This window comes from Aquarana catesbeiana, linkage group LG03, assembly GCF_042186555.1.
Source record: "Aquarana catesbeiana isolate 2022-GZ linkage group LG03, ASM4218655v1, whole genome shotgun sequence".
Classification (NCBI taxonomy): domain Eukaryota; kingdom Metazoa; phylum Chordata; class Amphibia; order Anura; family Ranidae; genus Aquarana; species Aquarana catesbeiana.
Window position 1 is genome coordinate 494,183,428 of NC_133326.1, and position 144,179 is coordinate 494,327,606.

Genomic DNA, 144,179 nt, shown 5'->3' on the forward strand with positions numbered 1-144,179 from the left:
GACTTCACCAGAGTGAATACAGAAGGTTCACTACAAGATGTAAATCACAGGTGAGCCTCAAAAACAGGACAACCAGATTAGAGTTTGCCAAACAACATCTAAAAAAGCCTTCACGGTTCTGGAACAACATCCTATGGACAGATGAGACCAAGATCAACTTGTACCAGAGTGATGGGAAAAGAAGAGTATGGAGAAGGAAAGGAACTGCTCATGATCCAAAGCATACCCCCTCATCAGTGAAGCATGGTGGTGGTAGTGTCATGGAATGGGCATGTATGGCTGCCAATGGAACTGGTTCTCTTGTATTTATTGATGATGTGACTGCTGACAAAAGCAGCAGCAGGAATTCTGAAGTATTTTGGGCAATATTATCTGCTCATATTCAGCAAAATGCTTCATAACTCATTGGACGGCGCTTCACAGTGCAGATGGAAAATGATCTGAAGCATAGTGCGAAAGCAACCAAAGACTTTTTTAAGGGAAAGAAGTGGAATGTTATGCAATGGCCAAGTCAATCACCTGAGCTGAATCCGATTGAGCATGCATTTGACTTGCTGAAGACAAAACTGAAGGGAAAATGCCCCAAGAACAAGCAGGAACTGAAGACAGTTGTAGTAGAGGCCTAGCAGAGCATCACCAGGGATGAAACCCAGCATCTGGTGATGTCTATGCGTTCCAGACTTCAGGCTGTAATTGACTGCAAAGGATTTGTAACCAAGTATTAAAAAGTGAAAGTTTGATGGATGATTGTTGATCTGTCCCATTATTTTTGGTCCCTTAAAAAGTTGGAGGTACATATACAAACTGTTGTAATTCCTACACCGTTCACTTGATTTGGATGTAAATACCCTCAAATTAAAGCTGAAAGTCTGCAGTTAAAGCACATCTTGTTCGTTTCATTTCAAATCCATTGTGGTGGTGTATAGAGCCAAAAAGATTAGAAGTGTGACGATGTCCCAATATTCATGGACCTGACTGTATATCAGATAATGTTGTCCCATTGTTGACAAGGTTTTAAATTCAAAGTAATGTCTGGTGTAAGCTCCCCCTTTTGGTAATAGGTCGCATTAATTTAACAAAAATTATATGGATGCTTTTATATCTCTTACATAATTCCCAAGTCTGGATTCCCCTGAAGAATTGTGTTAAGGTTAATGGTATATTTAGAAATGTAATTTGGCAGAACAAGATTCCCAGTATTAAACTGGAAATATTACAATATCCAAAAGAGGCTTGGGGATTAGCGGCTCCTAATCCGTTGATCTGTTTTTTTGCAGTCCAGTTGCAGCATTTGGTGCGGTGGGACTCTGAGACTCCAATCAGCGTCTCGTACCGTTTAATTTCTTGCTTGTTTCAGGGATGCTCACCTCTGCATACCCTGGAGGGGTTATTGGGGGCTCTGTTCTTACAAACATGCCCAACTGGGGGTTACTGCTCAAGGTTAGGGTCGCTGTTAAGAAACTTTTGGGGGTTGCTTTCCTCACTAAATATACCCTTATATGGGCCAATGACAGTTTTCCTGAGTTATCCACCTTGCAGGGCTTCCAGGGGTGGAAGCGGGCAGGAGTCCATATGCTTGCATAAATATGGCCTACTTAAATCATTTGAGCAGCTGACAAGGGAATTTTCTTTGAACCCTAGGTGGTTTCACCAATATTTAGCGATGTCACACTCTACATGCTTAGTTTTCTTCTTCCCCAGTTTTTGTTTTCCTCTGTGCCAGTATGCCACCAAAAGCCTTATCTCAGCTACCTACTCAGCCCTCAGAGAACTCCTCTCATAAATTCCCTTTCCCTCCCAGGCAAAGTAGGAACACAATATTGGGCCTGTTCCGAATAAGGTTTGGGTAGAGATTCTTCTGGCTCTCCCCCTTGTTTCAGTCTCCCCTCAGCTAAGCCAGATATTTATCTTACACGGGGTCTGCGCTATAAGCTTAAGAGCTTACTCGACCTGTCCCAGTTGTGGTAATTCAGGGTCCCTGATCTATTTACTATGGCGCTGCCTATACTCCAGAGGTATTGGGCGGAGGTTGTGGGCACATTTAATGGGCTTTAAATTTAAACCTTTCAGTGGATCCACTTACATGCTTATTGTGCTATGTGGACTTCTCCAAGTGGAACTCCACTTTTGTTGAGAAAGAAACATTCCCCTCTGGGTGATCTATGTACATTTTGCAAGGATTATAACAACATTTGTAGTCAGAGTCTTCCAGTGAGAAAGTGATACTCCTAAGCACCAAGGCCTGAGGTGTGCCTTGGCCTGACTGGTCAGTATGCCTGAAAAGAGGGCATACCCTGCATGTAAGAAAAAGTAATATGAGTATGTATGAAGATTGGGGGAAACGGGTGGGTGGGAACCCAGAAACACAGACGAGCCCTGGCCTGACAGAGGAGGAGGCTTAAATAACCCTCTCAGACTCCTCCCACAAATACAGGCTAGCCTCCGGCTAGCCTTTACACTTGTAGTCAGAGTCTTCGAGTGAGAAAGTGATACTCCTAAGCACCAAGGCCTGAGGTGTCCCTTGGCCTGACTGGTCAGTATGCCTGAAAAGAGGGCAAAAAGACACAAATTTAGGTGAAGAAGGGAAGGTAACAATCCTCAAGTGGAGTCACGTGCGCCCGGATGGCAACAGTATATATATATATCCGAAAAGTGTCCGCTATGACCGGAGAACCCCCGACTCCTGACTTGGTGATGAGACAGAACCCCCTACAGAACCTGCAAAGCTACCCAGAACCCAACTAAACGTCCCGTGAATGATTGGACAGAGCATGAAGCCCGAGACGACCCAGAAATGAGAATGAACTGCTTGTGAATGAGGATGCGTGGGGGAAGGGGAGCAATGGCTGTCCCGAGGAGCCCCTGCAAAATGAATAGCCGAGAAGATCGAAACTTCAAACGGACACCAGTGAAGTGCTCAGTGAAACCCCTCCTAAGCCCTGGCCTAGCCATACTGGTATGGGGAAGTGCAAGGGTGAGTGCCAAAGGACAACTGGTAGGAGTTCAAAATGCTAAATACCTGAAGGATGTGATGGAGTAGGTGGATGAGGCCCATGCACTATGGCAATAAGCATTAACAACATGGAGAAACCATGCCAGACACAGAATACTGGTCCCACCTGATACGATCGTGTCGTGCTTCAGCCTGCCTGTGACCTGGCAACCGAGTCTGAATCCTGAACCGAGGAAGGAGGGCCAGACTCCACCCCGGGGAAATAAGTCCCATGGCATGAAACAGTCATACCCAAAGTGACTGAAACCCCCCCCCTACCTGGAACCGGTTGGGGAACGGAAAAGATGACTGGACTGATGTCCCTGAGCAGTCTTCCAGGCCACATCCTAGACAAGAGATCAGAGCCGAGAGTGCAATCCAGAATCATGACGACGTTTGCCCAAACCTACCACTTAAGGACCAAGAAGGGGATGATGAATGCCAATACAGCCCAACCTGAGAACATCCACAAGAGAAATAACAGACAACAAGACATGAGAACAACAATGCCCCTCTGTGCCTACCTAAGTATGAGAACATGAGCAGAAATGTCAAGACCACTGCACATGAATGAACCTGATGACGAACCCCCCCCTCGTGTGAGTAGTGAGTGAGCCTGAGTAACCTGCCGCGCAGAGACAGGTAATTAACTGAAAACTCAGGGCTGGTGTGCCCACAGACCGTGGTGGGTAATCGTACAGGTGTGGTGAATGAATGTGCATCGTATGACGTATGTTATACGGGCGAGAAGATTGTGGTCAACAATAATTAACAAACGAAACCTCAGCCCGTGTGGATCTGTAGATGTGACATGTGAGCCCTAGCTACCTGACGCAGGTACAAACATGAACAAAAAACGATGAGACATGACAAATAACGAAGATGAAACAGCTACCGGAGTATATGCCGTGACTGAACAACAATGCCCCTCTGCAAAATGCTGAGGATGAACACTGAGGCAGAAACATTATGACAGAAATCTTGGGGCAGAAACACAAGGACAGCAACGCTATGACAGAAAATGCTATGACAGAAATGCTGAACCAAATGCTGAGACAGAAACGTGATGACAGAAAAACCTGGGGCAGAAATGCAATGACAGAAACCCTGGGGCAGAAATGCCATGACAGAAAATGCTGGGGTAGAAAACGCTCTGACAGAACGCTGAGGCAGAAATGCGATGACAGAAATCCTGGGGCAGAAATGCTGAGGCAGAAATGCCATGACCGAAACGCAATGACAGAAACGCTGAGACTGAATTACTGATGGCAGAAATGCAAAGGCATAATCCTGGGGCAGAAACGCTATGACGGAAATGCCGAGACAGAAAAAATTGAGACTGAACGCTGAGCCAGAAATGCTGGGGCAGAACACTATGACAGAAAACGCCATGACCGAATAAAGAAAAACGCCATGACAGAAATCCTGAGGCAGATATGCCATGGCAGAAATCCTGGGCCAGAAACGCTATGACAGAAATCCTGGGGAAGAACGCTATGACCGAACCCTGGGGCAGAACCCATATGACAGAAATGCCGAGACTGTACGCCGAGACAGAAATGCCGGGGCAGAAGGCTATGACAGAAATGCCGGGGCAGAAGGCTATGACAGAAATGCCGGGGCAGAACGCTATGACAGAAACGCCGGGGCAGAACGCTATGACAGAAATGCCAGGGCAGAACACTGAGACGGAAATGCTAGGGCAGAACGCTGAGACAGAAATGCTGAACGCTATGACAAAAAAGCTGAACGCTATAACAGAAATGCTGAACGCTATGACAGAAATGCTGAACGCTATGACAGAAATGCTGAACGCTATGAGAGAATCCTGAATGCTATGACAGAAATGCTGGGCAGAACACTATCACAGAAATGCAGAATGCTGACAGCAATGCTGGGCAGACCGCTACGACAGAAATGCTAAACGCTATGACAGAAATGCTGGGCAGAATGCTATGACAGAAATGCTGAATGCTATGACAGAAATACTGAGCAGAACGTTTAAGACAGAGATGCTGAACGCTACGACAGAAATGCTGAACGCCACGACAGAAATGCTGAACGCTACGACAGAACTGCTGGGGCAGAAACACCATGACAGAAATAATAGGGCCGAACGCCATGACAGAAATGCTGGGGCAAAACGCAACAACAGAAATGCTGAGGCAGGAAACACTATGACAGAAAAACGCTATGACAGAAAAAACACCATGACAGAAAAACAAGCGCTGAGACTAAACGCCTATGACAGAAAACCTGTGCCGAAACGCTATAACAGAAATGTGGGCCGAAATGCCACGATATGAACACTTGTGACTGAAGTGGTGGATGCCCGGGAGGCGTGTGGGGATCCCCCCACATGATGCCCCACGTGAATACCGGGAGGTGAGCGGTAGAGTGAGCGCCCCCCCATGAGAACTGGGAGACGTGCGGGCGTCCCCTCCACGATGCACGGCGTGGTACCAGGGAGGTGAACTGGCGGGCGAGTGGCAAGTGGGTGGGTGGAGGATGGATGTATGGACGGACGCCCCCCCCTCCCCAGCACCCCGGACAGTGGTTTTGAGCATCTCAATAGAAGCCAGCCGACATTCGGCCTGTGTGTGCGGCAGCTGGTCCAACAGAAGCTGGCCATTCATTCAGCTTCTGTCAAAGAGGCATGACCAAAAAAGGCCGGCTGATCGGATTGTTAGTACAGTATCTCCTCCTGAGCTCTTCAGTTTTTTTTCGTTCAGCCCGCTGGGTTGACTGAAAAAAAAACCTGATAGTGTGTACCAGGCTTTAGGCTCTTGTCGGTTTAGCTGTATGGTTTATCATATTAAAAGCGTAGCCCATATGCAAAGTTGGCTAGTATTATTATGCTATTTATTCATCTATTGTTATGATGGCTTTTAGGTATTCTTTATTTGTTTGTAGGTTTTTTTTTTTTTTTTTTTGGGGGGGGGTGGTGTATTTTGTTTAATTTATTTATTTGTCTATGTCTTTAAAACTTTTTCAAATAAAAGTGAAAAAAAAAAGTTGTGTATAAACGGGCAGAAGTCTCACTTAGAAGAGCAGAAAGGAAGATCAAGTTGTTCTGAAGCCACCTGCTGCTCTGCTGGGAATTTGTATGTGACACAGATGACGGGTGTTAGCAGAGTATACATGGAGACACTTTGCCTCCCTATTCTTTGATTACACCGACACAAAAGGTTTCTATCATGTCAGAAAACATCTCTGTGTACTAACAAATACATATAACATTCAAACATCTTCCTTATTGAATATTCCACGGCTCTATTATAGATGGGTAGTTATAGATTATAGTGCCTCAGATTGTTAAATATATAAGGTGGTTTTAGGTTTGTGGATTAAATTATATAGGTAAATTAACAAATAGTTTATAATGTTTACATTCTAGGTTGTAATATAAGATTAGGGCATTAGCTAGGGTGTGAATTATTTAATAGCATGGTTGATCTGCTAATGTATTTAATCAATTCATGTTAAGTTAATATCCCTTTATTATTTAGTCCTGTCATTTTTTTACAATTGTAGTACAATAAAATTCAGAAAAAACGAGCACTTCCCTGACTTCAGGACAGTCTCCTCTGTTCCCCATTCTAGGAAACCCGGCATTTACACCGGGATTAGACCACTCAAAGTATGAAATGAGATTGCACTCTACATTATGTAGACGGAGAACACTGGACATCGATTCAATCACTAACAAATTATGGTGGAGGGTTTCAGTTTATCATTCTGGAAAGCGATCCGTTTGCACCATTTCCTTCATTCACTACCAAACCTTACACACTTTAAACGTGACCTGACAACCTTAGAAGACTATTGTAGGACTGACGGTATGTTAACCCAGATACTTTCTAAAACATATTCTCTACTTAACACACCAACGGAACAACCAGATCTGCTGTTTTTGCAGAAATGGGAAAATGATCTAAAATGTACTTTCACAGATACACAAAAACAAAACATACTTCAATTCTCCTTGAAATCATCCATCTGCACAAAAATTCAGGAGACAAATTATAAGGATTTTAACTAGGTGGTATTATACACCCCAATTACTGCATACATTTTCCCCTAACACATCTGACAGGTGCTGGAGGTGCCATACAGACAAAGGAACGCTTTTACATATCTTTTGGACCTGCCCACTACTACAAATTTTTTGGACGACAATTGAGAGAATCATTCAGAAATTCTCAAATCACATAACTCAGAAAGATCCTGCGATTTTTTTGCTTCACGCCACCACAATTCCAGCGCGATCGTACAAGAAATCGATGGTTAGACATGTACACAATGCAGCAAAATCCTGTATTCCAGCCATGTAGAAGCAAAACGTACCCCCCTCAGTTGGGATGTGGCTACGCAGAGTAGAGGACATTAAAAAACTGGAAGATTTAGTACTCACTGCCCAACACAAACAAGATAAACACTCAAAATCTTGGTTATCTTGGAATATGTTCATTTTGTCTGACGAAGGACAAACCTGACTGAACTCTTAAGAATCCCACTGACGTGAATCAATTGCGGGATGAAGTCCCTACCTTGCCCATCACGCTCGTGTTAAATAACTACCCCCCCTCCCCCTTTCTCTCTATTCTTTCTATCCATTTCATTTCTCCTTTTCTTCAATTAATAGTTTAGTCTTCAGTTAATATGACGCCGTCTATCTTCTTCAGATATATTAGGGTTATGGAGTAGTGGATAACCTGATTGGGTACATCAATCAATGACGGTAGCAAGAATACGTAAATCAATATAGGTAACTAGGACTGGTTTACGGGCCAAATGGTATGATTTGATGTGTTATGTTACCTTTCATGAAGACAGAATCCGAGTTTCTTATTGAAGTTTATATATTTGTTATAGCTGTCAGAATGCTGAATTTGACCACTGTTGTAATATACCTTCAAGGTATTCTTTTTCTTTAAAACCTTCAATAAATTGTATATTTGAAAAAAAAAAAAAAAATTCAGAAAAAACATAAAAAGACAGTATTACAATAACAACCCCCTATCAACATGTGTGGGGCAGCGGCAGTAAAAACTCAGAGTCTAGTTGCAGTAACAGAACTGTATTAAAGTTAAATTTCAGTTAGGCACAACTACAGCATCTGTCTCAAGGGGTGGAATGCGGCCTGGCCAGTTTGAACCCAAACAGGGAGGCTTCCGGTAAGGATGGGGTGTCCCTGCTCTTCCCCTACTGTTTTGGAACTTCTCCCTGCTGCTAATTACTGTCCCTGACAGACAGGTGAGCTGTCCCTACATTACCACATGCGAAATGCACACCTAGCCTTGGAGCCAGGGTCTTAAATACACTCTGCCCAACCCAAGATGGATGCCAGAGTCACATGGGGCGCCAGTATCCAATCGGATATCTCCCCCAATGACCCAGGATCAGAACCATAAAGGAACCATGTTCCCTTTTGACTTCCCCTCCATCTTCAATTCCACTGAGGCTGAGCACCACCTGCAGTGAACAAAGAAGACTGCACCCGCATATAAACATCCAGGGGAATTATCTCAGCAGTGTCTGTTTTTGGGTTTATTTGCAGTGCAGTTGCAGTGTTTTCTGCTTGGCATCCCTGGGCCAATGAAAACAAGCAATGGAGGGTTGACACAAAGACAGTAGAGGTACTTACCTTGGAGACTGGGATTGGGGGGTGTTACCTTTACTTACTGCTGTAGCCATCAGTTTGACAGCCCGCTGTCTGTTTCTGCTGGCTCCCTGATGACTTGTCGCTGTGTGATAATTACCAGCACATGCACAGTATGGTCTTTATTATGTTAACCCTCCTGGGATGCATTGATGTGCGTATCACAGCAACCTGCAGGCAGCTACATTATTCTCACAATAGTTAAAAGGGTAGAAGCTCCAGCGTTTTTGAAAAAGGGGAAGGAGCAACATTACATAAAGCAGTAAAGAAGAGTGAAGGTCTCCTTTATTGTTTATTTATTGTTAAGCAATCTTTAATGCAAATACTCTAAAACCGCAAGTTAAAACCTGTACATGTATGTATACTAGCAAATCTGTTTTAGCTTTTACATTATCCATATTTCACATTATCTACATGCCATCTTGCCTAGTTTGTTCATCAGCATTAGAGGGAGGTGATGAAGGCAGTGCTACCATGCGAGGGAAGTGATGTAATCATCCCTTCACAGGAAGTCCACACAGGAAGCAAATATTGGAGAATAATGGCATACTAATAGAGGATGTGGAAAGCTTATGGTCCTTTGTGCTGTTTGGCCAGTTTAGATGAAACCAAGTGGTCATAAATGATTGTACAAATTATATATTTTAACATCAATAAAAGCTTATTGTTTAAAAAAAAAAAAAATAATCCCTGGCCCTGCATTGGAAAAGATACGAGACCTATAGCGATTGATTTATTAAAACTGGAGAGTGAAAAATCTGATCCAGCTGTGCAAGGCAGCCAATCAGCTTCTAACTTCAGCTTGTTCAATTAAGCTTTGACAAAAATCCTGGTAGTTGATTGGTCTCTATGCAGAGCTGCACCAGATTTTGCTCTCTCCAGTTTTATTAAATCAACCTCATAGTTTTGCAAGTATGCATGCATGTAATACTTTTAAATTGCAATTTCAGAGTGTTTCATAAAAATTAGTTTTGCGTTATTAATTTATGTATTATTGCTCACTTGCGGCACCAACTTGGAGGCAGCCCTTACTAATCAGCTCTCTAAAACCACTCTCAGGGACACACCAGAGTCTATACAGTGCCTATGACTTGCATGGCATGCACATAAAGTATGTACATGGGATACTCAACTTTCATCAGCTTTGTGTTCCAAATATGTGTGTATTTTATCATTTAAACAATGGTTTCCCATTAAAAATAATTAAAGAGTAGAGAAGAGTGTCACTGTCCAAGAGACTGTCATCTCCAGTATATTAATACTTCTTTACTTGCTCTAGGTGGACAAAGATGATGTCATCACCAAGGATGAACAGATTTTCTTGCTGTCCCAAGCAATGCGCCACTGCCAGACACAGGTGTTGGCTCACAATTCCCAATGGAAACAGAACTCTTCAAATGGTTAATATTGTCTTACCAAGAAAGCAAATTCAAAGAGAAAAAATGAAGTTGCCATTGCCAACCTATCTAAACAATAGTGCTCCTTCACAACTTAACCATTAGCATAACATACTGTGAAGTTATTTGTGAACTACTATGTGCTGCACTATTATTTTGTTTGTTCAATTTTGTGTTTAGGGGGTGTTAGCAGCTCTGTATAAATTGGTTTGTTGGTTTGGGGATGTAGTAGTATGGGGATAATTATTCTTTATATATTTTGTTTTTTTATTTGTACCTATGCTTCTAAACATGCTACTTGTTTGGCTGTCATGAAGACTCATCTGCTTTAATACTTTTGGTCAATGGTGAATTGAATTGAACATCCCCTGACCTGGGACAGCTACACAGATAAGGACCTCTTTTTTCCTGATTTGAATTCTTATTTTGGATTGGATTAGTGACACACACACAGGAGGACACACAGGATGCATTACGGTCATAGGGTCACAGTAACAGCAAATCAATAAGCATTTTCAGAAGGAGGTCAACAATGGCAGCCGCCATATTTTCTTGTGGTTTGGCTGTCATCAAGACTCATTTGCTTTAACACTTTTGGTCAATGCTGAACTGAATTGAACATCCCCTAACCTGCGACAGCTACACAGATAAGGACCTCTTTTTTCCTGATCTGCATTCTTGTTTCGGATTGGATTAGTGACACACACACAGGAGGACACACAGGATGTATCACAGTCATAGGGTCATGGTAACAGCAAATCAATGAGCATTTTCAGAAGAAGGTCAACAATGGCAGTCTCCATATTTTCTTGTGGTTTACTTTAAAGAATGGCGATTGAAATATATATGCCTTTGTGTACTCATATCATTATTTAGTCAGAAGTGGAATCACCCCTATACATATGTAAAATATTTCTCAAGGAATGGCACCAACACTCAGACGCAGAACTTCAGTGTTTAGGCTTGATAATAGGTAATGCTTTGACTAGACATGGGCATTGAAGAACAGGCCTTTGTTGGCTGGGCACAAGGCTTAAAGCTGCCCCATTTAAAGGTGGTAATTGATTGGGAGTGAGCAGACATGTGGCTAGTGTTTAAAGTGGTTAGCGTGGAAATAAAATTGACAGTAAAAGTTAAAGGGTAACTGTAGCTTTAATATAGTTACCCATTAAATGACCCCCTCACCTGTCTTCACTCCATGCAAATTTTCACTGTCCAGCCAACTGGACCTCACTATAGCAATGAATGTTGCTTTTTCTGCACATGTACGGTAGAAAAAAGTCCTGCCGAGAGACCTCTGCAGCAACAGTAAGGACAGGTAACTATAAGACTTGCAGGGGTTGCTGAGGAGTCATTTAAAGGATACTTGCACTAACAGTACAGTTATCCACTAAAGAATAGGTGAAACATATGCTAACCTTATCAAGTTCTATAAAGACAGGGACTTGGTAACCAAAATTAGAACTTGGGCCAGGATGTAACTGAATTTTTACCTATACTCAATATGCATATCTTATTATTTAAGGGTGTCCTCCACAATGGGATGGAATAACCTGCTGGCCACAAGGATCTCCCAACCAGCTCGTTTCAGTTCCCTGTCCAGAACACATCTATGACTTCAACCACCAAGGTGACTATTTCATAAATAGTTGGGAGCAAAGACATGGCAACCTCAACAATATCAGGCTTTTCACACATCCAAATTTCTTGTTCTGAAATCTCTTTTTTTGGCAATGGTTTCAGGATTTGCCCATAGAAAATGTGGCTCTTCTGGTATGTGGTTTCAGGCACCGGGAGTTAATAGGACCTGGGCCAACTACAGTGATTGCCTCACATTGGTCAGTCCAGGGAGAAGGACCCAAGAGAAGGTATGAAGCAACTGTTAAAAACTGGCAAAATAATAAATAAAAGCCAATTAGAAGCTAGATGTACTTTTAAAATTTAGCTTACAAAATTGACACTGACCAAGACATGCATGGGTGAGTCAGAAGACATTATAAGTAAATTGCATCTTTCTACAGGAAGTGTTTGAACGTCTTTGGCTAATATACACTATTGGATATTCAGTCTCTCTGGCTACGCTTCTGATTGCCCTCTGTATACTCTGCTACTTCAAGTAAGACCTTAGCTTATAAAACCATTAGTCTTTCTTGTAGCCATGTATATATCTCATTAAAAAATAACTTTTTGTGTTATAGCCATCTTTCATTAACATCTGTTTGTGAATTGTTTGTATTGTACTTATTTCTAATTGTCTGTAGGCGCTTGCATTGTACTCGGAATTACATCCACATCCACCTCTTCACTTCATTCATCTGCCGGGCAGGGAGCATATTCCTAAAAGACGCAGTGCTCTATTCCAGGGAGAATGAGGGGGTAATAGACGATGAAATGGGAGAGATTGCACTGGCTAAGGCATCAGAGCTGCAGTGGGTAAGTCAGCATGCTAAGTGGTTGTTGTAAGTACCGAAAAGAAAATCTGTCTATGATCAGGTCCACCAACATGACCTAGTATACAGGGTACAGAATACTTGACTCCTAAACCTTTCTATACCGTTCTAATTTAAATCACCTGACACTCTTTTTCAAGAGCTCCTTAAAGCAGGACTAAACCCTCCTATCCTTTACAGCCAAGGAAGCTGCCATCTTAGCTCTCTTTTATCTACAGTCGCCATGGTGCTGCACACTTGATCAGTTATGACATCAGCCATTTGATGGTTTGACTTCTTGTTACCACAGTGCATAGGTGTGAAGCCAGCCTTTAACCTTTTGCTGTAAGGCTTAAGTTGGCAGCAGTGGGGTATTTACTTTTATACTTGCGAGTTAACTGTTGGCTTTCAGGTGAAAGTGATTTAAACACTGATCAGCTTTATTCAGATCCATATAGTAGGTAACAATAAAGTTAAGTAAAAAAAGAAAATGTTTAAAAAAATGTAAGTGACAAAAATAAGAATTGAAATAAAAACTTTGCGCTCAGTGTAAATTATGCACGGGAAATCACTACATGAAATCTGTGCAAATAATCATAAAGCATGTGTACAATAAAGTGTAAAAATAATTGTAAAAATTACAAATGTAAAGTATAATAAAATATTCATTAGAGTGTTGCACTTCAATCAAATCACAAGTACAAATTGCAAAACAAGTCCATCAAAGTACTGTACACCAATGAATTCCAAAGCAATTCCAGGATGGCAGCGATTTATCCCCCACAGTGCCCACACCACCAGGTACACACACTCCTTTCTTTTTAAACTTTAAGCTTTTATTGATTTTGGTATTGATAAATTCCTACAGTTATAGCATATGATATTTCCATATCACATTTTATTAATGTCTGGTATGGTATTAAACATACAATAAGGAACAAGGAACAAGAAAGGAAAAGAAATACATACAAGGTAGTTTCTAAATTCTTGTTAGTTAATTTCCGCCCACCCCTAATGGGACCTGACTGTAGGCAGAGATTAACCCCCAAGATCTTATATTCTATTGGGAGGAAGGAAGAAGAAAATTAATTTAGGTTGTGCTTGCAGCATAATAACAAAATACTGTCGTTACCATCCGGTTTCATATTTATATTTCACAGTTTTTTAAATATTTAGAGGCTCTTGGATTATTCAGCCATTCTTGCTGGATTATTTAGCCATTCTTGCCACACACACTCCTTTCTGAAGCAATTAACTTCTAAATCATAGATATTAATAGCCCTTTGGATGCTAAAAATCCAGGGTGCTTCAGCTTGCCAAGTCAGTGTCACTCATGGGACCCACAGAAAGCAGAGGAAATCACAAAAGGGGCCACACAGTGCAGTAATCAAACCGATATATTTATTAGTTTAAAATTATACTCACAAAGAAAGAAATATAAGAAACAGCATGTAACGGTAAGTAAAAAATGCCACCCAATGCATTTTGTCGCAACCAATTTTGTCAGGGGACTGGGAATCAGCCAGTGGCATCCACATGTACACAACCTAAAGGATATGGCCAGATTGAATGTAAAGCGGCTCTCCTCCCTCATTCTTCAACAATTATATAAAAAATATTTTATTGTTGTTGGGATGGGCAAAAAAAGCAAATACTCTAAAAACAATCTCATGACCAAAAATATACTTTTTAAAAAATACTTTAAAACAAAAATAGTCAGCTACCACCACCAGCTCCATCTAGTGGTCATAAACCTAACTACAATAAAATGCCCGTATCCCAGCACAATAACGAATACTCAAAAAATAAATCAATAAAAAGTAAAAAATTATATATTTAAATTAAAAATATATAATTATCAGGAGGAGTCCCCTGTAAATCTCTCTGATACAGACAATAATTAAAGCAAATATTTTATAAAATTATATAAAAATTATTAATTAACTATTATTTACAGTATAAAACATTTAACATCCCACTCTACATTTAATCTGAATGGGGTAAATACATTCATGTCATATATTCAAGGAAGAAGGGTCTTTCCCATGGTGGGAAACAAAATATCTTGAAAGCCTATGCCCTTTAAAGGATAAGTTCACCTTTTTAAAAAGGTAAAAAAATGTGCATTTATTATTTTTTTATTTGGGAGCCTGGAAAGCATTGCACCCATGATCAGCAGATTGTCGGTGCTATGCAGGGCACTTGCAGGCTCTGTGTGTAAGCTGTTTTACCGTACATCCTATGGCCAAGCAGTTACACATTAACAGGAAGCATCAATGAACTATCACAGTGCTCTACAGCACCAAGGTAGTTCATTGAGAACTACAAGCCAAAAGCTGTAAAGGCTGCCGAATCTTGTAATTTTCAATTCACAGTACACTGTGAATGAGTGACATATTCTGACAGAGAGCGGGAGGAGAAGATCTCCCCACCGCCCGTGACATCAGGGAGCCGGGGGGGGGGGGGGGGGGGGGGTGCGGGGGCTGGATTTTGTAGCATGTTACATGTTACACCCTGAGAATGAGTATAACATGTCACATGTTACAAAAGGTGAAATTATACTTTAAAACCTTTCTTAATGTTGGTGATGTATTCACCAATCCTTACCTTGAGGGCCAGTGTGGTCCTACCATTATATTGTAGGCCACAAAAATAAAAACCCATATTTTTTTTAAAGCCCCCGGCACACACATACATGCATAAATGCAAGCACTGGATGCAGTTATAAACAAAAACAACAGTTCTGCTACATGTGTTACATATTGCTGTGCATGCCAGAGTGAGAGCAATAATTCTAGGGCCATCACTCATGGTTAACTCTAAACTGATGGAATAGGAAGATCTATTGATGTATTGGTCTAATATTATGATACACAGATCTGCAAGGAAAGCTAAAAATTTCCTTAAAGAGGAGGGCCAGTAAAAAAAAAAAAAAAATAATTAAAAGTCAGCAGCTACAAATACTGCAGCTGCTGACTTTTAATTGGACACTTACCTGTCCCAGGGTCCAGTGATGCGGGGGATCGAAGCCCCGCTCGTCTCCCCCTCCGTTCAGCGGCGCCGGCATTGCAACTGTGGGCGCCGGGCTGTGGCTTCACAGCCTGGCACCCACTGCGCATGCGCGAGCGGCGCCGCGCGCCGTGATTGGCCGCTCAGTCACCTGGGACCTGTAATGGGTCCCAGATGATTGACAGGAGGGAGGGAGCAGAGCTGAGCTCTTCCTGTGCCGAGACAGAAGTGATGTCACCAGCCCAGGCACTGAAAGAGGCAGACTACGAGGGACCCCCTAGCAACAGGCATTTAGAGGTGAGTAAAAAAAAAATATCCAAATTTTTTTTGTATTTTTTTTTAGGATTTTTCATGAAGTTTTTTTTTTTGGGTGGAACCCCACTTTAAGGCTGGGTTCACACTGTCTTCAGATGTGGCTCACAACAGGGGTCCGGGTGCATCCCTGTTCTCTGTTTCAGGCCGAAATTTTTGCCTAAATTCGGACCTGAAACTGAGCCAAAGACACAAAGGACCTCTGTGCAATCCACTCCGTGGCCACCACGGAGCTGTGTGAACCGGCTCCATTGAGAGCCAGTCACAGTCTCCTGTCATGTGAATTGTATGCGGACAACCACATGCAATTTGCATCCGTGTGAACCCAGCCTTAAAAAAAACCTGTCATGGGACATGGAATCTGTTGTTGCTGACATCTTCTTCTGAAAACACTAAATGCCAGACTACTATTCTGATCCATTGGCTTTAATACTTTGAGTCCCTGACTTAGGACAAGTATGCAGATAAGGGCTTTGTTTATTTGGACTTTGCCTATGTAAATACTTGCTCCAGGTTAGTGATTCCAAAAGTACTCAACCCTAATCTAAGAGAAGGTCAGCAATGGCATCCCTAGTGTTCCTTTTATGACAGGTATACTTCAATTAAAAGAAAATAAATGATTGGTAATAATCTTTGAGGTTACTTGGCACCCAGGAAAGTAAGAAATTGACATGAGGTGCAGGTGGGGTAGTATGGATTGGTATGAAGGCAGGGGCTTAGATGTTTTTTTGAGAAAAATGTATACCATGATACTGAGCTATAACATGTGAAGGAAAGGAACTTTTGGGATGCTTGTAGCAAGCATTCAAGTGTTGTTATTTCTTTTGAGTTAACAACAGAAAAAAAAGGTTGTTGAATCCATACACATTTTCTTTTCTCATGTTGGAAGAAATTAGCCTGTTTGTCTTCTGTCATAGGCTGGCTGCAAGGTGACGGTCACCCTCTTCCTCTATTTCTTGGCCACTAACCACTATTGGATCCTAGTGGAAGGTCTCTATCTGCACAGCCTCATCTTCATGGCATACCTGTCCGACCGCAGCTACTTCTGGGCGCTCACCATCATTGGCTGGGGTGAGATCAGGGGTAAAGTTTCAAGGGAATATACCATATAAGAGAGCAATGTGTCTGGTAATTTTTAATGTGGTAGATATTTTTAAAGAGTGACATTTTTAACTTTTTTCTGCATGTTTGTGATACCACAGAGGCCACATGAGAAACTGGGACATTTTATTCTGCATGTTTGTGATGCCACAGTGGCCACATGAGAAACTGGGTCTATTGTTGAGAGCCAAACCAAAGTTTAGTAAATAGTAACAAATGTTTTTTTATAAAACAAGCAGCCTTAAGTGAACAACACTGGACTTGGAACGTCCATAAATAGGTAAACATAAAAAAAAAAAAGAAAAAACAAACAAAAGGAAAAAAAAGGGGAAATGACGAAGAAACAAAAGGAGGAGAAAAAAAAGAACGAAAAAGGCAAAGAAAAAAAGAAAAGGAAAGGAAAAAGATAATAAAGCACAAAAGGCAAAAACAGGCAAAAAAAAATATATTGGGGAAAAAAAGGGGGGGAGGGGAGATAATAATAATAAGAGAAAAAAATAATAAGAGAGAAGTAAAAATAAAAGACGGTGGAGACAAAAGAAAAGGGAGAAAAAGGGGGAAAGAAAGAAAAAGGGGGAATGAAAAGAAAAAGAAAAGAAAGAGGAAAAAATAAAAAATAAAAAAATTTAAAAAAATGAAACAAAAGGAGTTGGAAATAAAATAAAAAATACAAATAAATACAAATAATAATAAAAATAATAATAACAATCGTAAAGATGAAAATGAAAAAAATAATTAAATAAATATAAAAATAAAAATACATATAAAAAAATAAATAAATAAATAAAAACAGGAACACAAGTAGCAGATACAAAAAATAAATAAAAACAGATATGAGGACAAAAGAGGAGAAACCTAATGCACTCTATGCTCATAACAATGGGGTAGGCTTGAAGGTTGTAAAAAATACCAAAATAGTTTCATGTGCGAGCCATTGATAAACACATTGTCAAATTAAGTCCTTAAAATCTATTGGAGAAACCAAGGTAATCTTAACCTATCGGCTAGTTTAAGCGAATATCTCAGGTGAGCATAGGGTGTGAAACAGAAAGGAAAAGAGTACGAGCAAGAAGAGAATAAGAGATATGTTACATGGTATGTGTTATACCCGATCGAGCACTGCCCAGACTAGGGGCAATATGAATTGTACAGGTGTCACATCATTGTTTTTATCTCAGGGACAAATATGCCAAAGAAGAAAAATTGATAAAATGAAGAAGAGATTATTATCTGTCATCAATGAATGTGAGAGATAGACTGGTGTTGAGACCACCAGGCTGTATTGTGCCTAGTGTATGTATCCAATATGCCTCTCGACGGAGGAGTAATTGGTCACGATCACCTCCCTTATTGGGTTGTTTGACGTGTTCAATCACCATCCCACGTCAACGTCCCACGATTGAACATGTCAAACAACCCAATAGGGGAGGTGATCGTGACCGATTACTCCTCCGCAGTAATGGTAATCACTGCAGCACCCACCATTCTAAGAGCCATTTGCAGCAACGTGTGTGATAGGAATATTGACATGATCATTCGGGCAGTCGTGCACTGCCTGAGGGCCCAGGGCCTATAGGGGCCTGGTCATGGAAAGTCCAGGTTTGGTGGAGGCAGGTGAGGGGAGTGGGGCAGCGAAGGTCTTGAATTCACGCGGGTGTGTAGCCTCATGGATGGAACCACGGGGAAGGTGAGCAGCATGGGCGGCTCAGAGGATAGGCTAAACGAGGGCCCAGAAGACAAGGAAGTGCGGGAGGTGCAGGTAGCCAGGGACTACTATTCGGGACAGTTTGGCTATCACACCAAATGGATCCACTGGAAGGAGCACAGCACCCCCATCGTCACCAGAATGAGAACAGGCCCTGTCTGCTGGTGGCTAGGCTATCCTGAATGTCCTACTGCTGCCATGGAAGTTACCAGGCATCACACGCACCTACCCGCAGACAGGAACTGGGACGGGGCACAGGAGGGACAGCAGGTAGGGACAGGGCTCTCCCTTCTCTCTCACCCCCCATTCTTTCCCCCCCTCTTTCTCTCACCCCTGTCTCTCTCACCTCCTCTCCCACCCCCCTCTCCCTCAACCCTCTCTCTCTCACCCCCTCTCTCTTTCTCGCCCCCTCTAATCACCTCTCTCTCCCCTCTTTCTCCCACCCACCCCCCTCTCCCTCACTTACCCCCTCTCTATTTCTCGGCCCCTCTAACCCCCACTTCCTCTTACTCATCCACCCCTCTCACCCCTTCTCTCTCCCCCTCTTTCTCCACCCCTCCCTCTCTCTCCCCCTATCTTTCTCACCCCTCTCGTTCACCCCCCTCTCTCTCTCACCCCCTCTTTCTATCAGCCCTCTCTCACCCCCTCCCACTCCCCTCTTTTACTCTCATCTCCTCTCTCTCATCCCACTCATTCACCCCCTTTCTCTCTATCTCACCACCCATCTCTCTCACCTCTTCTCCCATCCCCTTTCTCTCTGTAACCCCCCCTCATCCCCCTCTCCCTCACCCCTCCCACTCACCCCTCTCTTTCTACCCCCCTCTCTCCTCTCTCTTTCACCCCCTATATCTCACCCCCTCTTACCCTCTCTCTCACCCCCTCTCTCTCCTCCCTTTCTCTCACCCACCCCTCTCTCTTTCACCCACCTTTCTCTCTTTCATCCACCCCTCTCTCACCCCCTCACCCCCTCTCTAATCTCACCCCCTCTCACTCACACCCTCCTTCTTTCTCCTCTCTCCCCCCTCTCTCCCCCTCTCTCACCCCCTCTCCCCCCCTCTTTAACCCCCCCTCACCCCCCCTCACCCCCTCTCTCATCCCCTCTCACCCTTTCTCTCCCTCCCATCTCTCTCTCTCAACCCCTCTCTTTCTCTCACTCCCTCTCTCTTTTTCTAACCCCCTGTCTCTCTCTCACTCCCCCTCTTACCCCCGTCTCACCCTCTCTCTCTCACCCTCTCTCTCCCTCACCTCCTCTTTCTCACACCCCCTCCCCTCCCTCTCTTTCACCCCCTCTCTCTCCCCTCCTCTCTCTTACCCCTCTCTTTCTCACACTCACCCCCTCTCTCGCTATCTACCCCCTCTCTCATCCCCCTTCCTCCTTCTCTCTCTCTCACCCCTTCTCTCTATCACCCCCTCTCTCTCTATCACCCCCTCTCTCTCTCTCACCTCCTCTCCCAACCCCTCCCTCACCTCCCTTCTGTCATGGACGCACTGCGCATAGCTCTGCAATAGGTCACAGGCGCACAGGTTCACAGAGACGAAATCCGGCTAACAGGCGTCGAGCGGTGAACAGACGTGTGCATGCGTGTGCGCAGATCGCAGAGATCGTGCACACGCACACAGTGATGCTGCCCCTTTAAAAGGCCAGTGGCCTTTTAAAGGGGCTCCTCTTGCATTGATCCTTTGCTGTTTGATCTGCAGCTTACCCTGTGACCTGATCCTGAAACCCGCATCTGATCTAGAACTTACCCGGCTTCCTGACCTCGCTGCTGTCTCCAGTCCTTACCTTTTGCTTTCCTTGACCCTGCTTTGTTTACCTGTCTGCCTGATTTTCTGTTACCAACCCTGCCTGAAATTTGACCATTCGCTGCCTGTCGCTTCTGCCTGATTGATCCGCTGTGTATTACCTGGCTAATCTGACCTTGCTCCTGCCTGTTGGCTTGCATCCGTGTGCATCTGCTGCCCCTCTGCGCACCTGCATCCGCTTACCTGCATCCGCAGCACTCAAGTCTGTTCCTATCTCTGTCAGCTGACATCATCTCCAGCCAATTGAACCCTGCAGGCACTCATACCTCACTGTGCTCCGACGGTCACTGTCCCAACTTCAGTGATCCTGGAACCAGGGCTGTACGAGAGGTCTCCTTCTGCACGTCAGGCTCACCTCCAAGGTACGTGTCACCCTTCTCTCTCACCCCCCTCTCTAGCTCACCCCCTCTCTCTCTCACCCCCACCTCCCTCTCTCTCACCCTCTCTCTCTCTCACTCCCCCCTCTCTTTCCCCCCATCTCAAATTCTAAAAAGCTTTATTGGCTGGACCAAATCCATTTTAGCATTGCCAAAGCAGTTATGTTTGTATGGGAAGTGGGGTTGGTAATGGGTAATATAAAGGGGAAGGGGGGTGAGTCCATAAAAAGGATTTTTAAGTCCACAGTTTCTCATGTCCCTCTCAGTCTGTGACACGCTGTCACACATTGTGCAGCTAATTTCACTATTAGCTCCTCTTCTCCCAGCAGAATATGAAGTTTTCCCTTCTCTTCTTTAGAACTGAAGTCCGGGATGAGAGCCCAGAGTCTCTGGAAGTGAGTGTCCCACACTGATGAGTACTTAGGGCACTGTACCAGGAAGTGGTCCTCAACCTCCAGGACTCCCTGGTCACATTGCTGGCACAGTCTACTCTCCCTGGGCATGTAGGTCTGTCTGTGCCATCCTAATTCAATTTCCAGGCTGTGGGCACTCTGTCTGTACAGGCTCAGTGTCTGTCTGTCTTTGGAGTATTGTAGCACCTTCAGATACAGGGCCAGGTTGTAGTCTCTCTGCAGTAACAGTTAAACAGTTAGTGTGTTATTTAATTTCTCCATTCTCCAACATATTTTTCTTTGGAATCATTTATTATGTTTTTTATTTGAGATTTTGTCAGGTTGGGAGTGACAAGGTGCTGATGAGTTGTTGTAGGCAGCACAGCTTGGGCTGGTCCTTATTGGTCAATAGGGCTTTATGGTGGTATGAGTTGGGACTGCTGTTTTGTACGTGGTCCCAGTATGACAGCGCCCTCTTCTGTACTGCAAGAAGTAAGGGAAATCTGCCCAGCTCAGACCAGAAAGCACTGTTGGAGGAGGTGCTTGCAGAATTCCACATGGAATATTTCTGTCAGGCTGGAGTCCCATTTGGATTGGTCTGGGAAGGTGACAGGACCCCAAACTTCACTGCCATAAGGAAGGATTGGGGTGGTGACGCTATCAAATATTCTAAGCCAGATTGTCACTGGTAGTTTTAGGTGGTACAGTTATCTCCTAATGGCATAGAAGGTTCTGCATGCCTTGAAACTTCCTGATTGGTTCATTTCTAGGGCGAACCCTAGAAATGTTAGTTTCTTCAGGAGTGCAGTTGTTTAAAGCAGAACTCTGGCCAAAATTTTTTTTCCATGTCCTTGTTGCTGATCTCCTACCTTCACCAAATTTGCCATCCATGTTCTTCTGAGCTCTGTAGTTCCTCTGTAATAGGCTGCTGAACTTGCTAAAAAGCCGTTATTGCCTGCTGACTTCCTGTTTGTAAGATTGCTGGCTTCTATCCCTCTCCTCAGCTCAGCCAGCGGTCTGACACGCCCAGTTGTAGTCCTGGGCGTGTCACAGGGTGAGAGAAAGAGAGGGTGAGAGAAAAGGGGGGGTGGAAATACGAGGAAGCCACTCCCTGATCTCCTGCCCCCCGCCGTTATTGGCACAGTGCGCTGTCAATCATAATAATGGCAGGGGGCGGGAGATCAGCGAGCGGCGTTCTTGTATACTATACCTGACACCGCGGGAGATCCCCGCTGTGTATATACAAGTAATTACTGATGATAACCCCGCTCTGCATTGGTGGTCCCTGACATGGAGGTGACATGGTGGTCCCTGACATGGAGGTGACATGGTGGTCCCTGACATAGAGGTGACATGGTGGTCCCTGACATGGAGGTGACATGGTGGTCCCTGACAAGCGACACTGGTGGTCTCTGGCATGGTGGTCCCTGACAAGCGGCACTGGTGGTCCCTGACATGGTGGTCCCTGACATTCGCCACTGGTGGTCCCTGACATGGTGGTCCCTGACATATGGCACTGGTGGTCCCTGACATGGTGGTCCCTGACATTCGTCACTGGTTGTCCCTGACATTCGGCACTGATGGTCCCTGACATGGTGGTCCCTGACATGCTGCACTGGTGGTCCCTGACAAGCGGCACTGGTGGTCCCTGACATGGTGGTCCCTGACATTCGCCACTGGTGGTCCCTGACATGGTGGTCCCTGACATATGGCACTGGTGGTCCCTGACATGGTGGTCCCTGACATTCGTCACTGGTTGTCCCTGACATTCGGCACTGATGGTCCCTGACATGGTGGTCCCTGACATGCTGCACTGGTGGTCCCGGACATGCGGCACAGGTGGTCCCTGACATTTGGCACTGGTGGTCCCTGACAAGCGGCACTGGTAGTCCCTGACATGGTGGTCCCTGACATTCGGCACTGGTGGTCCCTGACATGGTGGTCCTTGACAAGCGGCACTGATGGTACCTGATATGGTGGTCCCTGACATGTTGGTCCCTGACAAGCGGCACTGGTGGTCCCTGATAATAGGCACTGGTTGTCCTTGACATGGTGGTCTCCGACAAGTGGCACTGGTGGTCCCTGACATTTGGCACTGGTGGTCCCTGACATGGTGGTCCCTGACAAGCAGCACTGGTGGTCTCTGACATTCAACACTGGTGGTCCCTGAGATGGTGGTCCCTGACAATAGGCACTGGTGGTCCCTGACAAGCGGTACTGGTGGTCCCTGACATAGTGGTCCCTGACAAGTGGCACTGGTGGTCCCTGACAAGGTGGTCCCTGACATTCGGCACTGGTGGTCCCTGACATGGTGGTCCCTGACAAGCAGCACTGCTGGTTCCTGACATGGTGGTCCCTGACAAGCGGCACTAGTGGTCCCTGACATGGTGGTCCCTGACAATAGGCACTGGTGGTCCCTGACATGGTGGTCCCTGACAAGCGGCACTGGTGGTCCTTGATATGGTGGTCCCTGACAAGCAGCACTGGTGGTCCCTGACATGGTGGTCCCTGACAAGCGGCACTGGTGGTCCTTGACATGGTGGTCCCTGACAAGCGGCACTGGTGGTCCCTGACATGGTGGTTCCTGACATTCGGCACTGGTGGTCCCTGACATTTGGCACTGGTGGACACTGATAAGCTGCACTGGTTTGCATTCATATTAAATGCATTCAATGTATTAATTAAATTTTTTAAATAAACGCATTAAATTAAAATTATATTAATATGCATTTATATTAAAATGCTTTGCATTTATAAGGCTGTAACCTATCATAGCGTGTGTTATGTATGGCTTGCTGACTGCAGAATGAGGGATGTGATTTATGTTGAAGTGGGTGAGTTCACATTTACATCTACAAGCCTAGTGTATCTCTCACATTCACTCCAATCCCAAGGATTCATGGGAAATGTAGTCTGATTACAGTTAGAGAGGGAGAAGAGGATATGATGCAATCACTCTTCTAAGAGATCCTCCCTGCCAGAAAAGATGATGCATTTTTTAAATCAGAAAACTGACTTCCTGAAAATTCAATCAGTCATATCTCTTAAACGGTAAGAAATTTCACAAATGTGATAACTGTTTAATGCTGTGTGTGTGTGTGTGTGTGTGTGTACTAATGTTTTTTTTTTTAATCTCAGAGTTCTGCTTTATTGTAAAGGAAGGGCTCTTTGTTTGTATTGTATTTTTCCCTCGGAAGACAATGATTTGTATTTTGCTTGAGTTGATACGTAGTGCGCATGTGGCACTGTATTTCTCCAGTACTTCCAGGCTGTCTTGTAGGCCTTTTTCTGTTGGTGACAGAAGTAGGAGGTCATCCGCATACAGCAGGCACTTCACCTCGGTGTCATGTAGAGTCAGTCCAGGTGCTGGGGAGGATTCTAGAGCTGCAGCCAGTTCATTGATGTAGATGTTGAGGAGGGTTGGACTTAGGCTGCAGCCCTGTCTAACTACACAAGCCCGTTGAAAGTGTTTTGTTCTTTTCCCATTCACCTTTACGCTGCAGCTGTTCTCTGTATATGAGCTCTTGATGACATCATATGATTTCCCTCCCATGGGATATCAGTCAGCAGAATTTGAACACAATAAAAACACACCAATACCTTTGATTGGAAAAATATTTGGCCGCGGCCTTTATTATTGGCTTTAATAAATAAATATTAAGAGTTAAACTTTAGAACACGTAAAACAGCTCAGCCATTATGGCTCAAGCTGTATAATCAAATAAAGGGTAATCTCCCCACTTTTAACATATAACTTTAACACCTTTAAATCACTTGTTTAACTTTGTCTAACATAAACTGTCCCCCTTGAAAGGTGACACTAGCCACATAATAAAGTTAAATGCCGCAACTTAGGGAGGGTGGGAGGGAACACTACAGCTACCACCTGTCACACACCCCATAACCGCAGCCTTTTCGTTGCATGTGCTGAGACCAGCATTGAGAATGTCCAAACATAAATCCATCAAATGGACTCCATCCCTTCTTTACAAAAGTGGAATCCCACCCTCTAATTCTGTGTGCCTATAAAAAAAATCCCCCAAGAGAACTTAAAAACATCTGTTTACCCTTTTTCTCACTTTCTATAAGGGGCATAAGAATTCAGAATTTAACCACTTCAACCTAGGGATCATTTCTGAAAAGATCACAATTGTCCCTGGGGATGAAAAATGGAACCTTAACAAATCGTCCCTGATTGTGAAAATTAGATCAAGGGTTTTAACCTTCCCCAAATCGTTACCTGCTAAATGCAAGATTAAAATATCAGGTGCTGGCCACTTTAAATATAAAATACCTAACTCACTAAATAACTCTGACCAAACCATTCCGCGCTTCCCATGCCACATCACTTTGAAATCTGTTCGGTCTAAACCCAAGTTCTTAGAATATACTCTCTCGTCCGCTCTCTTGCTGGCCTAATGCACAAATGAATGTCCCATAATCCAGACTATTTTCTGGGGGCCTGAAATTATTCAAATGAAAGAGTTAGGACGAACATATAATATGAAACTTTCCTGGTGCCTCCATGGCAGCATACCAATGGTTGGTTGCTCCGCCCCCTACTAACCCACAGGACCACTTTAACTCTATAAATAGAGTTGCTCCACTCAGTCAGTATTCATTTCTCTGTCCTCATCCCAGCAGGATCATTATCAGCCTTACCTCACCACTTTATGGTGTGACCGTTGCAGGTTCATGCTCTCCTGCAGTATGGAGTCCCATTGCTTGGGCTGCTAAATGCGCCAGATAAGTATGGGAGGCCGTTTTTTTCTGTGGATCTTTTTTTGAGCCCATATTGGAAGATTAACAGGAGCCTATCCCTCTCCTCTATGCTCTTCCCTGATGGCATGCCTCATATCTTTGTGTGAGCAGGCTGTTACCTGACTTTCAGTGTTCCTCCATGGATAATGTTCCCCCCTCCTCCTGTAGCAGTGTGCGGCGCTTCGTGCGTGCCAATCTGCCCTGTTTTACCTGGCAGGGGGCGGAGTCACGGCGTGATGTCATGTGACGATACGGCGCATGCGCAGTAACGGACTGAAGCCGTCGGCGGCCATCTTGGTACTCCCAAAGCGCTCTCAGCATAAGTGGAGAGCCTTGGATCATTACATAGCCAGCTATCAAGGAGAAGACATCTCCCTAAGTGTCTTCCCTATTGTGCTAAGACAATGGAGCCTGGCCAAGGTATTTAGGGGCATTACTGGCTTGAATATGTGTACATGTGTTTGTTTGCATGTATATGTGTATATGTATGTGTGTGTATATATATATATATATATATATATATATATATATATATATATATAGTTATATAGTTATATAGTTGAAAAAAAAAAATCTATCCTTTTTCTCCAGATAGGAGATCAAAGGGTCATAGGAGCTCAGGGCACTCTCGTTCATCCTCAGCTCATGCCTCCCGCAGTGGCCAGAGGTCACCCCGACATACCCCTAGCAGACACGAATCCCACAGACCGGTGTATCCAAGAGAGAAGACCTGTTGGGTATGTGGAACACAAGCGCTGCCGGAAAAATTGGTATGCGAGAAGTGTCTACTAGAGGCTACAAGGGACAAGGAGAAAGACAAGCAGCAGTCTCTGGAATCAATTAAGAGCCTGATCAAGGATTCAATCAGAGAGTTGGCCCTCTCCCAAGACCAAGTTAACCCATCCTCGGCCGAAGCAGCAATAAATGCGCCCACTCCTCATTCGGACACAGAGGTGAATTCTGAAGAGGAGGCGGAAGGGGTGGATGACAATATCTCAGCTTTTGACTTCACTCGAGTTGAGCCTTTCATCACCGCGGTCAAGGATGCAATCCAGTGAGAGGAAGATCCGGAGCCCCCTTCTAAAACAAAGAAATATTTACCACATCTGAAAAAGAAGTTATCAACCTTTCCCTTGATGGAAGAAATCAAGGAGGTGGTAACAGACGAATGGCAGAAGGTGGACAGAAGACCTATTGCGTATAATCGTTTTCTTAAGTTATATCCGCTAGCAGAAGCAGACGCGCAGCTTTTTGATACTGTACCAACCGTGGACGCCTCAGTTATGAGGTTGGCTAGAAATTCGACTTTACCACTGGAAGACGCAGTCTCCTTTAAAGATGTCCTTGACCGAAGGATTGACTCAGACCTGAAAAAGACTTATCAGGCGACTGGAGGAGCATGCAAACCGGCGGTAGCTCTGGCCTCGATCTCAAGGGCCACCAGAGTATGGTCGGACAACGTGGAAACGGCCCTCAGACAAGGGGTGGGCTCAGAAGAAATCATTAAGGCACTGGATGAATTAAAGTTGGCCTCAGATTTCATAGCAGAAGCAGCTATTGATGTCTTAAAATGTTCTTCCAGGGCCATGCTGTATTCCATCATGGTCAGAAGAGCGTTGTGGCTAAAACCATGGTCGGCCGACCCAATGTCTAAACAATCATGGTGTCGTATTCCATACGATGGAAAAGCCCTATTCGGCGAAAAGATGGATACGGCAATTATCAGAGTCACGGGGGGGGGGAAAGTGGTTTAATTCCCCAGGACAGAGGCAGGAGGAAGAAATTCACTAGTCGCCCAGCGGGCCAGCTAAGAGGGAAGGATTCCAGATCCTACCGCCCAGGTGGGAGCCCGTCTAAAGGTGTTTGCCCAGGTTTGGGTGGAAGATTGTGTAGACCAGTTGGCAGTGTCCACGGTCTGTCAAGGCCATTTCTGGAGATTCAAAAGGCAGCCCCCCCTCTATTCCTTTCAGCCCACCAAGATCCCAACCTCCAGAGAAAAGAAGGAGCCCCTTCTTCAATATGTCAAAATGCTTGTTCTCCAGCAGGCAGTGGTACCAGTTCCAGACTCGGACAAACGCTTAGGCTTTTATTCCCCGGTCTTCTTGGTCCCCAACAAATCGGGGGGTCGGAGGCCGGTGCTAGACCTTAAGAGACTGAACAGGCATATCCGTGTGGAACATTCTAAGATGGAGTCCTTAAACACAGTCATTCTATCTGTTCAGCCAGGAGATTGGATGGCGTCCATAGACCTTCAGGATGCGTATCTTCATATACCTATCCACCCTCAGTTTCAGCCTTTTCTCCGGTTCAGAATAAGCGACTTACATCTTCAATTCCAATGCCTTCCCTTCGGGATTTCAACAGCGCCCAGAACCTTCACCAAAGTGCTAGTAGCGATCTTGGCTCCTCTTCGAGAGAAGGGGATTCTAGTACTACACTATTTGGACGATATTCTAGTTGTATCCCAGCACAGACAGACCTTGGTGATACATGTACGATTGGTCCTAGACACACTGATAAAGTTTGGTAGGCTAATCAACTACGCCAAAAGTCAACTTACACAGGAGATAACTTACCTAGGAGCATTCTTCAACACTCCAGGAAGAGCAGTCTCACTCCCATCAGAAAAGAGCCCTTCATTGATAGGGAAGGTGAAAAGGGCACTAGCGAGCCATTCCATGTCAGCGTCAGACTGTCTGAGCCTGCTCGGTTCCCTCTCTTCATGCATACCCATGGTAAAATGGGCCAGATGGCAACTACGGACTTTCCAGGTGGGCTTTTTATCACAGTGGAAGAAAAATCACCTAGATCAGAGGATATCAATTATGCCTACAATGAAATCCAGCCTTTGGTGGTGGACAAGGCCATCCAACCTTCTGCTTCACTGTCCCCATCCCATGGACTGTTCTGACAACAGACGCGAGTCAGTTAGGATGGGGGGCACATTACCAAGACCAGTTGATACAGGGCAGATGGCAATTCAATGCAACAGAGGTAGTTCAAACACCTTGGAGCTAAGGGCGGCTTGGTTGGCAATCTTGTCTCTGGCCACCTTCCTCAGGGAAAAATCCATCCTTCTCCAGATGGACAACAGAGCGGCAGTGGCTTATGTTCAGAATCAAGGGGGAACGCACAGCAGGTCCCTCCTGAACGAAGTGACACCCATTCTGACATGGGCCGAGAGGAATTTAGTCAACCTACGGGCCTCATATATCCCAGGGCCAGAGAACCAATTAGCCGATCAGCTTTCAAGATCTTTCAGCCACAACGAGTGGTCTCTGAATCCGAGGGTCTTCTCCTGGATATGCCAGCAATGGGGCACTCCCCAAATAGACTAGCCCCAAATATCGGGTTAGTGGTCTTCCAGTTACAGATGCGGTCATTGCGAACTCAACGTGTGGAATAGCTTCCTACTGGGCAGCTTTGGCGCGGGTCTCCCCTGCTGGTCGTCCTTTAGCACGTTCATGTCCCACTATAGTGTAGACCCAGCAGTCCTTACTTCCTGAGAGTTTGGGGAAAGGACCTTGCAGTCAACTGTACTGTAGTTTTTTTTAATTAAATTTCTTTATTGCAGTACCCTCCCTGTAAGCGAGTTATTTACCATTGGTATGCTGCCATGGAGGCACCAGGAAAACGGAAAATTGAATACTTACCTTTCCGTAATTTTCCTTTCCTGGTGCCTGCCCATGGCAGCATACACCCTCCCTTCTATGATCCTTAGCGTTATGAGATCTAGTTACAAGAATACTGACTGAAGGGAGCAACTCTTTTTATTGAGTTAAAGTGGTCCTGTGGGTTGGTAGGGGGCGGAGCAACCAACCATTGGTATGCTGCCATGGGCAGGCACCAGGAAAGGAAAATTACGGAAAGGTAAGTATTCAATTTTCTGTTATCCGATTTCCATCTACCTATTTTCTTGATCAAGCCTTCAATGAGACCTAGTCTGGCTGCTTCCGGGGCTGCCCCTATTCTAAAGGAATGTGACGTCAGACGTGCATTGTCCAAACCTAAAATATGCTTGCACTTTTTGAAAACCTGTAGAAATTTTAATTTGCTTAAAGGGGAGCCATCAATGTGTACGAAAAACTGCCCTTTAACTGATGGCCTATGCCTAACGTAATCTTTTAACAATGCCACTGGGCAAAACAGTGAATTGCTACAAACATTTATTACTAACCAAGATCCTTTACCAGTTTGATCTGTTTTTGACTGTCTAATACAGATTTTAACTGTAGCCTCACCTCCCAACACATCTTCCCATTGTAGTCCCCCTTTTTTATGCTTAGCTGGAGGAACCAGCTCTGAGATTCTTAGAGCAGAAAAGAATGCAATGGAAAATACCATTTTAAATAATGTTACTTCAAACTCTGACCAGCAAACTGTCTCTGCAGCCTTGCAAAGCCTTCTCAGAACCTCAGTGGATATTGGCTCCCTAGAATCCGCAACCTTATTTGATTTTTTTATAGCCTTTCAATGCTTGCCTTACCATTAAAAAACTGAAAAGAGAGAGAAGATTGTTCAATTTAAGAAAGAAAGAGACTCCTGAAAAAAACTTTATTCACATGTGACCAAGAGAAGTTTTTACTGAAAAGTTTATTAAAAAATAACAGAGCTAAACCTTCGGAAACCGAGGTATCAGCGACACCATGCTCTTGCAAAAATGAAGACCATAACCACCAAGCTGATTGGTATCCCGCCATGGTGGAGGGGGCAATAGAGTGCTGCACATTGATTAAAACCTTCTTCAGATGAGTTTCCATAAGAACTTCGGGCAAGTCAAACCCACCGGATCCGCGTTTTGCTACAGGGAAGTGAAACGCTCCATCTGAAAACGAGATAAAGCGTCCGCCAAGTCATTAGTTCTGCCGGGTATAAATTTTGCTTTAATCCAAATGTTCAGACTCAAACATTTAAAAATTAAATGACTCAGCAGAACAATGACTGGCGGAGACTTTGAGGATAAGCAATTTAATGCATACATAACACCTTCTGTCTGTACTAAAGAGGATTCGCCCATTTTTAAAATAAGCACCCCAAAGTCCAAACTCTATTTCCTATTTTGACCACCAAAATAGGAAATAGTTCTATCAAAACACAGTTTTTAAGTAGCCCTTGAGCTTCCAGGCAGGATCCCAGGATTTAGTGCACCTCTGTGTTATCCATATGGCCACAAATCCCAGGGACCCGGCAGAATCCGCCTGAAGACAAAATCCCTCATCCGTGACAAATTCTCTTTGCCAAACCGCCCTGCCGTTGAAGTATTCCAGAAATCTTAACCAAACTATTAAATCCTCCCGTATGTCGTGTGATAATCTTACATGAGCTGATGGAGACTTGAGTCCAGCTATTGGCATATAAAGCCTCAGCAGTGACTGAACTTTAAGAGTAACCTTCTTCTTTCTAATTACCAAAATAATACGACCTGTAAGCCTGCTGATTTTTTCCCTTGGCAACCTGAATTCCATATTTACCGTATATTGGTGATTCCCAAGAAATCCAAAGAAACCGACAGAAGAACTGTCTTTTCCTTTGCTAAAAGGACTCCAAACGCCTCGCAAACTGAAAAAAATGCTAGCAATATATCCCTACAGGTATTTGGGCAATTTTCTTTTTCTAGGTCCTCCTTATTCAAATAATGAATCAGGAGATTCACACCCACCACCCTTGCAACTACCCATTCTAGGAAAGAGGCAAAGGATTCAAAATAAAAACAAGATAAAGAGCAGCCCATTGGCAGGCATTTGTCGAAATAAAAATTTCCTTGAAAGAAGAAGCCTAATGAATTAAATGATGTGGGGTCTATAGGCAGCAGCCTGAAAGCAGCCTTCACGTCTACTTTAGCCAAAAGAGCTCCCGGACCTAATTCCTTCAAAATGACCAAAGCATCCTCAAAGGAAGAATACAAAACAGACAAAATCTGGTCCTGTATTTGGTCATTTAGGGAATCACCTGAACAGAATGACAAATGATGGATGAGCCGATAAGAGTTTGGTTCCTTTTTGGGGACAATTCCTAAAGGAGAAATCCTAAAATCTGCAAAGGGGGGGGGGGTCCCTAAATGGGCCAGCTACCCTACCCAAACTAATTTCGCTAGCAATTTTTTCTATCCCATGAGGCAAAGGGGGCTTAAAACTGTTTCCCCCCTTTTCCACCTTTTTCCTGTGCCACACTGAGTCAAAGGGTTTCTTAAAGTCCACAAAGCAGGCGAATATCTTCCCATGTTTTGTATTGTGGGCATGGTTCTTGATGAGAGGAAGTGTGGTCTGTGGTGCGATGGTTGGGCATGAACCCTGCCTGATTTCTGCTGTGGACATTGTGTTTTGTCAGGAAGTTGAGGATCCGTTTGTTGAGAATACTGTTGAATAGTTTCCCTATTTCCCCTTGTGCTGCTGACATATATCCCCCTCTCTCTCACCCCCCCTCTTTCTAACCCTCCTCTCTCTCTCATTCCCCCTCTTTCTCACCCTCTCCCACTGTCTCTCTCTCTCTCACTGCCCTCTCTTGCCCCCCCTCTTTACACCCCTCCTCTTCCCTATCACTCCCCCTTTCCATCACCCCCCTCTTGCCCCCTCTCTCTCGCCCCCTCTCTCTCTCACCTCCCCCTCTCTCTCACCCCCCTTTCTCTTACCCCCCTCTCTCACTCACCCCCTCTCTCTCTCTCACCCCCTCTCTCTCACCCCCCTCTCTCTCTCCCACCCCCGTTCTGTGAAGAATGCATGTAATGTGGATAGTGCCATATGTAAGTGGGGATTGAGTGTGGGCAGAGACACTGGGGGCCCCATTATCTCTTATTGCCTGGGGGCCCCATGAGTTGTCAGTCCACCCCTGCTATAGAGAATCTATGCAGGTAACTAGAAATACTATATACCCATGGGCATGTCCCCCTTTATAAATATAGCTAAAGCTGCTTTTCCACTTAGAAGACACCCTCTGTTTTTCCTGGTGACAATGGTGAAAAAAACAACATTTTACAGTCATTGTAAGAAATGGTAACGTGAAATAATCCAATAGGGACACTAGTTCTGAAGACAACTGTCTATAAAGGGGAATGTCTGTCACATTGGAGAGATTTTTTGCCCAATGGGAAACCTTTACAGAGTAATATATAACTGCTATTACTAACTTCTTCTAAAAAATGCCAGTTGCCTGTCAGCCATACTGATCCGAGTACTTTTTGAGTCATCGACACTACACAAATATGCAGATTAAGGCTGCATGTTGGTTTCATGGCAGAGATTTAAGCCCCATACACACTATTAGATTTTGTGCAGATTTTTGTCTTCAGATTTACCAAAACCATGTAGTGCAAGGGCCTGCCTGATTGCATACAAATTGAAACCTCTTAAGGTTTGACCTCATACTACATGGTTTTGGTAAGTCTGAAGACAAAAATCTGCAGAAAATCTAATAGTGTGTATGGGGTCTTAGAAAGCACTGTAGATAGGCATTTGGTATTTTTAAGAGCAATGGCAGCCTTCGTATTTCCCTCAGTACAGGTTTCCTTTGAAGGGTTGCAGGCAGGGCCGGTGCTACCACTAGGCAAACTAGGCAGCTGCCTAGGGCGCAGCCATGGCAGCTGGTTTCCCCAGGGCCGCTGCCAGCACAAGCCAGTGCTGCAGCACTGTGTTGATTAACACACTCCCAGCTGCTATACAAGTGGCTCCTGGTGTGGTCATGGGGGGGGGGGGCAGAGAAGGATGGTGGGAGCTCCACAGACATCCATCTGCTGAGCCACCCTCCTGAGAAAAGACCAGGTAATAACGTGTATGATGTCACTTCCTGGACCGGTGCTTCCATTCAACTGGAGCTGTGCTCGGGGAAGCAGCTGATGGAACACCATCTGTGTCCCATCAGCTGTAGCGGAGCACAGAGGAGACGTCCGGGGTCTAATATAGCCTGAATGTCTAATAAAAAGTACCTGTCACCAATATGCTATTACATAGGGGGCTATTGGTCCCCTATGTGATATCAATACTAGTGTAAAGTAAAAAAAATTGTAAAAATATAAAAAAAAAGTTTTAAACATTTAAAGAGACACACACACACATACAAAAATGCATGCGCTTTGGCGCCTGCGATTGCCCTACACATGTTATGTATCACCGCACACGCCGAAGTGAGAGCATCAGAACCCCTGCGTAACGCTAAACTGATGACCTGTGGGGGCTTTTAAAGCATTGCCTATGAAAAAATATAGCGTACTGAAGTCTTACGATGTTTCATGGGCGCTCATATGCAAAGCTCCTATAGATCATCAGTTTAGTGCTATACAGGAGTTTTGGTGCTAGAATTATTGAATTAGTTTTGAAGTTTTATTTTTTTTTTTGGGGGGGGGGGGGGGGGTGTGATAGTAGCTGGTCTTGCCTAGGGCGCAAAATAGTCTAGTTGTAGGTATTTTAACTGTGCTTAGAAATTTCTGTGACTGATGATCACAAATACTTTTGTTGCACACGAGTGCTCATTATTGCTCGTTTATTAATCCCTAAGTGACTGGTTATTGTGATATAATTCACAAGAAATTCTGTAATTCTGGTGAAAATTTGGCTGCGGATGGCTAGCTTAACAGTATAACAAAGTAGATATAAGGTAATAACAAATGTCAGTGGACTCCTCTGAGTATACAGTAGTGTTCTCTATTGGTATAGGACTCCAGTAAAAAGTGAACTGCACATTTAAAAATGAATTTAAACATATGTTTCCTGTGGTCTTTTTTTTAACCATTGTATCTGTATTTACCTTTTTCAGGACTTCCTGCGGTATTTGTCTCTGTGTGGGCAAGTGTACGGGTGTCTCTTGCAGATACACAGTATGTACCATATGTGATGTCATCTCACTTTCCCCTTTCCTTTTAAAGTGCAGTCATAAGTAAAATTTGGAGGCTGTCATGGCTGATCTCTTCTTGAACTGCTAGCTACCCGGTTCTCATGTTGATTTACTATTACTTCAAGCCACTGGCCTGAAATAGGTATGCAGAGATGCAATTCTGACTTTTGTCTGAGTCAGGAGATCTGTGCACTTGTCTCAGGACAGTGATTCAAAGTATTAATGCCAGTGGGTCAAAACAGCCAGGAAACTAGCATTTTCAGAAAAAGGCAATTGTACTTTAAGAACTCTGGTATGTTGGAAATGCAAATGCTGTTTTAACATGAGGATCTGGTAAAATCATAAAATTTGTACAAATATCACTTTCATCTTCATATAATGGAGGGGCAGCCAATATACAGCCCGAAACTTAGTATCCTCACAAACAATACACCAGAGCTCACCCTCTGCACTTTTCTGATTGACAACACAACCCCCAGGATGCTGTTGTATCATAGGGGAAGAGTTTTTTTTGTTCCTGATTCAGATTTGATCCACTATGGCTGAGTAAGGATGATCACTCTCAGCTATTAGTTTTGTTATATTCTTCTACAAGTGGCTAAATACTAGATGTTTGGGGGCGCCCCAACAATGACAGAGACTCCAAAATTGTTGCTAATTTCAGTTAAAAGACTTTTATTAAGTCCCACAGAAACACAGCAAAATAACGGAGTGGGAGCAAAGCTGGCAGTTTGTTAACATGGCATTAGAATTAGAGAGTTTCAGAGCAAAAACCTGCTAACCCCGAGAAGGGTTAAAAATTACACAAAGATGCTGCCACTTTCAAAGCAGATATACAATATAAAATAAAGGGCAATCAGAGCAAACTATACCCGTAATAATGTTGCAAGCTGAACACTAAAGGATAACACCAACCTCAATAGCAATCAAAAAACAAAATAGCAATCAAAAAACAATCAAAAACTTTTAGTTTTCTTTTTGTGCTGCACTTATTTTGTTTTTTGAAAGCAGATATACAGCCTATGCAGCTGCAGGTGACCAGGTCCGGTGCTACCACTAGGCAAACCAGGCAGCCGCCTAAAGCGCACTGCTGCCTAGGGCGCCCGGCCACTAGTGTTCCTACTTTCTTCTCTCTGCAGCCAGCAACTAAGTCTCAGCATCAGCAGGCAGCCGCCGCTCCGTTCGCACCTAGTGTCAGAGGCGCAGCGGTGACGGAGGACTGTGTCTGTGTCCTGACTCCCAAATGAATGGAAGCAAGCAAACATTCACTGATGGGCGCTGGTAGGCTACATTTGATGGCCGCTGGTATGCTGCATTGATGGGCACTGATGAGGCTGCATTTGATGGCAGCTGGTATGCTGCGTTGATGGGCGCTGGTGAGACTGCATTTGATGGGTGCTGGTAGGCTGCATTTGATGGGCGCTGGTAGGCTGCATTTGATGGCACTTTATTATAAAGGTGGGGTATACATGGGCAGGACAAAGGGGGTGGAGTCAGGGTTGGAGCCAAGGGGGGGGGGCGGCAAAATGCGAATTCGCCCAGGGTGTCAAAAATCCTTGCACCAGCCCTGCAGGTGACACAGTGGGAAAACAACGAATGCCACAAAGAGACCAAATGGGTCTATATTTAATTTTGCTTAATGGAGTTCTTCTTTAAGAAAAAAAAAGCACAATGCTTTTTTAGAATTTAAAAAAAAAAAACCATAGTACCCATGCACAAAACTACATAACCACAATGGATGAGAAAATACTCTGATGCCCTGTACACACGGTCGGACTTTCCGACGGAAATTGTGCGATCGGAGCTTGTTGTCGGAAATTCCGACCGTGTGTGGGCTCCATCAGACATTTTCCATTGGATTTTCCGACACACAAAGTTTGAGAGCAGGCTATAAAATTTTCCGACAACAAAATCCGATCGCGTTAATTCCGACCGTGTGTGGCCAATTCCGACGCACAAAGTGCCACGCATGCTCAGAAGAAATTCCAAGACGGAACAGCTCGGTCTGGTAAAATTAGCGTTCGGAATGGATAGAGCACTTTCGTCAGGCTGCAATTTTTAAAATAGTTTAATACAGCGCACTCTCTTCTTCTTTATAATACTAGAAGAATGAAGTAGTTTTGCTGCTCATATCCACACAGACTTCTCACAAACTTCTTTCTTTATTCTTTATTATTTATCGTGATTCCCTCAATATATTTTGATTTGTCACATCTGACAAAAAATATATAATAATTGAAACAAAAATTCCTTTATTAAGGGCTCAGAACCAAACAAAGAGGGAGGCAACGCTGGAGAAACATCATAAATTGGCGAAGCCTTTGACCCCCAGGGCAGACATCAATTATTTTACAGCAAAATTGGTGGCCTGAGGAGTCCTTATCTAAGGGAGTGCAGTCTGGTCCAGAAGTCCCAGAGATCATGAAAGCAGCAGATGACATGTATGTTCCCAGGCTGTGGTACTACAAGAGGCTGCATATTTTGCCAGACCAGACTGAACCCAGGTCATCACTCTCTGGTCTTCATTCCACGCTTCCTTCCCGGCTGTGGCTCTGGTGTTGGAGGTGTGGGAGGAGGAGGAGTAGGACCTGGAGGAGGAGGAGGACTATGGGTGAGGTGACAAATGTGGGTTGCACATGTGATTTGGCCCCTTAACCCCTTATTTAGAGCTTCCAAAATTAAAAACTCACATAGGAGTCGTTGGCCCTCCTCCCTCTGCATCATTTTGCATGCAGTTATGGCAGCAAAGTCCTCCTCCACACCGTGGGGTGTTCTGAGGGCCTCAGTAGCCTTCCAAAATAGGTCTATGGCAGCCTCCTCCAGGTTACTCCTCTTGCTGCCACTTTGTCTTTGAAGGCAGAGGGGAGGGACCTGGGTATCGGGTAGCCTGCTTGGCCCGGCCACCTCCTGGCTGAGACCTCCCTGTGTATGAAAAAGGGACATGGTTTTAGTTTTTGCTTCAATCACAATCATAAATTAGTACTCCAAACTAACATATATTTAACATCATTGATTGGACAACCAGCAATATTTAGAAGAATGCTATACCTGGCTCAAGCTGGGCTCCTCCACATGTTGCTGCCTGGAAGGCCCAGGTTGGGCGTCAGAAACCTCAGCTGGGGGGGAAGGAAGCATGGAAGGAAGAGTGGAGGGTGCTGGCCTGGGTTCAGTCTGACCTGCCAGAAAATGCAGTCTGTCATAGTACCACAGCCTGGGGACATAAATGTCATCTGCAGCTCCTGATCTCAGGGAATCCTGGACCTTCTTGTGCTCCCTTAGATAAGTGCTCCTCATGCCACCAATTAGGATCTTCAAATAGGTGATGTCTGCCGTGGGGATCACCGACTTCACAAATTGTAGCAAATTATCCAGCGCTGCCTTCCTCTTTGACTGGTTCTTATAATCAGGGTGGTTTATCTGCCACAGACAGGGCAGCTCCCTGAACATATCTATGAAGATTGGCATAAAATCACGATCCTTCAAGATATCCATTTTAACTGCAAGACACAACACAAGACAAACCTTAATGTCAGCCTAAAGTCTTCTAAACTTGTCCAAATACAGGCCTCAATCTAGAAGCAGTATAGGCCCAATTTTAAATCTTACCTTCGTTATCACGATCGGCGCCTCCGTTACTCCTTCCTCCGCTCACAGATCGTACGTACTACGCACGCGTGTTACACTTTATAGACACTGCGCATGCGTGAAACTCCGCCCGTCCCTGACGTTCTTTCTAGTCTTTTCCCCGCCCCTTCTCGTTCGTCGCAGTGGGGAAGAGCACATGGCAGAGACAGAGCAGGTGTCTGTTAATTACCCCAACGAGGAGGAGGAGGAGGAGGAGGAAAGCCCGGAGCCTGAAACGTCCCGATCCAGAAGGAGACGATTTAAGGCATCAAATATGTCCTTTGTGGAGATGGTAGAGATGGTCGACATCCTGAAGAAGGCGGACTATGACGGGAAGTATGGACCTTACCCCAACCCCAATGTCAGAAACGCAAAGATCATGGTGAAAGTAGTCAAGAGTCTTCACCGGAATTTTGGGGTGAGACGATCCAAGGATCAGTTCAGGAAGCGGTGGTCGGACCTCAAAATTAGGGAGCATGAGCAGTACAGAAGGATCAGGAGAGTGCTGCAAAAAAAGTTAGTAGTTGTGCTTTGTTCCTATTCTTTATTTTTATTACGTTCGTGCTGCTCCATGTGCTTTTCTTAACTGTTGTACAGTTTAAAATGGCAACTTTCATGTTCATGGGCACATTGTTCATTCATATGAAACATTGCTCGTTCGGCCTAGAAAACACCATTGTTTTGGCCATATGCATTTGAATACATTTTTTATGGCCTACTTCTCTTAAAATAATTTTGTTGTGTCGATGGGTTTGTAACTATAATGTAATGCAAACTATATTCTGTGTAAGGAGAGGACACTCAGCAGCAGTTTTCACATCTGGACGCTGGAGCACTAGTGTGGGACACAAGAACACCCTTTTTATTAGGGGGTCCCACACAGGTGCACCAGTGTATACTATAGGGGTGACTCCATCTCTCTCTTGTTCAAAGCAGGTAAGTATTCAAGCTTGGCAAAGGACAAAAATTTTTCTTCATCTTGGAACTCTGCCAAAAGAGACAATTGTACCCCACTTCCAAGTAATGTTTCATATTCCTATTTCTGCCATCAAATATCTGTGTGCTAAGTATACCTATTTTTTTTTTACATAGGGGAGAAAAGACTCGGAGGACACCCCTCATCCGAGGAGACAACAGACCCCCCACCTCAGGAAGAAGTGGAGACCCACCAAAGACAACATGTGGAGGAGGAGGAAGGAGATGTTGTGGAAATTGTCACCACAACAGGTGAGTGTCTGCGACCACAGGCTCAGGTAAGAGATGGATGCCGGCATACTTATAATACATGGTGTGTTTTTGTTTCTATCTTTTTAGGTGATCGTGATGTTGTGGATCCAGGGCATTTCACCAGTGAAAGTGCACAGATCCTGATCGGGGAGATCATGGGGTGTAATAGGGACTTGGAAAACATCCAGAAAAACATCAATGATGTTCAAAAAAAATGAAGAACATCATTGATGTTTTAGGGCGAGTTTGAAACACCTCCAAATCCCTTCCCCTTTGGTGCTTTTTGTAATCTCAAAATTTCTCTTCTTTTTTGACAGATTTGAGAAAAGCCAAATTTTGAAGATGCACACAGTGTGTCAATATGTGCTATCTGCCATCACGGGAGATCAATGTATGCGTTTTGGGGGTGCAACCCCTTCCTCAATAATAAAGTAGCTGGGAGGAAGGGGTTGCACCCCCAAAACACGTCCCTTGATCCCCCGTGATGGCAGGTAGCACATGTTGACATTCGGCAATTTATGTGCATCTTCAAAATTTGGCTTTTCCAGGGGTGACACCCCATCTGAACGCAATATCAAACACAGTTTATAAATACTCATGTCTGATATTGCCTTCAATTTCTTTAAAAGTTGAACTTTGTAAGTTCAAGATTTGTGTCTTTCTTGTTGGTTTTAAACATGCCTGTTTTACCTTAAATGTACATTTCTACTTTTAGTAATGTGACCCAAAAAATTGTTATACAACAAACATGTTGGTTTGTTTTAAAAACCTTTTCTAAATGCACATGTGATTGTGCTGGTATTAAAAAGATTGATAATCAAGAATGTGTGGATTATTGTCTCAACGCTCCAAAACTTTTGTTGTGCTCAAATTGGTGTTTTCAGTGACAATGGGGGTTATTTCTAAGGGAAAATCCACTTTGCACTACAAGTGCAGTTTCAAGTGCACTTGTAGTGCAAAGTGTCTTTGCCTTTAGTAAATAACACCCAACAGTGCTTTGTAATGTTACACAATCACGCCATTTTCAGGAATCACCACATTTCTGTCAGGGTCAGTTAAAAGAAACACAAGCATTAAATGTCACTAAAGATTTTAGTAGTTAAAATGATTTTTTTATTTTAAAAATGTTTCAGACATTGTCTGGCATATTGATGGCCCCCCTACCCGCAAAGTAATCAAGGTATCTAAGACGGACCTCACGGGCACTCAGGGGGGCAAGCCAGGATGGCCACTTTCAAGCGCCGTCAGGGTTGGTTCATTAGGAATTCCGCTAAAAACAAAAACACAAACCAAAAAAATATTTATAAAATACAATAATCCAGGGATGAAGAAAATAACACTAGGGTAATGTCTCCTATAAATAATGCAGAGCACAAAGAATGTCCAGATATTAAACATGAATCCACCAGGCAAACGTGATATTCACAGCAATGATGTGTGGCTGATAGAAGGACCCTTCACCAAAAACCGGATGGCCTCTCACCTGGTAACCAGGACCCTTCACAGAAGAGTCAAGCGAGCATTCCCATAGGGATCAACAAAGTGAAGATAAAGATCCAATGGCAGGAGACTCCTCCAGATAACCACGTAGCAGGGGGTCAGCGTGATTCATATAAACAAAAAGGGGACAGACATAGTGCTCTCCGTATAGTATATTTTATTAAAGGAATATAAAAAACTCACTTACATAACAGGCACTTCACAAGTGCCAGAACGCTGACAAAGAATACACACAGTAGAGTGAGTGCGAGCGGTGGAGCATGCGCAGTAGCCGCGGATGACGTCACGACGTCACGTTCTGGACGCGTTGCGTCCCAGTGGGCGGGGACTTCCACTGGGACGCAACGCGTCCAGAACGTGACGTTGTGACGTCATCCGCGGCTACTGTGCATGCTCCACCGCTCGCACTCACTCTGCTGTGTGTATTCTTTGTCAGCGTTCTGGCACTTGTGAAGTGCCTGTTATGTAAGTGAGTTTTTTATATTCCTTTAATAAAATATACTATACGGAGAGCACTATGTCTGTCCCCTTTTTGTTTATATGAATCACGCTGACCCCCTGCTACGTGGTTATCTGGAGGAGTCTCCTGCCATTGGATCTTTATCTTCACTTTGTTGATCCCTATGGGAATGCTCGCTTGACTCTTCTGTGAAGGGTCCTGGTTACCAGGTGAGAGGCCATCCGGTTTTTGGTGAAGGGTTCTTCTATCAGCCACACATCATTGCTGTGAATATCACGTTTGCCTGGTGGATTCATGTTTAATATCTGGACATTCTTTGTGCTCTGCATTATTTATAGGAGACATTACCCTAGTGTTATTTTCTTCATCCCTGGATTATTGTATTTTATAAATATTTTTTTGGTTTGTGTTTTTGTTTTTAGCGCTGCACCTATTTTATTTATTTGCTTAGAGGGATTTGATCGTTTGACCCTGGTGTTCAGCTGCTTTCAGGTCTTGGCATACATGCGCTGATACAATTTCTACATTAGGAATTCCGGCCTCAGGCCCAACTGGGGCAGCATAGTTGGCAGAATTTTGCCTTAAAATGTTGTGTAAAACACAGCACGCCAGGATGATATGATTCAGTTTGTACTCCGCCATGTGTATGGGTGTAAGAAATAGGCGTAACCGGCTGGCCATGATTCCAAATGTGTTCTCCACCACTCTTCTGGCTCTGGCCAGCCGGTAATTAAAAACCCTCTGGTCCGGGGTGAGGGTCCTCATAGGGAATGGCCGCATAAGATGGTCCCCCAGCGCAAACGCTTCATCCGCAACAAAGACGAATGGGAGTCCTTCCACATTGTCTTCTGGAGGTGGCAAGTCCAAGCTGCCATTCTGGAGACGCCTGTAGAACTCCGTCTGGGCAATGACTCCACCATCGGATATCTGGCCATTCTTCCCCACGTCCACATACAGGAACTCATAAGTAGCCAACACCACCGCCAACATCACAATACTATTGAACCCATTATAGTTGTAATAGTATGACCCCAAGTTGGGTGGTGGGACGATGTGGACATGTTTCCCATCAATTGCCCCTCCGCAGTTAGGAAAGTCCCACCGCTGGGCAAAGTGGGAGGCCACATTCTACCATTCCTGTGGGTTGGAAGGAAACTGTGGAGTAATCATTTTGCACCTAAACAGGGAAAGCATGGTAATCAATCATGGTAATTAGGGAATGAGGAAAGAAATACAATATATTATCAAACATTAAATACAATAAAATGTGATGTTAAAGGATAAAAATCTTACCTTCATATACTCCTTCTGCAGGACCTGGATGATGGCAGAACAGGTCTCCGGGATAATGATCCCCAGAGCCTGGAGGGAGATGCCTGTCGAGAACTTGAGGTCCTGCAGGCTTCTCCCCGTCGCCAAGTACCGCAGGGTGGCGACGAGCCTCTGCTCCGGAGTGATGGCTTGCCTCATGCAGGTATCCTGCCTGCTAATATAAGCGGTCAGCAAAGCCAACAAACAGTGAAATACGGGGTCCGTCATCCGGAGAAAGTTCCTGAAATCATCAGGATTATTCTCACGGATCTCACAGAGCAAAGGCATGTGACAGAACTGGTCACGCTGGAGCAACCAATTCTTGGTCCATAAACTCCTCCCCACCCTGTTCATTGGCTGCACTTGTGTCAAGGTAAGGACCCCAACACCAAGCCCCCGCACAGCACGAACTCTATGAGGAGTACGTATACGCAACATGGCTAGAAAACAGTTGGCTGCTCAGAACAAAGTAACAGAACTCACTGAAGAACAGCAAGGCCTGTGAAGAGCGACCTAAAAAACAGCAACGAGCGGACAAGAACGCACTGAATAATCCAATACGAACTGACTGCACGCACTGAAGAGCAGATACAAACCCACAAGCACAAACTGAACAGCAGAAAACGATCTGAAAACCACTAGTCTGAAAAAGCGCGAATCGTCTCTCACCAAACTTTTACTAACACGAGATTAGCAAAAGGACCCCAAAGGGTGCCGCTCTTGGTTCAGAACTGCCCTTTTCTAGTCTCTTCTTACGTGGTGTATGTGACCACGTTCTTGGTGATCGGAAATTCCGACAACTTTGTGCGACCGTGTGTATGCAAGACAAGTTTGAGCCAACATCCGTCGGAAAAAATCCATGGATTTTGTTGTTGGAATGTCCAATCAATGTCCGATCGTGTGTACAGGGCATGACATTTTCACGCATTGCAGTTCTTTAACAATGTTACTATTAATATTCAAGCGTGTCTAAATAAAAAAACAAAAAGTAGTACATTGCAGCTTAACAGTCTTTAGATGCGGTGACTGCTTTATTTAAAGGAGAAGTATAGCCAAAGCCTTTTTGCCTGTACTTTTCCTATGAATCACAGGAGTGCAGTTCATTCTGCACTCTTGTGACCCATTTTCAGCCAACAGTGGGCTAAAGCCCTCGGCTGTTGGCTGTTGTCACAGATCCGGTCCAGGCTCTGAAAAGATGAGGACCATATGGTTTTGATCCACCCAGATGCCTGGACCGGCAGCTGGCTCAGCCTCCACAACCCAGAGCTCCAGTGAGTGATGGATACCAAGAGCTGAGTGATCAGAGGTGTTTGATCGCTCAGTTCTTGGTCTTAGGGTCGGTGGGGGACAGATGCATCAGTCTGATGCTGAATCCACCTAGGTGATTATACATTTTGTTAATGAATCATGAACTTCTTTTTTGATTTTTGCTGGCTTTTTTGCTCCTTAATTTTTTACAAGTGATCCTGTCAGTAGCATGCTTCCCGTTGTACAGTAAGGTTGCTTTTACACTGCAGCCGCGGCTGCGTTGGCGGTAAAGTGCCACTCGTTTTAGCAACGCTTTACTGTTGTTTTAGCAGCACTTTTGTCCGCTAGCGGGGCGTCTTTAACCCCCGCTAGCGGTCGATGGAAGGGTTAAAACCGCCCCTTTTTGCAGCGCTTCCGAAGCGCTGCCCATTCATTCCAATAGACAGGGGTGGTGTAGGAGCGCTGTATACCACCCCAGTGTGAAACCACTCTGGCTTTTACACTGGGGTGGCATGGAAGGCAGTTTTCAGGCGCTTTACAGCGCTAAAATGCCTGAAAACTGCCTCAGTGTGAAAGCAGCCTAAGAAGCACACTCTTTCTGTGTGTGGTGGAGCAGTGTTGTCTCCCTAGGCTTCTCTCCTGATTAATGCCACGTATACATGGTCGGAATTTCCGACAGCAAATGTTCAGTGTGAGCTGGTTGTCGGAAATTCTGACCGTGTGTAGGCTCCATCGGACATTTGTTGTCGGAATTTCCGACAACAAAATCCGTTGTCGGAAATTCAGATCGTGTGTACACAATTCCAATGCACAAAATTCCACGCATGCTCGGAATCAAGCAGAAGAGCCGCACTGGCTATTGAACTTAATTTTTCTCGGCTCATCGTACCTGTTATACGTCACCGCGTTCTTGATGATCGTAATTTCCGACAACATTTGTGTGACCGTGTGTATGCAAGACAAGTTTGAGCCAACATCCGTCGGAAATAAATCCAGGATTTTGTTGTCGGAATGTCCGATCGTGTGTACGCGGCATTAGACCGCAAACATCTCTTTTAATGTCCTTTACATAGGTAGGATAGGTTTTGTAGTTCACAGGAGATAGTGGGGAAACTGATAACACTGAGAGTTCAGTTCAGTGCACATAAAGTTGCAGACACTTGGATTAATGCAAGATCAAAAGGTATTTTCTGCACTTTCAGAAAATGTACTAAGCCTGAATAGAGAAAACAAATGCAACCACCACATCTAAGGACTGCTAGCCTGCAATATATTACATTGTTGACCTTGGGTTTAGATAGCCTTTAAGTAGTACTTACTGTCTGATCTCCCTCTTTCCCAAGGTGCTGGGATCTAAGTGCTGGCCACATGAAGTGGATTTACCAGACACCAATTCTAGCTGCAACTTTGGTAAGAAGAAACATATTGCTGTGATGTCAAGAACAAATGGGAAAAAACAACATGCATCCCATGCAAGTCAAATTACCAAACAATTCCAGTTTGTTTCTTGTTTTTCTAAAAATATGGGGAATGGGCAGCTGTGTAAAACCCTAATGAGTTTTACTTCCTCTTTTTCCCCCTGTAAAATTAAAGCATAATGGGCTAGTATGCATTGCATACTAGCCCATTATGTGCCACTTACCTGCAAACGAAGCCCACGTTTGTCCCCGCTGGTGGCCGCATCCATGTTTGCCCCTCTTCCTTCCAGGGCTGCGGACTCTGGCTTTGTGACTGGCCAGAATGGGTGCACGCAGGAGCCGTCAGTCACGGCACTTGCCCTCCGTGCCGTTTCTTCACAGCGCATGTGCCGATGACATCATCGGTGCACTACAAGGTAAATATCTCCTAAACGGCGCAAGTTTAGGAGATATTTACAGTACCTATAGGTAAGCCTTATTATAGGCTTACCTATAGGTACAACTTCCGCATTGGGGGTATACAACCACTTTAAGGTTTATTGACTGTTGCTTGGCAACTCGAAGTTTCAGCTCCCCCCTATAAATTTATGTAAATTGTATTGTGTATTGTAAAATCTTGGATGAGACCCTTCTTCCCTCTGACAGAACACTGAAGATGGGTCATGGATGGGTCTTTCAGCATGACAATGACCCAAAACATACGGCCAAAGCAACAAAGGAGTGGCTCAAGAAAAAGCACATTAAGGTCATGGAGTGGCCTAGTCAGTCTCCAGACCTTATCCCTATAGAAATTTTATGGAGGGAGCTGAAACTTTGAGTTGCCAAGAAACAGCCAAAGAACTCAAGAATTTAAAGAAGATCTGTAAAGAAGAGTGGACCAAAATTCCTCCCGAGATGTGTGCAAACCTGGTCACCAACTACAAGAAACGTCTTACCTCTAAGCTTGCCAACAAGGGTTTCTCCACCATGTACAAAGTCAAGTTTTGCTTGGGGATCAAATACTTATTTTACTCACAGAGCTGCAACCTAATTTATAGCATTTGTTTTATGTGTTTTTTCTGGATTTTTGGTTGATATTCTGTCTCAATCATTTAAAATACATCTATGATAAAAATTATAGACCACTCATCTCTTTGTAAGTGGGCAAACTTAAAAAATCTGCAGGGGAGCAAATAATTATTTTCCCCACTATATCCCCTACCTCCCCCCAGACCCTAATTTTCAAACTTTTTTCTTTAGGGAACATGTACCTTTTTTTGATATGTACCCACTCCAACTTCTTCAATCCCTACCTAGGTGGGATAACATTAATTTTGCCTTCTCTCTCACTGCTCACAGCCCCTTGGGTCACATTACACCTCCCAGGAGGCTGCAGGATCAGTCTCACAGCACCTCACAATTTCACCCACGTGTAATGGAGAGCTGGCTATGAGTCATCAGGAAGTCACAGTCAAATCCCATTTTCAAGATGGTGGCGCTGCTTGGATTTTGGCCCATTTGGACAAAATTTGATCCGTCTATAGGGGCCTTAATAGGATACCTCTACCCAGTATAGTTTTACTTTATTTCCATAATGTTTTAAAGGAAACATCTGTGTGAGAACAAAATGGGGGCTGTCACTGCTTGCTTCTAATGGAAATGATTCTCTCACATTTTTGGTCTGTATACTTGTTTTGGGTCAGTAGCTCAGAAAAGGACTGATGCCACTGGCTCCGCATATTAGCCAGCCAAAGGCAGTCCTCCGTATGTTTAAATAGCTTCCATATTTTTCTCTTTCATGTAAAGCTTTGGGCAACACAATTTTTGTGCCTCCAATTTTCATAACAAAAGGGACAGCTGCCTGTAAAAGTTCTGATTGAGGCTGCATTCACACCTGAGCATTTTCAGCTCCTAAAACGCCCAAACGCACTCCTGAAAAACGCTCAACAAGCAAAATCCCATTCATTTCAATGGCACCTGTTCACGTCTGAGCATTTTTGTCACCTGAACCAAAGCGCCTGAAAAACGCCCTAAGCTCAAAGAAGAATATGAGCTTCTTTGGGGCAGATTACAGGCATTTTTCTGCCTTTTACATTGATGACCTGAATAAAATTGCTACAAAAACGCAGCAAAATTGCGGTAAAAACGCGGTAAATGCACCCTGGGTTCACACTAGTGCGATGTGGGAACCAGCGTGATTACCAGCCCTGGTTCCCGCATCGCTCCTCTCCCTCAGGCAGTTCACACTGCCTTCTGCCAACCGCTGTAGGTGTCATTAACTTTGACACCCCCCCAGTTTAGTTCACAGATCGCAGTGCAAACTGTGAACTCGCACAGGAATCGGATCGCATAGGTGAGAACACCCATGCGACAGTGTTGCCAACCGTCAGTATTTTTACTAGCAGCCAGTAAAAAATGGGCACTTCTCTCCTGCCAGTAAATGCCAGTGATAGGAAAAGATTGCCAGTAAAAAAAATATGGCTGTGACGCTTGGCCCAGGCCAAGACCATTTGAGTGCCTTCTACAGTGTGTTCGGGCAGTGCTGGCAGGGGGGCAGGCCTGGTGGAATCAGTGCCTGAGCATTTCGTATGATGTCATGGTGCAAGGGAGCTGAGCCGAGCGACCAGAAACCTTGAGTGAGCAAGGCAAGAAGGGAGTGGCATTATCAGTGCTGTTTGGACTGGAGTGGACTGAAGAGACCCCCTGGCATGGAGAGTGACTGTCACTGTGACTCAGGAGGGGACGTGTTGTGTTGGTGACTTGTCATCATCATCTGTGCTGCTGCACACTGCTGTCAGTGTCTCAGTGAGAGTGAATTTCACGTGTGTGTGCCACCTATTCTAATTTCTTGTCCTCCTGAGTCCTGTCCTTGAGCTACTTACTTACTAGTAAATTTATCGTATTTACTATTGTAAATAAAATAAGAATTTTTCTTTTTTTGCCTTAATATCTACATTAAATCACATTGCTAATTGCATATTGCACTTGTTTGTAGCCTAAATACTAAAATGTGCGCTTAAAACTGTCATTTTGCAACTTTTGGAAAATGCCAGTAAAAACTTGGCTGTGCCAGTAAAGTTTGGGTGTTGTGTCAGTAAATTTCAATCTGGTAGGTTGGCAACACTGCCATGCGATCCGATTCAAGTGCGGGGGAAAACAAGTCCCTGCACTATTTTCTGTGCGAATCCAATGTGAGTTCTGCCATACAACTGTATGGCGGAACTCGCATTGCTCAGACATCGCACCTGCAGTGCGGGTGCGAATCACATGCGATCAGATTGCAAGAGTGTGAACCCGGGCTCAAGGTTATACTTCCAGCATTCTGAGTCAAGAAATACAAACTGTCTTTCTCTTTCTAGATCAATTTCTTCTTTTTTCTCAACATTGTCAGAGTTCTGGCATCAAAACTGTGGGAGACTACAACTGGAAAACTTGACCCACGACAGCAATATGGGTGAGTGGATGAAACATGCTAATTTTTTATTTATATAGGGAGTATATTTATATATAAGTATTTATGGATACAATACATACCCCCCACCTACTGTGTATGAGCTTGCTGGCAGCAGTGTTAATTTTGGCAGCAAATTACAATTTAGTTTTAGTCTTAGTCTAAGGGTGGCCATACATATACAATTTTCTTGTACAACTTTCCTTTAGATTTACCAAAACCATATAATAGGAGGTCAAACCTAAACACTTTTAATTTGTATGCAATCAGGCAGGCCCTTGTACTACATAGTTGAAGGTAAATCTAAAAAAAATTGAATAAGAAAATTGTATAGTGTATGGCCAGCTTAAGTTTAGTCATTTATTTTAGTCATCTGCAATTGTTTTAGTTTTAGTCGTATTTAGTCGACTAAATCTGCAGTACATTTTAGTTGACTAAAATGCCCTATATATTAGTCGACTAAAATCATTTTATTCAACTAAAATCTAAGGGCTTTAGTTAAATTGTAATGCATTATTTAAGCATTTCTCTAGAATTTCCAAACTTATTATATACTCCTGGAGTAAAAAATTCTAATATGTTATTAACTCTGGCTAGTCTGAGGAGGCCTGTAATGTTGCACAGTGCTCTAGATGGTGGTCTGTGGAGGCCTGTAATGCATGCAATGCTCTGGACGGTGGTCTCAGGAGGCCTGTAATGCTGCACAGTGCTGGATGGTGGTCTCAGGTCTGAGAGATGGCCTACAGGCCATTACAGGCCTCTCTGACCCAGACATCCCAACCTGCAAAAACTAATTTCAGGGAGGTGGCAAGCTCATTTCAGGGAGGTCACGCTCCGTGTGGACAGCCCCCCCCCCCCCCCATTCATAATAAAATTATATTTTAAAAATAATTAATAATATAATGCCATAATAAAATAATACTTTAAAAGATATTGTTGTGTCACATTCACCAACAATGCACCCTCGCTGTGCCAATTTGCAGCCTCACTGTGCCAATCTGCACCCTCACTGTGCCCATCTACAGCCTCATTAGTGCCCATCAATGCAGCCTCACTGTGCCCATCGATGCAGCCTCACTGAGCCATCAATGTAGCCTCACTGTGCCCATCTGCAGCCTCATCAGTGCCAACAATGCAGCCTCACTGTGCCTATCTGCAGCCTCACTCTGCCCATCTGCAGCCTCATCAGTGCCAACAATGCAGCCTCACTGTGCCCATCTGCAGGCTCATCAGTGCCAACAATGCAGCCTCACTGTGCCCATCTGCAGCCTCACTGTGGCAATCTGCAGCCTCACTGTGCCCATCTGCAGCTTTGTCAGTGCCCATCAATGCAGCCTCACTGTGCCCATCAATGCAGCCTCACTGAGCCATCAATGCAGCCTCACTGTGCCCATCTGCAGCCTCATCAGTGCCAACAATGCAGCCTCACTGTGCCCATTTGCAGCCTCATCAGTGCCAACACTGCAGCCTCACTGTGCCCATCTGCAGCCTCACTGTGCCAACAATGCAGCCTCGTCAGTGACCATCAATGCAGCCTCACTGAGCCATCAATACAGCCTCACTGTGCCAACAATACAGCCTCACTGTGCCCATCTGTATCTTCATCAGTGCCCATCTGCAGTGTCACTGTGCCCATCTGCAGCCTCACTGTGCCCATCTGTATCCTCATCAGTGCCCATCTGCAGCTATGCCAGTACCTTGATTACACACAGCGGGTGTCTCCCGCTGTGTCATGCAACTGCAGTCTTAACTGTTCAGCAGCCATCCATTGTAACAAAGCCCCGCCTCCTCATCCATGATAGACAGTCAACTGAACAATGATACAATGCTGGGAAATTGAATCAGTGTTCTGTCTATCATGGATGAGGAGGTGGGGCTTCGTTACATTGGACGGCCGCCATACAGTTAAGACTGCAGCTACATGACACAGTGGGAGACACCCTCTGTGATTACTCCAGGCTGAGTGGCAGTGCAGGCTCAGCCGGGAGATCGTGCCGCACTCGCGGATGTCCGTGATCCCGCCGTCAAATGTGGGAGCATCCCGCGAGTCGCAGGAGACTTGAGATGTCTGCTGACCACCACATGCCGGTGGTCAGAGGAGGTCTGTAATGCTGCTCAGTGCTGGATGATGGTCTCAGGTCTGAGGGATGGCCTGTAATGCATAGTGCCCTGGATGCGGTGGTTAGAGGAGGCCTGTTGTAATGCTGCACAATGCTGGATGGTGGTCTCAGGTCTGAGGGATGGCCTGTAAGGCACAGTGCCCTGAAATCTACTGCCAGTGGAGGCCTGTAATGCACACACAGTGCTCTGTGGTGAGGCCTCACCTCAGGCCTGCTATAAATGTAATGTACACTACACACTCACAGTGGGTGCTCTGTCTGCTCTCTGCTCTGGACGTGGGCGGTTGTCGGGGGTTGGGACTCGGGAAGCCTGTAATGCACAGTGCTGCTCTAGTCTCTAGCAGTCGCCACATTGTGAGACTCGGAGGCCTGTAATGCTGGTTGCACACAGTCGCTTGTTTGCTAGGAGCAGAAACAGGTGGAGCTCCGTAGAAACCATAAGTTCGTTCACAAGGGTAAACGTCCCTGCCTCACATTTTCGTTTCATTTCGTTCCTTAACGAAAACAGAATTGATTTTCGTCATGGTTTTCATCAGTGGACGAAAATGTGCTGTACTTTTCATTTCGCTTTTGTCACTGCAAAAATGCCACTGACGAAAATTTAGACAAATATTTTTGATAACGAAATTAACACTGGTTGGCAGGGCCAGATTTAAAAGGGGCAAAAGGGACAATTTCCCTGGGCCCCTCAGAGACAGAAGGGGCCCTCCTCTATACAAAAATTATATAAAACAATATTTAAAAAATTATATATAAAATAATAAAAAAGAAATAATACAATAAAATAAAAAGCATAATTCAAAAAACTTTCTTTTTTTAAAAAGTATCTTGGGAAGTAATATTTTGCCACCCATCATCTGTAAGTCTCTGGACTGGTTTATTGTATCATTTTTCAAAAATGAATGTAGGCGGGTCAAGCAAACCACACATAGAGCACTATGACTGTGTGTTTGGGCATGTGTTACCTGAGAATGACATTGTGTCATGCATTTTAAAAAAGTGTGACTGTCACTTAGAATGTAAATCAACTCTGTGAATAAGGTGCCCCCGAACCTGAAGTGCCCCCCCCCCCAGGTCTAAATTTGGTTCTGCTTTTCTGCTTGTTGGACATCCCCTTCCAAAACTATGACCATTAATGTAGACTCTTTTTGCAGCTACAACAGCCTCCACTTTTCTGGGAGGGCTTTCCACGAGATTTTGCAGTGTGTCTTTAGGAACTGGTGCCAAGTCAGCCAAAATAAATTTGTGTAAGATCAGGTACTGATCAGAAAATATAGTTTGCGGTCAGAGTTCTGTTTTTTCCCAAAGGTATCCAATAAGATTGAGGTCTGGGCTCTGTGTGCCACTCGAGTTTCTCCACATCAGACTGGTCAAACCATATTGTTTTTTTATCTGGCTTTGTGCACAGGGGTGTACAGTCAACCTGGAACAGAAAAGGGTCTTCCCCAAACTTTTTCTACATGGTTGGAGGCACACAATGGTCTAAAATGTATTTGCATGTTTGAAACACCTGAACTCAAAAAATTTGGGGATGGTGGGGGAAGAGTGTGATCCAAAAACATTTGACCATATACTATAAACAGTATAGTACATAGTATTAACATACAAAAGATTGTAGTGCTTTACTGAGTGCAAAGAACCATTTAAATCAACCTCTGCCCCAGGAAAGCTCTACTACAATCTTACACCCACCAGCCATTTTAACCCCTTTCCGTCCGGCCTCCATTTTACAATAGGAACCCTTTTATCAATATGATGTCCTCCCAGGATCGCACCTTGCCTGCGGGCCGCGCTCCGACATGATCTGTTACCCGCAGCAGATGACAGATCAGTGTACTGTCCTGCTGCCGGTGCCATGTGATCGCTGTGACCAATCACAGCAGATCACATGACAAATGTATACAATGAATGGCTTTGATTCATGCCATGCATTGTGTACTATTGTGTTGATCTCTGTGATTGGTCACAGTGATCACATGGTACAGACAGGGCCAATTACAGCCCATCTGTACCATGTGGTTTGCTGTGGCCAATCACAACAACACACACTGAATGAATCTATTTCATTCAGTAAAAACAGTTGTGTATAACAGAGATATTCACTGTTATAAGCAAACACAATGTGTAAGAAAAAAATTAATAAATTATGATCACCTCCCCAGAATAGTACAGTGTTACTATGGTAATACTGTATTGCTCTGGTCTCAATAAGTAAAAAAAATAGCTTTTTACATACTGTCACCAGTCAGTGTTCCTGATTACTGCCACACCAGTTACATGATGACACTGTACTGCACTAGTGACAGTATGTAAAAAAAAAAAAAAGTGAAAACAACATTTTTTTTTTAATTTTCCAAAGAATTGTAAAAAAAAAAATTCTTAAAAAAACTCACCATGCCTCTTACTAAATACATTGGGCTGTATACTTCCCATAAAGGGGTCATTTGGGGGATATTTGTACTGTTCTGGCATTTTTGGGCCTCAAGAAATGAGATAGGCCGTCTGTACATTAGGACTGATCAATTATCAGATATATAGTGGGTAAAATAAGTATTGCACACATCACCATTTTTCTAGGTAAATATATTTCTAAAAGTGCTATAGACATGAAATGTTCACCATATGTCCATTACAACCCATGCAATCCATACATATAAAGAAACCAAAACAAATAAGTCCAGAAATTAAGTTATGTGTAATCAATGGAATGACACAGGGAAAGAGTATTGAACACATGAAGAAAGGGAGGTGCAAAAAGGCATGGAAAACCAAGACACTAGCTGAAATATATCAGTAATTAGAAAGCAATCCTGCCCCTTGTTAGGGCAAATTAATATCAGCTGGTTCAGTCTCAACTGATGGCCTATAAAAAGGTGTCTCAATACCAAGGTGTCACACAAGAAACATCTCATGATGGGCAAAAGCAAAATGGCACTGCACATCACCCCAAAAACACCATACCAACAGTGAAGTTTGAAGGTGAAAACATCATAGTGTAGGGCTGTTTTTAAGAATACGGTACTGGCAAACTTCATGTCATTGAAGGAAGGATGAATGGAAAAAATGTATCAAGACATTCTTGATAAAAATCTGCTGCCATCTATCAGGATGATGAAGATGAAACGAGGGTGGACATTTCAGCAAGACAATGATCCCAAACACAAAGACAATGATCCCAAACACAAAGCCAAGGAAACGCTCCATTGGTTTCAAAGAAAGAAAATAAAGTTGCTAGAATGGCCCAGCCAATCACCTGACTTCAATCCAATAGAAAATCTATGGAAATAACTAAAGGTCAAAGTTCATAGAAGAGCCCCAAGCAGGAGCGTTGCTAGTTCTACAAAAGATCTGGGGCTAGAGCCCATAGCAACATAGTAAAGAAAGTCATACGCTTGGGCTAGCATACACATGCATATAATATACGTGTGTGTGTATATATCCCCAGAGAGCCCCCCTTACATTAGGATCCCCAGAGAGCCTCCCCCTTGCATTAGGGTTCCCAGAAAGCCTCCCCCTTGCATCAGGGTTCCCAGAGAGCCTCCCCCAAAATCAGAGTCCTCAGAGAGCCTCCCCCTTAAATCGGGGTCCCCAGAGAGCCCCACACTTACATCAGGGTCCCCAGAGAGCCTCCCCTCCCCTTGGGGACCCCTGCAAAGACTCGGGGCTATGCCACATATTTGGAGCTATAGCCCCAAAAGTCACCCCCTAGCGACGCCACTGGGCCCAAGGAACCTTAAAGATTTGAAGCTGTTATGTGGAAGAATGGGCCAAAATCACCCTGAGCAATGCGACTAGTTTCTCCATACAGGAGGCGTCTTGAAGCTGTCATTACCAACATTGGATTTTGTGTGAAGTATTAAATAAATTACAGTTAGCGTGTTCAATACTTTTTCCCTGTGTAATTCCATTTTACACATAACTTAATTTCTGAACTTATTTGTTTTGGTTTCTTTGTATGAGGACCTTAGTTATGAGGAAAGATTACAAGCACTGAACTTATTCTCACTATAGAAGAGACGCTTGAGAAGGGATATGATTTCAATGTACAAATGCCATACTGGTGACTTCACAATAGGGATAAAACTTTTTCCGCGAAAGGTAATTTAAAAAAACACGCGGCCATTCACTAAAACTATAAGAAAAGCGGTTTAACCTAAAACTGTGTTGAGGGTTCTTTACTTTAAGAGCAATAAGGACGTGGAATTCTCTTGCACAAGCAGTGGTTTCAGCAGGGAGCATAGATAATTTCAAAAGATGATTAGACGACCACAACATACAGGGATATACAATGTAATATTGACATAAAAGCACACACTAAGGATGAGCTCTGGCATGTTCGCAAGCTGCACGTGCCGAGTCCGCCAGGAAGTTGGCACTGCGCTGCGCTAATCACAGGCAGTGAGACATTTCCCTATCTCTGCAGCCGCACATCGGGAAATGTCTCACTGCTTGTGATTAGCGCTGTGACTTCCTGGCGGGCTCGGCAAGTGCAGCTCATCCTTAGTGCACACACACAGGTTGGACTTGATGGACTTGTGTCTTTTTTTAACCTTACCAACTGCAGTGGGGATGGAAAGTATTCAGACCCCCTTAAATTTTTCACTCTTTGTTATATTGCAGCCATTTTCTAAAATCATTTATGTTCATTTTTTTTCCTCATTAATGTACACACAGCACCCCATATTGACAGAAAAACACAGAATTGTTGACATTTTTGCAGATTTATTAAAAAAGAAAAACTGAAATATCACATGATCCTAAGTATTCAGACCCTTTGCTGTGACACTCATATATTTAACTCAGGTGCTGTCCATTTCTTCTGATCATCCTTGAGATGGTTCTACACCTTCATTTGAGTCCAGCTGTGTTTGATTATACTGATTGGACTTAATTAGGAAAGCCACACACCTGTCTATATAAGACCTTACAGCTCACAGTGCATGTCAGAGCAAATGAGAATCATAAGGTCAAAGGAACTGCCTGAAGAGCTCAGAGACAGAATTGTGGCAAGGCACAGATCTGGCCAAGGTTACAAAAAAATTTCTGCTGTACTTAAGGTTCCTAAGAGCACAGTGGCCTCCATAATCCTTAAATGGAAGATGTCTGGGACGACCAAAACCCTTCCTAGAGCTGGCCGTCCAGCCAAACTGAGCTATCGGGGGAGAAGAGCCTTGGTGAGAGAGGTAAAGAAGAACCCAAAGATCACAGTGGCTGAGCTCCAGAGATGCAGTTGGGAGATGGGAGATAGTTGTACAAAGTCAACCATCACTGCAGCCCTCCACCAGTCGGGGCTTTATGGCAGAGTGGCCCGACGGAAGCCTCTCCTCAATGCAAGACACATGAAAGCCTGCATGGAGTTTGCTAAAAAACACCTGAAGGACTCCAAGATGGTGAGAAATAAGATTCTCTGGTCTGATGAGACCAAGAAAGAACTTTTTGCCCTTAATTCTAAGTGGTATGTGTGGAGAAAACCAGGCACTGCTCATCACCTGTCCAATACAGTCCCAACAGTGAAGCATGGTGGTGGCAGAATCATGCTGTGGGGGTGTTTTTCATCTGCAGGGACAGGACGACTGGTTGCAATCGAGGGAAAGATGAATGCAGCCAAGTACAGGGATATCCTGAACGAAAACCTTCTCCACAGTGCTCAGGACCTGGGCCGAAGGTTTACCTTCCAACAAGACAATGACCCTAAGCACACAGCTAAAATAACGAAGGAGTGGCTTCACAACAACTTCGTGACTGCTCTTGAATAACCCAGCCAGAGCCCTGACTTAAACTCTAATGAGCATCTCTGGAGAGACCTAAAAATGGCTGTCTACCAACGTTTATCATCCAACCTGACAGAACTGGAGAGGATCTGCAAGGAGGAATGGCAGAGGATCCCCAAATCCAGGTGTGAAAAACGTGTTGCATCTTTCCCAAAAAGACTCATGGCTGTATTGGATCAAAAGGGTGCTTCTACTAAATACTGAGCAAAGGGTCTGAATACTTAGGACCATGTGATATTTCAGTTTTTCTTTTTTAATAAATCTGCAAAAATGTCAACAATTCTGTGTTTTTCTGTCAATATGGGGTGCTGTGTGTACATTAATGAGGAAAAAAAAATGAACTTAAAGGATTTTAGCAAATGGCTGCAATATAACAAAGAGTGAAAAATTTAAGGGGATCTGCATACTTTCCGCCCCACTGTATGTAACTATATGTAACTATGTATGTATGGATTGCATGGGTTGTTAGCGACGTGGTGGAAATTTAATGTTAATAGCACCTTTAGAAATATATTTATTTCACAAAAGTGAGTACATCCCTCACATTTTTGTAAATATTTTATTCTATTTTTTCATGTGACAACACATGAAGAAATTACACTTTTCTTCAATGTAAAGTAGTAAGTGTAAAGCTTGTATAACAGTGTAAATTTGCTGTCCCCTCAAAATAACTCAACACACAGCCATTAATGGCTAAACCACTGGCAACAAATGTGAGTACACCCCTAGGTGAAAATGTCCAAATTGGGCCCAATTAGTCATTCTCCCTCCCCAATGTCATGTGACTTGTTTGTGTTACAAGGTCTCAGGTGTAAATGAGGAGCAGGTGTGTTAAATTTGGTGTTATTGCTCTCACTCTCTCATAGTGGTCACTGGAAGATCAACATGGCACCTCATTACAAAGAACTCCCTGAGGATCTGAAAAAAAAAATTGTTGCTCTACATAAAGATGGCCTAGGCTATAAGAAGATTGCCAAGACCCTGAAACTGAGCTGCAGCACATTGGCCAAGACTATACAGCGGTTTAACAGGACAGGTTCCACTCAGAACAGGCCTCGCCATGGTCGACCAAAGCAGTTGAATGCACGTGCCCAGCGTCATATCCAGAGGTTGTCTTTGGGACGTATGAGTGCTGCCAGCATTGCTGCAGAGGTTGAAGGGGTGGGGGTCAGCCTGTCAGTGCACAGACCATACACCACACACTGCATCAAATTGGTCTGCATGGCTGTTGTCCCAGAAGGAAGCCTCTTCTAATGATGATACACAAGAAAGCCCTCAGTTTGCTGAAGACAAGCAGACTAAGGACATGGATTACTGGAATCATGTCCTGTGGTCTGATGAGACCAAGATAAACTTATTTAGTTCAGATGGTTTCAAGCGTATGTGGCGGCAGTCAGGTGAGGAGTACAAAGACAAGTGTGTCTTGCCTACAGTCAAGCAGGGTGGTGGGAGTGTCATGGTTTGGGGCTGCATTACACTGAGCTACTGGCACTGGGGAGCTACATTTCATTGAGGGAACCATGAATGCCAACATGTACTGTGACGAACTGAAGCAAAGCATGATCCCCTCCCTTCAGGGAATGGGACGCAGGGCAGTATTCCAACATGATAACGGCCCCAAACACACCTCCAAGAGGACCACTGCCTTGCTAAGGAAGCTGAAAGGTGATAAAGGTGATGGACTGGTCAAGCATGTCTCCAGACCTAAACCGTATTGAGCATCTGTGAGGCATCCTCAAACGGAAGGTGGAAGAGCGCAAGGCCTCAAACATACACCAGCACTGTGATGTCGTCATGGAGGAGTGGAAGAGGACTCTAGTAGTAACCTGTGAAGCTCTGGTGAACTCCATACCCAAGAGGGTTAAGGCAGTGCTGGAAAATAATGGTGGCCACACAAAATATTGACACTTTGGGCCCATATTGGACATTTTCACTTAGGGGTGTACTCACGTTTGTTGCCAGCGGTTTAGGCATTAATGGCTGTGTGTTGAGTTATTTTGAGGGGACAGCAAATTTACACTGTTATACAAGCTGTACACTCACTACTTTACATTGTAGCAAAGTATAATTTCTTCAGTGTTGTCACATGAAAAGATATAATAAAATAGTTACAAACATGTGAGGGGTGTACTCACTTTTGTGAGATAATGTAAATATACATAGTACATAGTACACCCCTCACATTTTTGTAAATATTTTATTCTATCTTTTCATGCGACAACACTGAAGAAATGACACTTTGCTACAATGTAAAGTAGTGAGTGTACATCTTGTATAACAGTGTAAATTTGCTGTCCCCTCAAAATAACTCAACACACAGCCATTAATGGCTAAACCACCGGCAACAAATGTGAGTACACCCCTAGGTGAAAATGTCCAAATTGGGCCCAATTAGCCATTCTCCCTCCCCAATGTCATGTGACTTGTTTGTGTTACAAGGTCTCAGGTGTAAATGAGGAGCAGGTGTGTTAAATTTGGTGTTATTGCTCTCACTCTCTCATACTGGTCACTGGAAGTTCAACATGGCACCTCTTGACAAAGAACTCTCTGAGGATCTGAAAAAAAGAAATGTTGCTCTACATAAAGATGGCCTAGGCTATAAGAAAATTGCCAAGACCCTGAAACTGAGCTGCAGCACGGTGGCCAAGACCATACAGTGGTTTAACAGGACAGGTTCCACTCAGAACAGGCTTCACCGTGGTCGACCAAAGAAGTTGAGTGCAGGTGCTCAGCGTCATATCCAGAGGTTGTGTTTGGGAAATAGACGTATGAGTGCTGCCAACATTGCTGCAGAGGTTGAAGGGGTGGGGGGTCAGCCTGTCAGTACTCAGATCATACGCCGCACACTGCATCAAATTGGTCTGCATGGCTGTCGTCCCAGAAGGAAGCCTCTTCTAAAGATGATGCACAAGAAAGCCCACAAACAGTTTTCTGAAGACAACCAGACTAAGGACCTGGATTACTGGAACCATGTCTTGTGGTCTGATGAGACCAAGATAAAATCATTTGGTTCAGATGGTGTCAAGTGTGTGTGACGGCAACCAGGTGAAGAGTGCAAAGACGAGTGTGTCTTGCCTACAGTCAAGCATGGTGGTTGGAGTGTCATAGTCTGGGGCTGCATGAGTGCTGCCGACACTGGGGAGCTACAGTTCATTGAGGGAACTATGAATGCCAACATGTACTGTGACATACTGAAGCAGAGCATGATTCCCTCCCTTTGGAGACTGGGCCATAGGGCAATATTCCAATATAACGACCCCAAACACACCTCCAAGACGACCACTGCCTTGCTAAAGAAGCTGAGGGTAAAGGTGATGGACTGGCCAAGCTTGTCTCCAGACCTAAACCCTACTGAGAATCTGTGGGGCATCCTCAAATGGAAGGTGGGGGAGCGCAAGGTCGCTAACATCCACCAGCTCTGTGATGTCGTCATGGAGGAGTGGAAGAGGACTCCAGTGGCAACCTGTGAAGCTCTGGTGAACTCCATGCCCAAGAGGGTTAAGGCAGTGCTGGAAAATAATGGTGGCCACACAAAATATTGACACTTTGGGCCCAATTTGGACCTTTACACTTAGGGGTGTACTCACTTTTGTTGCCCCAGGGCACTGATGGGTGTTACTGATAGGTACCACTGATAGATGGCACTGATGGGCATGGATAGGAGGCACTAATGGGCACTGGTAGGTGACACTGATGTGCAGCACGGTTGATGAGGCACTGCTTGGAGACATTGGTAGGTGGCACTGTGGGCACTGATAGGTGGCACTGTGGGCACTGGTAGGTGGCCGCTGGTGGGCACCGGTAGGCGGCACTGGCAGGTGCACAGGTGGGCACAGATGAGCTGGTGGCTGCTGTTCTTGATCAGAACTGATGTCCCTCTGACAGCCTCCGGTGATTGGCTTTTTTTTTTTTTGAGGAGAAAAAATAGCCAATTACCAGCTCTGTTTACATCACATGATCAGCTGTCATTGGCTGACAGCTGATCACATGGTAAGGGGTCGGGATTGACCCCTTACTCCGATCTGTGATCCAGCAAGTCTCATAGACTCGCTGATGACGCCCTCCCGGCAAACTAGGTCCGCGCTGTAGTTATTCGCTATAGCACGGATCTGAAGTGGTTAAATACCACCAAAAGAAACCTCTTTTAATGTGAAAAAAAATGATAAAAATGACATATGTGTACAGTGTTGCATGAGCGCACAATTGTCATTCAAAATGTGACAGCGCTAAAAATTGGCCTGGGCAGGAAGAGATTGACAGTGCCTGGTATTGAAGTGGTTAAACAGCAGTCAAGAACTTTTCTGTATATTTTTGAATTGTGGAAAGAAATGGGAGCACCCAGAATGAACTCCAATAAACACAAACTCAGTGCAGCTCAAATCCAAACAAAATGTAATTTTTTTTTTTTGGATAAAGGTGTCCTTTTATGAAGCTGCGGTAAAATACCGCGATTCAGTTCTCAGGCATTCTCAGAGGAGATCGCTCTCCTCTGAGTGCCTGTTTATGAAAGTGTGTAGATCGCTTCTCATGTTGAGTTGAGGAGTGATCTACAAACGCCGGGAACTCCTGAGAATGGCTCCTCTCACTATAATCTCGTGTGATGTAGCGGGATTACAGTATGAGGAACCATAAAATACAAAAGTGTAACACGAATCAGCACACATTATTCCCCAACATATTAATAAAATAATAAAGATAAATTCCCCCTACACAATATACATTAACCTAATTATAAAAAAAACATTGTTTTTATCAATATTTAAAGATCATACATGTCCCTATTTAAATGTGAATGGTGTATAGTAAATGAATGTAATGCACATATGTAATGCAGCTATACACCATTCATATAAATGCAAAATACATTTATAATCATTAAAAAAATAATTTTAATAAAGTATACAAGTATAAATATTTATTAATAAATTAAAATAAAATATATTTCATAATTGATAAGCATAAAAATTGATAAACTGGTGCAATGCGAGAACACTGCGAATCCACTGCGGGTTCCCGCATCGCACCGACTCGCATGTCAGTTCACACTGCCATATGTGAATCGCTGGGGAGTGTCAATACATTGTTAACGACACCCCCAGTTCAGCTTGCATATCGCACTGCGAACTGACAGTCCGGACATGAATCGGATCGCATATGTGTGAACACACATACGATCCAATTCTGGTCCGAACAGAAAAAAGAGTCCTGTGCGTGTTTGCACCGAATGCGGTGCGATATCAGCCATACTATCTGTACGGCTGATATCGCACCGCACAGATATCGCATGCAACGTGAATGGCAGTGTGCTGCGAATTACATGCGATGTCTGTGCGATATCTGGCATCGTACAAGTGTGAACTGGGCCTAAAAGTTAACAACACCCCCAAATCAGTTCGCATATCGCAGTGCGATCTGCAAACTCGAACAGTATTCGAATCGCATGGGTGTGAACACCCATGCGATCCGATTCTGCTGTGGACCAAAAAAAGGGTCCTGTATGAGTTTGGTCCGAGTGCAATGCAAATTCAGCAATACTATCTGTATGGCTGAAATCGCATCGCACAGAGATCGGATGTGGTTTTGCACTGCAGTGCGGTGCGTATCACATCCAAACTCGGACACCGCAGCAGTGGGAACTGGCCCTAAATCATATTGCATTTGCACTAAAATGGTACAGGACCCTTTATTTGGTCCGCACTGGAATCGGATCGCATGGGTGTGAACACCCACGCGATCCGATTCCTGCACCATTACATAGTTCGCACTGCGATCTGTGAAATGATCTGGGGGTGTCATTAACTTTACATTGACACCCGCAGTGGTGCGTAGATGTCAATGTAGGTGCGATGTGAAAACCCGCACAGGAATCACGCTGGTTCACGCATCGCACAAGTGTGAACCCAGCCAGAGACGTGAACATCTAATATATATATATATATATATATATATATATATATATATATAAATAGATAGATCTATCTATCTATATATAATCTATATATAGATGTATCTATATATCTAGATATATAGATATAGTCTATATATATATCAATAAATATCTATCTATATATATATAGATATCTATCTATCTATCTATATATATCCATCTCTGTATATGCAGATTTATATATATATATATATATATGAATGTGTATATATATATATATATATATATATATATATATATATATATATATATATATATATATATATACACACTATAAATTCCTATCCTGCTGGTTTTGGGGTGTGTAATGGTGGGGAAGGTGTGCTCTGACTATTTGGTGAAAGAAAGAAGTCAAAAGACTTCTTGCTTTCTCCAGAATACTCAGCCGCTTTCCTGCTTCTCACTCTGATTCTCCACTTCTGAAATGGTGAATCAGAAAGTGAGAATTCTGTCACAGATCGCCAGTGAGGTGCTGAGATCGCACCTTCATAAACTGGCCGTTTCTGTGACAGTCAGTTACAGATTCTCACTGTGCTGAGATAATCTGCGGAGAACATGTTCTCCGCTGATTATCTCAGTTTTATAAACTGGTAATGACCTGAGATCAGCGGTGAGACTCGGGATCACCGCTGATCTCAGTTTCATAAAAGGACACCAAAGTGAAGAAAGGTTGGAATCTGTCCAGTTATAAATGTTGCCTGTGTCTCCACTGGGGATATACTGTAGATAGCAGCAACAGCCTAAAAAGTTCTAAGCCTTTCACATTCCATTAAAATTAGCTTTTATTATTGTTACTGCCTGTGTTGGAGTGATTTCCACCATTTCCTGTTCTATATGATCCCCATCAAATTGACAAGAAGTAAAAGGGATTTAACTGAATGGGGAAGCGGAGAGCAACAACAACAAAAAAAGTGACAAGGGTTGTAACTTTTCCCTATCTAGTCCATCCCTAAAAAAAGTTTTGTTTGGAGTTGAACTTTAAACCCAAGATCTCCTCATCTCTATGAAGTAAGTGTACCAACCACTGCAATATAGTATATATCACATATTTTGTTTCAGGATAAGTTTAATTAAAGTCTTCTCCTGTGTAAAATACTCATCCTATTCTGCATCGACCCTTGTATTTGATGCACGTTTATCAATAAGTATATACATTTTATGTATCTTTACAGTCATTTTACAAAGTGCGTATATGTTAATCAACATATCTCCATCTTCTATACAGGAAACTTCTGAAATCCACTCTGGTTCTGATGCCGCTCTTTGGGGTACATTACGTTGTCTTCATGGCCATCCCTTATACAGAGGTGACAGGGTTGCTATGGCAGATCCAGATGCATTACGAAATGTTCTTTAACTCTTCCCAGGTATTAGACAAAAAGGGGTTTCCATCACTGTTTTTACCAAATTATTAAAAGTATCTTTAAAGAAACCTGTGCACGAAAATGCAAGGCCTACCTTTTTCCTAGCCCCCACCCCTGGAATAATAATTGCTAATTTAAACCTAAAACAGATATATTATTAGGAGAAAAAAGGAAAAGAATACTTGTCATTTAGCTTCTGGTGTGTTCACCTACTTAAGGTGATGGCATTCAGCCTTCTTGTGGGATCTTTTGAAAGCTGAGGATCTCAAATACAAGGAGAATGCACTTCTGCAATGTGTTTTTTTAAGTTTCAGATACAACAAGGAAGGGTTGAAGTCCCTGTCAACTTTTTTCTTCTGTTTTGGCAAATTGTTTTTTTCTGTCTTAAAGACACAACCGGAAGTGAAAGGAAATATCTACCTAATGGGAGCAGTATTTCCGTCTAAAGCAACCCATAAATGACAGTTTTTTCATTAAACCAGCAGGTTGAACAAAAAAAAAAAATGGACTTGATTTACCCATCCACACTTTTGACCTGGATGGGGGAATCCTCCCCATCATTGTAATTTGACGGTAGGAGACTTCCATCAGGGCGGTTATACAGTACATTTCGATCAGTAGATTGACTTTTGTACAACCTCCGTGCCCATACATGTATCGAAATTCAGCGGGTCCCTGCTGAACCGGTCGAATTTTGATCCATGTATGGCCAGCTTAAGACTGTTGTCACTGGAATCGGTGTCTACAGTGGAACATTTCCCTTGCGGTTTCCCTATTCCTAATGAGGTAGCAGAGGTTACATTTTGGATATTGCTGCACTATTTGTCCCAGAGCTATCACCAAGACAAATAAAGAGGGTGAATCTCCCAGGTGGAGACACAGACAGGGATAAAAACCTAACAGAGCCATGAACACTCTATCCAAAACTAGAAACCAAAAAATTGGTTTCTATGTACCGCCACATTGGTGTGACTTTCCTGAGTGTTCCAGTTTCCACCTGCAAACAAAAAACATTAGTTTAATTAATTTCCACCTATATTAATATCAGAGTGAGTGTGTGTGTGTGTGTGTGTTGCATAAATAAACAGATCCCAGGGAAATCTTACTTTGAACTACTATAGAATGAATGTGGACTATAGTATTTACTTGTTTGTACTTTGCACTCCTGTTCATTTCAGTGGTTCCCCATAAGATCGCATTACGTGTTCTCTGTATAAATGCAGCTGCTTCTCCTTTTCTACAGATCCTGATGTTTCCTGTTTTCTGTTCCTAGGGGTTCTTTGTGGCCATTATCTATTGTTTCTGCAATGGAGAGGTAAGAGGCCTGTTAATGCTATTTGCATATATATATATATATATATATATATATATATATATATATATATAAATATATATATAAAAAAAAACAGTTGTGCTCATAAGTTTACATACCCTGGCAGAATTTATGATTTCTTGGCCATTTTTCAGAGAATATGAATGATAACACAAAAACTTTTCTTTCACTCATGGTTAGAGTTTGGCTAAAGCCATTTATTATCGATCAACTGTGTTAACTCTTTTTAAATCATAATGACAACAAACTACCCAAATGACCCTGATCAAAAGTTTACATACCCCAGTTCTTAATACCATGTGCCCCCTTTAACATCAGTGCCAGCTTGAAGTCTTTTGTGGTATTTGTGGATGAGGCTCTTTATCTTCTCATTTGCTTAGTAATGGCCATCTTCTGGCAACTCAACCATGCGGCCCATCTTTCTTCAAGTGCCTCCTTATTGTGCATCTTGAAACAGCCACACCACATGTTTTCAGAGAGTCCTGTATTTCACGTGAAGTTATTTGTGGGTTTTTCTTTGCATCCCGAACAATTTTCCTGGCAGTTGTGGCTGAAATTTTAGTTGGTCTACCTGACTGTGGTTTGGTTTCAACAGAACCCCTCATTTTCCACTTCTTGATTAGAGTTTGAACACTGCTGATTGGCATTCTCAATTCCTTGGATATCTTTTTATATCCCTTTCCTGTTTTATACTCAACTACCTTTTCCCGCAGATCCTTTGACATTTCTTTTGCTTTCCCCATGACTCAGAATCCAGAAACGTCAGTGCAGCACTGGATGAGAGATGCAAGGGTCTGTCAGGAGTCCAGAGACTCATTTACTCATTTACTTTTTACACACACACTAATTACAAGCAAACAGATCACAGGTGAGGATGGTTACCTTTAATAGCCATTCAAACCCCTTTATGTCAGCTTGTGTGTATGTTATCAGGTCAAAATCACCAGAGTATGTAAACTTTTATCAGGGTCATTTGGGTATTTTGTGTTGCAATTATGATTTAAAAAGAGTAAACACAGTTGATTGATAATACATGGCTTCAGGCAAACTCTAACCATGAGTCAAAGAAACATTTTTTTGTTATCATTCATATTCTCTGAAAAATGGCTAAGAATTCATAAATTCTGCCAGGGTATGTAAACTTATGAGCACAACTGTGTGTGTGTGTGTGTGTGTATATCTATCTATCTATCTATCTATCTATCTATCTATCTATCTATCTATCTATCTATCTATCTCACAAAAGTGAGTACACCCCTCACATTTTTGTAAATATTTTATTCTACCTTTTCATGTGACAACACTGAAGAAATGACACTTTGCTATAATGTAAAGTAGTGAGTGTAAGGCTTGTATAACACTGTAAATTTTCTGTCCCCTCAAAATAACTCAACACACAGTCTAAACCGCTGGCAACAAATGTGAGTACACCCCTAAGTGAAAATGTCCAAATTGGGCCCAAAGTATCAATATTTGTGTGGCCACCATTATTTTCCAGCACTGCCTTAACCCTCTTGGGCATGGAGTTCACCAGAGTTTCACAGGTTGCCACTGGAGTCCTCTTCCACTCCTCCATGACGACATCACGGAGCTGGTGGATGATAGAGACCTTGTGCTCCTCCACCTTCTGTTTGAGGATGCCCCACAGATGCTCAGTAGGGTTTTGGTCTGGAGACATGCTTGGCCAGTCCATCACCTTTACCCTCAGCTTCTTTAGCAAGGCAGTGGTCGTCTTGGAGGTTTGTTTGGGGTTGTTATGTTGGAATACTGCCCTGTGGCCCAGTCTCTGAAGGGAGGGTATCATGCTCTGCTTTAGTATGTCACAGTACATGATGGCATTCATGGTTCCCTCAATGAACTGTAGCTCCCCATTGCTGGCAGCACTCATGCAGCCCCAGACCATGACACCCCCACAACCATGCTTGACTGTAGGCAAGACACACTTGTCTTTGTACTCCTCACCTGGTTGCCGCCACACATGCTTGACACCATCTGAACCAAATATCTATCTTGGTCTCATCAGACCACAGGACATGGTTCCAGTAATCTGTGTCCTTAGTCTACTTGTCTTCAGCAAACTGTTTGCGGGCTTTGTGCATTATCTTTATAAGAGGCTTCCTTCTGGAACGACAGCCATGCAGACCAATTTGATACAGTGTGCGGCATATGATCTAAGCACTGACAAGCTGACCCCCTCTTCAACCTCTGCAGCAATGCTGGCAGCACTCATACATCTATTTCCCAAAGACAACCTCTGGATATGGCACTGAGAACGTGCACTCAACTTCTTTGGTCGACCATGACAAGGTCTGTTCTGAGTGGAACCTGTCCTTTTAAACCGCTGTATAGTCTTGGCCACCGTGCTGCAGCTCAATTTCAGGGTCGTGGCAATCTTCTTATAGCCTAGGCCAGGGATATGCAATTAGCGGACCTCCAGCTGTTGCAGAACTACAAGTCCTATGAGGCATAGCAAGACTCTGACAGCCACAAGCATGACAACCAGAGGCAGAGGCATGATGGGATTTGTAGTTTTGCAACAGCTGGAGGTCCACTAATTGCATATCCCTGGCCTACGCCATCTTTATGTCAAAAAACAATACTTTTTTTTTCAGATCCCCAGAGAGTTATTCGCCATGAAGTGCCATGTTGAACTTCCAGTGACCATTATGAGAGAGTGAGAGCGATAACACCAAATTTAACATACCTGCTCCCCATTCACACCTGAGACCTTGTAACACTAAAGAGTCACATGACACAGGGGAGGGAAAATGGCTAATTGGGCCCAATTTGGACATTTTCACTTAGGGGAGTACTCACTTGTTGCCAGAGGTTTAGACATAATGGCTGTGTGTTGAGTTATTTTGAGGGGACAGCAAATTTACACTGTTATACAAGCTGTACACTCACTACTTTATATTGTAGCAAAGTGTAATTTCTTTAGTGTTGTGACATGAAAAGACATAATAAAATATTTACAAAAATGTGAGGGGTGTACTCACTTTTGTGAGATACTGTATATTTTAATAAGAGTTTTATTTTTGTTGGTTTTAAAATTTCAGTGGGCTTCATGATACTTTCAACAATCCTGGAGCTGTTCTGCCAAAAATATCCTCTTAAGTCAGCCATATTGCCATATTGGATCATAACTTCCTGCTGAACCGGCCAAATTTTGATCCATGTATGGGCAGGCTGGATGTAGACAAGTTGATCACAAGTGTACAATCAGCCTGTTGGAGAATTTTCTCTCGATCAGTGCCATTGTCTATAGCCAGTAGTGCTAATGAGTGTATTCTGATGTCGGGGAAATCTCCCGGCTGTCAGATTATAATGTCTCAGCGGGGGATATGTGTGTGGATGGGGGAATCAAGTCAATTTACTGGTTGAACCAAAAAAAAAAAAAAAAATGACTTGTCAATGGTCAGCCTTATATGCCCCATTATAATGGAAAATTTCCTATCGAATACTTACTGCAATTTTCCTTTCCTAATGGACTCCATGGCAGCATACGTATGGGTTGATTCCACCTCCACTCCTCCCCTATAGGACCCCACTCCCATAAATCTTTTCTCTGAGCCAGGAGCCGTGTTCCATAACTAGCCTCCTCAAGACACTGGGGGGGGGGGGGGGGGGTCGGGGGACTCCTGCTGCCATGGAGTCCATCATGAAAGGAAAATTACGTTAAGTATTTGATAGGAAATTTTCAGTTATCCTGACCGACTCCATGGTAGCAAACGTATGGGGACTAACACGCCATACACCCAATGGGCGAGCAATGCTAACCCATAGGCTTTAATTTGTACCGTCAAAAGACAGGACCTGTAAGCCAAAATAAACAGAGGATAAGGAAGCAGACTCTACACAATAATGACACATATTGAGGACCACAAGCCCACCCTACAGTCTACTTTGGGAACCACATGCTGCAAAGCTGCCTAAGGTGTAGACTCACTCCTGGTCGAGTGAGCAGACACTACCTCCAAAGGAGCCAAGCCCTTGACTCTGTGAGCCTGTTGGATTGCCTAGGCAATCCGTTTCACAATCATCCTAGATGAGGCACGTTTCTCTGTCCTTTCTGGCAAAAGAATGAACAGGCGTTCAGAAGTCTAAAGAAAGTTGTAGCTTTGTAGCTATAACTTCACAACATCTGAGGGATTTCTAGAACTGAAGAAAGGCACTACTGGGAGTTAACTCAGGATTCCCTGTCTACTAGACATGCGCTTTAACCAACTAAGCTGCAGCGCGCCCTCTGCCATGTCTAAAGGATGCAAGTTAAAACTCTAAGGTTGGCGGAACAATTTCTTGGCTCCCATGAAAGACTCATGCGCCCTTGGCAATTGAGTCAAGCATAGGTCACAGCACCTCTTAAACTGGAAAGAATGTAAGAAAAGTTCTCCATGACCAGTGGATTAATCTCTAAGGCTTTTTATGCCAATGTGATGGCCAGGAAAAAGGCGAACTTGACAGCGAGGCCTTTAACGGAGACAGCCCTAGAACAAGAGGGAGACTCCATTTGGAAAACCTCCACTTACTCTGAGGTCTGAGCCTAACTACTCCCTTGAAGAATTGTTGGACAGGAAAAGATGCCTAGGCCGAGATACACCTGTGAAGGCCGATACAGCTGATACTTGAACTCCGAGGGAACTGACCGATAGAGCCAGAGCTATATCCGACTAGAGGAAGCCTAGAATATTTAGAACTTCAAGGTCACTACGTGATCTGGCAGCAGCAGACATGTATTTGAACCAACTTTGACCAGATTCTCCCGTAAACTTCGTTTGCTTTCATTCTTCTAGTATTCAAGGGAGTGGAGATGACTTTGGAGAAGCAGCAGAGGACTTCCAATGTCAAAAAACCAGGCCGTCAGATGCAACCGTGCTGGACATGGATGTGAAATTGCACCCAGCGACAGAAGGTCTGGCCTGAGGAGAAGGTGCACTGTGTTCTGGAAGCTGAACTGTGATAGCAAGGGGAACCATTGCCTAATTGGCTATTAAGGCATCACTGCCACTACCTCCACAACCTCTGTTTGGTATCTTTATAGAAACCCAAGGTTGACCAGGACTGAAGGAAATGCACAGGTCCTACAATATTTCCAATGATACATCAGGGCATCTGTCCCTCAAAACCTCCACATGTAGAGACCATTCGTTGTTGTCCAATTGGACACTGGAAAGAAAGTCTGCTAGAATATTTTGGACTCTGGGGACATAAGCGCTGAGATGTAGGCTTGATTCTTTTGAGCCCAAGACATAATTGGCTCCGCTTCCTGTAATAGAGAACAGGCTGTGAGTCCCCCTTGTCTTAATGTAGGAGACTGCTGTAGTGTTGACTAACCCTAGAGCACTGACGCTCCCTTCGTAATATGGTGAAAGGCCTGTAGGGTGCAGAAGGCTGCTCGTAGCCTCAGAATGTTCAATGCAATCTTGTGAAATTGACAATCCCGCCTGCCTTGAGCTATCCCCAGCAGGCAGCAAGCCCCCTCATTCCATATTGCTAGAATCAGACATGATTGTGAACCAGGAAATGGGGCAATGGAACGAGCCATTTTTACCATTGCAGCCACCAGGGGACTCACTCTCATGACTGAGGTTATGTAGATGACCTGAATACTGCTTCCTGGCTTCCACTGCTGAAGAAACCCCTTCCAGAAGGGCCACCTTCTCCAGCTTAGCTTCCACTTGACCCTCGGTACCATAGACACCAAAGTGCCAATCATTTTAGACACTGAAAGGTGCGCAGGTGGGAAGAAGACAGGGCCAGAAGTATTCTGTTCCAGAAAATCAGGATCCAGAGTCAAGGCAATGGTCCTCTTGAATATATTGAACTGAGCCCCGTGGTACGCGAGAGACTGGGTGGGCTCCAGATGACTTTGAAAAGACCTGAGCTCTGGGTTGCAGCCGCTGCCCTTTGTTTTGGGACAGTAGAAGGACATCCACGTAACTATGCAGGTGTATGCTCCTTGTTTTGATAAAGACCATAACAACCAATAAGACCCTGAAAATACACAGAGTAATGTTGAAAGCCCGAATGGCTGGAGCTGGAGATGGTCTTGACCTACAGCAAACCAAAAGAGGTTTACAGAGGTCTTCTACAATGGGCACATGAAAGTAAGCATCTTAGGACTATTGGAAACAAACCATTCACCTGGCTGTACCCCCTATGAATCAGAGACCTTCAACTTCTCCCTTTCTGAAAATTGTCTCAAGTGAGCAAGGTCTGATATGACTGATTTCTGATTGGGACTCTAAAACAAAGTTAATACTGCAGCTGCAGGAACAGATTCACAGGACTCAATCACTGTGTTTAAAATGTCCGTTCAGTGAAAAATTTATTATTACATGTTATTTTATACATAGATAAGAAAGGGGTGGTGTGAGATGTTATTAAAAAGTAACAAATAGCAATATGTTATTAAAAGCTAACAAATAGAAATATATTATTAAAAACTAGCGAATAGAACAATTGCAAAAGTTAAACCTTGAAAAGGGAGGGGGGAGTAGAGAGCGTTTAGTAGGAGAAGTGTCTGTGTGTTAGGTGAAGGTTACAGAACACATTTCAACAGTAAGAACAAAATGGATTCTCTTGTGCTTAAATGAACAGTACAATGAATGTCCATGTCATTTCCCCCCTTTTGTTTATTTGACACCATTCTTCTCCGCGTTACGTTCAGCCGATTGCTGGTAACTCCTGTTACATTGGCGCAGAGAGACGGCGTCCTGTTCAGCTCTCTCCTAGCTTTCTCACAATAATGGGTTCATCAGGGCTGGTGGTACATTTGTTGGTACAGCGGGTAGTCACACAGAGGCATAGCCTGATGAGGAAGTAAATAACAAACATGAGAAATAGAAACATCACAATGTAAGCGCCTAGTTTCTGTAACCATGTTGCTATGCCATATAAAAAATCACCAAAACCTCCTAAACCCTGAAAGGGGTTCCATCCATCTTTAGCAATATCTCTGGCCTTATTCTGTAGTTCTCTTATCTTAGCAAGATGCCCTTTAATAATGTCCTCATTATCAGAAATGTATATACAACAGTCAGTGTGAAATATCTTACACATCCCACCTTGAGCTGCAGTGAGATAATTTAGCGTTAATCTGTGCTCTAATACTACTTTTTTAAGCTGAGCCATTTCTTCATTTAATAAACCTATATCAGTGGTAGTAAGGTTAATAATCTCATCTACAATTCTAGTGTAATTATTTAGTCTTTTCATTGCTTCAATTCCCCATCCTGTCCAGGAAGGGAACCATGACCATGTCATGTCACCTTCAGTGAACAGCTCTCTTTTGAACACTAAAGGGTATTCTGGACTTTGATCTGGTCGCACTGTATCTTTGCGAACAGCCAAAGCAGGTACTAACTTCCCAATATAACATGTACCTGTAACATTAGTAGGAAGCCAGGCGTAAGCTTTATTTCCACATATATAATATAACCCTCTACGTATGGACGGTATGCCTGCTCCTAAAAAACTGGAAGCAATAACATGGAATCTCAGGAAACCGATATTTTCACATATTGGAAACTGTGAGCAATTTGTACTATAAAGGGTTCTATTTAGTTCTGGATCTGGGATATAATAATATTGACCATAGTTTCCTCCATAAACTGTAATTTTTGCTCCAGTGCAATCTGAATTGCCCAACCGTCTACATTTAGTGTTAAACGGGCATGTAATGTTTAAACAAATCTGTGGAGTGTTTATCTGTTTCGAAACCATCAAAGTTACTGATCTGTGCTCATTATCTGTGGAGACGATGTATGAGCCATTTATTCTGGTCCTGTTTAGATCAGTGAAATTGAGAGGCATTGCTATCATGGGTATTGTTCCTGTTTGGGGATGCAAATGAGAACACACCCAGCAGTTACTAGCGTTGCTATGGGTTGCATACAATTTTAACATTTGGATGAAAGGGTTATTTTCCATGTCTCAGTTCTCACAAACAACAAAAAGAAAAGAAACATTATCATCTTTTTTTCAAAGGATATCATCACTTCAGGATTTTCTTGCAGTGACTGGCGTGAATCCAGGTGGGTTTTCCTTCCAACTTGACAGCAGAACCGGTTGTCAAAAGCACCAAATGTGGTCCGTCAAATTTTGGTTCTAGTGGCTTTCTGACGTGTCGCTTGACCACCACCCAGTCACCTGGTTGGATTCTGTGAATACCTGAAACAGAATCTGGGTCGGGGATAGATTTATAAACACCTTCATGTATTTTATTCAATGTTCTTTGCAAAATCTGAACATATTCTAACAGATTAGAGTGAGAAGCCTGCAACTGTTGGGGAAAATATAGCCCTGTTTTGGGTGGCCCTCCAAATAAAATCTCATAGGGGGACAGCCCATGTGGTTGTTTAGGGGTAGTTCGTACAGAATATAGGGCTAATGGCAAAGCTTCCACCCATCCTTTTCCTGTATCTGCTTTAATTTTTGCACATCTGTTTTTCAAAATTCCATTAAGTCTCTCAACTTTACCACTACTTTGTGGATGATAAGGTGTATGGAAAGCTTGCTGTATGTGAAGTGCTTCCATTACCTCTTTCATTACTTCCCCAGTAAAATGGGTTCCTCTGTCACTCTCAATAGTTTCAGGAACTCCATATCTACAAACTATTTCATTCAAAATTTTCTTTGCTGTTGTTTTTGCATTTGCTTTGGCTACTGGCCAGCTCTCGGGCCAACCTGAAAACATGTCAACACACACTAAAGCAAACTCATAGGTGCCTATTCTGGGCATCTGAATGTAGTCTATTTGAATTCTTTGGAAAGGGAAATCTGGCTTTGGAGAATGCCTTTGGGGAACATGAACAGGCCTCCCTGCATTGTACAGAGCACAAGTGAGACATGAAGCACAAAACCTGGCTGCAAATGCACTAAATCCAGGTGCTATCCAATAGCAGTCAGTAAGTGCCACCATCGCGCCCTTAGCAAGATGACTGACGCCATGTGCCAGCTGTGCTAAAACTGGGTACAAACTCCTGGGTAGACACCACCTGTTGTCAGCGCTCCACAGGCCCTGCTGATTTTGGGTAGCATTACATTTGATCCACTTATCCTTCTCTTCATCAGGGGCCTGGTTCTGCAACTGAATTAGAGTTTCTACATCCCACTGCTCTTGATGAGGGGAATCTGTCCCCGCTACCTGGGCGACCCCTACAGTGGATGTGACTCCAAATGCCATAAGGGCAGCATCCTTTGCCGCTTGGTCCGCTAAGGCATTTCCTCTGGCTGTCATGTCACTTCCCCTTGCATGCCCTTTTACCTTCAAGATGGCAACTTCTGCTGGTTTCTGAAAGGCCTCAAATAGCCGCTCTATGAGTTTTGCATGTCTCACTGGCTTCCCTGCACTAGTCAGAAAGTGTCGTGCTTTCCAGATAGGCCCAAAATCGTGGGCTATTCCAAATGCATATCTGCTGTCAGTGTAAACATTTCCCCTTTGATTCTCTAGGCGATGACATGCTTTGACTACAGCATACAACTCCGCTTCCTGTGCTGACATCTGGGGTTTCAATGCTTCCTGATGTAAAATGGTGTCTGTAGTGGTTACAGCAAACCCTGTGTGTGGCTGACCATCGTCAGTGTAAAATCTGGAACCATCTACGAATAAGTGTGTGTCACAATCTGATAAGGGCTCATCTTTTGCTGGTGTGACAGAGGCCCTTTCTACCTCCATAAGAGCCATACAATCATGAGAAAAACTCTCAGGTTCTACATCAGTACCATTTGTTGCATCTTCCTCATCAATTATAGGAAGAAGAGTAGCCGGATTTAAAGTAACACATCGTTTGATTGTTAAATTCGATGGAGCAAAAAGAGCAGACTGGTACTTCTCAAATCTACTGGCAGACACATGTCTAGTATTTACTTGATTCATGATTTCCTGTACTGCATGTGGCACATACAGGATCAGAGCAGAATCTAGTACAAGCTCCGTTACTTTGTCTAGCAGCAAAATGCAGGCTGCTATGGCTCGCATACAACTGGGGGAGCCTTTGATGACAGGGTCTAATGAGGCTGATACATACATCACAGGCCTCTGTTTGTCTCCATGTAGCTGGGTGAGTACACCTGCAGCAAATCCATTGACTTCATGACAGAACAACGAGAAAGTCTTAGTATAGTCAGGAAGTCCAATGGCGGGCGCTTCAGACAAAATTTTAATAAGCTCCTTCATCTGCAATTCATTGTCCCATGTGAGTTTGAAAGGGTTTCTAGTGGTAGCCTCATATAGAGGAGCCATAAGTTCTGATGCATTTGGAATCCAGTCCCTACAATATCCCACTAACCCCAGGAAGGCACGTAGTTGCCGGACATTTTTTGGCTTTTCAAAGTTTTGTAGAGTTTTAACTCGATCTGGGGTTAGGTGACGGATTCCATGTGAAATGCAGTGACCCAGGAAGATCACTTTCTCTTGGCAGTATTGTAGCTTATCTTTGCTAACTTTGTTGTTACTGTTATAGAGAAACAGGAGAAGGCTTACTGTTTCTCTGCTACAAATGTCCTTTGTATCAGAACAAATAAGCAAATCGTCTATGTACTGAAGCAAAACTGTGTTTGGGTGTGAGGGGGACCATTGGTCCAATACTTGCTTTAACGCAGTATTATATTCAGAGGGGCTGCTCACACAGCCTTGGGGCAATCTTGTCCATGCTAACTTTTGGGCATCATGGGTAAATGAAAAAAGGTGCCAGCAATCTGGGTGCAGGGGCACCGAAAAGAAAGCATTTGCAAGATCAATCACTGTTAAGCAGGTGCTGGAGGCAGGTATTCCACTTAGTAAAGTGCGGGGGTTGGGCACGATCGGGGTATCTGCCTCTATTATATTGTTAATGGCTCTCAAATCATGCACCATGCGATATGTCACCTGCCCACCCTTCTTGTCTGGCTTCTTTGCAATTGGGAACAGGGGTGTATTGACCTGGGACTTAATTGGTACAACAACCCCTGCTGCTTTCAGTTGAGTGATTTGATCCTTTATCCCCTCAGTCTGAGCAATACTCAGTGGGTACTGTTTAATCTGTGGGAGATGGGCTCCTGGTTTAATTTTTATCATGACTGGGGTGCAATCCAGCAGACCTACATCATATTTGCTGGTGGCCCATAATTCAGTGGGAATCACTTTCAATTCTGGTGGAAATGGCAGAGTGGAGTCTTGGATTAAAAATACTCCACAGGCAGAATTTAAAACTTCTCCTGATAGACTACTGACCACTTGGACTCCTGTAGGAGTGTAGTCTATGTTTGCTAGAATTTGGTTCAAAATGTCAGCTCCCAAAAGATTGGTAGGAACTGTGTCTGAAACTAACACTTTAGTGACAATTTCTGTTTGCTGTCCTAGCCTAAGTTTAAGTGGCTTGGACTCAACCAAATCAGTAGAGGTCCCGGTTAGGCCAACACCAGAGATAACATTTGTAGATAATAATCCTGGAGGTAAGTCCTCTAGATTAAAAACACTTCGGCTTGCACCAGTATCAATTAAACAGGTTAATTCTGTTTCTCCTCCAGGATAGGGGAGTTCTTGTAAAAATACTTTTACTCTGGCCTCGGGACCATTGTCTCCCCTATTTAACATGATTGATACTGGCATGCCATTTTCCTATGCCTGATCCACTGCTTTTGGCAGAGAACTGGGATCAGCATGAGGGGCCTCTAAGCTCTTTTCTAGTCTACGGTCAGGAAGATGGCAGAATTTGGCTATGTGTCCTTCCCCATCACAATTGTAGCATATAATTGGTCCCCGATTGCCATGATTTCTGAAATTGCCTTTGCCTCTACCTCTTCCTTTTCCTCTCTGCTTCCCCATGTACATTACCTTAGGTTTGCTGTCTTTTTGGTTAATCCTGTTTTCTATGGACAACAGGATAGGCAGGACGTCTCGAATAGACATATTGCCCGCCTCAGGCCTTGCTGTGAACAACTTTTCTTTCAACTGGGGTATTAAACCATCAAGAAACCTTTGTTTCACCAGTTGTGTAGATGGACTTGCAGTTTCTCCCGCCTTCTCTTCCTCTATTTTAATGCCTGCTTCCTCAGCCATATCACTTAACCGCCTCCAATAAGCCCCTGCTGCTTCCTCTTTCCCTTGCTTAGCATTCATAAATTCAGCATGTCTGGTTTGTCCATATATTTGGGGCAATTTTTCCTTCAATTTCTCACAAACCTCCCGTCCACTAACCATCTTACCTAGATTTTTGACGTCTACACCACATTCTTTAAGTATATAGCCAGACATGTTGCTTCCCACTGCTTTAATAAGAAGCTGATGAATGTCAGTAGCAGAAGCCTCATATGCTTCCTGTGCAGCACTAAGTTTGTTTGCAAACCCAATTGGATTCTTTCTAGGATCTCCCAATCCTTCTAATATGGCTCTCATATCTTGGGGACTAAAAGGTACATGCCATTTAATTTGAGACTTACTGTCAACAGCATCACCTTCAAAAACTAATTGGGTTCTGACAGGATAAACTGCAACAAATTTCTCTATGCCAGGGGCAGAAGGGCTGGCATCTCCCTTCCTTCTCTCTTCATCTTGCTGCCACAATTTGGAAATTATGGTTTGCTCTGGAAGTTCAGACTCTATCTCTCTTTCTCTGGCCAAAGCCTTAAGTTCAGAGAGATCCAGGTTTGCATATGTGCCTTTTGATTTATGCCAATCATCTGTTTCTAGGATACGAGCCAAATCCCTCTTTGTAGGTTGATATGGGGCTGTTAAACCTCTGCTCTCTACTATATTGCATAGCTCATCTTTTGTGTGTTCCATGTAATCTAATTCTTTTGCTTTTGTGCGTGGTCCCCTTAAAGCCAAACTGACAGCCACATAAGGTGGGGGGTCCTCCTCTACAGAGTCTTCTGGCCAAACGTAGTAAATTTGGGCAGTACTTTTATTAAATATCTCCGTCAAGCCAGTTTGATTCGCTACTTTAGCTTCTGTCTCCCATGTGCAAGCTATTCTCCACGTTCCTTCACTGCACAGTAGTGGGCCATAATCGTGCAGAAAAGTTTGCCATACTTTTAAATCAAAAGTCCCTTCAGATTTTAAAGGTTTAGCTGTTCCCTTTGTCCATTCTACCCATTTATCTAGGGGCTCAGTATAGGCAGAATCGTACCTTCGGTTCATATATTCTCTAGCGCTCATCTTGCGCTGGGCATTTTCTGAAGGCCTCTCTCCCTTCATTCCCTTAATTAATTTAATGCCCATAATGACTGGCCAGTCTTCTCTCTTCTCTACTTGTGCCTATACCCTCTTGCCTCTAAAACAAATAGTACAGCAAATCTGCAGATTTACAAGAATAGTCTCCACTTATCTACGTGGATAGAAGGGGTTTATGACAATAGACAAAACACTCATTAAGAGACCCTCCTCGTCTCTTCTCTTCTCTGTGAGTTTTATCTGACCCTACCATGCGCCTCTGACCCAGGTCGCCCACAAGGAGTCAACGCAGGGAACTGCAGAGGATTTTCCCTATCCACACACAGTCCAACCCGTGAAGGGGGACACAAACACATTCACACACACACGTTACCCAACCAGAAAGGTCCGAGAGTGGTCTGGTTTCCTTGAGAACCGACAGATAGGATACATAGGAAAAGGCAGAAATATAGCAAGCTTAAGGGCAGCTTACCTAGCCGGCATTTGAGGTCTGCGTTTCCCGATGATCCCGATCGAAGCGCGGTTCCTTCTGGAGACTCTGCCAAACTCCTGTTATGACTCGCCAAGACTGATATGACTGATTTCTGATTGGGACTCTAAAACAAAGTTAATACTGCAGCTGCAGGAACAGATTCACAGGACTCAATCACTGTGTTTAAAATGTCCGTTCAGTGAAAAATTTATTATTACATGTTATTTTATACATAGATAAGAAAGGGGTGGTGTGAGATGTTATTAAAAAGTAACAAATAGCAATATGTTATTAAAAGCTAACAAATAGAAATATATTATTAAAAACTAGCGAATAGAACAATTGCAAAAGTTAAACCTTGAAAAGGGAGGGGGGAGTAGAGAGCGTTTAGTAGGAGAAGTGTCTGTGTGTTAGGTGAAGGTTACAGAACACATTTCAACAGTAAGAACAAAATGGATTCTCTTGTGCTTAAATGAACAGTACAATGAATGTCCATGTCAGGTCCAAAACCGTTCTCCGCAAGCTGTTCCTCTTCATGACCATAAAGAGTACCTGCCCTGAAATCTCTCGCATTCAGACACTGGCACTGCAGCACTTTGCAACATCAGTGACTTACGTAAAGCATGAGTATATGCTTCCTTTATCTTTAGAGTAAGGTAAAATCCATTGACATGGCAAAATTAGTGGAAAAGTTTCCCCAGGGGGCTTTTAAGCAGCAAAATATTTCTAAAACAATGTTTAGTAACCATGTTTAGTAACCATGTTTAGTAAAAATATTATTTAATTCAGACATAGAATGCATTACATAGATACAATCAATATCACATAAAATTTCCTGTAGTCGACACAAGCAACAACAAAGGACCATCTCCCATGGCAATCAATTCATTAAAAAAGTTCTAACTGTACAGTTACATTGTATCAATACTATCCATATGAGTCCCCATTAATACCCCAATGCATTTTGACTCTTTTTCTTTTTCTGGTCTGCTTCAGGGGGGTTTTTAATTCTAAAGAGATACATCAAAAAATTCCATTAGAATTTTCTACAATATACAATAATATTTTGAAAGTTTTGAAAGTACATCTCCATACATATGGCGAAGTACTTACCATTTAGGAATAGGAGAGTGGGCTTGTGTCGCATAGTTTAAATTAATAAAAACCGTTGCGTGCGGTGGTCCCACAATGTTAGCTCATTCCCTCTGTCACCTCTGGGCGTGTCCATAGTCCACGGGGCTTGCAAGGAGCCACGCATTTGGACCCAGTGGGGAAGGTGTAGGGCGAGGCACCTGTAATATGATATTTGTAAAAATTAGTATGTAGTCAGCGGGTGTCTGGTGAGTGTTCCGTTTTGTCCTATATAGCCAGACTGCTTAATATTCGAAGCAATTAATAGGGTGGTCTCGACTAATATTGTCCCTTTGCTCATATTTTAATAATTTTTGGATCTAAATTATAATATGTGAATATATGATAGGTTGAACTAAGTGTATAGAATATTTGATGAAAAAAATCACTTCAAACAAGCTCTATATTTTCATGCCTCACCTTACAAAGGTGATGATACTGGGTGGTGGGGTAGTATGTGAAAAAAACTAAGTGATGGGAGCTATGTGATAAAGTGTAACATAAATAGAATGTTATTGATAATGTTATCCATTGACATGAATCCGAGATGAGGAGGACTTCTGATGGACCATGCATGTCCCAAAAAAGACCATTTTGACATCCCAATAGTCTGAGGCCCAAACTCAGTAGCTTCTTGGATACTCGAGTTCAAGCTTTAGCATACTTCTGAGGAGAAATCTGGTCTCCACACCAGCTTTTCCCGACCTGGTCTGTAAAAACTTGCGACACACTCTGAACTTTGTTCTCTAGACTGTTGTCTTCCGGCCTATCAGGCGCCGGTCCTGAGGCAGGGCCCCAACTTGACAACTGTGGCCCGGGTTGCGGTGCTATCCAGCTTGCCAAAGATAAGGCTCCCTCAAAGGGAATGCTATATTATGCCTGTTAGAGGTGGGATCAGCAAGTCCAGGCCCCAGCCATAGCATTCACTTGCTGTAACGGACTAGAGCATAACCCGCGCCACTATGTGGATGGCAATTGGAGCCTCGCCATGGAAACTGACACCAGTTCCAGGTGCTGAACTACATAGTTTCTGAAAACGCTCTTGAATACTGCATTCACATTCTCCATCCACATTTTTATGCTTTTCAACACGACCACAAGAGCCCAGGCTGACTTCGGGCTATTCACTGCATCTTCCAAGGAAAAGCGACATGTTTGCTCAGAAGGGAGGTATATCTCGCGACCTTGCTGCACTTATCCAAAATGATGTCCCCTAGTTCCGTTATGAATGGGGAAAAATAGAACACTCTCTCTAAGGCTACATCTCCACTATTGCGACCCCAAAGCATTAGATTTAAAGTACGACTTTAGAGTGCGACCCTGATACGATTCTGAGTGCAGCCCCGAACCAATTTTACAGTCTCTGGATCAAAGCTGCTTTAAAAGTCACACCAAAGTAGTGCAGGAACCTTCCCAGAGTCGCTGCAACTTTAAGTCACATAAATTGGAACGGGTGCCATTGAAATAAATGGTGTCCAAGTCACATGACAAGTCAAACTAGAGGAAAACGGAGCCCAAGGTGCTTACAGAACTTCCTCTTGCTTTGCAGGAAACTTTACAGGTTCCATTCATGTAAATGCACCCATCATTGCCTTGACCAAAAGACGTTACCAGGGTAAAGAGACTCATCTTCCTCTGCCTCACTGTCTGAGGTCTTCATAGATGGATGGCTTGGTTGAGACAGATCCAGCTCCTCCTTGCACCACGTGCCTCACCAGAGATTCCATTTGCTGGGAATCACCACCCCTTTTCCCAACCGCCTGGGCTTAGCATAGCTCACACAGAGACTTGCCCTCTGGGACCAGAGTCCCACATCCTCAGCAGGCCCCCTCCTTGGAGCGGTGGGTGCATACAGGAGGATTCCTAGCTTCTGCTATGAAGGCTGGACCTTGACGGTGACCTATGCCAAATACATTTGGATGAGGAAAGTTGTGACCTAATGAGATCTTTATCATCTTGTGCCGTGTATTGTCAATCTGACCAAGAAGGACTCACAAAAGCAAAATAGGGTAGAAAGGAAATGGTTAAAGAACCCAAAAAGAGTACCCAGGGCAGCAAGGAAAGGAAAGGGTTGAACCCACCCTCTCATACCTGCTACACAAGGGCTGGCCACACGGGGGGGGGCAGTAATACATCCACAGTGTGAACTGCACAGATAGTGAGGCAGCATACCAGGATGTTAATGCGGAACATAGACCTGTGATGATTGCACAAACCATTTAGGGAAACTGCTGCAAGCTGCCCACAGAGAAATCCCAATATCAACAGTACTGACCGCTGATTGAATTTCTCCACTAAAATGATGCCACCGCCGCTACCCCAGCGCCCATGCACTGAACCCCTGGGCAGGAGTAACCCAGGGACGCCCGGCCGAAAGAGAAAACAGCGGCTTGGAATGCCAATGCGCTCCTAGACTGGAAGACATTAGAGCCAGGGAAGAAAACACACAAACTGCTGCCATGGAATATGTAATATAAAAGTATATGTGACGGGAGTCACTTTTGGGCACAGGGTGACTGAGAAAATATATCTTGGATTACTTAAAATGGGACAGTAATATTTATCCACAATATCTCCCTGGATATATGTAAAGACTATTCTTGGTTTATTTAATTCTGAACTCAACATGTTAGTTGAGAGAGCTGATCACATTGGCCTCTAGAACTGGGTAGGAGCCGGACAGTCTACTCCTACTATAGTTTGTTGCCTACTAGGCTGAGGGGGGGGGGGGAGATAAATGTTTGTATTGTTCATTCTAATTAGCTCCTGCTATTGTGAGAAGGTGTCCTGTGTTTATACTAATGTGTGAGGCTTGGTGACAACAAGTCTGACCTGTAGTGAAATCCTGATTAATCATACAGTGCTCAGGAGGGCACAGAGTCACATCGGCTGCTTTAAGGGATTAGTTCATTAGTTCATGTTAATTCTGTTTCTGGTTACAGTTGTATTGTTAGAGTAATATGAGCAGGAGGGGGGACCTCCTCTTCTACTGTATATAAGACTGTATTCTGGTTCTAATAAAAGAGTCTGATTCCTGTTTGACCCTCCATACAGAGCCTTGTCTCGTACTTGGGGGGAACCCCTTGTTCAGCTGATTGGAGGGTTCAGTAGCTGCCTTTGTGTTCGGAAATGGAATGTCCTAAACGGCTTTAACCCCTTTCATACTCGGGGTGTCGTTACAGTATACATCACCGCACACGATGTGAACACAAATCTGCAATTCAATTCCTGCTTCCGTGATCAAACCGGACCAGGTAGACTGATCACGCCGTACTTGGGGCAGATAGGGCCACCCGCTAATAGCTGGGCCATCTGGCCATTGCGTCATTACCTACCAATGGCCAGGCTTCCGCTCTTCCAGCGCCTCTTCCATTTGCCCACTCCATACCCTGCCAATAGCTAAGGCTTATCGGAGTATCGCGACCTGTCTTCCCAGTGGTCGTTGCTGGCCGGTCTTGATCACGGAGAGGAAAAACTTCAGGTAGTTGAATAATCCAACCTGTACTTAGGAGGAGGACAAAAAAAGAACGCGGCCTCTGGCTCAGAGCAAAGATTTATGGGAGTGGGGTCCTATAGGAGAGGAGAGGATGCAGAAATAACCCATACATATGCTGCCATGGAGTCGGTCAGGAAATTCTTTATTACAGAAAGAAAAACAACTGTAAATAAAATAGAAAATGTAAACTAACAGTACATAAATAGCAATCAAATACACACATAACTAAACTACCCAAAATATATTCTGCAAATGAAAAACACACCCTCTAAATGAAAAAAGTACAGCCTTTTTTTCAAGAAATGTCACTTAAACAACTCAAAATGGTCAGCAAATTTGATAATTTCATGGCCAATTGAATTGGTCAAAATCATTATACCCAACCCTTATTCACATTCCTCTGCCCTGTTATAGCTGGGGATGGGAAGAAGCTTGACTCTACTATTCAGAGCTGGCCATATAAAATAAAAAAATTGGCCAATTCCTGGTGCTGGGTGGAAAATTCTCGGCTGAACAGTGACTGCAGCAAATCAGATGCAGTAACTGTTCTAGTATTTTAAAAGCCACAGGAGCAGCAGCTGTCAGAATACAGTAGCCAACAGGTAATCTTCCTGCAGTCTGAACAAGTGAAATCACACTGTATAAGGCTAGTCTAACAGACTCCAGCCAACAGCCTGGAATATGAAATAGCATCACCATGTGCCCTCCCTGTACTCTTCTTTTTTAGTGCCTGACACATTAGTATGTACAGTATTGTACAATGCAGGCTATTGTGATCATTTTATTTTATTAAACCTTATTCATATTTTGATTTTTTGCCCAAATTTCATTTCTTTAATGAAAAATTTGGTGATAAAGTAAATCCACGTTAGGATTATTTATGCATTTTCTGAAAGCTGGAAATAACTGAAGTAGACACAGCTACTCTAGTGATCTCCAATTGCTTCTGGGTCCCGTGCCGAGTGGCTACTCTACTGCATTATGAACACAGGAGGTTGACCGCTGCTTCGTGTGGGACCTGGAAGCAAGTGGAGATTACAGGAGTAGCAATGTCTACTTCAGTTATCTCCAGCTTCCAGTGGCATCAGCCAGGTATGGTATATACATAGTTACATTGGTCTAAGCTGTAAACTTGCACACAGTTTTTGAAGGAACTTGACAGGTAGGTTGTTCCAAACATCTTGGAGAACTAACCACAGATCCTTCAGTCTCTTCATGTAATCCCAGACAGACGCGATGTTGAGATCAGGGCTTTGTGGGGGCCAAACCATCACTTCCAAGACTTGTTCTTCTTTACACTGAAGATAGTTCCTAATGACATTGGCTGTATGTTTGGGATCGTTGTCCTGCTGCAGAATAAATTTGGCGCCAACCACATCTCTCTAATGATATGGCATAATAGATAAATATCTGCCTGTATTTCTCATAGTTGAGACAGAAGAATTCGAGGCAGCCTACACCCACAGAAGATCTTTGATTAAATCTACAGGATGTTTGGAACAACCTTCCGATTTCCTCCAAAAGCTGTGTGAAAGTGTACCTAGCAGAATTGATGCTGTTTTGAAGGCAAAGGGTGGTCGCACCAAATTTTGATTTGTTTTGTATTTCTCTTCTGTTTATTACCTTTCCATTTTGCTAATTGATAAAAATAAACAATTAACACGTCTATTTCTAAAAGAATTCGTAATTGACATCATTTTTTCACACCTGTTTAAAACCTATAACAAATAAATCACTAACATTTCCTCTTACTATAGGTGCAGGCAGAGGTGCGTAAATGTTGGTTCCGCAGAAACTTATCCCATGATCTGAAGCAGAAATCCCGTATGACCAGCACTGGAGGCAGCTGTCACTATGGAGGAGTTCTGTCCCATACCTCCAACAGCGTGTGCCTAAGCATGGCAGCCAGGGGGAAACCGCTGCCACTACCAGTTCACTCCACTGCCTACCTGCCTGGGTATTTCTCTGGCAACGTAGCCTCTGACAACAGCCCTCTGCCAGCTGGTAATTGCAGAGAGAACACTGAGCTCACCTGTGGAGCAGATATTCACCCCTGAGGTCGCCTTTTATAGATGTCTGAACAACCTCATTTATTTTATACGGAAATGTCAGGGAACTGAAAGGACTGGGAACTTCTATGTAAAAGAACTTAAAGTGGATTTCTACAGTGTCTATAATAAGGATGAGCTCCGGCGTGTTCGCACAGCCCACGTGCAGAGCCCGCCAGGAAGTCGGCACTGTGCTGCGCTAATCACAGGTAGTGAGACATTTCCCGATCTCTGCAGCTGTGCATCAGGACAATGTCTCACTGCCTGTGATTAGCGCAGCGCAGTGCCGACTTCCTGGCGGGCTCTGCACATGGGCTGTGTGAACACGCCGGAGCTCATCCTTAGTCTATAATTTTTATTAAAATGTTTTTTTTTTTTTAACAAAAAACGCCCAGCCTTCCCACCCAAGACCCCAAAACTAATCTAACCTTTGAACTCCCCTTCCCCCACAACCATCAGCGCATACTTACCTGTCTGTGATGGCCTCCTGTAGTGTTCACATACTTAATGCAGAAATCCCCCCCAGTACCAGCCACGCCTGCACAGTAACTACCCACAGACTTTAATGGGGTTGTATACCTAGCGTTTTAAGGAATATGTTCATTCATATCTTTGGAGAGTTACTGCACAGATGTGGCCAGCAAGGATATAAACACAACAGAAGGCTGCCACCAGGGAGTGGTAGGTTCATGCCAAGATGGGGAGGTTTAGGTTAGATTAGTATTGTGGGGTGGGGGTGCAGCTAGGGATTTTTAGATGAAAAGTGGAGTTGTACTTTAACATTATGGTCAGTTGGACAGCCAGTATAAGCTGGGTGATAAAAGGCAATGAAGGATTTCATCATATGCTTCTGCTTTAAGGCCTATCTATGGTCAAGATGTAAAATCATATCTTTCCACAATGTATTTCAATTATTTCTAGCCTACTCATATTAATCAGAATGATCTTGAAATCTGTAAACTTACTTTGTAAAGATCCCCACACATTTACTTGAGTTCTGTGACTCATATTTTTTCTACGCCCTATGAGTAGGCACTGCTGTGTTACACATTTCACAGATCCTGCCTTCTGACCTACAGAGGTGCTGAGAGGAGGGGTTTCAGAAGGCGGAGTCACTACGAGAATCACTGCTTGCAGGCAGCAAGGTACCATGGGATATGTAGTCCTTAGAAATGTAAATAAACAGCTGAGAAGAATCTGCAAAGCATGCAGGGAATCCAGGAAATTATGGAAAGAGATGACCAGCAGACAGCCAGCACTCACAATGTGGAAGGAGTAAGCTTATATTGGATTGTGAAAAAATAACTATTGTTTGTATTGTTATTACAATGCGGACATTATAAAATGAAAGAGTGTGCTGGGACGAGATATTTTGTTTATCTATTCTGCTGCATAGCCTAGGAACCCCTTTATCTGGGGTGCACACAATGTACAAACAATATCTTTGCCCTAAGCTCAGGCATACCTCATACATCCCACAATGTAATGCCCTTCTGTCATTTTTTTGTGTCATCTGCATTGTGTCTTAAGCTGGCCTTACACTTTAAAATCTGACTGTACAATCTCCTTTAGATCTGCCAACAACTGTGAAGTGCAATGGCTTGTCTGATTGCAAACAAATTGAATGGATTGTTAAGGCTTAACTTTATATTAGGATGTGGAAATCAGTAGATCACCATTTTATCAGCACCTGTCTTATATTGTAAACTTACATACTCTGTAGTACATATGAAAAGCTTATTGCTAAATATTTTATACTTGCAAGCCCTGTCTATTGCTGCAATTTTTTATAAACACAACTGCCCATGGAAAACTTTCTGTGTTGTGATTTATGAAAAAAAAAAAAAAAAAAAAAAGAGTACCGTTTAGAAATATGGAACCATTGTAATAGGAAATGACGTTCAGCAGTCAGCCTTTCTCTAGCCTAAAATGGCTAGATATCAGCCAGTGAACAGCACAGATATGTTGTTACCTTTGCTGCAGGAGGAATCCTCTTGCTGATCACAGCTTGTCAAAGAGGACTGTCATTTTTCTAACTTATTGCACAAGCTTGTACCACTCTTTTGAACAGAAAAAAAATGAAGGAGATGCTGCTCCTAATTAACAAAGGGGTGCAAGCCTCCTTGTTAATTAGGCATGATCAATTCTTTGGTCTGAGGTGTCTTTGACAGGCAGCATAGAACATATGAGAGCTGGAGCTGCATACTCCAATCTGTCCAGCTGTCCCCGCACTCCTTACATACATTCAGTGAAGTGACTCACCTCCGTTGATACACAGAAATGAAACCAATCCTCCTACATAGGTTGTACATGTTTATCTACAGCCAGAGGCAGGGAACTCAAGTTACACACTGTACAGCTCAGTGAGGAGCGTTTTGAGATCTGATTGGAGGGAAGAGACACCCCCCCCCTCAAAAGAGCTAACAGGAATTATGTAGAGATGAGGATATCAATCACAGGTCGTGTGCTGGAGCTCTACATCCTCCTTTACCTTTTTATCTCTTAGGCCCCCTTCACACATGCAGACCATTCAGGTCCGCCTGTCAGTTTTTTAGGCAGACCTGAACGGACACTCCATGCGGGTCTATGGAGCGACGGATGTCAGCGGTGACATGTCCGCTGAAATCCGATCTGCTCTGATCTGCTGAATCCAGACGGATCGAAGCCCTATTTTCCATCTGTCTGGCGGATCAGATGAAAATGGACAGGCGATCGTTTTTCATCCGATCCCCCATAGAGGAGAGCAGAGCTTTGACAGGTCCGTTCCTGCAGAGTGAGCAGAGACGGACCTGTCATCCGCCGGCTCAGCAGGGATCAACGGATCGATCCCTGCGGGGCAAGTGGAGTCCGTCGAAACGCACATGTGTGTGTGTGAAAGGGGCCTTATGCCCCATACACACAGTCGGATTTTCCGACGGAAAATGTTCGATGGGAGGTTGTTGTCGGAAATTCCAACGTGTGTAGGCTCCATCAAACAATTTCTATCGGCATTTCCGTCACACAAAAATTGAGATCTGGATCTCAAATTTTCCGACAACAAAATCCGTTGTCATAAATTCCGATCGTGTGCACACAATTCCGACGCACAAAGTTCCACGCATGCTCAGAATCAAGCAGAAGAACCGCACTGGCTATTGAACTTCATTTTTCTCGGCTAGTCGTATGTTTTGTACGTCACCACGTTCCTAACGTTCGGAATTTACGACAAGATTTGTGTGACCATGTGTATGCAAGACAAGTTTGAGCTAACATTCGCCGGAAAGAATCCATGGATTTTGTTGTCGGAATGTCTGATCGTGTGTACGCGGCATTAGAGTTCGGAAAACCTGTCAGAAATAACTCATGAAGATAGCAGAGAAACTGGATAGCAGAGAGACATCACACTCAGTACTTTGGATTGATGAAAGTATACAATATAGAGGGACATGCTTTGTTCACATTTCATGTTTATAACCACTTTAAGCATTTTTCTGCTTGTTTCCCTACGCCTGATTAGGCTCAACATGCAGAATCCTATTCTTTCTATTTGTCCCAGGGGTTTATTTACTAAAGGCGAATGCATTGTGCATTGTGCATTAGCAGTGCACTTGGAAGTGCAGTCACTGTAGATCTGAAGGAGACATGCAAGGAAAATAAAAAACAGCATTTTTGCTTACACGATTGGATGATAGAAATCAGCAGAGCATCCCTTCATTTTAGATCTTCATCTCAGATCTACAGCGACTGCACTTCCAAGTGCACTTGTAGTGCATAGTGGATTTGCCTTTAGTAAATCAACCCCCCTGTTCACACTTGTATGCTCTGGCACCCTACGTTCTACATTTAAAAAAGTGCAACCTTTTTTCTGAGCATATTCGGACGCTTTTGGCCCCATAGACTTTAATGAAAGTGCCTCTAAATGTACCATATGCTCAATTTTTTTTACACGTTAAAAACTTTTTTTTTCTATAGAAATGCTCTCTTCACCTTGCCCAGTTCAGGAAACAAAACGGGTCTGCTGCAAGAAAAATGCCCCAGCATTGTTGGTCAGTGGGAGAGAGAATGCACTGTCACTGGCAGTAAGTGGGAAGAACAATGCTCTGCCACGTGCAGTGTTGGATAAACAAGAAAGCTGGTATGTTACAAATCATAGCTGTGGCTGGGGACTTTTTCAGAAACCTATTTATTATTAACCTAGTTTTATCAGTCCTGCAGGAGAAGAAATTAGAACATCTGAGCGAGAGTAAAGCTTGCCATACATGTATAGATTAAAAGTCCAACAGATTCCTCCATCCATGCTAACACCACAGATGGATGAATCTCCCACTGCTCGCTACTGTGTTGTGACAGCTAGCTATGTCCCCTTTCACAATACCGGAGAAGTGCCTGCATATAATTGAATGCAGGCACGTTCGGCCGACAGTTTTCCACCTAGCTCTTTCAACAAACGTCAGCCGAAAAAATGACTTTTGTCAATACTGATCTTGCAGACAGGACCACCCACAGAGTGATTTTAGCCGATTCAGCATGAATCAGCCAAAATTCAATGCGTGTATGGCCAACTTAAAATAAATATAGAAAAAATGCAATGCTGAAGATGCACATAGGCTTTCCGGTGGGAACTGAACTAAAGGAACCATGCCCAAGCTGCCAGTATGGCTTTCCCATAGGAACAAATGCTGCTATGGTAAACATAGGCAGTATGAAGTGGCCTTTCTCAGGAGAAAAGCTTTGCGGCTTTGAGCAGGGCTGTATAGTGAAGGTTGCTGGATTTGGGCTGAAAATAACAATTTCACAAAGTGGGCAGCACTCACGTCAGTGAGAACCCAAGTTTTCCCAAGGTTGGCTGTTAATGGCACCATCACAAAGCTTGTGTAGCAGGTTGTAATAAATTGTCCAACAGTTCTCTAGACTACAAAAAATGTTCATACAAAGAGGAAACCTATGAAAGTTGATCTTCAAATGATGACATTTTCTTTGGTGCCCTGCTGCATACCGCAGACCTAAGTGTGTTAGCAATTGAACTACGGAATTTTGGGACTTTGAATGAGGCCATGGACAACGTGGGGGTGGCTAAGATGAGGGTACAAATGTATTTGATCGAGTGAAGTGCATACAACATAACAAAATAAAACCACATAAAGAAAGATATTGTAATAAATATCATTTCATAAGTAATCACAAACACATATGTATGTGCATATGTGATATAGGCATCAAGAATACATCAAACTTGGCGCCACCTAGTGGTCTCATTTGATAATATACACATTTCAAAGATTTCATATATGTACATGTGACCATACTGCAGCACAATGGAGGGAATAAAAATAGGTATAACAAACAGTAAAACCATGATAAAAGGATGAAAAATGTTTTAAGTTGGCGTTGTACTATAAAAATCGGGGGAGTTCAGTGTACCCGGCCCGCCAGCACGCACCCCAACATACCTCAGCTCCCGGGACAGATACTCGTTGGTCCTGGCTCTGTACCTGCTACATCTTAGGGTACTGACTGCATAAATCCCCGACCTACTGGCCCCTGATAAGTGCTGTTTGCACGAAATGCGTCCAGCTTTGGGATACAGACATATGTTTATAGTACAACGCCAACTTAGAACATTTTTCATCCTTTTATCATGGTTTTACTGTTTGTTATACCTATTTTTATTCCCTCCATTGTGCTGCTGTATGGTCACATGTACATATATGAAATCTTTGAAATGTGTATATTATCAAATGAGACCACTAGGTGGCGCCAAGTTTGATGTGTTCTTGATGCCTGTAGCACATATGCACATACATATGTGTTTGTGATTACTTATGAAATGATATTTATTACAGTGTCTTTCTTTATGTGGTTTTATTTTGTTATGTTGTATGCACTTCACTTGATCAAATAAATTTGTACCCTCATCTTAGCCACCCCCACGTTGTCCATGGCCTCATTCAAAGTCCCAAAATTTCGTAGTTCAATTTCTGATCAAGGGATGGAGGCACATCAACATGTGCCTCATTTAAAGTCCCAAATCCCCCCTCTCTCCTAAGTGTGTTAGCAGATCACTGTCTTCTACTTCACCTTCTTCTCACCCAGTTTAAAGAGAGACTGCTGAATCCTTAAAACATTTTTCCTTAAAACTATTTTTGACCTTCTGTTGTATTTAACAAAGACTGACTGGATTCATGCCATACCTGTGGAACTCTCATCCTTCTGTTACTCTTCAGCAAACTTCAGACACCTTCAGTATGTCACCTACTATTTTTGCTCAGAAATGACCCCACTGCATCCCACAGTGCCACGCAGGTCCTTCTCAATGGAACGCTACCCTATGGAATACAGTGGAGTTGTTCCAATATCGTCAACGTATTTAAAGTTGGGGGTAGTAAACCAAGGGTGAACAAGGTTTGGGCGATCTTACAGAGATAATTTCACAAGTAGAAAGTAGTTCCAGGCAACAAAAGAATGTTAACGAATAGCTGAATAACTACCCAGCCATCACAGCCACTGCAAGAGTTATGGGTGATCCACTGCAGCCAAGTTCCAGAGAGCTCTTCATATGTGCGGGTTGGATTCTAAAAAACTGTGCTGTACAATTCCCTTTCACTGTGCTTGTTTGTTGTATTAGCAATCAAATTTGATTGGATGTGTCAGCAAGGAGTCTACAGTAGGTGTGTTTGGAAATACTTCTCCTTCGCTACAAAAAGAAATATAAAAAAAAACTATTCCAGATCACAGTAGGTTATCAGTTGACAAGCTGTTTGGGGAGATCAACTGGTAATTTTTGCACTTATCCAACAGGTAACCCTTAAAATCTCTTTTATTGCTTGAGTAATTAGCTAAATGCTTATCTTAGACTTGCACACAGTCAAATAACAGGCATACCCTGCAAAAGGAAGTCCATCTTTGGTGAGATACATTGAAAGGATTTGCATGCATAAAGAGATGCTTGGACTGTAGCTTTTCTAATTACAACAATGGGACTGATCAGGTGTGCTAATGAAAAAAAAATCTTCCACTAAAAAGTTTCAGCAATATAATTATTTTTATGCCAGAAAATCGTACGGATTTGCAATAATGTTTGTCAAAAATAACTGTAAACCTTGCAGTTTTCTTAACTTCTTGTGCAGGAAATTGTTGGGCATGACTGCAATTTGACTTCATACTCTGTACAGTTACATAGTTGGTCAGGTTGAATAAAGACATACAGTTCAACCTATGGGAGAGCGAACGTTCATGTCAAAAATCATAACCCATAACCCTGTATATTGTGCTTGCTAAGATGCCCATCTAAGAGTTTTTTAAAACTATCAATACTTTTGGCTGACATGGATTGTGGAAGTGAGTTCCACATCCTTACAGCCCCGAGAGTGAAAAACCCCCTACGCAGTTTAAGGTTGAACTGCTTCTCCAATTTCATTGAGTGGTCCCGTATCTTCTTACACTCCCTAAATAGTTTCCTACCTACACTGGGATCCTCAATGAGGTATTTGTATATAGCTAGCATATCTCCTCTCAATTGTCTCTTCTCCAAAGAGAAAAAGTTTAGTGCTTGTAGTTATTCCTTATAAATGAGGTCCACCAGCCCCCTTATTTACATTGTTGCTCTTCTCAAGACTCTCTCCAGTTCCTGCACCTCCCTCCTAAGGATTGTTGACCAGAACTGGACTTATAAGTAAAAACTGAGCCAAATGCTAAATATTCTAGGACACCCCACATACAAAAGGAGTACTGTTGACATGGTTGCAAGTAAGAAAAAGGTGAAGTGGAAAGTTATTTTTAGTAACACTACGATACAAACTGACATGTGCAGCAATTATATTTGTTACATTTTTCTTTCAGAAAGTTGGATTTTTGGGGATGTTTACTTGACCAATAACCAGGGGCGTAGATAAGGGGGAGGGGTCAGGGGTGTTCAAACCCCCCCCCCCCCCAGAGCATCCTGGCAAAATGCCCAGGCAGTGTCCCTGCTGTTTAGCCTCAGCATCAGCACAGTAGAAGCAATCAGAGTTTCAGAGTGCAGAAGCCAGCCCACCTTCTATTGTGCCCCATCCCCTTAGTTTAATAAGGGGTCCCCCTGAAAAGCATGAAATTACTGCAAGGTCTCAGATGACAGCAATTGACAGTGCACGGTTGAGGGAACTCCTAGACTCCTCCTCAAGGTATCATATGACACAGCCGAAGGGAGACTGGGAATGCAGAAGTTTTCCTAATTCTCTGCCGTGCTGAATCTGAGGTCTGGTAAGTGGGGAGGCATCAATTTTCTGTTTTAGGAAGGAGGAAGTAAGGAGGGGGAGTTTCTTTTGGTGGGGGTTAAGGAAAGGGGGTGTGTTTGCTTTTGGAGAAGGGGGGGAGTGTCTTGTAGAGAAGTTTACAAGGTGTGGTTAATGGCAGGGATTTGCTTCTGGGAGGGAGTTTGATTGGATGAAGGGAGATTTTCTTCATAATTAGGAATCTTTTCTGGGGAGAGGGTGTTGATTGTGGGAGATATTTTTGCTTAGCTAGTTTAGAGACAGGGGGGTTTATTTTTGGGGGGATATTTGAGGGAGGGAGATATTTTACAGTGGGATATTTGCTTGGGGAGGGAGGGTTCTTAGGAGGGAGAGGGGGATTTTTTTCCTTTAAAAGACATGCTTTTTTTAAAATTATACTTACCTAGGTGGATGGAGCATCGATCCAATGTTGCATCTGTCCCCAGCTGTTTCTAAGACCAACAACAGAGCGATCAAAGACCACTGATCACTCAGTTCTCAGCCTTCAGTGAGCAAAGAGTGGTGACTGTCAGTCCCTGGCTCTACCCCCCCCCCCTCCCCAAGCTTACTGGAATGCCAGGCTGTGGAGGGGGCAGGAGCGGCTGGCTCAGGATCTCTGCGGCTCACTGAGAGGCTAAACGAGCTACTGGTCCAGGCATCTGGGTGAATCCTGACTTTAAAGTTAGGATCTTTCCACAGCCTGGACCTGCTGAACGATGTCAGCTGACAGCGGGCTATAGCTGGCTGTCAGCTAAAAATTGGTCACAAAAGTGCAGAACAAACTGCACTCCTCCCCAGGAGAAGTACAACCAAGCAGTATGCCGTCCCTTCAGAGCGTAGGCACCGATGACATCACCGGCTGCTTTCCATGTGAATATCTCCTAAACACCACAAGTTTAGGAGATATTTACTGTACGTACAGATAAGTGTTATTATAGGTTTACTTGTAGGTACAGTTTCAAAAGCTGGGTTTACCACATTAAGACTGAATAAAAGCCAACCATATTGACCAGGGCACCATCCTGTGGTAGGCAGTGCACAATATTTGTTTTTTTCCATCTCTTAAAACATTTCATAAAATTTCTTAGGACACAGTTTTTTAAGGTATAAATAAATCACTGAATTTACTGCCTACCACAATATTTTGCACCTGCTCAACTTGCACAGTAAGGTTAGCTAAAATCCATTCTTGGGTCTCATTCATATACCCTACATGACCATGGTGCAGCAAGTATACTGCAAATACCTTCATCCGGGATCTCAGATGTTCCAATATCTGCTCAGCCTGTATACCTGAGTGATGGGCTGAAAAGAGCCAAGGCTGTCTGCTGCTGTAAACATGTATCCACATGTATCTGCACATCCAGTGGTGACCTTCAGGTAGGGATACATTTTTGGCCTTGGATAAAATCTCTCAGCATCCAGCGTCAGAAATTTGTCCCTAACAGCAGGTAACCACTGTGACCCACGGTTTGTTAGTTTGTTAGTGTGTCGCTCAGGCTCAATCGATGTGGGGAGTAATGTAAATGATACCGAATGTGCTGCAGGAGTGCCAGCAAGGGATGGAGCTCATCCCAGCTCCTGTAGTCATTGAAGAGAAGAGAGGAGAAAAAATCCCTGGTGCCGCACATCCACAAAGTCCTATGGTAATGTAGTAGTGATGGGAGAGACCTCAGCCCGGGTTCCCGCCAGGCCACACCCCAATGTGTTTTGCTTTGTCCCCAGAAGCTTAAACATGGGGACCACTGGATGTGCAGATACTAGGGCGCTTAGGAGGAGCTTGCTGTACTAATGAGTACAATACCACACCACAACTGTGCGCATTGCGTTCCATTCAGTTGAATGGGGATCATTTTTGCTGCGCTGCATTGCAAAGCCTCATGGTCCCACTCTGCTTTCACATGTTTTTACCGTACCTCCCCCAACATTAAAGTGTAAAAGATGTCTTTAAGTTTGAAAGACCTGAACCTCCCCCAGGAAAAATAATTATCTACGGCCCTGCCAATAGCTACCAAGTGATTTTGGATATTAAGGTTAAAGCCAAAAACAAAATTGTCATATATTGCAGTTTACCAATCACCAAATATGGTGGACGTATTAGTTTTGTTTTTTTAGGCTTTTTTTTCTTTATTTTCACCTGCTGATCCAGCCAGCATTGTCAGGTGGAGGGGGGGGGGGGGGGGGGGAAATGTTGGCTGGACTAGCAGATGTATGCAGGTCATACATGGGTCGAATTCTGAACAAATTTTCTTTTGAAAATCAGAAATTTTATGCATTTTGTGATACGATGATGCCACCATTGATTTTGAAATTCAACCAAACAAGCCTTCAATTTTACCTTATGTTGCTACAGATTTTTTTTTTACGTGGCTGGGAATCTTCTTTTCCAGTTCACAGCTCATGCGCATTTTTTTTTCGATTATATTTCTTGCACAATTCTTCCATCATTGATTAGAAATGCGTTAGTTCTTCCAAAAATTTCCAACATGCCCGATCATTCAAATCCAATGGCCACACGGAAATCGCCCGTTGCTGCAGCCCTCTAATGGTGTGAAACTTGAATGAAAATTCTTAATTACGATTTTCATTAGATTTTTTTTTTCAGAATTTGACCCATGTATGGCATATTTAAGATGGACTTGGCTAACAAACTACAGTCAAACTCCAGTTAACACTTTTTAAGCAGTTAGAGCAACTGTTTTTGTCTTTTGGTATAAGGGTTTAACATAAATGAACAAGGTCTCATTCACGCTGGATGCTCTGACCAGCTGTCCTAGATGCCTTTCTCATGGCAGCAGAAAAACACTTGATGCTTGTAGACCCGTGTAGGAGTGTGAAGCATTCCTTTATTTCATTGGCCAGAATAAAAATGTATTCTGGCCACTGAAATGAACTAACGCTCAAGCTCTAAATGCACCGCGCGTGTACACGTGTTTAGGCATATCAGGTGTTTTTTCTGCCCAAAGGCTCCTCTCCTGAACTCGGTTTTGGTGCATTCAGATTTCTCAGATTGTCCCTGTCTCTGAACTCCTCTAAAAGCAGCATTTTTTAAGAGAGTGTGCATGGACCCTTAATCAGATTCTTTCAAATTCAGAATGTCGCAGCTTGTCAACATTAGGCACAATTGCTCAGTTTCATAAAATTAAAGAAAAAGCATAATTAAAATCTGCATAATTTCTTTTCTGATCAGTATGTGAGCCAGGAAACTAGCATTTTCAGAGGGGTAAGTCAGCAATAGCGACCTGCATAAGACCTTTTCAGTAGAGGTTTCCTTAAAATATGACTAACCCAATAACAAAAATGTAATGTATTGTAGCTTACCAGTCATGTGGTAGCAGCATTAGTTTTCGTTTTTGCAAGCCATTTTCAACAAATTCACAAGTATACTTGTTGATTTGGTATCCTTTTAACTCTTTGTGCACTGAACTGAATTATTAACCATTTCCGGACCACCCACCATGGGTATACGTTGCTACTTTGACATTTTATACCGTTGTGATGGCAGCAGATAGCTGCCATAGCCCTGGTATATTTATTCACGGCGAGTGATCTGCTTTCACATAAAAGTGGTCCCAGCGGCGGATGCGCCACAGGATCACGTTTATGGGCATTCGGGTCCGGTGACCTGATGGGCAGGAAGTCGAGTGAGGGCAAGATGGTCCCCACTCGACTCTATGCCCTTGGAGGACTGAAGCAAAGTCAGACATCACTTCCGCCCTCGGGCTTAAAGGGCCCATTTTTTTTATGACAAATAAAAATGAATTTTTTTTTCTTTTATTGCTTTTAAGTGTAAATGTAAGATCTGGGGTCTTTTTGACCCCAGATCTCACATTAAAGAGGCCCTGTCCTGCTTATTTTATTACAAGGGATGTTTAAATTCCTTGTAATAGGAATACAAGTAATCTTTTTTTTTTTTTTTTAGGGGACAGTGTAAAAATAAAAAATAAAAAGTAAAATTAATGTGTGCGCACTGCGCTAATGAAAAACAGCTGTTTGTGCTGCCACTTAATATTCAGTAAACATGCAAATGAGGTGAAACAAATGTCAAAAAGAGAGAGAGACAAATAATTCCACAGTAGTGCAATAAATTAATCTACAAATCTTGTAAATATTAGCATTCTGAAATGATCAACATAAAACACAGGGGTGATGAAGTCTGAAGCGACGAAACGCATCTGAGCGTAGCTACACGGCAAAACTGAGATGGTGACTCCACGTGTACGAAGGAAGCTATGAGGAGATCGCAACACTGAGTCCCCTGGCACGTTTGGAATTTTAAAAAGAATATATACCGCGTTACCTGATAAAAATAGGGAATAGTAAATAAAGCTGCAGTTCAAAAATGTAGGTATACACAAATACAATAATAATATAAAAAACGTGAGCAGCGCTACAAGTGAAATAACATATTTCCTAAACGGGTGTTTGTTAGCCGGCCGGCTGCTGCTGTTATTCCATGTTTTTATCTACATTCTTCATGTAAGTGTAACCTTTAAACACTATTAAACTTGGGTTTTATCGATTTACACTATGGAGCGCTGTTGTTTTATTCTTTTGGGTCCTGCCTACTGACTGTCATACTGGATGGAGCCACCCTGTTAGTTTCTGGTCCTAACTGGAAAGCCGTGGTGTGACGTTATTAGCCACTGAGTGTCAGCTTGGTATACAAGCTTACCAAAGCTTGCCGTCTGGTAAGCATACAGTGGATCTCCGCACATATTGGTGTCTGTGTGGTCGATTTACCTCACCTTCATTTTGTTCCAAATACTTTTGGATGGTTTTTATTCACGGACTTATCATTATTCACATTCCCTATTGTTGGGACTAATTTTTACCACCCTTTTATGTTTGTTGGGACTTATATGGTTTATTTTGTATGCTTCTTTGGGTCCATCACGGACTTTAACGGACTATTACGTTTGGAATTTTAACAAGGCATTTTTTAATCTTTTATGATGTAAGTGCATTACTTTTAATAAACTGATTACCTTAAAGTGGGGTTCCCATTTAAAAAAAAAAAAAAAATTTAAAAAGTCAGCAGCTATAAATACTGCAGCTGCTGACTTTTAATTGGACACTTACCTGTCCCAGGGTCCAGCGATGCGGGGGATTGAAGCCCCTCTCGTCCCCCCCTCTGCTCGGCGGCACCGGCATTCTAACTGTGGACACAGCTGGGCACCCACTGCGCATGCGTGAGCCGCGCGCTGTCACTGGCCCCGCAATCATATGGGACCGGTCACGTGTCCCAGATGATTGACAAGAGGGAGGGGAGAGAGGTGATCTCCCTTCCTGTGCCGAGGGAAGTGACATCAGGAGCCCAGGCACCGAAAGAGGCAGACTATGAGGGACCCCCTAGCAACAGGCATTTAGAGGTGAGTAAAAAAAAAATTTTTCTCCAAATGTTTTTTTTTTCATTTTTTTTAAACGCATTACTAATTTTTTTTTTTCGGGTTGGAACTCCACTTTAAGGTGTTTTTACACTATTGGAGGCTCTGTCTTAATTTCTATCCCCACATGTGGAGAGTGTCTTTATTAATTTGGATGGAGATTGGCGTGTGTAAGCAGCTCTTCAATAACATATAATAAGGCAATATTTGCCAGACACGAGAGTGAATGGCAAAAGCATCTGGTGAGCTTTATTTTTAAAGGAGTGGAATTGGCACACATCACTTTGGTGAAGAATTTTGGTGGATCAACGAAATTTTGTTTCAGTATCTTTTCATAACTTGTTGGACTGTATTACCATATTGATTTGCATATGTTGGAGCATATATATATTTTTTGGATATGCCAAATGGACACTTTTCATTATGTATAGGTGTTTTACGTTGATCATTTCACAATGCTAATATTTAGGAGATTTGTAGATTCATTTAGTGTGTTACTGTGGAATTTTTTGTCTCTCTCTCTCTCTTTTACATTGACATTTGTTTCACCTCATTTACAAAAAGTAAAATAAATAAGAAAAAAATTAAATAAACCTAAAGCGCCCGATCCCTCCGTGCTCGCACCCAGAAGCAAGCGCATACACAAGTCGCCCCCATATATAGTTAGAGCAAGAGCAATAGGTTTTAGCCCAAGACCTCCTCTGTAACTCTAAACTGGTAACCTGTAGAAATTTTTAAAGCGACGTCTATGGAGATTTTTAAGTACTATAGTTTGTTGCCATTCCACGAGCGTGCGCAATTTTAAAGCATGACATGTTAGCTATCAATTTACTCAGTGTAACATTATCTTTCACATTATAGAAAAAAAATGGGATAACTTTACTGTTTTCTTATTTTTTTATTCAAAAAAGTGTAAAAAATAGCGTTTGTAAGACTGCTGCACAAATACGGCGTGACAAAGTATTGCAATGATCTCCATTTTATTCTCTGGAGTCTCTGCTAAAAGAAAATATAAATATAATGTTTGGGGGTTCTAAGTAATTTTCGAGCAAAAAATACTCATTTTAACTTGTAAACAACAAGTATCAGAAATAGGCTTGGTCCTTAAGTGGACAAAGTTAACAGCCCTTTAAGCTATATTTTGTGAACTACAGAACCCCCCACGTCCATGTGCCGTTTCTTCCGATGAGTGTGCCGTGACCGGCAGCTCCCACGTGCATGTGCGGGAGTAACGTCACGCAGCTCCAGCCAGTCACAGAGCCGGAGTCCGTAGCCCCGGAGGGAAGATGGGCAAAGATGGATGCAGCCTGCAGCGGGCATGACTCGTGCTTCATTTGCAGGTGTCACATAATGGGCTAGTATGCGATGCATACTAGCCCATTATGCCTTTACTTTTCAGGGAAGAAAAACACACCAGGGTTTACTTCCTCTTTAACAAGTAGGATCACCAGGTAAAATCAAAGGAGAAAAAAGCCTGAAAGAAGAACACCAATCCATCCATCACATTTAAGGATTTGTAAGCTGTAATAGATTGAATTTTTGTTTTTGTGTTTAGATATACTTTAATGAGAAGGTTAATCAGCGTTCCTAAACTGAGAATACATATACTTTATATGCAGCACTTTGAAGCGGATTGCCTGAGGACTGCTGGATGATGCATACATGTCTGACTCTTCGCTATGGTTACCTTTCCTTTAAAAAAATAATCGCATCATCCAGGCTTTGATACAGCTGTTTTTTAATGTGCAATATCATCGGCTTTCACAACATTTTTTTTAAGTATCCTTGGGCTGAAAGTGGCAGTGCTGTAATTATCTAGTCCGGTATGATTTTCACACCAGTATCTGAAGGAGAGGTCAGAGTCTAAGATTACACCTAGCACCCTTGCCTGTGTGGAGGGACCAATGGTTGTGTCGTTGATCTCAATGTCATGGGAAGGGGATCGGGGAGGAGGAAAAACTACAAACTCAGTTTTAGAAAGATTGAGTTTGAGGAAGTGGTGTGACATCCATACTGATATGTCACTTAGTACGTTTGTATACGCGAGGAGATAGAAGGGGTGGGTCGAAGACTTGAGAGATAGATTTGGATGTCGTCAGCATAGAGGTTGTATTGGAAGCCATGGGAGATTATCAAGTGGCCCAGGGAAGAGGTATAGAGAGAGAATAGGAGGGGCCCAAGAACAGAGCTTTGGGGCACCCTATCCGAAAGAGGAAGAGGAGCTGAGGAGACTGTGTTGTATGTGACACAAAGTGCACTGAGATAGCTAGGAGAATAAGGGAAGAGCAGAGTCACGGAGGTCAAGGGCGTAGAGTTTGTTGAGGAGTGGGTGGTCAATTGTGTCAAAGGCAGCAGAAAAATCCAGGAGTATGATTATGTAGTATTAACCGTTGGTTTTAGCAGTTACTAAGTTATTGGTGACTTTTAGTAGGGCAGTTTCAGAATATTGTGGGTGAAAGCCGGACTGTAGGGGATCGAGAAGGTTGTTGTCAGTGAGGTAGCAGCTCATATAGTTGTGAATGAGGCGTTCAAGAAGCTTGGAGGCAAACAGGAGCAAGGAGATGGGTCTTCAAAGTTATTCAAACAGGTGGGGACCAGTGAGGGTTTTTAACCACTTCCCGCCTGCACACGTCATATGACGTCCTGGGCTTTGGGCGAGTATATCTGAATGATGCCTGTAGTTACAGACATGATTCAGATATTGCCGGTTTCAGCCGGCGAATCTCTACACCATAGGAACGATCATAGCGGCCGTTCCGCCGCTTGATCGTTCCTATGGGAGGTGAGTGGGGACGTCTCCCCCCCTCCCGCCGCCCTCCGGTGCTTGCTCCGGCTCACCGTTACGATCAGTGAGGCGGAGAGCGGATCCGCCGGTGCCGGATGTAGATCATAGAGATTTTCGGCGGACCAGATGGTCGCCGGAGTCTCTATGATCATCGGAGGCCGGGCGCGATGTTATGACGTCACGCCTGGCCTCTCCATTCAAAAAAACGGCGCCGCTTCGGCTGGGAAGCGGTGATCGTTTTATTATTTTTTTTTATTTCAGGCTTCCCAGCCTAGTGGTGAGATATGGGGTCTTATTGACCCCATATCTCACTATTAAGAGGACCTGTCATGTTATATTCCTATTACAAGGGATGTTTACATTCCTTGTAATAGGAATAAAAGTGATCAAAAATGTTTTTTTTTCAAAAAAGTGTCAAAAAAAAAAAAATTATCAATAAAAAAAAAAAAAAATGTTTTAAAGCGCCACTGTCCCCGTGTGCTCGCACGCAGAAGCTAACGCATACGCAAGTCCCGCCCACATATGAAAACGGTGTTCAAACCATACATGTGAGGTATCGCCCCGAACGTTGGAGCGAGAGCAATCATTTTGTCACTAGACCTCCTCTGTAACTCAAAACATGTAACCAGCAAAAAAATTTCAAGCATCGCCTATGGGGATTTGTAAGTACCGAACATTGGCTCCATTCTACGAGCGTGTGCAAATTTGAAGTGTGACATGTTAGGTATCTATTTACTCGGCGTAACTTCATCTTCACAATATGCAAAAACATTGGGCTAACTTTACTGTTTTGTTTTTCTTTTAAACACAAAACTGTTTTTTTCCCCAAAAAAAACGCGTTCGAAAAGGTATTTCTTGCGCAAATACCGTGTGAGATAAAAGTTGTAACAACCGCCATTGTATTCTCTAGGGTCTTTGCTAAAAAAACATATATAATGTTTGGGGGTTCTATGTAATTTTCTAGCAAAAAAATGATGATTTTTACATGTAGGAGTGAATTGGCCAGGTAAGGAAGTGGTTAAAGTGGGGGTCCACCTATCTATCGTTTTTTGTTTTTTTTTAGTTCATTCACAAACTTTTCTTCTCAGCATTACATACTCACATATTGTGTGTAATATGTCCGCCTGTGTCAGATTTCGTCGGAAAGAATAACTTATATTATTCACTGCAGGCGGTTTCCATCTTCAATGTGGGCATTTGAAGCCCACAAGCATTTATTTCCTGGATGTGGTGAATGCTGTGCTCCCAGCATTCACTGCTCGTTCCCGCACATGCTCAGTGGCATCCTGGGAAGCCTGAGACTAGTTCCCAGGAGTCTGGGAGAGGCTAGAAACACGCCTACTCCCACGGGAGGAGAACCAGGAAGTGCAAAGAAGAATAGAAAAATAAAAGGTAATTACGGCGATTTAAATTTTTTTAAACGGCATGTCAGCATCTAGGCAAGAAAGAGAATACATACAGATATTGTTCAAAATTTGGGTGGAACCCCGCTTTAAAGTATGTGGGTAACCAGTGCATGTTTGAGCAGGGAGAGAAAGGTGCTGGAGGAGAGAGAGAGGTTGAAGATGTGGCTTAAAGAGTTTAGGATAGAGCAGGAAGGTGGCCGCAGTAATTGTGAGGGGACAGGGTCCAGGGTACAGGTGGTGAGGTGGGCCGCAGAAAGGAGTTTGGCAACTTTCTCAGTTCCTTGGAAGCTGATATCTCATCATGAATTGTGTGGATTTTGTTTTTGAAATGATTGGCAATCTCCTGGGCAGTAAGTAAGGAATTAAGGGTAGAACAGAGTTGACGAGGTTTGGATGATAGGGTTCTGATGAGAGTGCTGTAGTAAGTTTGTTTAGCAGTGTGGAGGAAGGAGTTGTATTTGAGAAGGGCAGATTCGTATAGGGTAAAGTTTCGCAGGGATTTATTTTTACGCCAGGCTCACTCAAGAGCATGGCTGTGTCTCTTGAGACTTAAAGTGTAATCTGTTTGCTAGGGTTGTAGCAGGCGAGGCCTGGATCTGCGTGTAGAGAGGGGAGCGAGTGTGTCCAGGGAGGATGAGAGTACGTTATTGTAGATGGAAGTGGCCAGGTCTGAGCAGGACAGGGGTGCAATTTTACCATGAAGGCAGTTAATAGTAGAATGAGTTGGGGAAGGGCTGAGGTGGGCGAAGGTTCCTATAGGAGGGTGGTGGCATGGGATGTAGGAGACAGGGAGAGTGTGAAACGGATAAGGTTGTGATCGGAGAGAGGAAAAGGGGTGTTGGAGAGGTTGCAGGGAGTGCAGAGGTGGGAGAATACGAGGTTGAGAGTATTGCCATTGGAGTGAGTGGTGGTTTGTGTGCATTGTGTTAGGTTAAAAGAGGAGGTTAAATTGAGTAGTTGAGAAGTGGCTAAGGTGTTGTTATTGATTGGAATGTTAAAGTCTCTGAGGATGATGATGGGTACTTCAGAGGAGAGAAAGTAGAGTAACCATGCAAAGAAGTTGTCAAGAAAGCATGACACTAGGCTAGGAGGCTGGTAAATTACTGCAATCCTCTACCTGGAGAAAAAAGAGATTGAGAACACAGCCTCCACTGCACAGAATGAATGGACAGGAATAGCTTGCAAACTGAAGCATAGTAAATACAGTTTACTATGTTTCAGTTATGAATGGATTGAGTCCGTGATCGGTATGGATAACTGACTCTCCATGCAGATACCCTACACCAGCTGGCAGGGGAGGGGGTACTCTGCTGAGCTGTGGGGACAAGGGGAGGGGCCAGGAAAAAGTACAAGGGGGCTGGAGAGCACACGGGGGGCAGCAGAAAGAAGCTGCATAGGAGGCGTGGTGGGTGCAGCTGCATATAGAGGAACTGATCTTTCCATTACCCCCACTTCTCATCTCCTTTCAGCAGCTGCAGGAGGAAAATGGAGAGATCAGATTCTCTGTATCAGTGTTTCTCAACATTTTACCAGTCAAGGCGCAACATATTGCCTCTTCACTGCCTGTCATATGCCTCTGAAAAGTGATCGCTTTTCAGAGGAATGGTATTTTCTTGTTGGTGTTATGAACCCACCCTAAAAAAATCTGTTCTGATCGTGAAGAAAAAGGTGGTCAGGATTACAAGTAATGTTTATACATACACGCATGTAAACACACACGTACGCAAATACACACACATATACATATAAATACATGCACACAAGAGCAAACACACAAACATGCACACACACATATAAACCTATACACATGTACGCACACACACATGTAAACATATACACATGCACACAAATAAACGCACACACACATATAAAACACACACACACACATGCACACACCCAAACATGCAGACACACACGTATAAACACACACAAATACAAACATATATAGATCGCCTTTTTAAAAATCTGCAGCTGCTGCACTATACCTTCACTCTCCATGCTGGGTACTGCACTGTAGGGGGAGGCAGAGAGCACAGCACACACTGTTCTAGACACCTCTCCCTTGCTTTCACTTTCATTATAATTACAGTGTGACCTAGCTCCTGCACTGCCGAGTTACGCATCGGCTGAGGATCGGGGAGCTCGGTCCCATATGCAGCCACCGCTCTAGGAGAGGGGGGCACACGGGCCCCCTGCAGCATGGGGCCCAGTCGCAATGGTGACTTTTGCAACCCCTATACTTCCGCCCCTGGTGAGAAACATTCTTTCCAATCTGACCACAGATTGAATGGGGCACACCTCCAATGAAAGAGGCATACTCCCACTAACCACCAATGTAAGGCATATTCTTCCAATTTTTCATCACAGATGTAAGGGGAATTCTAGCCCCTCAGCATCAGTTTAGCTGTCTAGGATTCCCAGAGATCACTACTGTAAGGGGCATTCTTCCCACTGGCCCTTAATATAAAAGGCATTCTTTCTGCAATGTACCTTCTGCCAATGTGTTATTTTTTCCACAGAGCACAAACGTGAACCAAAGGCTTCTTCACACGTGAGGTTGGGACATGCATACTGTAAATATACACACAAACACGCATACATATACATAGATTTTTAAAATCTGCAGTACTGTACCAGCACTTGCTGCCAGGTACTGCACTGCCACATACACTCCTGTAGGGGGGGGGCGGAGAGCTCAGAACTCTGGAAGACACTTCCCACTTCCTCTGTTCTGCACATATTGTAACTGTCCTGACTGGTCAGATCTGAATGTCTTTCTGTACCAAGATGCTGCAGCACCCCTGAGGACTTTAAGGGGCACCCAGGTTGAGAAGGGCTGGTCTACCCCAATGTAGGACACTTCTCCACTGACCACCAATTTAAAATTGCATTCTACCCATTAACCACCAATGTAAAGGGCATTCTTTCCACTTGCCACAATGTAACAGATGTAAGGGGCATTCAACCCACTCACCACCATTGTAAGTTGCTAGTCTTCCCACTGATTCCTATTATAAAAAGCATTCTTCCTCTAATGTACCACCAATGTAATGAGTTATCCTTTCCCCAGAGTACCAATGGTGGGGCATTCTTCCTGACACTAACCACCAGTATAAGAGGGGCCTTATCCAATCACCGAGATATGCCAAAAAGATGGCGGAGGGAAGGTTGGGGGAGTGAGTGTGAGGGGGCGGGACTGAAGAGAGATGAGGGATGGGTGGGGGGGGATCTCGGGGGGGAGGGTGGCATGAATTTTTAGACTGTTGGTATATGCATAAGTAGGCCCGGTAGTGGCTACCCGGCTCTGACTGGTAGGTAAGGGGAACAACAGTGATTGCCAGTGTAATAGCTTGAGGTGATTGAATAAAAGAATGCAGGACCAAAAAGATGAGTGGGTAACATGGTCTGATACAAAATAATTGTTATTAGAGGTTGGTTACCAACCACTAATAGAAATTAGTATTTCATGGGGGGCAGGAGGCGGAGCCTAGCAGAGCAGACATGCATTGTTAGAGCTCCACACCGCTGAGGAGAGAAGAGAAGGACAAAGCGGAGCCTGCAGGCTCAAAAGGTATCCATTTGAACCTTTTTGCCCCAGGGAACAAACTGTGAAAGTTTGGGCAGGAAATATGGTACTGGGAGGAAACCGTGGCAGAAATAAAAATCACCTCACAAAGAGCTCACAGGCACTCACTGCAGCTGAAGCAGCTCCAGTCACCTCACAAGATACAGCATCAGGGCGCTCTCACAGACAGAAAATGTCACAGCAAGACTCTCCATTTGAGTCAGATACAGAACAAATCCTCTCACAAACTTCTCCACAAGCCTCCTCAGTATCCCCAGTAATATTATTACAATTTGAAAAGATGCTTCATAAGGCTTTAAAACAAACCTCAGACCAAATAACAAAAAGCCTAACCAAAGAAATAAGAGAGCTGGGAAACCGCACCGCAGCCTTAGAAATAAAAATGGATGAAATTGAAATTACAACCCAAGAAAATATAACAGAATTGGAACAATTAAAAAAAGAGAATTTAATACTTCAAACTAAGCTCGAAGATTACGAAAATAGAGCCAGACGTTCAAACTTGCGCATAAGGGGAATACCTGAAACTGTGACAGACCTGCAATCTACTATTAGTGCTCTATTACAAGAACTAAAGCCAGATATCCCTATTGAACGTTTAGAACTGGACAGAGTACACAGAGCCCTCACAGCCAAAAAGAAAGATGGACCCCTACGTGATATAATCACAAAATTTCATTATTACAGAACGAAAGAACAAATACTAATTGCTGCAAGAGAAAAAAAGGAACTTAATTTTCAAGGACACAATTATCAAATTTTTGCTGACCTATCCCAACTTACTATTACTAAAAGACGATCCATGAAACCCCAACTAATGGAACTGCAACGCCACAACATTATGTATCAATGGGGCTTCCCCTTTTCAGTCAGATTTAACTACCAAGGTACAATTTACAGAAGCAGATCAGCAGATGAACTACAACAAACCCTTTTAAAATTAAATCTGACAGAACCCACAAGCAGCAACACTCCCACACGCAGAAGAATGGCGTCATCTTCACCTTCAGGCAGCACCCAGAAAATTTCAGAACAAAATGGGAATCATCATTCTCACAAAAGAGGCCGTTATGCCACATCATCCATGGACCAAGAAGATTCAATGGACTGACATCCTAATTCCTGATATCTCTTCATTTATTATACTAAGAGATGGTTCTCTATAAAAAACCTATATTTATAACTGAATGTAACTGCATTCTGATAGTCACACACTGTGTGGGATCATGTTACATTCCAGTTATATTTCTTATTGCTTCTGATTCATATAGCCTTAGAATATATAAGTGAAATAAGGAAATTCTTGTTCAGTTATATATTATCAGGTAATAACAATAGATTTATTACTTTTTAGGACAAATATGTTCAATAATCCAGAAGTAATGGAAGCTTTTTCTTTCTTTTCTTAAAACAAATATATTATTACCTAACTAGTTCCTAGAATTATGTTTTTGTTTATTCTAATCTGAAGCAATACAACCTCAATTTTATGAGTTAACATATCTAAACAGTTACATATGAATAAAATATGTAATTGTTTACTCTAAAAGGGTTAAAATCCCAAAATAATTCAAACTATCTTCATCAATACCAAAGTTATTAACAGTACCTTTCTAACTGAATTATTTAGCCTAGGGCAAGACTAACCATATACAACCACCCTGGAATAAATAATTTCAACAAAAACTATATTCTGCACTCCAATTAATGAAACATCATTTTGATGTCTTTTGACATAGCACTTCTCTCCTGTAAGCGGAAGATCCGTGTACCCCCATTAGCCCTCCTCATTCTCCCAACCATATTATGTGGGAGTGTGACGAAGGCACTTATTCCCCTGAGAGAGATATTTATTCTCTTTCACGGGTAAATTGTGATTACTTGCAAAAAATAATTTATACAATGTATCATCTAATCTCATATGTTTTTTGTTTACTCTTTACTCCAGAATTCACTGGTTTCTTTTCTATCTATTCATCTCTTCAGTCCACACAGGTTGATCTGCGCAGTCAGCTCTGCATAACAAAAAGTACGTCAAAACTATTTGATCTATTGCCATGGCACCACTGAACATACTTTCCCTGAATGTTCAGGGAATAAATGTCCCTCAAAAAAGGACCAAAGCCTTCCGTACTTTCCATAACAAGAAGGCTCACATAGTATGCCTCCAAGAAACACACTTCACCAAAGATTCTACTCCAAAATATATTTCTCCTTTTTATCAACAAATTTACATGGCTTCTGCCTGTACCAAGCAAAGGGGAACTCTAATTGCATTTCACCGATCCACACCATTCACCTTATCATCAGAAATTAAAGACCCAGAAGGTAGATACCTGATACTCATGGGTTATATAATGGATACAGCAATCACGGTGATTTCCTACTACGCTCCTAACAAACAACCTACACCATTCCTCTCACATATATTACAAGTGATTAATACACACAAAATAGGAACAGTGATAATGTGTGGGGATTCGAACCAGGTCCTCCTCCCATTTCTAGATAAATCACCTTTTACACCATCCAAAATAACCTCTAGATTACCTTTTTCTCAACTTCTTTCCAAATACAATCTGGTAGATTCATGGAGAGAAAGTAACCCAATGAAAAAGAAATTCACTTATTTCTCGCACCCTCATCAAACCTTCACCAGAATAGATCATATTTTTCTAACAATAGGAATGATACCAGAAATTATTGCATCAGATATAATTCCGATTCCGTGGTCTGACCATAATGCAGTATACACTACTATAGCCTCAGCCATACCAAAAGCGCATGACCCAACGTGGTACTTACCGGACATAATGCTCAAACACCCACTACATCAGATGGCCATTGAACAAGCTTTAAAGGAATACATATCAATTAATAATACAACAGACATCTCCCCAATAACACTGTGGGAAGCTCATAAGCCTGTCTTGCGTGGTACAATACAAAGACAAATGGCACTCTTTAAACGGGAACGCAAAAATCTAGCAAAAAAACTAGAACTCAATTTTAATGCAGCCTACATATCATTTCAAGATAATCCATCTCAGAGTACAAAATCTCATCTGGAAAAATCTAGATTGGAATACGATCTATTTCTCACTGAATCAGTTGATAAATCCCTCAAACGCTCCAAACACAATTTCTACATGAATACAAACAAACCAGGTACATATTTGGCTCGGGCATTAAATTCAACTAACAAATCTTTCAAACCAATACGTTTGAAATTATCAAAAAATGTTTACACTTGTAATCCAGTTAAAATAGTCCATAAATTTCACTCACATCTCGCAACTTTATACAAGACAAACAATGAATTTAATCCTACAGAAGCTGAATCCTTCTTCTCAAAAATAACCTTACCTGAGTTATCTCAGAATCAAAAAAGCAGTTTGGATGAGCCTATAACTATAGATGAAGTTGCTAACGCCATAAAAGACCTAAAACTTAACAAAAGACCAGGCCCAGATGGCTACTCGGCTTTATACTATAAAACATTCTCAGAAATACTCTCTCCCATTCTCACTGAAACTTTTAACAAACTTCTAGATGGACATTCTTTTCGGCAAGAAACACTAATGGCAATTGTTTGTATGATCCCAAAACCCCTTTCTGATGATACTTCCTGTGTGAATTATCGGCCTATCTCTCTGTTAAACCTCGATATTAAATTATTAGCAAAAATAATAGCAAAACGCCTCAATAGCATTATAGGAAAATTAATACATAGAGATCAAGTAGGCTTCATGCCAAATAGACAGGCAGGCGATAATATACGCAGGGCAGTGTTATTGGCACATATTGCTAAAAAACGGAAAATCCCTTTATGTTTTCTATCTCTCGATATTAAGAGGGCATTTGACACAATATCCTGGCAATATATGCAATATTCATTACAAAAATGGGGTTTTGGACCCCACTTTTTAACATGGATCAAAGCATTATATAATAAACCCAAAGCCTATATAAAATATGCTGGATACAAATCTGAAGCCTTTAATATCGAAAGAGGTACCCGACAGGGTTGCCCATTATCTCCCTTATTATTTGCCCTTATACTCGAACCCATGGCCCAATACATCAGAACAAACCAAACTATAACTGGCATTGAAGTAGGAGGTATTACACACAAATTATGTATATTTGCAGACGATATATTACTTTTTCTATCATCACCACAGGTCTCTGGTCCTAACTTAATACCAGCTCTTGATGGATTTGCAGCCCTATCCGGCCTTATGATTAATCCTAAGAAATGCCTAGTGCTTAATATTTCACTCACAAACATGGAATTGATCCCGGCTAGGGCTGCACTCCCATTCACATGGGCAGAAAAATCAATCCCATATCTTGGAATTCATTTAACAGCATCTCATTCTGACTTATTCTCAACCAATTATCCTCCTGTATTAAGACAGATCACAAATCTAATAAAACAATGGTCGCAACTTCCTTTATCCTGGATAGGGAAGATTAATGCAATCAAAATGACTATTCTACCCAAATTGCTTTATCTATTCAGAGTCCTCCCTATTCCAATTCCTTCCTATTTTTTGAGAATAGTACAGAAAAGAGCAACTTCGTTTATATGGGGCTCTTCTAAACCACGTATACCTATACACACACTACATCTTCCCAAAAATAAAGGAGGCCTGGGATACCCTAATTTTACTAACTACTACAGAGCAGCACATTTGGCCAGTCTGTCCAAATACCATGCAAAACAGGAAATCCCATTATGGGTATTTATAGAGGCTTCAGAAAATGACCCTCTATTAATATCAAATTTATTATGGCTTGATCCTAAAGACCGCTTTAAAATTCATAATCCCATAACTAAACACTTCTTATCTCTCTGGGATAAACTAAAAACCAAATATCAGTTACAATCTCCACACAATCCTCTTTCTTTTATCAGAAATCCGGCCTTTTATCCGGCATGGATCTACCCAAATTCTTTTAAAGCTTGGACAACATCAGGCATTCAGACACTAAATGACTTCATAGCATCTAAATCATTCCTTTCATTCCCATCGCTTAGAGAAAAATATGATCTACCAAACTCTGAGATTTTTAGATATCTCCAAATCAAAAATTTCTAAAGGGGGATACACCATTATCCCAATTATCCATTTTTGAATCAATCTGTACAAAAGATCCATTTGCTAAAGGTACAATTTCATCACTTTATAATCAATTATATGGAGTAGCAAATCTTAATAGACCCTCTTACGTTCAGAGGTGGGAGGAGGACCTGGGACGAACTTTAGAAGACACGGACTGGTCTAATATATGGCTCACATCTAAGTCATCTTCACCCAACATCTTAGCACTGGAGACAAATTATAAAGTCCTAACTCGCTGGTACCTTGTACCCGCTAGAGTGGCAAAATTTTCACCTAATACCTCAACTCTTTGTTTTTGAGGATGCCCAGAAATAGGCACATATTTACACATATGGTGGACGTGCCCAGTAATCCAAACCTTCTGGAAGGAAGTCTTCGTGATTGCATCTAAAATATTTAAAAAAATAATACAACCAGATCCATATTTAACTTTACTTAATCTAAAACCGGAATGGTTAACACTCTCTCAATTCAAACTTATGATCCAACTAATAACGGCTGCAAAACAAACAGTGGCCAAGGCATGGAAATCTCCTACATTGGTACTAGCAGAAACAATTCACAGAATGAATAATACAATGTCCCATGCTAAGATGGTAGCCATCGATCAAAATCAAATTCCAAAATTTGAAAAACTTTGGCATCCTTGGATAAAACAGTTCCTGTCAAATTTCAATGACTCTGTCCTGTTACCATGGTAACAGATTAAATGACTTACAGAGACACCCATTCTAAGGCTTCAAAGAGAACTAAAAAGAATAATAAACTGACGAGCGGGACAACCTTGTGGACCATACCTCTACCTTTCAACCCTTTTTCTTCTTTCTCTTTCCTTTTCTCCACCTTACGATTAAAGCTCATTATCAGAATTTATTTGACCTATATACACTCTACTTGTAAACAATATGTATAGTAGGTTTAAATCATTTAAATACCTACAAAAGTAACTAAGGAAATGATATATATCTTTAATTTAGGTTTACGTGAACCCAATGTTTAATATTTGAAATTTCATGATATTTACCTATATAAACCCTACTGTAAAACAATGAGCTTACTTTATAGATCCTTGTAAACTTACTTTATGTATCTTTATAACATTGTATACTCAATAAACTTCTTTTGACAAGGAAATTAGTATTTCATATCAGACCCTGTTAGAAAATTATACTTTTGGTACTCCATTCCCTTTTAGACCCCTTTCACACTGGTGGAGTCTGCCAGTGGATCTACTTGCTCAGCAGGGGATCTCTCCACTGATCCCCGCTGAACAGGCAGATGACAGGTCCGTGTCCCTTCTGCTAATGCAAAGTGGACACAGACACCCGTTGTCCTCTATGGGCTGTCGAATAGAAACGGACTGTCCATTTTCATCCGCTGTCACCTGAGCTGATCCGCCAGACGGATGGGGAACGGATCCCCATCTATTTGTTTTTAGCAGACAGGGTTGGATGTCGGCAAGTGTCAACAGACACATGTCCATTGACATCAGCCACTCCATAGAGAGCAATGGATGGTCCAATTGGGTGCACCTGAAAAACTGACAGGCGGACCCGATCGGTCCATCCATGTGAAAGGGGCCTTACACTTCAAATTCTCATTCAAGTCCCCCAGCAGACACCTGTAGTTGATGGGTAGCCTACTTGATATAGCGATGCTTCAAGACCTAGTTTCTCTCCACCATACCATCAGAAATCAAAAGAACTCTTATGCCGCGTACACATGGTCGTCCTTTTCAGCTACAAAAGTCCGTCAGCCTGTCCGACAGACTTTCAACAGACTTTTGGCGGACTTTAAACTGACTTTCTAACGACCGGACTTGCCTACACATGATCACACCAAAGTCCGACGGATTCGTACGTGATGACGTACACCAGACTAAAATAAGGAAGTTGATAGCCAGTAGCCAATAGCTGCCCTAGCGTCGGTTTTTGTCCGTCGGACTAGCATACAGACAAGCAGATTTCTGGGTCCGGCGGAGTTACGACATAAAGATTTGAAGCAAGTTCCAAATCTAAAGTCCGTCAGATTTGCGACTGGAAAAGTCCGCTAAAGGTCCGGTGGAGCCCACACATGATCAGATTGTCCGCCGGATTTGGTCCGTCGGCGTCCGTTGGACCAGTCCGGTCTAAAAGTCCGACTGTGTGTACGCGGCATTAGGAACAGCTCCTTCCCCAACCCAATTGTCTACTCCAATGTTTCTCAACCATTTTCTAGTCAGGGTGCCTTTGAAAAGTATTTTTTTGTACTCATCCAAGGCTTGTTTCATATTACTGTGTGCCGGGAACGTGCCCAAAATAGCCCGCTCCTGATGCCCAGACAACCGTGGTGCTCTTTAGTGCATGCACAGGAGTGCCATTCATTTTTAATAGTATCCTCACGCATTGATAAATATTGTGTGTTTTCAGTGTGGTACAATTAAAAAAAAAGGTTGATGACTTCTAAACCTGCATTTCTGCAGGTAGGGCAACCTATTCAAATGAAAGGGCTGCCCTACACATAGCATGCAGGTGTGCAGATGTAAACCAAGGGCTTGTTCACATGTGAGGTTGGGACATACATACAAACACACATAGCCACACACACACACTTACACAGCCTTTTTAAATATGCAGTTCTGTACCAGCACTCTCTGTCAGGTACTGTACTGCCACATACTGCCTTGTGGGGGGGGGTGGAAAGCTCAGGACTCTTTAAGACACTTCCCCTTTCCTCTGTTCTGTGTATAAGTGTCTTGACTGAGCTCCTGATGTGCCGATGTTTAGTGAAGGAGCGGGAGCTCAGTCAGATCTAAGTGCCTTTCTGTACTAGGGTACTGCAGCACCCCTGAGAACCTCAGGTGGCACCCTGATTGAGAAAGGCTGATCTACCCCAATGTAGGATAACACTTCTCCACTGACCACCAATTTACAATGGCATTCTATCCAATGATCACTGCTATGAAGGGCATTCTTCCCACGGACTCCTATTATAAAAGGCATTCTTCCTCTCATAAACCACCAACGTAATGGGTTATCCTTTCCACAGAGAACCAATGTCAGGCAGGGGGCATTCTTCCTCACACCAACCACCAGTGTAAAGGGGGCCTTCCCCCACTGACCACCAAGAAAAGTGGAACAATAGTGACTTCTAATGTAAGAGTTTGAAATGTATAACAGCACAAAATGTATGCAGCACCAAAAACATGAGTGGGTGACAGTCAGATACAAAACAATTGTTATTAGAGGTTGGTTAATAACCTCTAATATAAATGAGTATTGCATATATGACCATGGTAGAGATTGATACTTTTGGCACTCCATTCTCTTTTACACTTCAATTCTCACCCAAGACTCCCCCGCAGGCATCAGGAATCTGTAAATTATGAGTATGATGAGGAGCCTACTTGCTATAGGAAGGCTCAAGACCTAGTTTCTATCACACCATCAGAAATCTAGCACCATAAGAACTCTTAGCAACAGTGCTATCTCCAACCCATTTGTGTACCACAATGTTAGGGGACACTTCTCCACTGACCACCAATTTAAAGGGAATTTCTACCACTGACCAGCAATGTAAGAATACACTTTTCCAACTGACCAACAATGTAACAGGACACGGCTCCACTGACCACAAATTTAAAGGGAATTTCTACCACTAACCAGCAATGTAAGAATGCACTTTTCCGACTGACCAACAATGTAACAGGACACGGCTCCACTAACCACCAATTTGAGGCGGCATTTCCCCTTTGAACATCACTGCACTGGGACACATTTCGACTAACCACAACTGTAAGAGGGGCCAACTTTGCTGATCACCAATCTTATGGGGCACTTTTCCTACTCACTATTATTGAAAGAGGACACTGCAATTTTCACTGTCTTCATATCTTTTCTGACCATTATTCTTATTCATTTAAAAAGTATTACTGAAAATAAATTTGCAACGTAGACTTTCGCCCTGCAGCAAGGAACTAGATAGGGATGTCCCCTGTGCCCGGGGCTGTTTTACATGGCTATTCTACTATGCTCTTCTGAAGTGGTGCATGGTGTCTCTGTGGGATCTTTGGTAGAGAAGGCATCTCTCTAAGCTTATGACACGTTATTATATTTGCGAGATGCATCTACTTCTCTTTCAGCAGCCCTTGAGGTTATTGATATATTTGGCAGTTTCTCAGGTATTAAGACCAACTTGTGCAACTGTGCAGCTTCAAAATGACCTTCCTTCTAAAATTTCTTAAACTCCAGTCCCCATCCCTAAATCCTTTTTTTAACAAACTGGACCATATCATTTCTTCCTTTTTGTGGGCAGCATCTACTTCTAGGGTAGCTAGATCTACATTGCAACTACCTCTATCCTTCGGCGGACCAATGCAGACCACTGTTCAGGTATGGAGGTAGATGAGTGTGGCTGTTGAGCCGAATGCCATCTAACCTCATACTCCGCTATGGGGAAATACCATGTTGCCTTATCTGCATACCTGACCCTAGTGTCTGGGCTAGATTTGGAGTCAAGTCTTTGAAACACATTATGCTGGAAGGATGTCTACTCCCCTTTAATAGCCTCATGGACACAATTCTCTTCCCTACCTGCATGTTCTTTTGATTCCTCCAGTTGAGACATGCGATCCAGGCCCAATTCTCTTCTCCCGTCGTTCTGGCCTCCGTTGAGAGATTCTTGACTTCTCAAAATGCTGGTAGGATTCCTTCTTCCCTGCATCTTACAATCACGAACACTGAGACCAGTAAGGTAACAATGATTTTACTCTTGGCAGAGGGACATCCCGAATCAGACGGATGCTGACTGGGAAGAGGGAATCAAGGAATTTATTCCCTTTGAAATCTCGCTAGGGATAGATTTGTTCAATTAAAATTTCTTAACTGGGTATACTACACCCCCAGCGTCTTTCTGTTGTTTATCCAATGGCTTCCTAAGTGCCAATGGGAGACCGGCACATTCCTGCATATGGTCTGGTCCTGTACCTTGGTTTTGGTGCAAGGTGGTGACGGATATTATTGCAGTGGGGGGCTTGACCATTGCAGTGGATCCCCTTGTTCTCCTGCTAGGTATTTGTGACACGATACCCACCACTACCCACAAGAAGCTCTTAATATATGTTGCAATCAATGATAGAAAGGCAATTTTGTCCAAATGGAAACTACAGGACCCTCCTACTGTTTCTCTTTGGAGATCTAGGATTATTGCAGCGTTATCTCTATATAAACTTACTTCTATGCAGTGGCGTCACTATGGGGGGCGGGGGGTGCTGCTTGCACCGGGTGACACCCGCCAGAGGGGTGACACCAGGTCTGCTACACAGTGCACTATATTGCTTGCACTTGCAGAGCTGCAGAGAAGTGTTGCGAGCAAGACACGCAGTTGTGCGTGGGAGGCTGCCTATAACACTCCCCTGTCTTGAAATCAGGTAAAGCTGTCAATTGGAGATCGCCAATATCTCCGGCTAATCCCGCGGCTGAAGGAAGAGAAAGAGACGAGGACATAGCAGCCCCGGATGTCTTCACCTCTGCAGCTATGCTGTAAATTACTGCACACTGTCACTACATAGAGTCCTAACCCGCCCCACCTCAACCTGCCAATATGCCACCCTAACCTTCCCTATACCACCCCAAACTGTCCTATAGCACCCCAAACTGCTCTATACCACCCTAACCTGCCCTATGCCGCCCTATACCACCCCAAACTGCCCTATATTACCCTAACTTGCCCCCATACCACCCCAAACTGCCCTATATTACCCTAACCTGCCCTATACCACCCCAAACTATCCTATACCACCCCAACTTGCCCTATACCACCCTAACCTGCCCTATACCACCCCAACCTGCCCTATACCACCCCAAACTGCCCTATACTACCCCAAATTGCTCTATATTACCTTAACCTGTCCTATACTACCCCAAACTGCCCTATACCACTCTAACCTGCCTTATACCACCTCAGCCTGCCCTATATCACCCCAACCTGCCCTATGCCACTCTACCTGCCCTATACTACCCTAACCTGCCACGATACCACCCTAGCCTGCCAATATACCACCCTAAAGGACCCTATCCTGCCACTATACCACCCTATACTACCATTTACAGGGGCCAGTTTGGGGTGCGCCCATGACCATGCACTGCCTGCAGGGCGCTGGACAGGATAGACAGGGGGGGTGAGACCATGTTTTACCACAGCAGGTGACACAAACCCTAGTGACGCAACTGCTTATATGGGCCAAAATTGCCCCTTACATTCAAACCAAAATGACAGCTCAAAGCTTATAACTGTGAGATATTAGATTTTTCTGTGTTGGCACACTTTTTATTCTTGAGCATAGGCATAAGTCAAGCCTGGAGAAGTCGACATGTTTGATGAGCCAAGTCCTAGTTTACTAGGACAACTAGAGCCTATGCCAACAGTCATGTATATAAATATCAGTGTTGTCCAATTAACAACAAGACCTACAGAAAAGCACCACTACTGTAGAAAATCTATTGCATGTAGCATGGTGGCTCTGTTCAAAAACATTTAGGGTCTCCATCTTGCACTGTGTAATCCTAAACCGTATCACAATATGAGGGTAATGGCTGCACTACAATAACCCCGGATAAGTTAATACACCTAAACCTCTCCCAGTGCTAGAGCGTCTTCTGGCTTAAACGATATTCACAGTGCATAATTGCCTTTACTCCTAGAAATAGATGAATGTATTTAACCCTAACATAGAGGCAAATCCAGCATCTAGTGAAACGTGATATTCCCAGTGGCATACTTTTCTTTTCAAGTGTAATGTTAATGGAGAGATCATTTTTTATTTTTTTTATTTTTTAATTTTGTGCTTACATACAATGTTTGTCACCAATATGACAACCAGAAAAGCATAGTAAATATTAAGACCAATGTTCCCATACCCCTCATATCCAAGAAGTAGCTATAACCATTGTATGACATGAATGGAGAAGCAAGTCTGTGGCTAGGATAAAGTCTTTGACGCCATTAGTCGAGAACACTCCAAAGGCAAACAAGGATTAGCCCTCAAGAAGGAAAATTCAAGGCAGACATGGAACAATATCTGCTGTATGAATGTTTTTTTTTTAATTCACCGATAGCAAGTAATGAGACATGTAGACAACCATGGGCCCTTAATCAGAAGTTTGACAGCAGTTTCTGGTCTACTGTAATAAAAATATCACTAAAGGTATTCCTTAGGAGTTCTGACACACTGATAGCAAAAGATATAGAAGTGGACAGCACTTGGCTAGTTTGTCCTCCTTTGTGCTTCCTCCAGTGCTAGCAGTCTACTATGCAGCAGCTTGTTCCATTGGTGGGAGGGGACGGGATACTGTGCTTTCTATTGTTCGACTCTTTAGTTCAGACACAGACACACGACAGGGCAGCACGAGTTTTTAACGTACAATGGGGAGATTAGATAGGGTGTAAGGAAATACAGGAAGAGGTAGAGGGGCTGCGGATAAAATGGCTGGTGAAGAAGATGGCTCAGGTTTTGTTCTCGTCATAGATGTCAAGAGAGGGCTCAATAGTGGACAGCTCTGTTTCGTATCCAATGCTCCGTGGGGACAGCGAATTTCGATGAAAGAAGAGGCTACCTGGAATAAAAACACAGAGACAGCTAAAATAACCAAAAACGAATATCAACACACATGAAAATATAATGTACACTATATCTTGTCTGTTATTAGTTTGAAAGGAGAATTCCAAGTGATTAAAGTCATTTTTGACTGGGGTCCCTGTACATAGTAACGAGGAGGGGATCTTATCTCCCACAGCTTTCTGTCCTCCTGTTGCTAACTTTTGGAGGCACTGACATGGAAAAAGAATACAGGATTAAAAAGACGTTGAGAAGTCATAACTGCTGACCTGCATACTTGTTCCAGGACAATGCTCAAAATATTGAAACCACTGGATCAACATGTCAGGAAACCAGCATTTCAGGAGAGACCAGCCATCACAGCCACTATATTTTCTTTGTACAAGTTTTCTTTTACAGAGGGTTATGCCAGGTCTACAAAAACGTTTCTGCAGCCCATAAGGAGATCAGCTGAGCTAAGCATACATGTTTGAGGAGCACTTTGGGGGGCTGCTGGATCATGATTGAATGCTCGATTTATCGATACCTTCCTTCAAGAAATGGGGCAATGAATTCATTTCAAGACTCCATTGATAAAACCACTAATACTCTCTGCTCTCCTTAGTCACATCCCACTTACAGAAATCTGGGTCTTTTCTACATGTCATCGTTCCTGTAATCACATAATGTAAGATAGATAATGCTACCTAGAGTAACCTACCAAAGACAGTATGGACAAATGTGATGGTTTCAGGAAACACTGGAAGGGAGATCTACAAACAGTTCTAACTTAAAAAGGGAGAGCATGTCTTCCTTTAAATATGTAATAAGCTTTTTTGTTCCAGATATTGGGGATTTAAAGTGTTCACATACTTCTGTAAACAAGGTCGTGGATTGGGAAGATAGGAATGGAACTATTTTTATAGAAACTGCTATGTTTTACAGTCACAATCTAAAACTGAAATTAGTACCTGCCACTCTTTCATCGTGTGGGCTTCATTCACTATAGAAACTTTAAAGTGCTTGTATAGCTAAAACATGCAGTTTTTATTGAAGATACCATATCACCATATGTTCAGTTTGAGTTGTCTTGCCTTTGTGGCAGGTTCACTTTAAGCATTTCATACATACCTGGAGAGTATTACAAATCCCATTGGGAAATATGGAAAATTACTACACAGGGAGGCGTGATACCATTAAAAGGAACAAGTAAGGATAGACGTATGGAAGCTGCAACTGTCAAGGATGACAGCTTGGGAGCTTACACCTTTAAAAGCAAGTCAACAATGGCAGCTTCTAAATTTCTATACAACACGATCAATTTAAAGAAATATAACATAAGCTGTATCTTCTCAGGTTTTCTGCTGTGATTGTTTTTTTTGCTTTTGTCAGATAAACTTTACTGGTGTGAGTTCACTATCTGGAGGGATGTTACAGAGATCTGAATAACTTATACCCTACATTTATGACAAAGCATTTTAGATTGTAAGCTCTTTTGAGTAGGTTCTGTTTTTCACATACTATAAACCCATTATTAAACCCTTCACACTCCCTTATTTTTTTTTCTACAGAACATATTGGTATAATATTAATCTACACACACACATACGGCATGACTCAAATAGTTCTGTGTAATAAAATATGCATGAAAATACAAGTACTGACTGTAATAGTATGATGTAGTGATACTACATCCATAGGCATGCTTTATCCATTTTCAAACACTAGATGGTGCACAATTACAACGTACAAAAAGTAGCTGATCTACAGTGGCTTCACATATAATAAGCACACAATAAATAACATAACAGGACAATTGATTCCTTTCTGTAACAACGCTATTATTATATTTTTTTAAACTGATTTACTTAAAGTGTATGGAAATCCTCACCTTGTAAAACAACCTTTCAGTTTAAAATATAGTTTGTATATAGATTTAACCCATTCAGTTTAAAATATAGTTTGTATATAACGTAAAAAAAAAAACAACACTTTTCTTCCCCTTTTTTGTAAGTGATCACATTCCCTCTGTTCTCAGCTGCATAGGAGCTGGAGGGGGGAGTGACAGAAACACACTAAGCATCCCAGTGAATGGCTTTGGGGGGGGGGGGGGGGGGGTGTCGGGACAAGTGGGATCAATGGAGGAGAGGACACAGAGTTATATGCATAGCTAGAGAACTGACCACAGTGTTTTCTCTTGCTTAGTGTGGTCAGTTTGTAGTAGGAAAGAAGAAGGACTGGCAGGAACCCCAGGGATTTCACACAAAAGAAGCAACACAAAGAGAACAGGATACTTTTTCATACAAGTACATTGTACAGCAGGCACGCACAGTATCAGGAATATGAGATATTGGGTTTACATATTCTTTAACATTGCAATAATGACACATTTTTACACAGTAAGGGTCCATGCACACTAGGCAGCAGAAAAAAAATGCCAGAACTGCTGGCAGAAAAAAAGAAGCATAAAAGGCACTTCTATGGAGCGTATTGTACACTTGTTTTGGGCGTATAGGTGCATTTGCATTTATAACCGTTTTTACCCCAAATAATTTACACTTATAAATGCGTGACGTCCCTAAACAGAACATTTAGGCGCATCAAACATTTTTTCTGGCCGAAAGCTCCTCTCAAAAACGCACTTTTGCTGTTTTTTTTTTTTTCCCAGCCCTCTACAACTATGCCTGTAAACGACCACATGTGCATGGACACCTAGGCTAACACAGAGTTGCTTCTACAACTGAACAAAAATGCCTAATGCCCGTATAGCAGCACTTTTTATGCCCAGTGTGCATGAGGCTTTAAGTTTCCTTTTAAGTATATTTAGTAATTCTGCAAAAATTACTTGATATGTGTAATTTTAATTATCAAGCAAAATTCGCAATGTAAACTTGCAAACCGGTCATGACAATATTTAAATAATTGTCTCATGGGGGAGGCAACATTGACTGAAATTCAGGGACCAGCAAGGACTGGCCGCATTTCGACCAGTGTATGGCCAGCTTTACCCAAACTGTAGCTATAGAATTGTGTATATGGGGGTTTTCAATACCTTTTTTTTTTTTCAACAAAAAAGACAGAAATCGCCCTGGGACTTTAAATGAGGTGAGCACAGTTGGCCAATGAAAATAACAGAAATAAACACAGTCTGAACATTTATTCAAAAAATGGTCATACATACATGAATAGCGTAGACAGTTGCTGAGCTGCTAAAATATTCCACATGGTTAAAAGTTACAATAATGCATTTAGAATAACATATAATATACATGAGCATCTAAGAAATCCAATGCGTGGGTAATGTCGCACGACCATGCAATTGTCAGTTAAAGTGACGCAGTGCCGTATCGCAAAAAATGGCCTGGCCATTAAGGGGGTAAATCTTCTGGGGCTGGAGTGGTTAATAAAAATGGCACTGCAAGCGTGTTGCGTGTTTTGCCTCATATCAGATAGACCAAGTGCGAATGCAGCCTTAATGACAGCTAGGGCCAGATTCACCCTGTCTGATGTGGGATGCAGTAAAAAATGTCAGGGGGGCAGGGGATAGGGTCAGCAGTTTGTAGGGCAGTATAAAGAGGTCATTTATTTGTATCGCAGTGTACAGGGGTCACCAAAGTGAAGGACAGGAGTCTGAAGTTCAGTGTATTGGGTCAGCGGGGCAGAGGACAGGGGTCAGAAGGGCAGTGTGTAAAGGGTCAGAAGGGCAGAGGTCAGAAGGGCAGTGCATGGGGTCAGCAGGGCAGTGTACAGGGGTCACTAGAGCTGAGTATGGAGGTCAACAAGGTGGAGGACAGGGGTCACTACTGGCAGGGCACTCAGCAGAGCTCCTTCTCCCATCCCTACACTGCACATAGCCTGGGCACAGTTAGATCTCCTCCACCCCACACAGCACATAGCTGAGATCAGATTCCTTTACAACCCCTGGCAAAAATTATGGAATCACCAGTCCCTGAGGATGTTCCTTCAGTTGTTTATTGTTGTAGAAAAAAAGCAGATCACAGACATGGCCAAAAACTAAAGGCATTTCAAATGGCAACTTTCTGGCTTTAAGAAACACTAAAAGAAATCAAGAAAAATAATTGTGGTGGCCAGTAACAGTTAGATTTATAGAACAAGCACAGGGAATAAATTATGGAATCACTCAATTCTGAGGAAAAAATTATGGAATCACGAAAAACAAACAAAACAAAATAACACTATCACTAGTACTTTGTTGCACCACCTCTGGCTTTTATAACTGCTTGCAGTCTCTGAGGCATTGACTTAATGAGTGATAAACAGTACTCTTCATCAATCTGGCTCCAGCCTTCTCTGATTGCTGTTGCCAAATCATCTTTGCAGGTTGGAGCCTTGTCATGGACCATTTTCTTTAACTTCCACCACAGATTTTCAATTGGATTGAGATCCGGACTGTTTGCAGGCCATGACTTTGATCTTATGTGTCTTTCTTCAAGGAATTTTTTCACAGTTTTTGCTCTATGGCAAGATGCATTATCATCTTGATAAATGATTTCATCATCCCCAAACTTCCTTTCAATAGATGGGATAAGAAAAGTGTCCAAAATTTCAATGTAAACCTGTGCATTTATTGAAGATTTAATGACAGCCATCTCCCCGGTGCCTTTACCTGACATGCAGCCCCATATCATAATTGACTGTGGAAATTTGCATGTTTTCTTCAGACAGTCGTCTACATAAATCTCATTGGAACGGCACCAAACAAAAGTTCCAGCATCATCACCTTGCCCAATGCAGATTTGAGATTCATCACTGAATATGACTTTCATCCAATCATCCACAGCCCACGATTGCCTTTCCTTAGCCCATTGTAACCTTGTTTTTTTGTGTTTAGGTGTTAGAGATGGCTTTCTTTTAGCTTTTCTGTATGTAAATCCCATTTCCTTTAGGCGGTTTCTTACAGTTCGGTCACAGATGTTGACTTCAGTTTCCTCCCATTTGTTCCTCATTTGTTTTGTTGTACATTTTCTGTTTTCAAGGCATATTGCTTTAAGTTTTGATGTCTTCCTTGGTCTACCAGTATGCTTGCCTTTAACCACCTTCCCATGTTGTTTGTATTTGGTCCATGTTTTAGACACAGCCGACTGTGAACAACCAACATCTTGTGCAACACTGCGTGATGATTTACCCTCTTTACCTACATACTAACAAGCAGATTTAATCTGATGCAGGTGTTAGTGTTTGTAAAGAATTGAGTGATTCCATAATTTATTCCCTGTGCTTGTTCTATAAATCTAACTGTTACTGGCCAACACAATTATGATTCTTGATTTCTTTTAGTGTTTCTTAAAGCCAGAAAGTTGCCATTTGAAATGCCTTTAGTTTTTGGCCATGTCTGTGATCTGTTTTTTTTTCTACAACAATAAACAACTGAAGGAACATCCTCAGGGACTGGTGATTCCATCATTTTTGCCAGGGGTTGTACATACAACCACAGCAGAGTGTGTGTAGCTGGTTACTGCAGCTGCGCTGCCATTCTGACCGTGGAACTTCACAGGTCAGAACAGCAACATAGCAGCCACCTACACACTCAGGGCCATAGATATTTTTTTTCCAGGGGGGTGGAGTTAAGCTCTCTCAAATTGCAAGATGGTGTCCTTTGAACGTGCTTAAAAAGGCTGGCTATTAGGCTGTTTTCTGAACACAGTGGGCCTATGTGCAAGATCATAAGTTGGGTTCTCCTGCCTATGAAAAAGAAAGTGCAAATTTCCGGTGTGGCTTTCATTACACTGAATATTGGCTGTGGATTAAAGAACACAGAGTGCAAGGGTTCAGTAGTAAGTTAGGCAGAGTTCAGAGATCCGTGCTAGATAAGGCATAGTTCAGGGGTCAGTAGTAAGTGAGGTAGAGTTCAGGGGTCAGAAGTACATAATGCAGAGTTCTGAGATCAGTAGTAGATGGGTTCAGGGGTTATTATTAGGAATATTGGATTGGGGGGGGCAACTAACATCTGGGGGGCGCAGCCCACCCAGGAACCCCCCTAGATCGGGCCATGATGACAGCTGCACATTAAAAAACTAGCAGAAAAACACTTTTGAAATAAAAGTTAATAGGAGATTTTAGTGATTGAATTGACATATAATATATTTTTAAAGAGGAATTTCACTCTCAATCAACAGTAAATAGATAGGAAAGTATATCATATTTACTTGTTTTAAGGTGTTTTTTTTTTACATTTCTTCAGTCACGTCTTGGTTTCTGGCCTAGGCAAATATCATACATCTCAGGAGTCTTCAGGAGAGGAGGGGGGTTTTCTCAGCTAAGGATACCCTCCTGCCTGCAAGAAGCTAAAGGCAGATGGATTCCAGGAAGTAAATGTCACAAGAATCATCTGCCCATACTCACGATGGCCGTGACAAAAAATGCTAAGGGGTGCTTTTCAAAGTGATTTCTCAACTAAATAAATCATGGAGACATGGATGGATGGGGGAGTTTTTTGAATATTACATTTGATTTAATATTATTTTGAATATTACAAATGATTTGAATAGCATTTTTGGTTTGAGGTGCTTAGATACAGTGTAGTTCTGCTTTAATTTGACATTTTCAGAATCCATTAAAGCTTCCTTTGCTGGAATAACCCACCTCCCCCCCCCCCACTGCAATACCGTATTACAGGTCAGTGTTCCAGACCACTACGATGCACATACAGAGGTCATTCTGATTATGAGAAGAAGGCTCCATGCTGCACCATCTGTTTCAATTCACCACAATGACATGATTCAATTTGTAGTTTTATCCCTTTTTCTCTCTCTCTCTCCGTAGGCCACTTGATATCTAAATGCTATTATGCGGATTACAGAACAATAACAACAACATGAAATTGCACTAGATACAAAAAGCGTAAGGCTAAGCTCTCCATTGTTGTATAATGAGCTAAAAATTAGCTTTCATTATCCTCTGACCTGGTTTGGGGAGCAGACAGCTCCACGCTAATATACAACATGACTGCAGAGCTTTGGACTGTTTTTTTTTTACATAGGAGAAATACATAGGCTGTCATTACCAACTGCATTATGGAGATGCTAGTTCCCTGGCTGTTGATCCTTTGTCTTTTATACCTTCTACATCAAGTACCCCCAACAGGTCATGTTTACAGGCTTTCCATCATTTTGCACAGGGGATTTGATCAGTTTCACTGCCTTAGTAATTACCACAGCTGTTTCATCTGAGGGAAATATTGAAAACATGACCTGTTGAGGACTGGAGTTGAGAAACATTGTTCTACATCACTGACCACAGCAAATTAAAGCGGAGCTCCGTCTAAATTTTTTTTGTTAAAAGTCAGCAGCTACAAATACTGCAGCTGCTGACTTTTAAAACATGGACACTTACCTGTCCAGGGCGCCCGCGATGTTGGCACCCGAGGCTGAACCGTCTCTCGGTCCTCGGGTGCTGCCACCTCCATCTTCAGTAGAGGAATCAGGAAGTGAAGGCCTGCGGCTTCACTTCCCGGTTCCCTACTGCACATGCGCGAGTCGCGCAGCGCAATACGGATGGTCCCTGCTGTCTCTGGGACCCGTGTGTTTCCCAGCAGACAGCGGGGGGGGGGGAGTGGTGTAAATACCCACAGATTCTGCGGATATCTATGCCGGAAGTGGGTGCAAATACCTGTATTATACAGGTATCTGCACCCCCCCCGAAAGGTGCCAAGTGTGACACCGGAGGGGGGGGGAATCAGATGAGCGGAAGTTCCACTTTTGGGTGGAACTCCGCTTTAAGTCAGAACTCCTGATATGCAGATTAACTACTTCCCACCCGGCCAATTCACATAAACGACCGGGTGGGCGCTCTCTCCTTCTGAGTGGACGTTCAGGAACGTCCCTCAGAAGGGGCGGGATCGCGCGCGCATTCCTGCGCAGCGGCGCGATCCCGATGTGCTCGTGTCACCTGGACACGGCGCATTTCCGATCGGCAGAAGGGCTCTATGATTGGCCCTCCTGATCACATGATGGCCGTGTCCAATCACAGCCGTCATGTGATGTAAACACAGAGCCGGTTGCTAGGCAATCAGCTCTCCTATCCTCACACAGAAGTTGTCGGTAAGGAGAGGAGAGGGGATCGCTGCAGCCGGCTGATATTCAGTGAGTATGAGCTGTTTTTTTTACAGCTTTTTACTCACTGATTACCAACGTAGTGTCACCATACATGTCCCCACACAATGTAAAACACACATGTCCCCACACAATGTAAAACACACATGTCCCCACACAGTGTCCCCAAAACACATGTGCCCAAATAATAAAAACAGCTGTCCCCCACATATGTCCCACTAAAATCACATGCCCCAATGATTATTTGCACACATATGTCCATGATCACCTGTGCACATCTGTACATGATCATTTGCGTACATCTGTCCGTGATCACACGAACCAATTATTATACACTTAACAGAAATTTTTTACCAAAAACATGTAGCAGAATACATTTTGGCTTAAATTTAATGACAAAATTTGATTTTATTGGATTTCTTTTAAAACAGAAAGAAGAAAATATTGTTTTTTTCCCAAATTTCCATTCTTTTTGCGCTTTTATCGCAAGAAATAAAAAACGGAGTCGTGAATAAATACCACCAAATGAAAGCTCTATTTGTGCGAACAAAATGATAAAAATTTCATTTGTTTACAGCGTAGCATGACTGAGTAATTGTCATTAAAATAGCGAGAGCGCTGAAAGATGAAAATTGGTCTGGGAAGGAAGGGGGTGAAAGTGCCCAGTATTGAGGTGGTTAATGTTGTGAAGCCTCTGCATTAGCATGACTACCAAGGAAGGTGCATTTTGGCAATCCATGCAAATGAATGGTTTTTTTTTTGGATTTAGATACACTTTAAGGCTTCACATTGTGCCCACCCACATGAGTGTTTGCTGCTCAAACAGAGCATCTAACGAATGAGGAGAGGGGATTTTCCCATTACTGATTTATTTTTCATTTTTTAACTTTTTTCCCCCCCCAACTTCATTGGGGGGTTTACCTGCTGTATTTCTGCTTCCCCTACCAGTGACAACAATGACAGCTGGGGAGAAGAAATGTATACTAAGTTAATCAGCATACTGCATATAATGATTTTTATTTATCAACACATAAAATTATTTTTATTTATGGTACACAGACCCAATAAACGGTCTATGTTCTTTATTTTGGAGGAAATCTGTGCTGAAAGAATACAGTATGTCATTGATCAATATGATTAGTTATTAGTTGCTTGGAAGCTTGTGGTTTAATACTGTCTGAGTTCATGACCAGAACAAGTCTGCAAATCAAGCAAGTCAACCTGTAGTTGGAACTCCAATTCCATTTAAATCCATGGATTAGATTACGGGCCGGTAACTAGTTATTTTCAGGAGAGGTCACCAATGGCTCCCTCTATAACTCAAGGTAGATGCAAAGCTTTATTGATTGATCATAATGTAAAGTATGTACACCAGGGATTGTGTAAGACATCTGAAATACAGGACCAGTTTATGGGTCCCTGAGAGTTGGGTTGAGAACCACTGTGTTATGTGGTCAGGTTAATATGCATATAGTGCTCAGTGGATCGAAACACTGCCAGCCAATAAACACAGCTATAAAAAAAAATATATATATATATATATATATATACACAAGTTATAAAAGTATACATTTTGTAGATGTGGTGATAGTGAGCCACACTGAAAAGTATATATAGTACTCCATTGCTACCTGGGTATAGAAGAGTGCCATAAATGTGCCAGTTGTGTGTTCCTGCAGCATTCTTAAGCGCCATAAACTGGTTCTAAAAACTGCATTGAACCCTGCTGAGGTGTAACTCACTACAGTATGCCGGTTCAGAAATCAAACTGGTACCACTAAGGGGGATAATAAAATAGAAATGCTACTTTAATTTGTATGGCAGGTTGGGAATGTTAGCAGTCTTGTTGGACCCTGATTCTACTATGGGTCCAGAAATAGCTGCTCTTTGAATTGAGTAGCCAAATTAGAAAAATTTCCACCTCCCATAATATGCTGCATAAAAGACAAGTAGTTTGTGGTATTTAGGTATAGTAGGGTCATTGTGAATGCTAGTAGGAGGATAAGTAGGTCCAAGCCCAATTGAGTTTCCAGGACAGCTGCTAAGACTACCAGTCACCAGTAGGACTGAATGGTTGGGCAGCTCCAGACCATAGGTATGAAGGTCCCATTCTCAAATTGGCACTGTTACAAGAAACTGAGATATGAAGACTAACATGGGATATTCTTTGGGTGGTGTAGTAAATTCTGTGCAGGAATTTTAGTTAAATTAACTTATCACTGGCCAGAATCATAAGTGAAGCATATTGTGATATTCTCTGCTCCCAGTCATTACATGTATTTGTTTTATTGCAAGCACTGTAAGTACTAGAATTTGATCAGTACTTTGTAATCCCCTGTACAGTAGAGCTCACACTGTGAGAGGACATCATAAGGAGTCAGTTACAGTGAGGGGAAAAAGGCATTTGATCCCCTGCTGATTTTGTACGTTTGCCCACTGACAAAGAAATGATCAGTCTATAATTTTAATGGTAGGTTTATTTTAACAGCGAGAGACAGAATAAGAACAAAAATATCTAGTAAAACCCATTTAAAAAAAGTTATAAATTGATTTGCATTTTAACCCGTGAAATAAGTATTTGATCCCCTATCAATCAGCAAGATTTCTTGCTCCCAGCTGTCTTCTAAATACAGGTAACAAGCTGAGATTAGGAGCACTCTCTTAGGCTGGATTCACACCTATGCATTTTTTGTGCTTTTTGCACTTTGCAGATTTGCACATCAGATCATGTTCCATAGGAAACAATGTTAAATTGACTCCAGTGCAAATCTGTAAAATGCAAAAAGCACTAAAACTGCATAGGTGTGAATCCAGCCTTAAAGGGAGTACTCCAAATCTCAGCTTGTTACCTGTATAAAAAACGCCTGTACCCAGAAGCAATCAATGTGTGATTGCCAACAAGGGTTTTGCCATCAAGTACTAAGTCATGTTTTGTGAAGGGGTCAAATACTTATTTCAGTCATTTAAATGCAAATCAATTTATAACTTTTTTTGAGATGCGTTTTTCTGGATTTTTTTGTTGTTATTCTGTATCTCACTGTTAAAATAAACCTACCATTAAAATTATAGACTGATCATTTCTTTGTCAGTGGGCAAACGTACAAAATCAGCAGGGGATCAAATACTTTTTTCCCTCACTGTAGGTATACTGAAAACAGCAGGAAAAGCATGACAGCTGTCATGTACACAGAGCTGCTCATGCAGAGCTCAGCGTACATTTACAGCCCCAGATCTGTGCCACGATGATGTAACTCCTATGCACGTGTGTGGGTGTGACATTCATCATGGCCCGGGCCATTAAAACAGCCGAAGGCACAAAACCCTGAAGGAAGACCAAGTGAAGATGGAGGTGCTGGGAGCCAACCAGAGCTCTGGAGGGTGCAGTTCAACAGGTAGGTCTGCCATAATGTGCTAATATGCGGTGCATACTAGCACATTATGGCATAACCCACCCGGGGGCCCCTAAAAATAAAAAAAAAGTGGGGTTAACAACCACTTTAACATTTAACTTGGAAAATACACAAAACATGCAATGACAAAAGGGGCACCCAAACTTTTGCATGACCGTACCTGATGATCAAGAGCTTGTTATTCCCTTCACAATCATGTAAAAGCAATGTACAATGTTTGCAATATACAGTCAGCAAGATAACAATCATCAGGGCAGGATATAACATGTCAAGCGGTAATAAGTGGACTTTTAATCCCACTGAGGGGTCTCTCGTTACATTGAACATGGTTTGAGGAGATTGGGTTTCTCTTCCATCAGCAGTTGATTTGATCAGGATCTTAATGGAGCTCTTTGGTCTTTTGGTCTGAAAAGCAGAGCTTGAGATTACTCTGTTGTGCCATTAACCTCACATTACACAACTTGATAAAAATAACCGCAGCTAAAATAATGAATCCTGTGTATAGAGCTAGAGATCCTCCTACAGTATTACATATTCTGCTAAAGTGGACATGTCAACATGAATTACCATGTCTGATTACACAAAGGGAGCCAACAGAGCACATAGCAGTATTTCAACAAGAAATGTATCAATGTTCTTTTACAAAAAGGTTATATGGATTTTCATTTAGAAGTAGTTAACATAGCAATAGTGAAACATAACTCAAAACATTAGGGAACAACAGTAGTTTGTGTTATATTAAGGGGCAGCACAGTGGCTGTAAGGGGTTGGCATCTTTGCCTAGCAGCACTAGGGTCATTGGTTCAAATCCCAACCACGGCACTACCTGCGTGGAGCTTGCATGCTCTCCTTGTGCCTGCGTAGGTTTTCTCAGAGTACTCCAGTTTCCTTCCACACACCAAAGACATGCTAGTAGGTTAATTGGCTCCTTTCTAAATTGGCCCTAGTATGTGTATGTAATAATGTGAGTTAGGTACCTTATGCCGCGTACACACAAGCGGATTTTCCCGCAGAAAGAGTCCGATGGGAGCTTTTCATCGTACATTCCGACCGTGTGTATGCCCCATTGGACTTTTTCTGTCGAAAATTCAGACGGACTTAGATAGAGAACATGTTCTATATTTTTCCGGTGGAACAAATTACTAATCGGAAAAAACGCTCGTCTGTATGCTGTTCCGACGCACCAAAAACGAAGCATGCTCTGAAGCAAGTACAAGACGGAAGCTATTGGCTACTGAACTTACGTTTTCTAGTCCCGTCGTACGTGTTGTGACTGTGTGTATGCAAGACAGCTTGAGCGGAACTCCGTCGTAAAATCCTTCAGAGTTTATTTCGATGGCAAAACCGTTCGTGTATACAGGGCGTAAGATTTTAAGTTCCTGGAGGTCAGGGGCTGATGTGAATGTACAATATATGTGTAAAGCGATACACAATATTGATAGCGCTATACAAGTACCTGAAATAAATATTAAAGACAGAAGTGTGGCTTTCCTGGTAAAGTTAGATGTAGCATATCACTTTGCAGCGTATTTATACAACTGGATAGTCCGGATAAATTTGCCATGCTAGTTTTACTGATCTTTAGTCTTGTAGCCACTGCTTCAAATTTAACATCCCTAACTCCTATAATTTACTCTGTAGTTATTACCTCCTGTACCAAAAACCTCCATCTCTTACAACTTCTGAACCCCAGTGATAGAGATTTCTTCCTACGTACTACTGAGCCTCTGGGATAGGAAGAGAAATCCCCCAACGGGATACAGACTAATAAGAAACTTACTGATTTCAACTCTTCCCTATTCTATCAAAAACTGACAAAAAAATGCTTTACATACACCAAGTTAAAGCTATCTGTGGTGGCACTCAGAGCTCTGTAAGAGAACAACGTTTCAACACACTACCTAACAGAAAGGCAAGTATCCAGTTTCTATTCTTGAAGGGTACTTTGGGTTTTATTATGTCAGGTAAGTGACAAGTTTACTTTCTTTCTTTAGAACACACATGTCTGTATTAGTTGGACCTTATAGCACTGATATGCTATACTGTTACACTTATATCCAGGAGGGCAGTGAGATTTCATGCATGATTCAAATGCCCTACGATCATGTGGCAGTAGAGGAGGACATGAGCAAAACTGGCAGATGTCGCCAACACTGAAAAAGTAATAGTGACTAAAACAGATTTATTTTCTAACATACCAGGTTGACTGTTAACCCTAGACAGTAGGCCAGCAAGTAGGGTTATGTGCTTGTATAAACAGACTCAGCTCTAGTCTGAAAATTAAGCCTGTGCATTTGGATATAAAATATCCTGGGGAGATGAGACATCAACCATGGGAACCCACTGTGAGCTGCATAGCTCAGTGTCAGAGGATTATAGGAAAATGGCATAGTGGTTAGCAGTTCTCCCTTGAAGTACTAGGGTCATTGATTTGAATCCCAACCACTATAGTACTTTGCATGTTCTCTCTGTGCTTATGCAGGTTTCCTCCCATGCCCGTAGGTTAACTAGCTCCTGGCTACATTGGCCCTAGTATGTATGCATGTGATGTATGGACCTTAGGTTGTAAGCTTCCTATGGGCAGGGAGTGATGTCAATGTACAATATATGTAAAGTACTGTGTAAATAGTCTGCACTGTATAGTATAGTATAGTATGTAAAGTACTGTGTAAATAGTCTGCACCTGTAATAATAAATATATGATTAGGTAATCTGCAGTATAGTGGTTGGACTGCAATATATCTGTACCTGGTTTATGGAACTTGAATTATACAAATCCATAAATTGTATCCTAGCAGATGAGATATACAGCGGAAAGGCAGACTCCTATGATGTCTTCATACAGGAATGCACCTATAAACTATATATCGGATGTGTCTCCCCACTGGAAGTTTAATGATTCATTTCCCCATGCAGCCTATTTATTCCTCACTCAAATGCATTACATCATGTCATTAAGTGGCTTCCTTGGCCCATACATCATTGGAGGTCTATACATCCCAGCTGTAATTCGTAATGATTAATGAATAAAAGACTGAAGTGAAAGGTCAGTAAGAATTGGGTATCATGCACAGTATTCAACTGCTTTGTCCAAGAAAGGACTTTTTTTTAAAAAATGCAATAAAAATATCTTTTAACAAACATACATACAGAAAAAAATGGGATTTTTTCATCATGGCTATTGTTTGGCAGGGTGTCTCTCTCCCCTCAAGGCTATTGCTCTGGGATGTCCCAGCAGGTAATGAATATTAGCCTGTCTCTGTGTCCCATGATGTGTGAAAAAGAAAATGGAATGTTTTTGTCATACTTACCTGTAAAATCCTTTTCTTTGAGTACATCATGGGACACAGAGTCAGGCTAATATTAATTACCTGCTGGATTATACTTCATCTCCAGGTGAATGGACGCTGGTAGACCAAAGGTCTTTAGACAGGGAGTGATCCCCTATATAACCCCTCCCACACAGGATGCACTTCAGTTTTGTAGCAAGCACTGAATCCTCAAAAAAAGAGGGGAGGGATCTGTGTCCCATGATGTACTCAAAGAAAAGGATTTTACAGGTAAGTATGACAAAAACATTCCATTTTCTTTTTCACACATCATGGGACACAGAGACAGGCTAATATTCATTACCTGCTGGGACATCCCAGAGCAATAGCTTTGAGGGGAGGGAGACACCCTGCCAAACAATAGCCATCAGAACTTATATGGCAGCCCGCAGTACACTGCAGCCGAAAGCCAAATCCTTGGCTGCTCGAACATCCACTTGATAAAATTTTGTGAACGTATGCACTGAAGACCAGGTAGCAGCCTAACAAATCTGAGGCACAGATACCTGATGGCGAAAAGCCCAGGAGGTTCCTACACCCCTGGTAGAATGAGCTCTTACCCTAAAGGGAGTAGCTTTACGTTTCAGACCATAAACCTGAATGACCAATTGTTGGACCCAATTGGCTATGGAAGCTGCTTGCCCTTTCTTGGGTACCTTTGGTAAAACAAAAAAGGAGTCTGATCCTCGGATCTCCGCAGATCTAGACAAATAAACCTTGACCGCCCAGACAACGTCCCAGGAGTGCAGTCATCTCTCTTGTGGTGAAGGATCAAGTACAGTCCCCTGCATGAAAGAGCCGCCAACTCCGACACCCTTCTAGCCAAGGTGATAGCCATCAGGAAGGCTAGCTTGCGTGACAGCAAGTCTAATGGAATTTCCTTGATAGGTTCAAATGGTTGTTTCTGTAACACAAAAGCAGCAATAAGTTCAAGTTCCAAGGACACATTGGTGACTTAATGGGGGGAAGCAAGCGAGTTACACTCTGCATAAAGGATCGGACCAATGAATGGGAGGCTAATGGCCTTTGGAAGAATACTGATAGGGCCGAAACTTGACCTAGATTGTACTTGATTGTACTCAAAGCTGATTTGATTGCCACAGCTGACTGTAGAAAAGAGAGAATTCTCCCAATCACGTATTTCCGAGGATGCCATTTTTTGGCTTCACAACAAGCAACACAAGTCTTCCAGACCTTATGATAGATCTTCCTAAGTGACAGCTTTTCTAGCATTCACTAGGGTAGACAACCACTGGTCCCGAGATGCCACGGTCCTTTAACATCCTGGCTTCAATAGCCATGCCATCAAATTTAAAAACTGTAAATTGGGGTGGAATATAGGACCTTGAGACAGTAGATCGGGGCCATATGGAAGCGTCCATGGCCCGTCTATTGTCAGTCTCACAATCTCTGGGAACCAGGGCCTTCTGGGCCAGGCTGGTGCCACCAGAATGACTGGAACCCCCTCTTTCCGAATCCTGCGCAACAAATGTGGAAGGAAAGGGATCAGAGGGAAAGCATAAACCAGGGAGTACTGACTCCATGGAACTACCAGAGCATCTGCTCTGATTGCCAGAGGATCTCTTGTTGGGGACACAAACTGCTGTAGCTTGTTGCTGAACCTGGATGCCAGTAGGTTGACCTCTGGCCATCCCCAATGTTGCCAAATTTCCTGGAACACCCCTGGGTGTAGGGACCATTCCCCCGGGCAGATCTGCTGGCGGCTGAGATCATTTGCCTTCCAGTTCTCTACTCCCGGGATATGGACTGCTGATAGAATCAGCATATGTCCCTCTCTCCTGGTTAGTATGTGGTTCACCTCCTTAAGAGCTGAATGACTCCTGGTACCGCCTTGGTGGTTTATATAGGCCACGGCAGTGGCATTGTCGGACTGAACCCTGATAAAGCAGTCCTGAAGCTCTATCGTTCATGACCGTAGGGCCAGTCGTACTGCCCCTAATTCCAGGACATTGATGGGCAGGATCTGTTCTATCCTTGACCATTTCCCTTGAGCTGTAAGCCCCTCTAGGGTCGCTCCCCTGCTTGAGAGACTGGCATCTGTAGTCAGTACTCTCCAAGTTACCGGGAGGAAGGATCTTCCCTTTCGCATGTTCTGATCCTGGAACCATCAGCTTACGCTTAAGTGTGCCCGAGGAGATAAGAACATTGGATAATCCAGGGCTTGTCCTCTCCTGTTCCAAGCCAACATGATGTGTTGATATAGAGGCCTGGAATGGAACTGGGCATAGGGCACTGCCTCGAAGGAAGATACCATCCTCCCTAGAAGACTCATACAGAGCCGAATGGAGGGTTGTCTGGTACTCTTTATCTGACGCACCTGATTCTTCAGGGCACAGATCTTTACGGGTGGCAAGAATACTCTTGCTTGGACCTTATCTAGCATCAGACAAATACTTTAGACCTTGAGCTGGTTTCAAGGCTGACTTTTCAGTATTTCTGATCCAGCCTAAGCTTTTCAAATACCACACTGTGCATGTTATGCTCTGTTCTAGAGCCTGTAATGAGTGATCTCTGAGCAGGAGGTCGTCCAGATACCCAAGCAACAGGATCCCTTGGGCCCTTTAAAGACCCAGTACTGGTGCTAGGACCTTTGTGAACACCCAGGGAGCTGTAGCAAGCCCGAATGGGTAGAGCCACAAACTGAAAATGACCTTCCTCTACTGCAAATCGCAGGAACATCCGATGAGGCTGAAAGATAGGTACATGTAAATATGCGTCTTTTATATCGATGGAGGCTAAAAAGTCTTCCATCTAGAGCGAGGCTACAATTGAGCTGACAGATTCCATCCAAAAGGACTGGGTTAGTAGATACTGGTTCAGGGATCTTAGGTCCAAAAATGGGCCTTGTGACCACGTTTGATTTTTAAACCGTAAAACCGGTTTGCTCTTTCGGATAAAGGCACCAGTACAAACACTTCTTGATACACTAAATGATGTAGTGCCTGAAGCAATAAGTCTCTTTTTGGAGGATCTGAGGGAACGCTGGATCTTAAAAACCTCTGAGGGGGAACCCCCACGCAACTCCAGCTTGTAACTGTGGGCTATAATTGAGGTGACCCACTCGATCTGAATTATCTTTCTCCAAATGTCCACAAAATGCAATGCAGCAGCCTTCTCCCCACCCAATGGAGTGGGGGTGTCCCCTCAAAAAGGGGGGCTTGGTGCTGGGTTTAGAAGAATTTTGGACCCAGGGCTTTTTCTGGCCCTGACCTGGCTTGCCCCTGGCCCTAGCGCCCTGTTGGCAGCGGAACTGCCTTGGCGCTGAGATGTTTGGGGAAGCATTCCCTGAAGTTTTAAATGAGGGATGCCTAGTGCTTTTCTTTTACAGGAAGTAGAGAACTCTTCCCTCTGGAAATCTTTTGGATATATTCGTCCAAATGATCACCAAATAAGCATTCCCCATAAAAAGGGAAACCTGCCAATAACTTTTCACAAGGAAGCTTGGCTAACCAGTTCTTAAGCCACAAAAGTCTGTGCATATGTACAGACAAGAGAGGCAAATGAGAAACCTGCTGTATTGAATTATTTTAAGGCATCAACAGCAAAACACAGCGCTCGAGTAATATCTGTCTTATTTTCAGGCAGATCATCCTCCTGGTTAGGCCTATCAGGCATTTGACCTGATCCTTTACAGACTGGCAGATACCAATTCCTGCAAAAGCTGGCTGAATAGCTGAACTGGCCAAAGAAAAGGAAGCCTTTAATAATGACTCCAATTTCTTGTCAACAGGGTCTTTCAAGCTCCGTGCGTTATCTACCAGACAAGTTAAGTTCTTGTTTAAGAAAGAGACTGCTGCATCTACGGCTGGCATGCTCCCTTTTTAAACAAACTTTTCATCCATGGGCTATAAAAAGGGAAAACCTCTTAAGAGGAACAAAATCCCGTCAGGATGTTCCAAATCAGCATACACCACCTGTTCCAGCATTCTACACTGTCGAAAGCTTTGCATGTGTCTAGTGACACAATAGCATGGGTAGGTGAACAGTCATGAGGGTAGGTCAGGTTGTGAAATAGTCTACGGATATTCATTCTGGTTGAGCGGCCTGGTCACTCCCAACCAATTCTGCAACCACCTTATTCAGACGATTGGGCAGGACTTTGGCCAAGATTTTGACATCTACATTGATGAGGGATAACAGCCGATAAGAATTTAAGAGGATCTCTCCGAGGTTTTAGCATCAAAATAATATTAATAATAATTAATGCCTCTCTCATAGAGGGAGGGAGTACTCCATCTTTCAGGGCCTCATTATACGTATTGAGTAGGATAGAACCCAAGAGGTGCCGAAAGTGTGCATACCATTCAGCTGGAAAGCCGCCTAGCCCGGCGTCTTATGAGTCGGTAGCTACGAAATTGCAGGGGAGAGTTCTTCTACAGAAATAGGTTCGTCTAGGTCATCTCGGTCTTGGTCTGACAATTGGGAAAGGGTTGTTTGAGTCAGGTATTCGTCAAGTTGGGTATCAGAGTAGTGGGCCCTAGTAGTATAAAGGTCGTGGTAAAAAGATAGAAAGGCATCTGTTATATCCTGAGGGACGTCACTAATCTTATCTTGGGAGGTCAGGATCCTGGGAATAGAGATGGGGGTGCAGTCTGATCAGGTTAGATAGGCGAGTAGGCAACCTGCCTTATTGCCGTGTTCAAACATCTTCTGGGTAACAGAGCATACGTTTTTTAGTAAGGTCCAGCAAGCGGAACTCATACTCTCTACGACTATGCAGCCACAAGGTTTGCGTAGCTGTATCAGGGTTCTTAGCATAGGCTGCCTCTGCAACCACCATTGTATTTTCCAGTTCCTCAGTGTGCTGTTGGGTATTCTTGCGCAAAATGCTACTAATGGACATAAATGTGCCCCTCAGCACAGCCTTGGAGGCCTCCCAGGCAGTGGAGGACCCAACCAACAGTGCCTTGATTCGCATGCCAGTAGTCAGCAATACCTTTCTGGCATTCATTCTGTACAATCTCATCCTTCAGCCAATGGGAGTTTAAATGCCAGATGTGAGGGCCTGTGCTCAGAAGGAGGAGGAGAACCACAGAAAGAGGGGCATGACCAGATACCCCTCTGGGTAGATAGGAGACTGCCTGAACAATAAGGAGCACATCAGCAGAGGTAAATGCCATATCTATGCGAGACATGGTGTGGAAGGAGTCAGGGTGGCAGGAGAAGTGATGCTCATCTGGGTGCTTCCATCACCATATCTCAGTAAGGCCATACACTTGAGTTCAGTCAACAAATGAGGGATAGGGCCTGCCCCCACCCCTCAAGCAGTCCATGGCAGGGTCAAGTACAGCATTAAAGTCTCCAACGTATAGTAGGGAACCAGGGGATCTAGATAGTAATAAAATGGACCAGTGAGAGAGTAAGTCTGGGGAAAATGGAGGCGGGACATATACAATAACTAATGTAAAAACTGTGGAGACAATACGGATAGTAATTATATTGAATCTCCTGTCGGGGTCTGTCTTAACCATCAGAATTTCTGCCGGGAGGGACTTCGCTAGCAGGATAGAAACCCAGCGGGAGTAGTTAGTGTGGGTGGCGTGGTACTGTGTAGCCAGCCAGGGACGCTTAAGGGACCGCAGTTTGACATTGGTGAGGTGGGTCTCTTGAAGACAGATAATATGGGGTTTATATTTTTTAGGAAAGGATAATACAAGGGACCCCCTAACATTCCAAGAAATCAATCACAACAAAGCAGCATAGGGAGGGCCATGAATAAATGCAATATGACATATATGACATTGCTTATAGTAGAATCTGGGGTGAAAGTGCAGTATCATCAGAGGAGGAGCATCCAAAGGGACACAAAAAACAACAGAGAAAAACCTTAAGGTCCAGACATTCTCAGCAACCAGAGCATGAGAAAAAAACAATAACCCCCCAACCCTGCTCCACCATCCCAAATATAGTGAGCTTTGGTTCCCAGAAAACAGAAAAAAAAAACCCCAGCAACAGTTATGAGAGGGAACATAACCTGTGGCCTCACCGCCTACTGGTATGGGGGAGGTATCAGGTCCAGCAAGGCTCTCGAGAAAGGTGTATGCGTCCATCCTGTAGGATATGGGATTTACCTGTAATATAAGGCACAAACAGTCATGAAAGGCAAAATAGGAGCAAACTTTAGAGAGAATAAGTGGTAGAACTGGCTAAGGCAACTACTAGATCTGCAGCAGGGGCAATGTAGAGCATCCAGTAGGAAGGGATAGGAAAAGTACATTCCACAGAATATCCACAGCAGTATGGGTTTAGGTGCTAATCAGAGGAATGAGAAATCCCTTAGGTATTCCAGTAAGTAGCAGGTAGGATAGGCAGAGAAGTAGGGAAAACTAAAGGAACTTCAGAAAGCAGCATCAATTGCGGCATTGTCTGGGCTGTTTTCCAAAGCGATCATACAACCAGGCCATGGCTTCTTTTGGACAGGAGCAGAAGTGAGCTGTACCCTCATGGATGCATAAGGTGGGCCTTCAGTACGGAGTTGGTCTTTCATGGCCGCAAAGGATATGCGCTGGTGTTTAACTTCAGCTGAGATGTCAGGATATATGGAGATATTGTTGCCATTAAACTTTTTACTAGAAAAGTGGGGATTTTTGCAATCAGGGATCTTGGAGGGGCCCCCGAGGGAGGGGGACGCGGAGGGGTGCAGTGTGCACGTTAATTCACAAAGGCATGGGATAGCACCTCCATGCCAAAAACATCCCGCAGCCATGAATGGAGGAATCGTTTAGGGCATGAACCCTCAGAGCGTTCTGAGAACCCCACAAAACCGAGGTTGTTCCTGCGAGAATGGTTCTTCAGGTCATCCAACTTGGCTCTGAGAGTCACCAGCTCATCTGTAGCCGTGCGTACAGTAGAAGCTAAGGGGTGCACTATGTCCTCCAGGGAGCTGATTCTTTCTTCTGCCCCCGTCCTCTCCCACAGGTTTTGCACATCCTGCTTCAGTAGGGAGAAATCAATACGGATGCTTTCCATTTGAACTGTAGAGGGAGGACTTACACTCTTTTATAGCCATCATGATTTCAGCCAGGATGGGCTCATCTGAAGAGGGGCCTGGTGAATTGCATTCCCCTGAGCATGTAGGGGAGTCTAAAGGCGTTAGATGGTCAGCCTGGGTGCAAAAGGCGTTAGGCAGAGAGTCACTCACCCCTTGTGTAGAGAGCTGCTCAGAGGTAAGGGAAGGTTGCAGCAGCGTAGCTTCATGGCTGAGGGATCGGCGCCATCTTGCCTGCGGTACTTAGCTAGTTGTTCCGCCATGGACTGGGGCGCGGGTGGCCCGTATTTGTTCACCATCATGCCCGTATCAGATTCCTGCCGTCCTTAGGAAGGATTTAGTGCCTTTTGGGAGAAGTTTGGACACAGGATGCCTGCAGGATGAGAGTATAGAGCCGATGTAGTGGATCCAAGCAGCCGCTCTCATGAACCTCCCAAGAAAGAAGGACTTGCACACAGCACTTCTAGAAGGAAAGTAGAGAGGACATTCACAAAGTCATTCATATACCTAAAGTCATTTACAGCTTCTATCTTCTGCCAGATAAAATTCCTCTGGTAATTGCAAGCTGTACCGAGCCTTGTTTGATCAAGGATGACAGGCCGTGAAAGGATGAATAAAGGAAAAAGTTAGAAAGGCACCTTATTGATCATCTGTTTCACCAAAGAAAATTGAGATGATATCAGTCATGACATTACCAAGTTCTCGGATTACCTTTCAAACAAGATCACTTCACTAAATTCTAATACAAATATCTTTCACAAACTCCACTCCAATCACAGCATAAACTATACAAAGCAGAGAAGGCGGCACTTCTAAGTGTGCGGTAATAAAACATGACAATGAAGGGTTAAAAACACTTACAAGTTGGAAGTGAAAAACCAGGCATATCAATGAATCCATAACATCCAGCGGGATGCCTCCTGGGAGTAAAGACAGCTGCAGGTGGAAGTTCCAGCCGACCAGTGGTGGGAAACGCTGTGTCTCTGATCCAAGATGGAGAGCCGTGCTGTCAGGACCAGCATGGAATCCAGGCAACTAGAAGTGACATTAGACTGGGCAGGACATGTTTCGGAGCATGCCCAGTCGCTCCTTCTTCAAACCAATCCAATTTGTTTTTCCTAGAGAGTGTGCTTCCCCCTTCTGAAGTGCTGCTGTGGTGCATTAATCACACATAAAGAGCCAGTCATGTACTGTTTGTTAAAGTCTACTTGTTATCCAGAGCACCCTATTCTCCACACTCCTTGAGCATAAACTATACGGTAAACGTAATAGGCTGGATATTGTATTAGTAATCAGCAAGCCTACAGCTAATCTTTTCCCCATTACTGTATTACTAAAATTTGTTACTTCTTTGACAATCTATGTTGAGGCAGGGCTGTTCTTCCTTATGTCAGAGCTACCCCCAAACGCTGGTGGGGGGATATTTAAGAAGCAGCAAGACAAATACAGAAAATGACAGGATGAAACAGGGAGATCCTTGCTCTGCAGCTTTCTCTCCAGCAACGAGAACTGTCATCAGCACAGTAATGACATCACCAAATTCCACTCCAAATCTAATTTGACTAGCAGTAAGAGAAACGGTGCTTTGGATGATCTTGTAGTCCAGATATGCAGCTATAAATCTATAGCACAGGAGGCAAGGGAAGTGCACTATTTTTCAGGAGGAATTTAAAGTGATACTAAAGTCTTAATTTTTATTTATTTTTTGGTTAAAAATAACATATGTCATACTTACCAGCTCTGTCTAGTGGTTTTGCACACAGCAGCTCAGATCCTCCTCTTCTCGCAGCTTGCTATGGGGGTACCCGAGCCAAGCCGCTGCTGTGTATGTCTATTCTGACACAGTCGTGGCTTGGTTCCGTTCCCTCTCTCACTTCATTGGCTCACTGACTTTGATTGACTGATTGAGTGTTTCAGCCAATTTAGGAGGGAGAGTCCTGGACAGCCGAGTCTCTCGTGCAACATCGCTGGATCGGGATGGGGCTCAGGTGAGTATTAGGGGGCTGAGAGGAGCTGCTGCACACAGAAGGCTTTTTATCTTAATGCATAGAATACATTAAGATAGAAAACCAGGAGGGATTGGCCTACCAGAGCTCAGAAACTATCATGCCTGTCACCTCTCCAGAATTCTGGACTGGAACATCCACAATAAACACAAAGACTCGGTTACCCTTGGAGCCTCTGTTACCTCCACACCCCTATACCTACTACCTTGGAACCCCCCAAAACACATACCAACGGAAATTCACTGCCACCCCTTAATTGGCCCGACCATCAGATGCTTTCCTAACATCGGTAAGACATCCTCAATATCTACCATACCAGGTCCCCTCACTTTCCTATGCCTTAACCCTGACTTCCCTCCTGTAATGCACAGCAACTTTCTAAATGACAGTTGGCCACACAGAAATGTCCTGATACACCAGTTCTTCTCCCAAGGTAAACT

The 144,179-nt window shown here is 43.1% G+C and overlaps 2 protein-coding genes across 2 annotated transcripts in view; one reads left to right on the plus strand and one right to left on the minus strand.

The window, feature by feature from the left end:
* Positions 1-9,990: 9,990 nt before the first annotated feature.
* On the plus strand, positions 9,991-85,921 carry LOC141134600 (parathyroid hormone/parathyroid hormone-related peptide receptor-like). The gene is made up of 12 exons (XM_073624070.1): positions 9,991-10,054; positions 11,577-11,681; positions 11,795-11,919; positions 12,073-12,167; positions 12,313-12,484; positions 16,719-16,872; positions 34,686-34,746; positions 45,477-45,543; positions 48,890-48,984; positions 64,045-64,186; positions 65,457-65,498; positions 85,529-85,921. The coding sequence occupies exons 1-12, from the start codon at positions 9,991-9,993 to the stop codon at positions 85,826-85,828; spliced, it is 1,422 nt and encodes a 473-aa protein (XP_073480171.1). The 3' UTR covers positions 85,829-85,921.
* A 33,208-nt stretch (positions 85,922-119,129) lies between these two features.
* The window catches only part of RNF130 (ring finger protein 130), a 612,280-nt gene continuing 587,230 nt past the window's right edge, over positions 119,130-144,179 (minus strand). Inside the window, exon 8 of the mRNA XM_073621066.1 lies at positions 119,130-119,932. Within this exon, the coding sequence (XP_073477167.1) occupies positions 119,823-119,932 (110 nt within the window). The 3' untranslated portion in view covers positions 119,130-119,822. The remainder of the gene's footprint in view (positions 119,933-144,179) is intronic.

Bases quoted from the DNA above. Each gene is read 5' to 3' on its own strand.
- LOC141134600 (XM_073624070.1), top strand. From the start codon at position 9,991: ATGCGCCACTGCCAGACACAGGTGTTGGCTCACAATTCCCAATGGAAA. The intron at 11,682-11,794 runs GTGACTATTTCA...CAATGGTTTCAG, and splicing joins CTATGACTTCAACCACCAAG to GATTTGCCCATAGAAAATGT. The intron at 11,920-12,072 runs GTATGAAGCAAC...ATCTTTCTACAG, and splicing joins GGAGAAGGACCCAAGAGAAG to GAAGTGTTTGAACGTCTTTG.